This window comes from Eschrichtius robustus, chromosome 16 (genome assembly GCF_028021215.1).
Source record: "Eschrichtius robustus isolate mEscRob2 chromosome 16, mEscRob2.pri, whole genome shotgun sequence".
NCBI lineage: Eukaryota > Metazoa > Chordata > Mammalia > Artiodactyla > Eschrichtiidae > Eschrichtius > Eschrichtius robustus.
In genome coordinates, this window is record NC_090839.1 from 84,724,623 (window position 1) to 84,864,186 (window position 139,564).

General features: G+C 51.2%; 6 protein-coding genes and 1 pseudogene across 8 annotated transcripts; 4 read left to right on the plus strand and 3 right to left on the minus strand.

Moving 5' to 3' along the window:
* The first annotated feature begins 14,789 nt into the window (after nt 1–14,789).
* RASA4B (RAS p21 protein activator 4B) lies at nt 14,790–37,603 on the plus strand. Of its 2 annotated transcripts, none has more exons than XM_068524083.1 (21): nt 14,790–14,958; nt 19,769–19,825; nt 21,220–21,360; nt 21,860–21,921; nt 23,071–23,200; nt 25,108–25,189; nt 25,766–25,897; nt 26,120–26,211; nt 27,515–27,632; nt 27,884–28,034; nt 28,351–28,415; nt 28,733–28,845; nt 29,094–29,286; nt 29,516–29,653; nt 30,245–30,389; nt 30,595–30,764; nt 32,424–32,561; nt 33,733–33,868; nt 35,723–35,843; nt 37,191–37,255; nt 37,380–37,603. In XM_068524083.1, exons 1-21 carry the CDS (start codon nt 14,894–14,896, stop codon nt 37,499–37,501), a joined length of 2,436 nt encoding a protein of 811 aa, XP_068380184.1. In that variant the 5' UTR covers nt 14,790–14,893; the 3' UTR covers nt 37,502–37,603. The 2 variants fall into 2 exon arrangements, with proteins under 2 accessions (XP_068380184.1, XP_068380185.1); XM_068524084.1 differs by having other exon boundaries at nt 21,247–21,360.
* A 7,783-nt stretch (nt 37,604–45,386) lies between these two features.
* POLR2J (RNA polymerase II subunit J) lies at nt 45,387–49,412 on the plus strand. The gene is made up of 4 exons (XM_068524892.1): nt 45,387–45,517; nt 46,734–46,823; nt 48,262–48,436; nt 49,220–49,412. The coding sequence occupies exons 1-4, from the start codon at nt 45,465–45,467 to the stop codon at nt 49,253–49,255; spliced, it is 354 nt and encodes a 117-aa protein (XP_068380993.1). The 5' UTR covers nt 45,387–45,464; the 3' UTR covers nt 49,256–49,412.
* A 319-nt stretch (nt 49,413–49,731) lies between these two features.
* On the minus strand, nt 49,732–56,330 carry LRWD1 (leucine rich repeats and WD repeat domain containing 1). Its single transcript, XM_068524888.1, has 15 exons — nt 56,148–56,330; nt 55,403–55,637; nt 55,189–55,305; nt 54,576–54,716; nt 54,226–54,330; nt 53,837–53,959; nt 53,644–53,758; nt 53,316–53,425; nt 52,902–53,109; nt 52,333–52,405; nt 52,100–52,240; nt 50,596–50,687; nt 50,259–50,414; nt 50,065–50,177; nt 49,732–49,970 (listed from the first exon to the last, which is right to left on the minus strand). Exons 1-15 carry the CDS (start codon nt 56,225–56,227, stop codon nt 49,824–49,826), a joined length of 1,956 nt encoding a protein of 651 aa, XP_068380989.1. The 5' UTR covers nt 56,228–56,330; the 3' UTR covers nt 49,732–49,823.
* A 77-nt stretch (nt 56,331–56,407) lies between these two features.
* ALKBH4 (alkB homolog 4, lysine demethylase) lies at nt 56,408–63,702 on the plus strand. Its single transcript, XM_068524889.1, has 3 exons — nt 56,408–56,567; nt 59,215–59,412; nt 62,766–63,702. Exons 1-3 carry the CDS (start codon nt 56,445–56,447, stop codon nt 63,351–63,353), a joined length of 909 nt encoding a protein of 302 aa, XP_068380990.1. The 5' UTR covers nt 56,408–56,444; the 3' UTR covers nt 63,354–63,702.
* A 399-nt stretch (nt 63,703–64,101) lies between these two features.
* Nucleotides 64,102–74,920, minus strand: ORAI2 (ORAI calcium release-activated calcium modulator 2). 2 transcript variants are annotated; one of them, XM_068524891.1, is made up of 3 exons: nt 74,802–74,920; nt 71,285–71,522; nt 64,102–67,487 (listed from the first exon to the last, which is right to left on the minus strand). In XM_068524891.1, exons 2-3 carry the CDS (start codon nt 71,507–71,509, stop codon nt 66,948–66,950), a joined length of 765 nt encoding a protein of 254 aa, XP_068380992.1. In that variant the 5' UTR covers nt 71,510–71,522; nt 74,802–74,920; the 3' UTR covers nt 64,102–66,947. The 2 variants fall into 2 exon arrangements, with proteins under 2 accessions (XP_068380992.1, XP_068380991.1); XM_068524890.1 differs by having other exon boundaries at nt 71,285–71,570.
* A 33,787-nt stretch (nt 74,921–108,707) lies between these two features.
* PRKRIP1 (PRKR interacting protein 1) lies at nt 108,708–138,367 on the minus strand. The gene is made up of 6 exons (XM_068524808.1): nt 138,215–138,367; nt 137,509–137,587; nt 136,585–136,685; nt 133,040–133,125; nt 132,099–132,166; nt 108,708–109,187 (listed from the first exon to the last, which is right to left on the minus strand). Exons 1-6 carry the CDS (start codon nt 138,338–138,340, stop codon nt 109,093–109,095), a joined length of 555 nt encoding a protein of 184 aa, XP_068380909.1. The 5' UTR covers nt 138,341–138,367; the 3' UTR covers nt 108,708–109,092.
* LOC137750472 (small nuclear ribonucleoprotein G pseudogene) lies at nt 111,934–112,164 on the plus strand (annotated as a pseudogene).
* Nucleotides 138,368–139,564: the final 1,197 nt, after the last annotated feature.

The window sequence follows — 139,564 nt, forward strand, 5'->3', positions numbered from 1 at the left end:
GCTACCTAGGGGGAATTCCCTGGTGGTCCAGTGGTTAGGACGCCACGCTTTCACTGCCAAGGGCTCGGGTTCGATCCCTAGTCAGGGAACTAAGATCCTGCAAGCTGCGTGGTGCAGCCAAAAAAATTAAAAAAAAAAAAAAGCTATCTAGGGGCCCACCCAGAGTCACCTTATGAGCATAAACTCAGGCATGGTTGAAAGGGGCTCCTTATGGATAACAAAAGATGCTCCTCTCACACCAGCACTCAGAAAATTCCAAGGGTTTTAAGAGCTCTGTGCCAGAAGCCGGGACAAAGACCAAATATGTATTACTTATTATATCACAACATCGCAGAGGGGGCACAGGCCGCCTTTGTGCTGCTCCTGTGGAATCAGATCTTTCCCCACCTCTGTGGGCTCCAGACTGGAGAAAGGGGCCACAGAGTCCCGTCCCAGACGGAGGGCTGCCTGAGGCCAGGGTTGGGCGTGCAGAGGGGCCTCTGCAGGAGCTGACCCTGAGTCGTGGAGGACAGCAATCCTGGCTGCTTCTGACCGGATATCCCCGAGGGCCTTCAGGCCACCACGTTACCCCACAGCCAAACCTAGAGCTGCCCCCAGCCCCAAACCCCCTCCTGGTTCCCTGGTCCTCCAGCCCCCGAGTTGAGTTCTGGAGAAGACCCCAATCAACCTCTGTCCTGGACCACAGGCCCCCACAGGGGACGTGCTCCACTTTCTGTGACAGGCACACCCTGGCCACAAAGTTTAAGCCAGCTCCCTGGGACATGCCCAGTGCTGAGCTCAGAGCCCAGCCCGGGGCTGGTGGGGTGCCACACGCCCAACCAACCCAGGCTCCCCGTGGAACCTCAGCTGTGCCTGGGCTTGCTTCCCTGGGCTCTTCTGGGGCCTGGGAGTCCAGGACTGGCTGGAAGGGAAGGCCCGAGCCAGGGTGGCTGGCCCCATAGAGCTGCTGATGGTGATCCCTATGGGGCAGAGAGGGAGCCTCGGCTCCGGAGCCGTGTCGTGGGAGCTGCTCTCAGGGAGAGCTGTGCGGGGCAGCGCCACGGAGCTGCCAGGGCCCTAGGAGGGTCCGTATCCGGGCCCCAGCCCTGACATCCTGTCTGACCCTCCTCAATTTTCTCATCCATGAAAAGGATGGAAGAGATGAGCGGTAGGGACCTCAGGTCACTCAGTCCCTCCGTGTTCATTCATTCACTCATTCATTCATTCATTCCCACACTCAGGGGACAGCCACTGACATCAGTGTTGGCCCTCAAGGACTGCATCAGTGAGAGGCAGACTTGCACAGAGATAACAAGGGGGCCATCGTGGGACGGAGAGCGCTGACACTGCTGCCGGGAGCAGGGGCTGGTGGGGTGACACTGACCACGGGGTGCGGCACATCAACCCACTCAGCCCTCCAGCTCTCAGGCGCACAAACCTGAGGACAACAGACTCAGGGACAATGGCCTTGAGCCATGAAGTGGCACCACATGTCACCTGCTGTCAACCTGATAACTGGACAAACAGATGGGGGCAGAGGGCCTGCTGTATCCCGCTGCCTTTCTGCCTGTTTTTCTGGCGCGCTCTCTCTCTCTCTCTCTCTCTCTGTATCCTCCCCTCTTAGGTTTCTCTGCCTCTGACTACTTCTTTTGTCTCTATTTTTAACTCTGACAAGCCATGGGAACTCTCTCACTCCCTGGGGGAAAACCGTCTGAGCTGGCCCAGAGATGGACACAACCGTTTCCCAATAAACATAAATAAATAAAGATAAAATCAGAAAACTGGCTCCTGTTCCAGGTTTGGGCTCAGTAAGGGAAAAGGGCAAAAGTGAAGCAGAAAGATGAGGGAGGAAGACTATGTGTGTCAGGGATGGGGACGGTTCACAACCCATCACCCCAACCGGCAGGTACAGAGGGGTCACCCCGGGCCCCTCCCCCAATGCCCTTTGCAGCCTCCAGGCTCCCCATCTCCGTGCCCTGGCTCCTCTCCAGACACCCGGTTGTCCCCTGCGCAGGAGCCCAGGTGGCCCCGGTGGACTGTTCTGCCCTCTCTTCCCCACAAGTGTGTGTTTGCACCCCCTCTTTGGCATGGATCTGGAGCTCTCCTGGGAATGCTGGCTCACACAGAAGAGTCTGAAGACCTAGGCGGTGCTGGAAGCCAGGCAGGCAGGAGAGGCTATGAGGCCCGGGAGAGGAAGGAATCAGCTCATCTGGAGTCTGGGGGGTGGGCTGCTTCTGGGTCCGACCCCATCAGCCTAAGCTCCCTGGGGGACACAAGGTTTTTTTCCCCTCTGAATCTCAAGGACTCCAAGAATATCTCCTGGCTGCCCACGAGGCTGCCTCTCCATCCATCCCTCGTGGGATGAAGGGACTGAGAGAGACAGATGGGGAATGGCGGGAACAGAGACCGGGGTACTCAGACCCCCCCTTCCTCAATCCCTGCACCCCACCCAGTCACTCCAGCCCAAGAGAGCGAAGGCCACGCGCAGAGGGCACAGGGACTCAGGAGGGGTGATCCTTGTCCAGCACCTACTGGGCGCCAGGAACTGGCCTGAACAATTCACGTGCGTGAACCCCCAAATCCTTGGGGCAATCCCATGGTTAGCCTCACTTTACAGATGAAGAAATGGGGGTTGTGGTAGGTGCCACCAGGGTAGAAAACACAGGATGGGAATCCAGCTGGGGTGGACACGGAGAGGTCTCAGAACTCCGCTGGAGGGGAGGAGAGGGGGCTGCAGGGCCCCTGGTGGGGAAGGCAGGGGTGGCCAGCTCCCCAACCCTGCCTCTGATCTAGGCAGCAGCCAGGGTGGTCCCCCGTCCTTCCCCCCCCCACCCCCAGGCTTCCTCAGTGGGAGGATGAGGCCGGGCATTTCCACTTCTTTCTGGAAGTTTCCGGAGGTTAATGAGGGCGAAGCACGTAACACCACTCGGGGGATGAAGTTCTGGGAAGAGAGGAACCTGGATCTGGGCTGAGGGCCAAGGGCAGGGCGGGCGGCAGCACCTCTGCTCACGGAGCCTGACCGCCCGCTGTCCCAGGGCCACAGCTTGGCCCTTCTGCCCGGCCACCAGGCCCCTGAGGACTCTGAGGACTTCAGAGACATTGACCGGAGGCCTTCTCTGCCTCGACAGGGCAGGAGACCCCTTCTCTTCCCACCGTGGACCTGCTCCAGCCTGGGCTGTTTGGGAGGTGGACTCCTGGGGCCTGGGGAGCGCGGCCAATATGGCTGTGGTTGTCCCCAGCTGGGCTGCTTGAAGTCTAAGGCGCAGCTGGCGGGGTGAAGGGAAGGGAAGGGGTGAAGGTTCTCAATGCCACCTGGACCCCGGAGGGACGCCAAGCCCACAGCAAAGTCCCAGCGAGTTACAAGCTGCAGGCGGACTGGACCTCGAGCCTATACCTCCAGGCTCAGTCCCCAAGGTGGAGACATTTATCTCAGGCTGTTCTCTCCCATCCCACCTTTCTGTGCATCCCCGGCTGCCTGTCGTCCTGCCCGGGCTGCGTGCTGGGCACCAGGGACAGGAACAGCTTGACCACAGCCCCCTGTCCTATGGGAACAAGGTGGCCAAGACAGAGGGACAGACCCCAAGTAGGCAGTCCCGAAGTGCCATGGGAAGCATTCCCAGCCTGCAGGAAGAAAGTTCTGTGCCCTTTTAGGGGAGAGGGCTCTCTCCTTGCTGACCAACCCAGTGGGCCCTTCCGCTGTGAAAGGGACCCCTGGGCCCACAGGGATGGCAGGAGTGAGGTCAGGACAGCTGTCCAGCTCTCCCAAATAAGACCAAAGGATCTAGAGTTTCTGCTATTGGGCGGTGCAACACGGTGGGTCCACTGCGGAGAGGGTGGGGACAGGTGTGACATGCCCACAGAGGGACAGCAGGAACTTACCTGCTTAGGACTCAGTGTTCTCATGTCCCCCTAGGACCCAGCAGTTCTGCTCATGGTATTTCCTCCATAGAGAGAAACTTGCGCTCTTGTCCAGAAGTCATATCTAAGAATGCTCATGGCAGCCTTATTCATAACAGGCCCAAACTGGACACAGTACAGAGGTCCGTCCATGGGCAAAGGGCATTGTGGGAGCTCCATCCGCACTGTGGAATACTATTCAGCAATGATGAAGTGTGGAGAGTTGACCCAGGCAACCACGTGGATGACTGTCCTGGACTTTATTACACTGAGAGAAGCCTGACGCGGAGGAATCTGCACTGTGTGATCCCATCCATAGGGAGATCAGAACCAGGCAAGACTAACCAGGGGTGATCAAGCTGGGGTAGAGGTTGTCCCTGGACTGGGGCACGAGAAAGTCTGCTGGAGGCTGCAAATGTTCTAGATCTTGGGCTTCCCTGGTGGCGCAGTGGTTGAGAATCTGCCTGCTAATGCAGGGGACACGGGTTCGAGCCCTGGTCTGGGAAGATCCCACATGCTGCGGAGCGACTAGGCCCGTGAGCCACAATTACTGAGCCTGCGCGTCTGGGGCCTGTGCTCCGCAACAAGAGAGGCTGCGATAGTGAGAGGCCTGTGCACCGTGATGAAGAGTGGCCCCCGCTTGCCGCAACTGGAGAAAGCCCACGCACAGAAACGAAGACCCAACACAGCCATAAATAAATTAATTAATAAATTAATTTTAAAAAAATGTTCTAGATCTCCATCTGGGTGACGGTTACCCAGGTGTATACCTGTGTAAAAATCCATCAAGCTGTTCACTTAAGATGTGTGCGTTTGGGCTTCCCTGGTGGCACAGTGGTTAAGAATCCGCTTGCCAACGCAGGGGACACGGGTTTGAGCCCTGGTCCAGGAAGATCCCACATGCCGCGGAGCAACTAAGCCTGTGCACCACAACTACTGAGGCTGCGCTCTAGAGCCTGTGCGCCACAACTACTGAAGCCCGTGCGCCTAGAGCCCGTGCTCCGCAACAAGAGAAGCCGCTGCAATGAGAAGCCCGCGCACCGCAACAAAGAGTAGCCCCCGCTTGCCACAACTGGAGAAAGACCTCGGGCGCAGCAACGAAGACCCTACGCAGCCAAAAATAAATTAAAAAAAAAAAAATGTACGTTTTACTGTAAGAAAAGGAGTCCATGTTTATTCAGCAAGTATCTGTCACTGTGTGCCACCGTGGCCACAGCAGGGAACAGACAGAGGCCTCTGCCCCTGGGGAGCTTGGGGGGTGGGGAGCTGTCTGCTGCCCTGGGAGGCTGGTCCTTCTGCACGGAGCACACCGTCAGCCTGGCCGCCCCCCACTCAGGCACAGGCCAGAGAGACATGGGTGGAGACCAGCAGGGGAGGGAGGGGACAGTCACACAGAAGGTCCCAGGGATGCCAGGAGGGACAGTGGAGGTCCTGCTGAGGGCGGGTAGGGCAGGGGGACCCCGGTGAGCTGAGGGCTGAAGGGCGCCCAGAGGCCAGGGTCCCAAGTGCCCAGGTAATAGGAAAGGACCTTTGTATTCTATTACAAGTTAATCACTAAAGAGATATTGCCTTTACGCTTATATTATACATAATGGCCCATCTCTGGGAACCCTGCCTCCCAGGTAATGAGCGTTAAGCTAAAATACCTTTGATTAGCTCACGGGGAACATCCTGACCAGGCCCACCTGTGGATGACTGTAGGAAGGAAAAAATTAACACATCCCCTCCAGAGTCTGGCGGGAACCAGGACTTCACCTCCTTCCCTTTTAGTGTAAAAGAAGCCTGATTTCTAACTTGGGGAAGATGGTTCTTTGGGACACGAGTCTACCATCTTCTCAGTCTGCTGGCTTTTAGAATAAAGTTGCTATTCCTTGCCCCAGCAACTCATCTCTTGATTTATTGGCCTGCCCTGCAGTGAGCAGTATGAACTCGGACTCGGTAACACCCGCAGAGCACCGGAAGCTGTGAAAGTGGAGAAGCTGACGTGGTGGCAGTGGAGAGCCCTTTGAGCAGGGGTGAAGGGTGTGCTGCAGCCCTCCAGGAGCCGCCTCCCCATCCTGTCCCACCCCCCTCCGCCAGCCGCCCACTCCCCCACCTCACCGTGGCTCCAGGGCTCCTGGTGTCTGTCAGCCCAGCCAGGGCCTGTCCAGAGCTGGAGCAGGGAGGCGGTGGCGCCAGAAGCCACGACAAGTTTATGTTCTGGCTCCTGCTCTGCTGGCCCCATGCCGAGTCCCCTGTCCTGCCCATAGTCATGCTTCTCCCCTGGGAGCTGGCAGAGGCTCAGCCAGGATTCTGGAGTTCAGGGTCTCCTCAGAATCACGCCATGCCCCCCAGCCCTGGGCCATCTCTGCTCAGGGGGTGCCCTGAGAGCTGTGCCTGGCCCCTGTGCCCCCACCTCCCAGCCCCAGCCCTGCTCCTTCAAGTCCAGCCTGGTGCCACCTCTTCCAGGAAGTCCACTCGGAACATGTCTACCCTCCATGGAAAGGAGGTGCCCTTGGTTGCTCCGAGAGGCTAGGGCAGAGGTCTGGCCCAAAGACTCTGGATTCCCAACCTTCATCTTTCAAAACCCAAGACTCTTGGTTTTCCACTTGCCTTGGCTCATTTTTCCGCTTTGGGAAGGGGCAGTTTTCACCCACAGGGGCTGGGGCTGAGGGGCTTAAGTGACTGCAGGTCTGGGGAGGCCTCAGAGAAAGGGGACCTCTGAGCTCCTCCTAGCAGCCCTGCTCGGCCACTGTTGGGACCCCCATGCCCACAGGGCACCTCAGGGACACCAGTCAGCAGCTCTGTGTGCCTGCCCTGCCCACCTAGGCTTCGGCCCAAGACCACTCTCGGCCACCTTGGGACCTGCAGCCTCTCCACGCCCCTGCACAAGGGGTCCCTGGGGAGAACTGGCAGGGAGCAACATTCCACTTCGCTCTGCCCCCAGCTCAGTCAGGGTCTAGAACGTTCCCTGTGTCTCTGTATTTTCTCTTTCTGACTTCCTGTCTGTCTGTCTCTCTGCTTCTGTTTTTCTCCACTTGTTTCTCTGTCTTTTTCTCTGTCCTCCCAGGGAGATTGGGGGCCATGCTAGGAGTGGGTGACTTTGTCAAAATGCCTTTGCAGCAACTTGTCTACAAAGCAGACATAACACCAGCCCTTTGTCCCAGAGTTGCGGTGAGGATCAAGGACAATGAGGCACGGCCTGCACACAGTAGGCGCTCGGTCTGTGGCTTCCTCGTCCGTAAAAGGAGGATGATGGGAACAGCCCCTGGCTCCTGCTAGGACTAGTGAGAGGATGTTCCCGAAGTTCTCAGCACAGAAAAGTGCCTCCTGAGCTCTGCTGACATCAGCGAGCTCTACTCATAGCCATGCTACGAGGTGCCCCGCTACCATTGCCCCACTTTACAGATTAGGCAGATGAGTCTCAGAAAGGCTGAGTTACTTGCCCACAGTCACACAGCAGGTCTTATTATAGTAGTGGAGCTACGATTTGAACTCTGTGGTCTGGCTCCAGGGCCCACGTGCTTTACTGTGGGCCTCAGTTTTAAACTTGTATTTAATGCTCTCTGACTAAATGGGGCAGGCGGGGGTGTCGAGATTGGCCTGGCAGGGGGAAGCTGGGAACAGAACCTGACCGGCCTGTGAATGACTCTCAGCCAGCCCCCTCCAGGCATCTCACAACTGGCCGGTCCAGACCTCTTGGCACACCGCTGTCACTCGGCCTGGAGCCTGCCAGGGCTCCCCCCGTGGCCCCGGGCTCGGTCTAGAGCTCTGCACTCAGCCTCTGTGGGTCCATATCTGGGCCCCTCTGACCCCTGTGTGGGGGGGTGCCCTTGCCCCCCTCAGCACCTGCACCCAGCTCCCTCCCCCCGCCCTGCTCCTCCCTATGATCCACTGTCTATGGCTTTCTCTCTAACTTACAGCAATGCCTGCGCTGCCCTATTCTCCTGGGTCCTGTCTCCTCCCAGAAGTCCTCTCTTGGGTCCCGGCAGAGACTTGGCATTGGGGGGGGGGGCAGGACAGAAGGGTGGCATGAGAAGGCCTTTCCTCTGGGCAGGGACAGCTTCCCCGGGAAACCCTGTGGGCAACGGGCCTCCAGCTCATTACAATCCTTGAAGTCTGGGGAAGGGGAAGGGCACTGGCTCCAAAATACAAAAAAAAAACCCAAATTTTAAAATAGTAAATGTTTACTTAAATTTCTTCTAAATGTCAGTTTCATCCATTGTTAAATTTAGCATTTTAAGACATGTCACTGTGCTTGAAAACAATTTGTAGGTCACATTACATTCTCTCACTTTGGAAGAATCCCCAAGATTCCTAAGAACGCACGATGTTTGTGGAGAAATCAAGGCCAGCAGCAAATCAAATGAGTTCCTGGAATCCAAAGAGTTTCCAAAGCTAAACTATAAAATTATTTTCAAATATTTTTACAGCCACAGAAATGCATATAAAGTTGGGACATATTTGCATTTTTTTGATTGTGGTGAAAAAGAAAACAAAAAACATGTAACATAAAATGTATCACCTTAACCATTTCGAGGGGCACAGCTCAGTACTGCTAAGTACATTCAGATTGTTGTGCAACCAGTCTTCCGAAGTTTATCATCTTGCAAAACAGAAACTCTATACCCATTAAGCGACAACCCCCCATTCTCCCTCCCTGAGGCTCGAACCCTGGCAACCACCGTTCTACTTTCTATTTCTGAGTCTGACTGCACTAGACATCGCATATCAGTAAAATTGTATAGCATTTGTCTTTTGTGACTGGTTTATTTCACTTAGCATAATGTCCCCAAGGTTCATCCCTGTTGTAGCAGGTGTCCGGATTTCTTCCTTTTTAAAGGCTGAATTATATTCCACTGTATGTGTATAGACCACATTATCTTTATCCATTTATCCATCAGTGGACACTTAGATGGCTTCTAGCTCTCTTTTTTTTTTTAATTTATTTATATTATTTATTTATTTTTGGCTGCGTTGGGTCTTTGTTGTTGCGCACGGGCTTTCTCTAGTTGTGGTGAGCGGGGTCTACTCTTCCTTGCGGTGCATGGGCTTCTCACTGCAGTGGCTTCTCTTGTTGCGGAGCACGGGCTCTAGGCACGTGGGCTTCAGTAGTTGTGGCTTGCGGGCTCTAGAGCGCAGACTCAGTAGTTGTGGCGCACGGGCTTAGTTGCTCTGCAGCATGTGGGATCTTCCTGGACCAGGGCTCGAACCCGTGTTCCCTGCATTGGCAGGAGGTTTCTTAACCACTGTGCCACCAGGGAAGCCCCGCTTCTATCTCTTGACTACTGTGAAAAAAAGCTGCAATGAACAAGGGTGTGAAAACCCCTGTTTTCACTTCTTTTGGAAATATATCCAGAAGTAGGATTGCTGGATTATATGATAATCCTATTTTTAATCTTTTGAGAAACATGGTATGGGTGCCTTTTTTAAAATTTATTTTCCAGTTTTACTGAGATATCATTGACACTCAACATTTGTTGTAGGTTAATGATTTGATATAGGTATGGACTGGGAAATGATCACCACAATAGTTTACATCCGTCACCACATATAGTTGCAAGTTTTTTCTTGTGAGGAGAACTTTTAAGATCTACTCTCTTCGCCACTTTCAAACATACAATACAGTGTAGTCACTATACATGACCTCCCCAGGACTTATTTATCTTATAACTGGAAGTTTGTACCTTTGGACCACCCCTCATTTCCCCACACACACACACCCCACTGGGTGCATTTTAAAATGTTTATTGGGGTGTAGAGTGGAGCCCTGGCTGATGCAGCTCCAAAAATAGTCCTGTGTGATGGGCAAGGCAGGCAGGAGATCCAGAAATAAAATTTTAATTTCCTATCTCTCAATGTAATCTTGATCAGACCCTCACTTCTCATCTCAGCCAATTCGGATCCGACCCCCTCCCTGGGGTAGCACCCAGGGGGCTCACCTTTGTCTAAGCCTCTTTCCCCATCCCTGGCAGAGGCTGGAGGGGCAGCTGGTCCTCCTGGCCCTTCCAAGTCTCCTCTGATGCTCAAAAACCCAGACGCTGCAATTCAAACACTTTTTTCTTTCTATGCTACTGATTTGCCGTGAATTTCATAGACATGCTTCGAAACTCAAGAGCTGCCTCCTGTCCTGTGCCAGGAGCACTAAGACTTTCACGAGGCTTAGGCACTTTTGCTAGTGTGGGTCAAGGTCTTAAAACTTATATTTTACGACCACTTTGGTATAGAGATGGATGCAATCCAGGCTGGATTCATTGTTACATATTCATTCCTATTCATTCTTCCTTCTAATTCTAAAAGAAATTGAAACATTTTGTAGGTCCCTAACAATATGTGGGCAGGGATACTCGATTCAAATGACGTGGGTTAGGGGCACAGGAAGTTCAGGGTGGGAAGGAGACCCACATGCTAACATTTCAAAATGTCAACCCACTGAATTTCCAGCACCCAAGTCCATCCACGTCACTTTTCTGCTCCAAACCCTGCCCAGGAGAACATCCGAGCTCCCTCCCAGCAGTCAAGACCCTTCGTTGGCTGGTTCTCATCTGCCCTTGCAGGCTCAGGTACCATAGGCCTCTGACACCTCCCTCTTGGACGTTTCCAGAACACCCCAGCCTTCATCACTCCCGCACACCTTTGCTCAGGCTGCCCCCTCCACTGGGAGCATCCCCTTCCCACCTGGACCACATCATGCACACCTGTGCATCCTTTGAAAGCCAGCTCAGATGTCACTTCCTCTTTGAAGATCCTGCGCCCCCTCCCTCCTCCGTATTCCTCATTCATTTCTCTGCTGTAGCACTTACCTGCCCTTTGATGTCCATCTCTTCCCTTTGACTGTGAACCCCTTGAGGGCAGTTGGTTTTCCCATGGATCCCCAGCACCCAGCACCAGTCCTTGAATGCTGACTACATAAGCAGATGAATGAATGAATGAATGAATGAGGGAAATAGGAAATGAGAGCAGTGGTCCGCTTAGGAAAGGGATCCCCTCTGTAGCCCCCCCACAGATGGAGGGTCTGGACTGATGGTGGAGCCAGGCTGAGCTCCCCTCCCTGTCCCACCCTCTGACTCACCCCCTCCCCAGAGACTGGTTTCTGGGAAAGTGCTGGAAGCTCGGCTTGCCTCCCTGGCTGAATCCTCTGTGTAGACCCCATTCTGCCCCAGGAGTCCCCGTGCTCAGAGGCTGTGCTCTGAGGACACTGGGCCAGGGACCAGGCAGTGCAGAGGAGAGGGCCTCGCGTGTCAGTGGGGATGGGGTCGGGGTGGACAGCAGCCTGAGGCCCTCCCGGCAGCCCCCACGGAGCCTCCTCCCTTTCTTCTGAAGTGGAGTGATGCAGGACGCCGGGCACCACGGGAACCACCGGGAAAAAAAGGGATCACAGCACCTACTCACAGGTTGTCATGAGAACCAAATGAGAAAACCATGGGTGCCCAGAGTCCAGGTGGCATCTAGTGGGTGCTAAAGGGATGTCATCTGGGGTGCAGCATGGAGAAGTTCAAGACCCTGCAGGGACTACTGTCACCCTTGGGGATGCCCAGCACCTGAGCCCCCTTCCTCTGTCCAGGGCCTTCCTCCCTCCCCCCACCCCATCTTCGGAGGCAGGCCCCTCCCGGCACAGATGTTGACAATGCTGTCCCAGCCTTCCCAGCTTCGTGGGGACGCAGGGGGTGCGGCTGGGTAACAGCTGTGGTGGCAGCACCTGGCGTCCAGAGTCGGCATGAGATGAGGGGTCTGGCCAGGGCGTCAGTGGGGGTGTCCGCACCAAGCCGCTTCGGGCATGTGATTTGGGGCGTTGTCCCTCGCTGGGTGTGGCCTTTGGGCCTGGTTCTCTGGCTTTCCCGGAGAATCCATGACACACTCAATAGCCTCTAATGAACCCCTTTCTATTTAAATTAGTCCGAACTGGTTTCTGTTGTTTCGAACCAGAAATCTGGGAAGTGCGGCCCCCAAAAGCTAAGGGGATTGTGGGTAGCATCATTAAAGATCTAGTGCCCAGAAGAAGGGAGGGTTTGATCTGTTCATGTCTGCTCTGTGGAGCACAAAGCACAGAAGGGAGGCCCAGCTCCACTCTGGAAGCTATACTCCAGAAAGGCTCGTGACAAAGTGGAGGTTTCTGGGGGACAATGACCAGGTCAGCGTGGGTCTAGAATTCACAGGGGGGAGGGGAGCCTGGCTTGGAGCTGAGTAGGCTGGAGGCTCTGGGGAGAACAGCCATGGTTTAGGCCCCAAGGACCGCTCTGGCAGCTCAGGGGGTGTGGGTCCAGGCCTTGCTCACAGTTGGACTAGTTTGACAATGGACAGAGCTGCCTTTAGAGGGGGTAAGCTCCCCAGCATTGGAGGTAAGCAAGGACTGGGTCCTGAAGCAGACAAAAGAAGCCTAGCCTGGGCTTCCCTGGCTTGGCTTTGGGGTGTGTCTCCCAGCTCAGTGAAGAGAATATCTTTTTTTTTTTTTTTAATTAACTTATTTTATTTATTTATTTTTGGCTGTGTTGGGTCTTTGTTGCTGTGTGCGGGCTTTCTCTAGTTGCAGCGAGCAGGGGCTACTCTTGTTGCGGCGCGTGGGGCTTCTCATTGCAGTGGCTTCTCTTGTTGCGGTGCGTGGGGCTTCTCATTGCAGTGGCTTCTCTTGTTGCGGAGCACGGGCTCTAGGCACGCGGGCTCAGTAGTTGTGGCACGCGGGCTCAGTAGTTGTGGCATGCAGGCTTAGTTGCTCTGCGGCATGTGGGATCTTCCCGGATCAGGGATGGAACCCGTGTCCCCTGCACTGGCAGGTGTGTTCTTAACCACTGCATCACCAGGGAAGCCCCGAAGAGAATACCTTGCAGCAACACCCAAACACTAGATTTGGCAGAGGCCCTCCCTGCCCACCACCCACCAACCAGGCCTCAGTACAGCCCACGGTGGTGGGGAGTGAGCCCCCAATTTACCAAGAAGCCAACAAACTTCTTCTCACTCCCCAGGGGGCCTCGCCCAAACCCAGGGATGGGGGCACATGCCTGAAGGATGAACAGGCAGAGGGGGCAAATCTCAGTAACTGAGGATGACTGATAAGGGCCTTGATAAACCACCTGAAAAAATAGCCCTAAGTACACTGAGAAACCATTATTTTCCTACTGATCACTTAGCCAAAGATCACAGATTGATAATTAGCGTGCTAGCGAGGACACAGGGGAGCTGGCACTCTCCTGTATGTTGATGGCTGTGTACACTGAAACCACCACTGCAGCAGGAAATTTGGCAAATCCTACGGAAGTCCCGCCCACACATGTCTTCTGACCTAGGGATTCCATTTCTAGGAATTTATCCTTGGTTACATTTGCTCACGTGCAAAATGACGTGTGAGCCATGCTATTGTTCGGTGAAAGCAAATGATGGCGGCAACCTGCTCATCCACGAACAGGGGACATCAAAGAGATGATGGATGGTACCTCCACACAACAGAAAACTGGGCAAGTGGCAAAGAGACCAAGGGTGTTTTTTGTGTACAGATATGCACGGCTCTCCAAGATAAAATAAGTGAAACTCTCAGTGTAACCACTAAGCTACTATTTGTGTATGAAAGAAAAAGACACAAACCACATGTCTGCTGATGCGCTGTAGGCAGAGACTGTGTCCAGAAGGATGCACAAGGGATCAGGAATAGTGGCTGCCGCAGGGGAGGCAAGCGGCTGGGAGAGAAGAGAGACTGACTTGTCACTGAAGGCATTGTAAACCTTCAATACCTTCTGAATTTGGAAAAGCATGCATGTAGTGTATAAATAACAAAATAGGAAAAGAAAACAAAATGTGACAGGAAATAGAACCTGCTAGGCACTCTGACACGAAGTGTGTCCTGGGTGTTTTGGGCAGGTGTCACTGCTCCCTCTTTGCAGGTGATGAAATGGAACCAGCTCGGAGAGGTTCAGGGAGCCACCCAGCGTCACCCAGCAAGGGAGTAGTGGGGCTGGGGCTAGGACCCAAGTCTGCAGTCATGCTTGGGGCACTACCTTCACCGGGAGCCAGCTGCCCAGGGCCAGTCGTTGCTGTGCCAGCCCCGGACTGTGACCTCTAGATCTGGGAAGGGGGACAATTCTAGAAACTCAGCTCTAGACACCGAGTCTGGGAGAAAGATCGTGCCCCCTGTGGAAAGGCCCTCAGTCACGGAGTTCTGGGGAAGCCAGGCCTAGCCCTGCCAGGGGAGAGCTGTGTGACCTCCAGCAAGTAATTTCCCCTCTGTGAACCTGAGCGCCTCATCCAGGTTCCCACTGAGGGGATGTAAAAGCCGTAAATGAGGTGACGACTGAGAAAGCTCCCTCCTCGCAAGCAGGTTCACCCAAATAATCCAGGTCTTTCAGACTGGCCCCCGCACCTCTGGATCCCCCAAATCTCTGAGCTGTCCTGCTTCACCTCCTTCTGGGTCCACGCAACTCTAACACAAACACTCCTATTTAAGTTCATCCGATTATTCATCCATTCAATTTACACCTTTGCAGGGCCTCCAAGCGTCAGCCTCAGGTGGCCAGGGCTATCCTCCTCTCACGACCCCACCCGCGCATCCCCGCACTTGCTCACGCCTCCCAGAGCACACTCGGGCTCACAGCCCTTGAGCGCCTGGGTACAGGCACTCGGACCACGCCCTCCGCCCACAAGGACCCGTGGCGCAAGTCACCGGGGGCCCTACAGCTCCACTAGTCTAGAGGGGCGCCCATCGCCCCTCAGCTCCAGCCTGCGCTCCCCAACCCCTCAGCGCAGACCCCTCCCCTAAACCGCCCCAGGTGCCCAATGAGCGCCGCGGCTCGGGCCTGCCCCGCCCACCCCCGGGGAGCCCCGGCTTCCGATTGGTCCGCCCGGGCGCTGTGTTCCCCCCCCCCCTCCTCACATGGGGCGGGGGCGGGGTGAATGAAGTGGGAGCGATTCCTCCGCCCCCGCGCTTACCTACCAGGCCCAGCGGGGCCCGCCCCCCCTGCGCCCAGTCCAGCGCCCGCCCGACCGCCGGCCGCTGCCCTGGACCCTGGCGTCCGGCTCCCCCCGGGCCAGGACCCCGCGTCGCGGACCCACGATGGCCAAGCGCAGCTCGCTGTTCATCCGCATCGTGGAGGGGAAGAACCTGCCCGCCAAGGATATGTGAGCACGGCCGGAGGAGGGAACCCCAACTTTCCGGGGAGGGGCGCTGCCCCTTATGCCTGCCTGACCTTTCTGGGGTCCACACGGCCCGCCCACAAATAGAGCAGTGGTGAGGGTGTGCCGAGTGTGGCTGCAGTAGGAGACTGGCAGGGAAATGGGGACAGTGAGATTTGCTGCGAGCACCGGACAGGGGGTGACAGGGAAGGGCCGGGGTCTGGGGAGGGGGCGGGGATCTGTAAGGGGCCTTAGTGAATAGGGAGGGAGAGAACGGCGGCTCAAGAGGGGAAGGGACTTTGATAGGACAGGAGCTGGGCGTGGGGGAGACATCGAAAAGGAGTTGTCTCCATGCACTGCCGGCGGGGGGGGGGCGGGGTGTGGCTGGAGGGTGTGGGGTGCCCCCCCTAGAAACGAGGGGTCTTCCTCAGTAGTTCTGGAACCCTTAGCACCTGGGAGTGTGCACGGGCTGTCCTGGGGCTTCCTGCTGTGCATTTGGGAAGGGAGGGGCTGGCCTGAAGAGTGGACCTTAGGTCAGGAGGCTGGGACCGGTGCAGGATGGGGGGCTGGGTAGTAGCTGCTCTTGTACCCTCGGCTTTACCTGAGCCGTTGCCTTTAATCCTCACAACCACCCAGCAAGGTCGTTCTCACCATTCCATTTTACAGACGTGGAAACCGAGGCTCAGAGATGTGAAATGCTGGCTCCAAGTGGCGGAGCAAGGTCTTGAGTCTAGGGCTCCTAACAAGCACTGACACCTAGGACCTTCCCTGGGCCCTGGCCAGATCTGAGGAGGTTTCCGAAGCCCCGGTCCCACCCTCCTCAATAGGTGCCAGAGCTGAGCAGTCCGGTCCCATCACTGGCTCCCTTGTATGAGCCTTAGGCAGCTCACTGTCCCCAAAGCCTCAGTTTCCCTGCTGTAAACTGGAGGTGGGAATCCCTCTCAGATAAGAGCGGTGCGAAGTACGAAGCTTGAGGGGCCTGGCTGCCTAGAGGAGGGGGCGGGGGCGGGGGAGCCCGGAGGCAGCATACGGTCCAAAGTCTGGCAGCCTCCCCACCCCCGGGCTCCTCAGGGCGCTCCCGGATGCAGAGAGGTGGTGAACTGGGGAGTGGGGTGCAGGAGGACGGGGCAAGGGCATCTCCCTCGCGCGCACAGTGGCCCCTGTGAGTCTCCCAGCACCCTCAGCGCCATGAGCAGTTCCAGTTCAAGGCCCCCTGGGCCTGACGAGGCCAGGTTCAGCCGTTGCCATGGCAATGGGTGAGGGAGGGTGCTGGGCGGGCTGTCTCAAGGTGGGTTTTGCTGCGTGCGGGGGAGTTGGGGCGGGAGCTGGGAATGTGGTCTCTGAGGTGGGAAGGCAGATGAGCTCTGAGAAGGGTCTCAGCCTCCAGGCCCAGCCTCTAAGCATCCCCCACGCGGGCACTGGTATCTAGGTCAGCTTGGCCTCCTGTGGCTGGTGGCGGCTGGGAGGAGCAGCCCCTCCATCTGTTGCCTCCCTCCGCATCCCTGCAGCTCTGGCCCTAGTGCCTGACTCTAGGCTTTCACCAGCATAGGGCGGTGAAACTGTGGACTCTGCCTACCTGGGAGCCATGGTGCCCGGTTCCCTGCCCAGCCCTGCCTCTGCACAGCTGAGGGACTCCACCAAGTGCCTCCATCCCCAGGGGAGCGGCCACCAAGTTCTGAGGGTTCTGCCTCCAGAATCTCTTTCCTTGCCCTGCCCTCCTGCCTCCTCACCTCCCCCTACCTCCTTTCCTCTGCCTTCCGCATAGAGGCTGGTGTGAGCAGCTCTGACCCGTCAACCATCTCTTAAATCCAGCTGTGAAACTCCGCCACCTCAGCCCCTCACATTTGGGCTACTGGCCTTCACAGCCCTGCTTTTGCCCATGTGTGAGTCTTCTGCCTTCAAGGACTCCCCTTCAGGGTTCACCGGAAAACTCCTATTCACCCTTTAGGACCTCTTCCAAACTTCTACTCCTCTTCAGGACTTTCCCTGGTGCCCTTGGGCAGGGTTCCTTGCCCCTGTTCCATGTCTTCCAGCACTTTGGGTCAGCTGGAGTTAGGACGAAGCCCTTGGTAGCAACTGCTCCTTCGTGGGCTGCCTGCACCACGTGACTCTGAGGTCAGGAACCATGACTCATTTGTCTTGGCATGCCAGGTCCCTTAAGGGACGCCTGGTCCACAGTAGGGGAGATTCAGATGTGTCCAGGACCTTCCCATTTAATCCTCTTATTAACCCTATAAGGTAGATATGCTCCATTTGTAGATGGGGAAACCGAGGCTCAGGATGGGGAAGTCCTTTGCCAAGGCCACACAGCCAGTAGGGGGAGAAGTCAGGATTCAAACCCACTCTGCTGCTGACAGGGCAACCTAGCTGGACCCAGGTTGCAAGCTTGCCAGGGGGGCTCAGTGGGGACCGAGCCTCGCAAATGCCACGCAGAGCGTTTGGCTTAGGCATGGCGGGGGTTTGGAGGTCACAGGAGGCCCTCCCCAAGTGCTGGAGGCACGGGGGGCAGTGAGCCTGCCCCACTGGGCCTCATCAGCCCCAGCTTGTCTCCCGAGCAGCATCCCTTCCAGCTGGGACTTGCATGCTTCTGAGGACGGGGAGTTCACTTTCATCCATGGTGACCCATCTTGACTGAGACAGTTCTGAGGAAGGGCGTCATCACACAGTGACCACCGGCCTCCCGGCCACTTCCACTCATGGGTTTTGAGTCCCCTTAAGGGCACAGAGCACAGCTGTGTACCCCATCACCAACAGCTTCCAGAGCCCATCTGCTTCTGTCATGCTTCCTCCCATCCTTGGGGGCCTGGGTCAGCCATACAGGAGCTGAGTCTCATGGTGACCAGTGGCCAACTGGCTCCCACGCCCAGTGGCCCTGGGGACGGGCCCGGGACTATTTCGGGGTTTACCCTGATTCTCCCCGTTCCACAGCCTGGAAACTGCCAAGGCCCTAAATATAGAGGCCCCACAAGGAGCCAGGCTGGGCCAGCAGCAGCTGTGAGTGGCTTGGAGAAGGAGAAGTGGGAGAGGGGCCCAGCCCAAGGGCCTCATCAGGGCAGAAGGCCCAAGTCCCAACAACTGGCCAGGGGCCACAGTTGGGCTCAGGTCCTTAAATCTGGCCTCAGCCCACTCTTGACCCTGCCCCCTTCCGCCCCTCTGATCCAGCCACCCAGCTCACGGCTGCCCTGCACGCTAGGTCTGCTCCTGCCCGCAGGCCTCTGCCCACCCCAGTGACCCCGCCTGCAACAGGAGCCCCAAACCCCACTGTTCAGTAGGGATTCATTCGTTGAGCTGAGCAGTGGGCAGTGCTGGGCTTACAGGGAAAAGCAAGAGATTCCTCGCCCCTGGGGCTGCCAGGAGGTCCCAGCCCTGGAGGCAGAGGAGGCCTTGTGGTGGGGGGAAGCCATTGAGGTCTCAGCCCACCCTGACCTCTCCCTCCTTGCTCCAAGTTACACATGCAGCTCCTGGGCCCGGCCACCCAGCCCAGCTCCCGCGGTGCACGGGGCCCTGATTGCTTGAGGCCCGGAGTCCCCTGGCTTTGAGGCAGTGGGAAGCAAGCTGGGATGTTCCCAAGGGGCTCTCTGGAGGAAAGGGCTCTTGAATGATGGGGGAGAGGGTTACAGACGGAAGAAGGAGGAGTCCAGGGCAGTGCTAACATTTACTAAACACCTCCCACGGGCCGGGCCTCACATCATGCCAGGGACCCAGGGAACCTACCCTGTGAGCTGGCATTACAGGTCCCACTCTACGGGGAGGGGGGGACCAAGTCTTAGGAGACATTTCGCATCAGTGTCAGGAGAGCCTTTGGAGATGTTTGTCTCTAGTAGCTTCCTCTGCCGGAAGATCCCCTTTTGAGAAGGGAAGCTGGGCTTGGAATTCCCCAACCTCCAACATGCAAAAACACTTCCTTTTTATGGACGCCAGGCCTGAAGGGCACTTCTGAAGACAGGCCGCCCCCACTTCTTGCCCAGTAGTGGCCCTGGGCCTGGCCAGGGCTGCCCTCAACCCCAGGAATCAATTCCCCACCAACAGAGACAAGGGGAACCAAGCGGTCCTGGGTTGCCTGGCCCATTCGTTCTTTTCCAGATGGCTGGGAGCTTGAGGCCGAGGGTTTTATTCGTTCGTTCATTCATTCATTCATTCACTCATCCAATAAACACTCACGGGACCCCATCTTGTGCCAAGCCCTGTCAACACAGAAGTGGTCCCCACTCTCAGGTAGCTCATAGACAGGTAGGGGAGGCAGCTGGTGACAGCACATCACTAGCAGTGCTGGGATGGAGGGAGACATGCCAGGGAGGGGGCTGGCGGTGGGATGGCAGGGGAGACCTTACTCTGGGCCTCTGGGACAGGAGAGGGCTCTTAGTGAAGGGGACTGAGGAGGGGTCTTGGGAGGAGTGGGAAGGCAGTCCAGGCGGGAGGAACGGGAGGAACCAAGTCTGAGAGGAGAGAGTGAGGGGCTGACTTGGTTGAGGGTGGGCTTTTGTGACTGCTGTTTCTGTCTTCCCTGGTTGAGGCGGGGCAGGGGGGTGGGCTGTGGGAGGCGGCAGGAAGGAGAAGCACCCTTTCCCGAGCTGGAGAAGCAGCGGGCAGGGGAGCCTTGGTGCACGATTCTGCCTCTGCCTCACCAGCCCCCTCCCAGACCGAGGCTGGAGGTACACTTTCCTGCCTGAGGATTCTTTGGGTCCCAGCCCAGGACCTGGTGCCTCAGCCTTGACTGTCTTTTTCCTGGGGTCACTGGGAGCCCCTGGAGGAGGAAGGAGGGGTGCCTACGGCCGGCCGCCCCATCAGTCAGCCCCTCCCCGCCCCTCTCTTGCAGCACGGGCAGCAGCGACCCCTACTGCATCGTGAAGGTGGACAACGAGCCCATCATAAGGTACCGCCCTCGCCCCGCCCCCACCTGAGGGTGAGTGAGATGGGCTGCTCGCCATTCCCCCAGCCCGTCCCAGCTCACACATCTGGCGGGGTGTGTGTGTGTGTGTGTGTGTATGTGTGTGTGTGTGTGTGTGTGTGTGTGTGAAATTTGCGTGGAGATTTGCGTGGCCAGGGCTTGGAGCATCTGATTCCCTGGAGCCCATCGGGCCCTAACAGCCTGCTAGGAGGTAAGAAAGACCCACGAGTCTTGCTAATTACTGACCTAAACGCCCATGGAGGGATTCTGTACCATGGGCTGGGTGCTCAGCCAAGGGACTCTCACCGGCTCTGTTGCTCTTTACAACCTTTACAACGCGCAGGAGGGACAGATGATGACTAGTAACAACCGCTGTCACTTAGGGGATGTGGTCTCCGCCAGGCCCTGTGAGGAACCTTTTCCAGCCCGTTTAATACTTCCAGTGAGCTCCGTACAACAGCGTCACATCCCGTTTACAGAAGAACTAACTTGCCCAGAAGGGCCACTTCCCCTGGGCATCCCTTTCTCCATGGGCTCCATGATTCTGGGCAGGGTCTTTGCTGTTTGGTCCCCTCCCTCACCCAGGCCTTTGCCTCCAAGTTCATGGCCAAAGCCGCTCAGCTCTTCTGCCCATCTGGGTGTCCACTGCTGATGGATAGCCAAGGCTGCCAGACTCACAGTTCTTCTCACTGCAAACGCCTCTTTCCAGATTCTCTCCTGAGCATGGACACCATGAGAGGGGAGAGATGCCTGCTCTGGTTGTCTCAATGACAGACAGGGAAACCAAGGCCCCAGAGTTCAAGTGACCTGTCCAAGAACTGGTTGGGGTGAAGGAGATCCCCGGAGCCTTCATCTGGGTCCTTGGGGAGTTTCAGCTTCCCCACACCCACATACCCTGCTGAGCCCTATGTGTTGAAGGTTCTGTCCTGGGGGGGTTCGGCCAGAACTGGGTGAGGCTTTGCCCATACAGGACCTCTGTGGGTCAGGACCCAGACTTGGCTCTCAGGGCCCCCAGGAGGACTCTCTGTCTCCAGAGTCAACTTGGCCATCCCCCTGCCTCTACCCTCAGTGAGTCTGTTCAGCATCAGGAGCCAGGGGGAGGCTTTGGTCCTGGCTCTGCCACTGTCCTGCTGTGTGACCTGAGGCCAGCTACTGCCAACTCTGGTCTCAATTTCCCCAAATGGAAAATGGCCTGATAGACGCAGCCTGTGCCCCACCCAGGGCAGAGAGGAAGGTCAGGAGGGAATGATTGGTGATGGACGGTGGGTCCGGGACCTAGCAGAGCAGTTTTTCCCGGGAATGGAGGCAGATGTGGGGAAAGGTGGGCTCAAGCCACACAGCCCCGCCTTGTCCCAGCCCGGGGCCTGCGGGCGGCCCAGGCAAGTGCCGAGGGTCCTCTCTTGCAGGACAGCTACTGTGTGGAAGACCCTGTGCCCCTTCTGGGGCGAGGAGTATCAGGTGCACCTGCCGCCCACCTTCCACTCGGTGGCCTTCTACGTCATGGACGAGGATGCCCTCAGGTGGGTGGAACCCCAGTCCTCAGCTGGGGCCCAGACCCCGCCACCTGTCCCTCTCTGGCCCATTTCACTGCTGGGACTGCTGGTCACGGCATCCTCTTTCCAGCCTGGAGGGAGGGGGAGCCCGGGGGATCCGGAAGGTGCAGGGTTTGGATGTGCGGTGTCTGTGTATGTGTGTGTGGATTCATCGTGCTCCCACCACATCACGCGTGTGCACATGCACTGGGCGTGTGCACATGCACAGGGATGCAAGCTAGGAAACAGGCCCCCGGAGGGAAGAGCTTGGCATGTTTGTGGGCATGCGTGTCAGTCCACGTGCGGAAACATATCCCACGCCCATGAGAGGGCCTCCAGAAGGGTCATGGGTCCGGCTCCGTGGGCTCCTGTAAGTGACTGGAGTGTTAGTCTCCCTGCTCCCGCCAGGGGCCCTGAACTGCGCGGGAGGGGGTCCTGGGCTCCGCACCGAGCCCCGCGCAGCTCTGGCTCCCTCTCCACCCTCCAGCCGGGACGACGTCATCGGGAAGGTCTGCCTTACCAGGGACACCCTGGCTACTCACCCTAAGGGTAAGATCCCGGGAGGGAGCCCACTCCTGCTTCTCCTCCCCTGGCCTCCCTCCCCTGTCCCCCCACTGGTCTGCCCAGTCCCCTGCCCATCCTCCACTCTGAGACCCTTCTTCCGGGCTCCTTCAGGCCCCCATGCTCAGGAAAAGCCATTTCTACCCTCCCCAGAAGGGCCTGTGGCCCTCTCTTAACTCCTGCACCCCGGCCTCTGTGCCCCATTCTGTCCCCGCCCTCAGTTGGGACCACATCCCCCCAGGGCAAAGAGGGGCTGCTAGTGGTGGGATCTGAGGCCTCTGGAGGCAGAGGAAGGGGCCTCTTCATGCTGCATGGCCAAGGTGTGGGAACCCCTCCTCCCAATCTGGCTGGCTCTGTACGCCACGGGGTCCCCTCAGCCTGGGTCCTAGTGTCCTAAGCCTGAGGGGTCGGCCTGGAGCAGGGCTAGGCTGGAGAGCGCCTTGGAGGATTCTGGGGATGCGGACATTGTTTGGAGGGGTCAGCCCTGCCCCAGCCTCACCGTGTGACCTGGTGCTGCCTCCCCTGGACTGAGTCCCCATCTGCCAATGCAGGTTCAGACCAGGAGCTCTGAGATGCTTCCGGCTCTGCTGGCCGGAGCCCCTGTGACTCTCAAGGGGCCTCCCCAGCACACACCTGCTCCCGTCTGTGAGGCTGGGGCTGGCCTGGGGGCGGGGGCGTCTGCTGACTCACGGAGCCTCTTGGCCCCTGCCAGGCCTGAGGCCTGTCCTGCCTGTGGCCCCAGCCAGCCCCTTGGGGGCCAGTGGCCCTAATGATGCCATTCCCTCGTCGCACCCCCATCTGGGCTTAGGCCCTCCTCCCAGCACCCCTGGGTGACAGCCACTCTCCCCCTGTTTTAAGATGAGGAAACTGAGGCAGAGAGGCCGGTCCCAGGATGGGTCAGGGTCAGGGCCACCAAATGCAGCGTGGCAGAATAGTGAGGACTTGGACTTTGACCCAGGCTCTTTTAACCACTGTTGTTCAGCTTCTGAACCTCAGTTTCCCCACCTGTCACTGGGGACAGCAGCCCCTGCCTCACGGGAGCTTGAGAGGCTTCCGAGGGGACTGTGTAGGGGCCCGTGGTGCCTGGCGGGGCTGAGAGAGAAGGGCCAGGGCCCTGGCTGAGCCGCGGCCCCTCAGGTTTCAGTGGATGGGCCCATCTGACGGAGGTCGACCCTGATGAGGAGGTGCAGGGCGAGATCCACCTGCGGCTGGAAGTGGTGCCAGGGACCCGGGCCTGCCGGCTGCGCTGCTCTGTGCTGGAGGCCAGGTGAGCCCTGGGAGACTGGGCAGTGGGCCCCACGAAACTAGAGAAACCCACTGTGGATGCTGGGCCTCCTCTCCCCCGACTCCACCTCCTGACCCCATGCCTCCTCCCTGGAACGCGGGCTCTTGGGCACACGGGGGCGGCTTCTCTGACCTGAAGACGTTTCCCAGATGACCCCGCTCAGGAGTCTGTGTCTCTTAGGGGAAGGCATGATGTTCTAATGCTGGAAATTCAGGCATCCTAGAGAAGTGGGGGTGATGGGCGACAGGGGACCCTGAACCCTGATCATACCGCCCCAGTGCCAAGACTGGGCTTCCGCTGGCTTTAACTTCAGTATGAACTTGGCCCGACTTGTGAGGTGGGCGGGAGTCCTCGGTGGGGTGGGGGGGGTGGAAGGAGTGGCTGAAAACCTCCAGATGGGAGGGGCGGGGTTCTCTCCAGGAGCGACAGTGACTTGGGTGGGAAGATGGGCCTGTCACCTGTGACAGGGAACCCCCCACCCCTACCAGGGTATTTTTAGCTGCAGGCTCCACTCCCATCTGGGTCCGAGTGTGAGTCACACACAGTCCATGAGAAGCACCTTCCTGTCTGGCTCCAACCCCCCTCCTCCGGCTCCTTGCCTGGCTCTGGGGTGGGAGCAGGCGGGGGCCCCCAGCCTCCCCCTGCCGTCCCTTGGAGGAACACACCAGCGGGCCGGCACCTGTGGAGGAGCCGCGGGGTAGCTGGCCACTCTGGGAGGAAGACCTCCCTCCTGAACATGAGGCCTATGGCTCCCCCGGCTTTATTGTCTGTCCTGGGGCCGGGATGTGGAAGAGGCACGGCCAGCTGGAAAAGGGCTGGCCTTGGGCAGAATCACAGTCACGTCCCTCACGCTCTGTCATCCTCGCGGGCCATCCACGCCTCTGCTCACCCACTTCCTCCTTCCTCAGCCTCGCCCGGGCCGGGCTCTCTGTAACCCGCATGCTCACACGCTCACGCACACTCGCACACACGCACACACGTGCACACACGCTGCCCAGACTGTCGGGGACACGACGGCTGGGCCAGCCTGGCCTCCTCTTAGCAAGTGCCTGGGTGGGAGTGGGGGGCAGTGGTCGGTCAGCCCTCTGTCTGGCGTGTGAGGGGACTCATTCCCCCAGGCTCCTTGGCTCCAACCCCTGTAAGGAGCTGCCTTTGTGGCAGAAACAGACAGGACATTTCCTCCTCGTCTTTCTGGGCAGATTCTCAAGGCCAAACTCTGGAATTTTATTAGACAGTTCTGAGGAGGAAAGAAAAGCAGTCACGAGAGGCATAAAATGGAAAAGACGGAAAGGAGCAGAAAATAATATTTCCAGGGAAGGGAACGGGGCTGGGCTTTGTGGTTCTTCCAGAGGGTTCTAAGCTGGGGGCACCGCGGCCAGCCTTGGGCTTCATAAAGGACCGTCTGTGGAGAGAGGGCAGGATGGTGGTCAGGGCCGCTCACCAAGGCCTCCCTCAAGTAGGGGGGATATTGTGGGGACAGGCCTTCTAGAAGCCCATCATCTCAATTCAAGGGATTATCTTCTCCATTTTACTGATGCGGAAACCGAGGCTCAGGAAGGTGGCCGTTGCCCTGGAAACTGGGAGGGGGAGGGGGGCGCCCCTGGCCCGGGCTGTCCCACGGCTGAGCTTGCCTTGCCTGCCCCGCCCACCAGAGGAGGTGCAGCGGCCGACCTGCAGCGGCCGAGTCAGAAGGAGCCTTGGAGGATGCCCCCGCCCCAGGGGTCCATGGCGTGACCACGGTGGGAATGGCTGGAAAGCTGACAGCCACCCAGCTTGCCAGGCCCAGGATGAGCCCGGGCCTTTCCAGCCCGGCGTGGGGTTACCCCACAGTGGTGGGGTGTTAGCCCAGGGGACGCTTGGTGACAAGTGGATGCTCTCCTCCCTCGCAGGGACCTAGCCCCCAAGGACCGGAATGGTGCATCTGACCCCTTTGTCCGAGTGCGCTACAACGGCCGGACGCAGGAGACCTCGGTGAGGAGGCTGGGGGACCGGGAGGGGGCAGGGGGGTCACCTGGGAGGTCAGGTTGGGCCTGCAATCTTACAGAGGAGGCTCAGAAAAGTGGGGCCACCTCTCCGAGAGTGCACAGTGGGTCCAAGCCCTTCTGGTGCCAGCTCCTGTGGCCTCAGCTGCCTTTCACTTCTGGCCCAGATGGGCCGAGACAGCCCACCTGGGGTTAATCTGCAAAGTCCAACAGCTGCCCACGCGACTTTTCTCACCTCTGGGGAACAGCCAGGGTGGTGAGCTCAGTCCCGGCGGGGAGGGCGTCGAGACCTGGGTTCTCAGTGCAACCTGCTACCACTTTGCTGTGTGGCCTTGGACAAGTGCGTTACCCACTCTGGGCCTCAATTTCCCCACTTGAGAACCAAGTAGGGGTTTGGACAGGAAGTTTTTACCTCTGCTATTTCGGGGCCTCTGCCTGGACCGAGGAGAGGAAGCTGCATCAGGGCCCCTGCGGGGAAGGTGCAGTGTGGGGGGTGTCTGTCCTTGGCTGGGCCTGGGGAGCCTCATGGCATCAGCCCCGCCCCCGCTCACCCTTTCCTGGGCAGATCGTGAAGAAGTCACGCTACCCACGCTGGAACGAGACGTTTGAATTCGAGCTGGAGGAGGGGGCGGCAGAGGCGCTGTGCGTGGAGGCCTGGGACTGGGACCTTGTCAGCCGCAATGACTTCCTGGGCAAGGTGAGCACCCTGCCCCTTCAGGCCACACCCGCCCGGCCTCCATCCCGGCCATCCCGTCCGGCCATCCCCAGGAGGCCCGGGACTACCCAGAGCCAGCCACTGGTGCTCAGGGACCCTCGGAAGGTACCCCCTCTTAAAAGAACAGTAGCTGGCAAGGAAGAGACCTGAGGATCCCAGCCCCAGGATGCCCCCCGACCCATAATGCCTCTGCCCCACCCCCAGGTGGTGTTCAATGTCCAGAGACTCCGGGCGGCCCAGCAGGAGGAGGGCTGGTTCCAGCTGCAGCCCGACCAGTCCAAGAGTCAGCGGGAAGAGTGAGCGCCTGTGGCTCGGTGGCAGGGTTGGCAGGGCTGGCTCTGGGCCCCGGGAGGCAGAGCGTTGGCGCCAGCAGGGAGACAGGTGTGCTGGTCAGGGGTGGGTGACGCTGTCCCAGGTTTCTTGTGGTCCCCGCCCGCCAGGCCAGCATCCTTCTCCGTCTGGCCAGATCCCGCCTCGTCCCCCTTCGCACAGTCCTGGACTCAGCCCTGTCCTCAGAGCTCCAAGGCAATACACGTCTCCTGCGTTCTGTCTTCTGGCAGATTCTAGAACAAGCCTTCAGATACTTTCCCTTTAAGGGTTTCTCTGCAGACCTCAGACCGGTGTTCAAGTCCCCAGAGCTCTGAGTCAGTTTCCCTGAGCCAGAGCTCCTCCCAATTTTCCAGGAATAGGATTGCCAGATAAAATACAGGATATTCGGTAAAACTGAATTTCACATAAACCTTGAATAATTTTTTAGTGTATGTCCATCCAATATCTGAGACAAACTTACATTAAACATACTCAATTTATCTGAGTGTCTTGTATTTTTATTTTGGTAAATCTGGCAGCCCTATCCCTTGATAGGGATCCACTACTTAGCCCGGAAGTGGAGGACCAGCAGTGTCCCCCACCTCGGATGCTTCAGCTCTGTCTCTCCACAGGAGGCCCCAGACGCCCCCCCCCCATCCCCACCCTCAACAGGGCAGAGGCTGGGCGCACGCCTGTGTCCAGCTCCAAGGCATTTCCACAGAACCAGCCACGGCGGACTTGATGGCTTCTAGAAGCCATGTGTCACTTAGCCGTGCTGTGCTGCGGGCAGCGGGGGGCTGTAGAGACTGTCAAGTCTCGGTCATCGGCCTCCCCTAGAAGGGTCAGAGCAAGGGAGCTTGGAAGTTAGGTCTAATGGGGCAAGGTGCTTACCCTGTTTGAGCCTCAGTTTCCCCTGGCAGGTTGTTTTGAAGCTTGGGGATTTGATTGGCTTCCAGTGTAAAATATATATATGCGGGAGCTATTCTCTGGGAGTTGACAGGCTCAAGGCTGGGGAATCCACATGGGTGAAGCCTGGAGTCCACAGGAGTGTAGAGGTGGCGGGGAGCCAGGCCTTGAAGACGGATGGAGTTCCCCTGAGGACGGAGGCAGGAAAAGCTTTCCAAACAGAGAGAACAACCCAGGCAAAAAATGGGAGGAGAGGCAGTGCAGGGAACCAAGGTGGAGGGCACGTGCGGAGAGACTGCAGGGAAAACGGAGGCAGTGGGGAAGGGGGCACGGCCCCGGGCAGCCTGGGTCCCTGGTGGAGAGGTCACAGGCTGCCCGTTCCAGGGGCAACCTGGGCTCCTTGCAGCTGGAGGTGCGGCTGCGGGACGAGATGGTGCTGCCCTCCGGCTGCTACCAGCCCCTGGTGCAGCTGCTCTGCCGTGAGGTGAAGCTGGGCACCCAGGTGAGGGGGCCCCTGGGGGAAGGTGGGAGGGTCCAGGGACAGTCGGTGTGTCCTCCCTGTCCTTCTAAACCCACTCTGAAGGGCAGAGATCTGAGTTGTCAGGATGGTAAAGAACCAGCCAGCGCCCAGGGCCCCTCCGTCCCTTGGGAAAGTGCCCCCCCTTCCCCATGGTCCTCTGCGGTCCTCAGAGTGAAGGGTTTGGCTTCCCCTGTGCGTCCTGCAGCCCCACCTCTCCTTGCTGCCTCCCGCAGAGCCCAGGGCAGCTGATCCTACTCATCGAGGAGACGACAAGCACGGAATGCCGCCAGGACGTGGCCACCACCCTGCTCAAGCTCTTCCTTGGGCAGGGACTGGCCAAAGACTTCCTGGACCTGCTCTTTCAGCTGGAGCTGGGTCGCACCAGTGAGGCCTGGGAGGGAATGGCCCGTCTGAGGGCATGGTGGGGGACAAGAGCCCAGGACTCCAGGGATGCTGGGAGGAGAGAAATCTCAAAGTCCTCCTGTAGGAGGCTGATGGGTCCGATTAAGGAGGGAGAAGGGTCAGATTAGGAGGCAAAGGAAAGAGCAAAAGGCAGAGGTGGGGTGGTGGGTTGGGAGGTGGCCAGGAGGCTCTTTACTGAGCATCCAGCACAGAGCCCCCAGCCCCAAGGTCCTCCATCCTCCTCCCCAAAGCCTTGTCCCTCTGCCAACCCCCTACCCATGGGAACCTCTGCTTGTAGGTGAGGCCAACACCCTGTTTCGGAGCAATTCTCTGGCCTCCAAGTCCATGGAGTCTTTTCTGAAGGTGAGTTTGCATAGTATATTGTCTTTGTTTTATAGATGAGGAGACAGGTTCAGAGAGGCTAAGAGACAGAGTTGAAACTTAAACTTGACTCTTCTGTCTCCCGTCCAGGGCTCTTTAAGGATAAGACTTTCATTCACTCATTCATTCATTCATTCATTCATTCATGTAGCTGCAGTTTGTTGAGCCGCCTTCCCCTGTGTGCCTGGCTCTATCCTGGGTGGATAGATGCCCGAGGTGGCTGGGAGGCCAGCTGCGAGGAAGATGGCGGGCAGCTGGAGGTGGGAGTCGGGACCAATGCGGCTCGCGGTGGCCCCCAGGTGGCTGGAATGCGGTATCTGCACGGCGTCCTGGGCCCCATCATTGACAGGGTGTTTGAGGAGAAGAAGTACGTGGAGCTGGACCCCAGCAAGGTGGAGGTCAAGGATGTAGGGTGAGGCCAGGGGTGATCCCTGAAGGCGTGGTGGGGGGCGGGGGGGGTCAGGCCCTTTCTTCAAGTGTGTGTTTAGAGCTCTTTCTGCCTGGTCTACCTTTCGTCTGCACTGCCTACCTGGGCGTGGTCTCTGTGTCCGTGTCTTGGCTGATGTCTTTCTACGCCTGTGTCTCCGGGTGCCCCTGTCCGAGTCATGAGTGCAAGCGCTGACCTCGACCTTTCTGCGGGTCTGCCCCGGGCTCACTCAGGTGCTCCGGGCTGCACCGCCCGCAGACCGAAGCTGAGGTGCTGGAGCAGAGCGCGCAGACGCTGCGCGCCCACTTGGGGGCGCTGTTGAGCTCGCTCAGTCGCTCGGTTCGCGCATGCCCCGCCGTGGTCCGCGCCACCTTCCGCCAGCTCTTCCGGCGCGTGCGCGAGCGCTTCCCCAGCGCCCAGGACGAGGTTCGCCCTGTGCCGGTGGGGCTGGGCGGAGGGGAGAAAGTGGGGGGGAAAAGAAGTGGTGGAGCCCCAAGATGTGGTAGGAAGGGCCTGATGGTTAGAAGCCGAGGGCGGGGCCGGGGCCGGGAGTGGGAAGGTGATGCGGAGAGGTGGGGACAGCGCCAAAGGGAAAGGGGCTGTCAGAGCCCAGGCCTAGGGGAGTCCAGCCCCCAACTCTCGCGCACCCCTCCAGAACGTGCCCTTCATCGCCGTCACCAGCTTCCTGTGCCTGCGCTTCATCTCTCCTGCCATCATGGCGCCCAAGCTCTTCCACCTGCGGGAGCGGCACGCAGACGCCCGCACCAGCCGTACCCTGCTCCTGCTGGCCAAGGTCCGGGACTTTGGACACTGGCGGGAGGTGCCCAGCTGGCTGCTGGACAGGGGTCCTTGCCTGGACTGCCGTGTGTTCCCCACTGGCTCCAGGAAAGCCTTGTGGCAGGCCAGCGGTACCCTCATGTGGCGCTGCACTTCACAGTTTACAGAGCTTTCTCATGGTCACCCAGTCTCATGGATAAGGGAACAGGTCCACAGCAGGAGGTCGCCCAAGGCCTCGCAGCCTGTCAGGGGTGAATTGGAGTCTTCTAACCCCCAGATCTACTCACTCCCAGGCTGCACTTATCTGTTTGGCACCAGGTTGGGGCCAGGGTACCCCGTGGAGCGGAATCTGTTGTTAAATCTGCAGAGGAAGGTCACTAGGTTGGGCCCAAGTAGTCTCAACTGTAAGTCCCCGAAAGGTCTCAAGCTGTGATCCATTCACCCCTGACCCCCGGTGGGGATAGAGTAGGCCCGTGAGCAGAGCCTGTGCCATCTCAACCTCCATTTCTACAGTGGGAGTAGTACAGACTGGGTGGGGGTGGGGGGAGCGGCAGTGGCCCGGCCTCTGACCCAGCAGAGCCTGGCCTTTCTTGCTGTCATCCCCCAGGCGGTCCAGAACGTGGGCAACATGGACACACCAGCTTCCAGGGCTAAGGAGGCTTGGATGGAACCGCTGCAGCCCACGGTGCGCCAGGGCGTGGCCCAGCTGAAGGACTTCATCACCAAATTGGTAGACATCCAGGAGAAAGAGGGTGAGCGCTTCCCGGTGCGGCCCCGCCCTCACCCGCCGATCACGTTTGCCCCGCCCCCGTCCCATGGCCTCGCAGCCTTCAGTGCCTCTCGCAGCTCCACCCACAGCCTGCTGTTGAAGTTTGCTCCGCCCCCGGCCCCGCCCTCGGTCTGCCCCTCCTTCCCCTCCAGGGGGCACACTTGTCGCCTTCCCTCCCTGGCCTACAGAGCTGGACCTGCAGCGGGCCCTGAGCTTGCAGGCGCCGCCAGTGAAGGAGGGGCCACTCTTCATACACAGGACCAAGGGCAAGGGCCCCCTCATGTCCTCCTCCTTTAAGAAGCTCCACTTCTCCCTCACCACGGAGGCCCTCAGCTTTGCCAAGACACCCAGCTCCAAGGTGGGTAAGGAAGGATGAGGGCAAGTAGGTCTCTGAGGGGTTATAACATCCTGCAGGCACCTATCGCTTCCTCGGAGCCCATCCCAGGGTCCACCGGGGTCAGAGAAGAAAGCCAGGCAGATGCAGGCTCCTGGTGTCAGCCACAGGTCACTTAAGACCCATGAGAAAGAAGGTCCTCTGTTCAGGGGGTCCTGGTGTGGGCAGCGGCTGCAGTGTCTAGCCCTGGCTTCTAGGTCAGGTGCATGAGAAAGGTGGGGCACTGGGAGCTCAGGGAAGCAGAGAGGGGCTGAGAGGCGTCCTGGGTTCCTGCCCTGTGCACCTAGGGGAAGTGTGTCAACCTCTCTGAGCCTTGGTGTCTTGGCCTGTAAATTGGAGATAATGGTCCTTACTTACCAGGTTGTTGAGAATTAGATGAGATGAGCTCCCAAAGGGTCCAGAGCCTGGCACAGAGCAGGATCTAGACCAATGGTATTACTGAAGACACTATGTCCCCTGGGCTGGCCTCTCCTGAGCACTTTTCTCCCAAAAAGCGCTGAGCACATACCTCCTGGATGGACCTGTTGACCCCCTAGCAGGGCCAACCTAACCCCCAGTCAGCCAGGATCTGGGGGATGGTCTCCAGGAATGCCCAACCAGCCCTGTGCAGTTTGGGGTGGGAGCAGAGGGAGTGAAGGAGCTCAGGTGACCCCTCAGCCCAGGCCTCCCACTTTCCAGCTTCTTTCGCTCTGGGCAGCTGCCTGGCCCTCGGGTTCCCTGGGCAAAGCCTGCCTACACACCCTCCTCTGGGCCCCTTTCCGCTCCTTGGCACGGAGCTGTGCCATCCTCTGGGCACCCCCGTGTATCCCCCTGTGCAGCACCGCCCGCACCACTGCCTCCTTTCTGCCTCTTCTCCAGCGGACACCCCAGTGCACGCAGCACATCCTCCTCTGGGCTGTCCCTTCTGTTCTTTGGGAAGCCCCACCCAGAGACGGCTCAGACACGGGTCCTCAGGGCTCCCCTCCAGGTTTCCCCACTCCTCCCAAGAGTTGGCACTGCCCCTCTCTGCTTGTCCCTGAGGCCAGCAGGGGTGGTGAGCTTGGATGCCTGAGGGCCGTGGGGACTGGTCATTCGGATGATGAAGGGCCCTGGTGAGTTCCAGAAGCAAGGAGAACAGCGTCTGGGCGCTGGCAGCGTAGATTCAGCTTTAGCAGGTTGGGGGTCCCTCAGGGTCATAGATGTTTTAGGTCCAGAGCTTCTGCCTGTCCCATTTGTATCTCATCAAATTCGATGATGGCAGGAGTGGGGCAGGGTCCGGGAGGTGGGATGTGACTTTTAGGGCCTGGGAGAACAAAGGTGAGTTGGGAAAATAACTGCAAAGGCACAGGGCCTGGTCCACAGCAGGCAGTGCTTTCCAGCCCCAGAAAGCTGGGTTTCCTGGCACTTTGCTAAAGCTGAGACCTCCCAGGACTGCTGGGAGCCCACAGAGGCCAGGCACATCTGTCTGCGCTCTGTCCCGGCTGAGGGCACTCTCAGAGTAGGCTTCTGGGAGGGTAGGCACTCTGGATCCCCAACACCAACCCCTGATGCTGCAGAAGGGGAGACTGAGGCCCAGAGATGGGAAGTGGAGTGACCCTGGCTAGGACCCTGAGCCTTCTTTCCCCTGTTCCCCCTCTCCCCCAGAAAAGCACCCTCATCAAGCTTGCCCACATCCGGGCAGCAGAGAAGGTGGAGGAGAAGAGCTTCGGCAGCTCCCATGTCATGCAGGTCATCTACACGGACGACGCGGGCAGGTCCCAGACCGCCTACCTGCAGTGCAAGGTGTGGGCCGTGCCGAGGGGCCACCTGCAAATCGGGGTACTGTGGGAGAATGCCTGGGTGGGCTGGAATGAGGATCGAGTGAGCCTCCCACCCCCTTGTCGGCTGCATCAGGCATAGCAGGGGTGTGAAATCTGATGTGAGTGCGGCGTGTGTGTCTCCTGGGGTCTGGGTGCCTGGGAGGCCATGCCCATGTCTCTGCGTGGCCCTGCCTCGGCACCCACACGTAGGTCTGGGTGTGGTCCGGTGCGTGGACTGGTGTGTCCCCATGTCTTGAAGCTTCACATTGTGCATGTTTTTGGAAAGTGTATTTCCAAGTATCTGAGTTGCTGCTTGTGTGTTTGTGTGTGTGTGTATCCACACATAACAATCACACACTTACGCGAGTGTGTGGCTCTGGGTGCACACTCTCAAGTTCCTTTCTCCTCTGTTCATGTATTAATCCATTCATTCACTCATTCATTCATTCATTCATTCATTTAAAAAATATTTATTGAGCACCTTCTGGGTTCCAGGCACTGTTCTAAGTGGTGGGGTTACAGCGGCAGACAAAACAGCGTCCTTGCCCTCGTGGAGCTTCCATCCCAGGGGAGAAGATGGACCCATAAATAAATATTTAAAATGTCAAATGGGAACCAGTGGAGACTGAGACAGGGAGGGGACAAAGTGAGGGTGCAGCAGGAGCGGTGCTCAGGGAGGGCCTCTGATAGGCAGCATTTGAGCAGGGACATTGAGCAAGGAGGAAGGTGAAGTGGGAGGGGGCGTGCTTTGTTCCCCGCAGTGACTGTCCTGGGCGCAGGGGTGGGAGGTCACAGACCCCCATCCCACGGGCCCCACCTCTAAGGACTCCTTGTTGGGTCAGAGTCTAGAGCCACAGGGAAAAAGTGGTGACAGCAGAGCCACCACATATAGTTGGCAGGTTGTGGACTGCCCAAGGGCACGGCCGAGGGGGCCAGTGGTGGCTGAAATCCAGCCCACGCTCTGCTCACCAAGCCATGTGCCGGGTGCGGGCTGCATCCGTCTGGAGAAAGGGCAGCCTTTCCTAATTCACCCAAAGCTGCCGAGCGGGCTAGCAGGGACTGTGTAGTTCTGAGAGATAGGGCAGCTTCAAGGATGGAGAGCTTCCCGGAGGAGGTGACCTCTCATCAGTGCCCGCCCCCCGTGCCCCCTGTAGTGTGTGAACGAGCTGAACCAGTGGCTGTCTGCACTGCGGAAGGTCAGCATCAACAACACCGGCCTGCTAGGCTCCTACCACCCTGGAGTCTTCCGTGGGGACAAGTGGAGCTGCTGCCACCAGAGGGACAAGACAGGTGGGATGGAGACCAGGGCCTCATGGCACTGCATCTGTCCCCGACAGGTCCCTGGAGCCCCTCCTCGCTGGCCTGGCGGGGAGCCACCTGGGCACCTGTGGGCACTCACCTGAGGCCAACCAGGCCCCGCAGTTGCTCTGGACAGAAAGGGTCCCGTGACCAGGTGGTTTGGGAAATGCCACTTGATGTATGTGATGCATGTGGGTACCTCAGAGGCCCTGGAGGAGGCCTGAAAATGAGTTAGAATCCCATATCTGACACCATTTAGCCAGCCCAGCACTTCCCAAATTCCTTTGCCAGGGAACACTTTTCTGGCCCAGTGAATGAGCTTCTTGCAGAACCAGGGTTCGAAGGAGCACACTTTAGGAATTCCTTGCTAATGAGGGCTGAAGACAGCCCCCTAATTTGCATATTTCCACACTGGCAGCCTGATACTGGAGCTGTGAGTTGGGGGCACCCTGGGCCTTGGGCACTGGAGGGATGACAGAGAGAAGCTTCTCCTAGAACTTTCAGTGATGATGGAAATGGTGTGTATCTGTACAGTCCAATACTGTGCATGTGCCAGCCCTGAACATGTGGTTATTGAGCACTTGTGATGTAGCTAGTGCAGCCGAGGAACTGAGTTTTGAATTTATTTTAATTTCAATTAATTTTAATATGAATGGTCTCAAGTGGCTAGTGGCTACCCTCTTGGACAGTAAAGTTCTAGAATGCTCAAGATCTTCCTTCCTTATCCCTACCTGCTTTAGAAAAAAAATTTTTTTTTTAAATAAATTTATTTATTTTTGGCTGCGTCGGGTGTTCGTTGCTACACGCAGGCGTTTTCTAGTTGCGGCGAGCTCTTCGTTGCGTTGCTCGGGCTTCTCACCGCGGTGGCTTCTCTTGTTGTGGAGCACGGGCTCTAGGTGCACGGGCTTCAGTAGTTGTGGCACACAAGCTCAGTAGTTGTGGCTCACAGGCTCCAGAGCGCAGGCTCAGTAGTTGTGGCACACAGGCTTAGTTGCACCGCGGCGTGTGGGATCTTCCCGGACCAGGGCTCGAACCCGTGTCCCCTGCATTGGCAGGCGGATTCTTAACCACTGCGCCACCAGGGAAGTCCCCTTTGCTTTACAAAATTCTTGCTCCCCAGTCACAGAGGAGACTCAGCACTTGGAGCCCCTGGCCTGCAGGCCAGGCCGACCCTCGAGCCCGGTGGGGTCCAGGCCCTTGGAAGCTGGCCCACCTGCTGTAGCCCAGCCCTGGCTCTGAGGTTGAGCAGTGGCAGCTTGTTACGAGGGCGACCCTGGCTGGTTGGCCTGACCTGCAGCCTCTGGCCGTAATCTTGTGACAGTAACCCTTGTCATTGGTACAGTGGGGCTCCCCAGGGCGCTACGAGGCAGGGCTGGGCAGCCGTATTTTGTGGAGCAGGAAACCGAGACTTAGCAAATGCAGGTGTCTCTGCCAAGGTTGTAAAGCAGCACGTGGCAGGGCCGGCTTATTCCAAGGCACAAAACCCCGGCTCCCCTCACCATGATCTTACAGTTCCAGGCTGCTCCCTGCTTCCTTCCAGGCAGGAATCTTCCAGAAAGTGGTCCAGCTCCCTAAGTTGTATCCTGCACAACTCCCACGTCCTGCAGTCATGGCTCAGGAGCTGAACCCGAGAGAGATGAGAGGCTGCCCCCTAGAAGTGTGGGGAGCCACAGGCAGGCCCTGGGCCAGACTTCCCGGCTGTGCCCCCAGCCCAGCTCCGCCCTGGGGGCCCCTGAGTGCATCCCTTGCCCTCTCTAGGCCTCGGTTTCCCCATCTGCCTTCCAGGAAGTTGGACATAAGCGCTCACAGTGCCTGCCTGTAACTCTGTCCTCTCTCTGCCCCCAGATCTGGGTTGCGACAAGACGCGGTCCCGGGTGACCCTGCAGGAGTGGAATGACCCTCTCGACCATGACCTGGAGGCTCAGCTCATCTACCGGCACCTGCTGGGTGTGGAGGCCACGCTGCGGTGAGGAGGCCTGTGCAGGGGCAGCGAGTCCCACGCAGCAGGGCCTGGGCAGCACCAGGGGATATGCCAGGCCGGGGCTGGAGCCGGGATTCGGGCTCAGGGCCCCTCCGCAGTGGCTGGTCTCTTCCCTCGTAATCAGGCTCTGCACCTTCGTGCCTATGGCAGCCACACCTGGGAGGGCACCTGGATCTCTGCAGCATGAGGCTGGCTCATCTTAGGATGAAGGTCCCAAGGGCTGTGGAAGCCCAGGGTCAGGCTGTAGCTGCTCCGTGCCCCCTGGCTGACCCGGCCCCCTCATCTGCCCAGCCCTCCCTTGGTGCCCTCAGAGCACCAGGATTGCCCTCAGCCAACCCGCTTAATTCAGTGGTTCTCAGCCCTGGCTCCAGCTTAGAAAACACAGAACGCTTTTTAAAAACAGGATGCCTGGGCCCTACCCCACTGACTCAGAACCTCTGGTGGGGGCGGTTCAGCATGGGGATATGTTAAAGCAATCCATCGCTCCCTAAGAGCACTGCTTCCCTGAGTCTGTTCGCATGGGGGCAGCTTTCTCTCCCACACCCCTGCCCCCGGGGCCTGGAGGGGTGCCGGGCAACCTCCTCGCTGCCTCACCAGCTCTTCTAGGGTTCATCTCCTGTGGCTAGTGTAGCACATTACCATACGCTTGGTGGCTTAAACGACACAGGTTTATCCTCCTACAGTAAAAGTGGAATAAGCACATGAGCAGAGGGGTAAGGGATCAGAGCGACCCGCTATGGCCTAGAAGGCAACTGAGGAGGAGCAGTTTGATCTATTTTATCCAAAATAGATCAGGGAGATGGTCAAAGGGCTGAGCCAGTAGAATTCCTAAATAAGGAGCTTCAAGCACAGGGTCCGCAAGGCTGCTCACCGCCCCTCCATGTAAGCGCGCAGAGGATTGTATCTGAGCGACCCGGGGACCTTTGGTGAACCCTGGGTAGGAGCCGTGGTTAAAATGTCCCTGTCTCCTGTTCCCATAAGAATGAAACTCACTCCATGGCCAGGTAACACTAGGGGATTTTGAGGCCCCGCTTGAATCTCTCCCCAAGGGCCCTCTGAAACAGAAGTGACACGGTTCACACTTGGTTTCCAAAGTGCCTTCCGTTGATCCACCTTTGCCAAGCTGGAGGATGAGGGGGGACCAGAGGAGGAGGCTGGACGGGGGGAAGCGGGAGGTGACCAGGGGCCGAGACCTGGGTCCACATTTCTTCCTGTACATTGAAACAGCCCCCTGCCCGCAGGCGCCCGCTCCAGCTCAGGAGGCCCACCCTGGGTCACCCAGCCTTCTGGGCGAGTGCACCAGGAGCCCTCACATCCTGTCCTCCCCCACAGGGAGAAGCACCGACAGCTGAGTGCGGACCCAGAGGCAGGCCCTGTGCTCCCGGGCCCCGGAGGAGGTAGGTGCTTCCCACCTGACCCCCCTTTCAGGGATGGTGGTTGGGGTCTCCCTCCCAGGGGCCTCCGGCCTTCCAGACAGGCATGACCCTGCCTGCTCTGCCCTCGTCCCGCATCTGCCTCCAGCCCCCGAGGACCCACTGGCCCAGCTGCTCCAGGTACTGCAGGACCTCCGAGAGGCCCATAGGTCCAGCCCAGCTGGCTCCCCACCCTTGGAGCCCAGCCGCGTCCTGGAGCTGCAGACGTGAGGCCGCCCCACACTCCGCGCTGAGCCCCGCCAGGTGCTGGGAGACCCCCGTGCACTCTCAGCTGTTCACCTCGGTCCCTCTCGTTGGGGTGCAGGGCCTGGGTCTCTCCTGGGCTGAGTGAGCTGGGGGAGCCAGGGGGTCCGGAAATCCAGCGCTGATACTGCTTTGGCCTGTCGTCACCCACCTGACATCTCCAGGGGACTTCGGGGGCTCCTGCTCCTCTGTGAGGCCTGGCTGCTCCCCGCCAGCCCCACAGCCATCGCTGCCACTATCCCAGACTCCCCAGGGTCCCTCCTCTCCTGCCCAGGGCAGACCCAGCCAGAAACCACCCCTAGGGTGGTCCACACCCAGATGGACTGATGCTTCTTGGACCCAGAGAGGCAGGAGGGAACACGGGGCCCAGGAGACCAGGCCTGGACCTCAGCACCCCCTTTGCTCCCGACCACCACCCCACCTGCTCCCCTCGTGGCCACAGCTGTGCTCCCCGGGAGAGCATCACGGTGCTCTGTTGCCGACAATAAACCTGCTGTGACTGTGGAGGCTCTGGGATCTCGTGATGGGGGTCAGCTGCTGGTGGGGGTGGCCAAGCACCGGGCCGCCAGCACAGTCTCTCTGCATCCCCACTGCCCCTTCTCTGTTTCCCCCCGTCCTGGGGACTTCCTTTCTCCTCCCACCTGCTGTCCCTGCCACACCCCTGGGTCCCACTCATCCATCTCCCACAGGCTACAGAGCCTGATGTGTCTCACCAGCTGGCCCCTCCTGGCAGCCCCCAAAGAGGCCCTTCCTCCAAGTGTCCTGAAGACTGCAAGTGGGGGCAGGTTCAGAACCTCAAACCACATGGCCTGGCCCTGGCAGTGGCCCTTATGCCAACCCCCTCGTCCCAAGCAAGGCTTCCTCCGGTCATCACCTCCCTGCTCTCTTCCCAATCCATCCCTAGCTATACAGTAACTTTCAACATAATTAACAAAACAGGGAAGGGACAGGGTCTTCCAGCACATTCTTAAAACTCTCATTCAACCAAGCTCAGAGCCTCACCTGTGAATCCCAGACCTGGGACAGTCCCCAAGGGCCCGGGTCACAGGCAGGACCCTTGACCCAGCTGACTAGCCAGAGTCTGGGGCAGGACCATCTGGGCAGGCTGCATGCTGGATTCTTTGAGGGATAGCATAGAAAAGCAAAGGGGGCTGCAGATGCAAGGGGCTGCCCCGCTCCCCTATACCCCGTGGCTTTGGGGGCCATATCGACCTTTCCTCTTGGTCACAGCCTTGACAGCCCACCAACCCAATCCCTTGGATGTTCATCACTTCTTGGTCATGATGCTACCATCCTATGGGCCTCATGAGCCTCTTCACAGGGCTAGGCATCCCCTCACCCTTCCTGGCCCAGGGCTCAGGTCCAGGGTGACTGAGCCTGCTCTCCCCTGCCCCCGTCACCAACCCCTGCTTCTCTGGCTACTTCCTTAGGGCCTCACACCAGTCCTCCTGCCTGTTGGATCTTCTTGGGTTTCAAGGACCTCATGGTCAGGAAGTATGGACCCTGGGTCTCCTGACCCCCAAGGCAGGGAGGGAAGGGGAAAAAGGTGTACACTTGGGTGTGCACTTACAGGGGCTGCAGCAATTAGAACTGTGGATTTTAACGGCACACATGCAGCCGCCCACTGGCAGCACTCACCACCCTTTCCTCCAGTGGACCTCGATGTGGGCACGGCCAGTGCAGCCAGAGGGGCGTTCAAATGAGTAAGTGCCTGGCTCCGCCCCCCACCTCTCCCGTGGGTACCAACACCCCTAGGTTCTCCTCGCAGGTTCCGGGCAGAGCTACCTACAACCCAGGATGCCACATTCTTTTTGGAAGCTACCTGGAAAAAGGAGAGGGACAGAAGAGACTCCTGCCTGCCCTCAGTACAGGCAGGTACTGGAGGTCACCCCCTCCACCTGCCCGGGGATTCCACACCACCACTCCCCCAGGATCACCAGGCATGTTATTCATCCGGGGCTGGGGCAGATGCCCCAGATGTCTTGAGGGTCTGATTGGGCCCTCAGAGGCCTACAGCCCAGGGGGCTGGCATTCAGTACAGGGCAGGCACCCCAGGAAGCCCTGAGCGGGCCCAGCTCACATAGTATGTGCCTTTTTCACCCTTTGGGCCCATCGCATAGGAAATCTGGGCAAGTTCCCGCCAACCTTCTCTTGGGAAATTCTTGTCAAAGTAGAATTTTCAAATATGTTTTAAAAAATGACTCATAAAAATGAAACTGTGCACCTCAGATTGGGACTTGAAACCACATGTCGGGACTTGAACCTGGCCAAAACCCAGATTGGCCAAAACCCAGATTGGACTTGAACCCACACAGCTGGGACTTGGACCCTGCCAAGACCCACAGTCTTCCAACTGAGATCACACACCTGGTTTCAGGACTTAATGACGCTCAGGTTCTTGATGTCTCATCGCAGAAAGAATTCAGTAAGAGACAAAGTGATAGGTAAGAAGTGGATTTATTTAGAGAGAAACACACTCCAGAGACAGAGTGTGGGCCATCTCAGAAGGTGAGAAAGGCACCAGGGTATGAGGTGGTCAGTTTTTATAGGGGTGGGTAATTTCATAGGCTAGTAAGTGAGAGGAGTATTCCAGCTATTTTAGGAAGGGGTAGGGATTTCCAGGAGTTGGACCACTGCCCACTTCTTGATCTTTATGGTTGGTCTTGGAACTGTCATGGCACCTGTGGGTGTGTCATTTAGCTTGCTGATGTGAGTGTATACTGAGGTTCAAGGTCTAGTGGAAAAAGTCGACTTGTCCGCCATCTTGGACCCATTGGGTTCTAATCAGTTTATATCATGTCCTTGGGCTATGTCATTCTTTCAAAGGTTGTGCCCTGCCTCCTTCCCTCCTGTTTCAAAAATATAGAATGGGGCTTCCCTGGTGGCACAGTGGTTAAGAATCCGCCTGCCAATGCAGGGGACACAGGTTTGAGCCCTGGTCTGGGAAGATTCCACATGCCGCGGAGCAACTAAGCCCACGCACCACAACTACTCAGCCTGCGCTCTGGAGCCCATGTTCCACAACAAAGAAGCCACCGCACCGCAATGAGGAGCAGCCCCCGCTAGCCGCAACTAAAGAAAACCCGTGTGCAGCAACGAAGACCCAACGCAGCCAAAAGTAATAAATAAATAATAAATTTATTTTTAAAAATGTATAGAATTAACATGTATCAGAGATTTATTACACTCCAAGGAGGAAACAAATGTTTGGCAAACCTGGTTCATAGACTATTTTGAGAGTCTGGGTAATGTTGGAATAAGATTGTGATATTAGATACAAAACTGGTTGATGGAAACCTACAAGTTAATAAGTAACTTCAATGTCTGGGCTCTAATTGAATAATAAATACCAAAGTCAAACACGGGGGCTTCCCTGGTGGCACAGTGGTTAAGAATCCGCCTGCCAATGCAGGGGACACGGGTTCAATCCCTGGTCCGGGAAGATCCCACATGCTGCGGAGCAACTAAGCCCGTGTGCCACAACTACTGAGCCTGTGCTCTAGAGCCCATGAGCCACAACTACTGAAGCCCACGCGCCTAGAGCCCGTACTGCACAACAAGAGAGGCCACTGCAGTGAGAGGCCCACGCATCGCAATGAAGAGTAGCCCCCACTCGCCACAACTAGAGAAAGCCCGCGCAGCAACGAAGACCCAACGCAGCCAAAAATAAATAAATAATTTTTAAAAATAAATTATTAAAAAAAAAAAAGAAGTCAAACACAGGTCCATTCCCCAAGATTAGGGATTGGCAAACTTTTTTGGCAAAGGCCCAGGCATGCAGGTTTTGGTCACCATTATTCTTGTAGCACAAAAGCAGCCACAGGCAATGAGGAAACCAATGGGCATGGCATATTCCAATTTAACCTTAAATACAAAAACAGGTGGCAGGCTTGATTTGGTCCCGGAGCCCTCACATTTTGACGATCTCTGCCCTAGATATTTATTTATTTATTTCTAAAACCCCTGCTTTTTTTAATGTATGCTTTTTTAAAAATTATTTATTTATTTATTTTTGGCTGCGTTGGGTCTTCGTTGCTGTGTGCGGACTTTTCTCTAGTTGCCGTGAGCCTGTGGGGGGGGCGCTACTCTTCGTTGTGGTGCGCTGGCTTCTCTTGTTGTGGAGCATGGGCTCTAGGCACATGGGTTTCAGTAGTTGCAGCACGCGGGCTTAGTTGCCCCACGGCATGTGGGATCTTCCCGGACCAGGGCTCAAACCCACGTCCCCTGCATTGGCAGGCGGATTCTTAACCACTGCACCACCAGGGAAGCCCTGCCCTAGATATTTAAATAGCCCCTGGTCAGGCCTGTTCAGCAGTGCTCCAGTATGGCATTGTTGGGATATGCCACACACTCCCCCTTCCCCTTATTTCCAAGGTTGGAAATTGTTTCTTAGCACCCTATGTTCTAGCCGCCCCTTCCACGGTGGTGCCAGGCAGGCCTGTCTCCCTTAGACTAAGGAGAAGATGGGAATGGTCATTTGGACTCCTATCGGGGCACACCAAAACTGAGCTGCTGAAAACTCTTTGGGGGGCTGACAACTTCTGGAGCTCAGGATCTCACGTTGGTCAGAGAATCAAAGGGCAAGTGTGACCAGAACTCCCTAGAGAGGACAGACTTCCACAGTGGCAGGGAGGGAAGCCCCTTCTGAGTTAAAATCCTCTCCCCATCCTGTCCCGCAGCCCAGTTAAGGCCAGGCCAGCCTCATCACCGCCAGGTCCCTGCAATCCTGGCAATGGTAGTGTTGCAAGAAAAAGTGGGGCACAAGAGGACTGTCAGGCCCCAGGTCTCAGGTGAGTCCCTGGGACGGGTCGCCAAGTATGGGTTCTTGGCTTCTTGCAGGAAAGAATTCAAGAGCGAGCCAAGGGAAAGCAGGTTTATTCAGGGAGATACACATTCCACAGACTGAGTGTGGGCCAACTCAGAAGGCAAGAGGCCCCAGGGTATGGGGTTGTTAGTTTTTAGGGGGAGGGGAATTTCATAGGCTAATGAGTGGGAGGATTATTCCAACTATTTTGGGGAAGGGGCAGAGATTTCCAGGAGTTGTGACCCACTTTTTGGCCTTGTATGATCAGCCTTAGAGCTGTCACGGTGCCTGTGGGTGTGTCATTTAGCATATGCTGATGTATTGCAATGAGCATATAATGAGGCTCAAGTTCTACTGGAAGTAGATTCTTCGCCATCTTGGGCCTAATCAGTTCTAACCACTTTATGTCCTCAGAGGCTATGTCATTCTTTTAAAGTTTGTGCCCTGCCCCCTTCCTTTCTCAGTCGTGTCAACTGAAAAAAGAAATGCACAACCTAAAGGTTGAGAGTTACGTTTTATTCGGTGGACATACTGAGGACTTCAAGCCGGGGAGGCAGCATCTTAAGTAACCCCGAGAAAACTGCTCTGAGGAGGTGAGGGGGAGCCAGGATATATAGGAGTTTTGCAACAAAGGTCAGGTAGTCTGAACATCAAGAGATTACTGTTAAAGAAAACCAGATATCTCAAGTTAAGGAATTTAGCGCTTTTCTTTGTATGGGAAGATGTAAGAGTCTGGGCTCACAGAAATCATTCCTTTGATATGTACCTCAGCTATCTGGGGCCAGTATCCCGTGTTTTCACATCCTGAGTTTCATCAAGCTGCACCCTTGGGGGTGGCTGCAGTCTGATGATGGCTAGCTGGCAGGTATTCTTTGTTTCCTTCCTGAGTTCCCTCAGGGCTCACCGTTGGGGGCAGGGCTGCAGTCGCTGACGGCTGCGACATCTTTTGTTTACTGACATGGCAGGCAATATTTTCTCAGTAGCATCCTTGGCCCAAACTTTCCCAGGATGACTCAGATGGGTGAAGGGGCATCATTACTGTCATTGCCTTCTATTCCTCCGCAGTTAAAGAGGCCCCCACCCACTTGGCCTGGAGAGTCAAGGTTGGTGTGGGCCTCCAGCAAATGACATTTTCTCACCCCAGGTCTCAAAGCTTAAGTAGGAAAGAGTCCTTCCCGGGAAGTGATGGGGGAAGCTCCAGATTTCCTTGGGGGCTCCTCAGCTGTTCCCCAGCCTTGAAGAAACAGCTGGAAAGCTGTTAGGGCTTCAGTAGCTAATCTGAGACCCCAGCCCCTGTTGCTTCAAACCGCTCAGGTGGGACTTTTATGCTAAGCTGTAGTCTGCAACATATCAACCAACCAAAACCCACTCATACACTTAATCCCTTCAAGTTCCTCTCATACCTGTGTTGACTGAAAACAAAACAAAAACAAAAATGCACAACCTAAAAGTTGCGAGTTGTGGGGGATTTTTTAAAAGTATTTTTAAATTTTTATTTATTCATATTTTTGGCTGTGTTGGGTCTTCGTTGCTGCGCGCGGGCTTTCTCCAGTTGCCGCGAGCGGGGGCTCCTCTTTGCTGCGCTGCGCGGGCTTCTCATTGCGGTGGCTTCTTGTGTAGCGGAGCGCGGGCTCTAGGCATGTGGGCTCAGTAGTTGTGCCTCGCGGGCTCTAGAGCGCAGGCTCAGCAGTTGTGGCGCACGGGCTTAGTTGCTGCGCGGCATGTGGGATCTTCCCGGACCAGGGCTTGAACCCGTGTCCCCTGCACTGGCAGGCGGATTCTTATTCACTGCGCCACCAGGGAAGCGCCTTATGCATGATTTTTTGGGTTTCTGGCCGTGCCACGTGGCTTGTGGGATTCTAGTTCCCCGACCAGGGATCGAACCTGGGCCCCGGCAATGAAAGCGCCGAGTCCTAACCACTGGACCGCCAGGGAATTCCTGAGAGTCGTGGGGGTGGTTTTTTGTTTGTTTTCTGGGGGTTTTTGGCCGCACTGAGCGGCATGCAGAACTTCCCCGACCAGGGATCAAACCTGTGCCCCCTGTGGAAGCTCAGAGTCTTAACCACTGGACCACCAGGGAAGTTCCTGCATGGGGGACCTTACTGAGGACAATAGCCTGGGAGACAGCCTCTCAGATTGCTCTGAGGAACTGTTCCAAAGCGGTAAGGGAGGAGCCAGGATACACAGGAGATTTTTGTTGAAAAACAAACAAAACACATGTAGTCAAGCATCAAAAGATTACCGCTAATCACAAAAGACAGCCATCTCAAGTTAATGATTTCAGCAGTTTTCTTCGGGAAGATGAAAGAATCTGGGCATTGAAATGATTCCTAGATATGCATCTTAACTATCTAGGGCCAGTATCCTGTTTTTCTCCATCGTGAATTCCCCTCAGGGCACACCGTCAGGGGCTGATGGCTTGATGGCGGCAATTCTTTGTTTACTGAAATGGCAGGCAACATTTTTTTGTCCCCACCAGCATACACTTGCCGCCTCCCGGCCCTCACCCAACTGCTCCCCTAACAAGAACCTCACTAGGCTACAAGCCCACCTGGTAAACCAGTAACAACCCAGCCAGGAGTCATGTAGCAGCTTGCCTTGGCAGGTGGATTATCCATACACAACAGTCTAGCCCAGGGGAGGCTTCTTCCGCCCCGGCTGGCCACACCTGCCCACTAACCCAAGGCTCCATTCTCCATTCAGGAGCCTCTTGCCATGTATTCCAAGGGCACATTTCCAAAGAGGGATCAAGGGGCAAAGGGAGCAGAGAAAAGAGCTCAGGGTTCGGGCTTAGCCTAGACAAATTATGTCTCAGAACCAAAAGAGCTGCCCCCAGCGTTAGGAGCATGCGTCAAAACATGCCCGCAGGTGAGCCCAAGAGAGGACCTTCCCGACTCACGCATGCGCAGAGCCACCAGCCTCCCTCTCCCTCCGGCAGGCTTTTCTCGCGCCTGCGCAAGATCCTCCAGACCGATAGAGGGCAACGAGCCGATCCTCACATGGGTTTGGCACTGCCGGCATAATCCGGAAGCAGCCTCTAACCCGGAAGTGGTCGAGCTATATAGGTCGAGTTCTGGAGGTGGTGGCGGCTGCAACTGAGGCTTGGGAGGCTGCTGCGACGCTAGGATGAACGCGCCTCCCGCCTTCGAGTCGTTCTTGCTCTTCGAGGGCGAGAAGAAGTAAGTGGAACCGGCCTGGGTGGGAGAGGGTCGCGGACCCTCGACCGTCAGCGCCCGCAGATTCTGGGGCTTCTCTGCCCGTCCTCTGCCGGGGGGACAGAAGCAGGTTTTGCTCGAGCTCCGCAGAGCGCTTCACACTTGAGTCTGCCAAACTTAAGACAGTCCTAGGTGTTGGTGAGTCTCCCCATTTTGCAGATGAGGAAACCGAGCTTCAGAGAGGTTAAGTAACTTTCCCAGGCGCACAGAAAGTGGCCGGTCTGTATTCGAACCCTGTGTGTCTGGCTCCAAAGTCCTTTTCCTCTGGGATCTGGTAGCCCCCCTCACTCGTCTTCCCGCCCGCCACCTTTATCCTCCTTGCTGCAGCCAGAATGATGGCTCTGAGACTCACACCGGATCTTCATTCGCCGGTGTAAAACCTCCAGTGACTCCTCATTGCCTGCAGGTGAAGGGAAATGTAATCCAGTGCTCAGATAGACTGGGCTTGGCTCCTGGATCCCCCACTTAAGAACTCTGTGCCTTTGGGCAAGTGACAATCTGCCTGAGGCCCACTCTCCTCGTCTTATTAATAAGGAAAATGGGCTTATTAGTGTAGTAAATTATAGAATTTTCTCTAAGGGGAGATTAAATTAGGTAATTTATGTAAAGCGCTTAGTCCAGGGCTCAGCACAAAGAAGACCATCTTAAACGCTGGCTTTTCCTTCTCTTAACTGCCTGGTATCCAGGGCTCTGCTCTGCGGTCTAGCCCCTACCAGCCACTTCAGTCACCCTTGAGAGCGGTGGTTCTCAACCGGGGGCCATTTTGCCTCCCAGAGGACTTTGGCAATGTCTGCAAACATTTTTGGTTGTCATAAAGGGAATGCTCCTGGCATCTAGTGGTAGAGGTACTGCTAATACCCCACAGTGTACCAGACAGCCCCCCTACAGAAAAGAATTTTCTGGCCTGAGATGTCAGTGGTGCCAAGGTTGAGAAGCTCTGCTTTAGGAAGGAGTAATCCAGAGGTGAGATGAGGGTCCCACAGAACCAGGCGTGGCTGGGTTTGGGGTATAGCCACAGTGCTACTCTTGAGTCACAGAGGACTTTATGGGATGAAGAGATGGGAAAGTCTTCCAGGAGGAGGTGGGGCCTGAGCCTGCCTTGAAGGGCAGGGTTTAGACTCTGGGGAGGAGGGAAGCCCCGGCCCTCCCCACCAACCTGTTGCCTCTGCCTCTCCCTTAGGATCACCATTAACAAGGACACTAAGGTACCCAATGCCTGTTTGTTCACCATCAACAAGGAAGACCATACGCTAGGAAACATCATTAAATCGTAAGTTCCAAGTCAAAGCCTTTTGGGGGTTATGTTTAAGGGGGCTCTTTGAGAGGCCAAGCTCAAGTTCCAGGAGATGTTCTCAAGTCTCTCTGAGCTCCAGGAAGTCCTTCTTGGTGCTGGCTGTAGGAATTCACACATCCCAGTACCTTTTCTTCAAAATTACAGTGACCAGTATCTGTTCACGTAGCCACTTTTCTGTGTTGGCTCAGTTACCTGACTGAAGGAAGTGAATGTGCAGCGAGCCGCCGGAAAGAAGGCCCGCTTGGGGCTCTGTGCTCACAAGCGTGGAGACGCATTCAGCTTTGGCCACCCACCCCGTCCCCATTTGTGACAGTGACCTCAGTGACACCTGGCATTCTAAAATGTATGTGCCAGAGATTGTAACTTAGTAGGATAAGGGAAGGAGGTGGGAGAGGGCCTCTGTGGTCATCCGGTGCCCTGGTGCGTTCCTGATATTGGATGGTGGGCGCTTGCACCAGTGAAGTCCTGGCCTGGTAGGTGGCCAGCAATAGGATTGGCCAGAGACTTGTCATTTCGCTGCTGAAAAGTGCCATCAGTGAAGCCATGCCTTTCCTAGGTTTGCATGTTTGAGACCGTGGCCAGGAGCCTGTCTGGTCTTCTGGTGTAAGTAGGGGGCGGAGTTGCCCATCTTCTGTGCGGTTGCCTCCTGCCCGGCGCCAAGCCAGTGGTGCACCCAGGCTCTCCTGGGGCCCTGCTGCCCCCCACCCTCCCCCACTGTGTAAGCCCAGTGTTCCCACCTGTGCCAGGCCCCACACCACCCCCCCCAGCGCTCACACTTCAGGGAGCTGATCTGGAGAAAACCCCCAGGCGCTCAGGGCACAGCTCACGATTCAGGCTTCACTTCCCCATAGCCTCGCGGACCAGGACCCCATGTGTGTGGACGGCAGCTGCCAGCCCACATTGCCCAGAGGATTCCCGTTTTCACTTCATTAAGTCCTCAGAGCCTGGGGCCTTCTCCCCCTGCTGCCTTTATTTGCTTTGCCAGATGCTCTTTTGGGGCTGGGAATGGGGCTTTTTTTTCCTGAACACTAGCTGGATTTTTACTGCCTAGGGAGGTTTCTTTGGGGCCGTTGAGGGTCCCTGACGTCTCCTGAGAGAAGAGGTTGCTGGAACCCGTGTTTACTAGGTAGGGTCGTTGATCCTCATGGATGAAGGTGTGTGTATGGGAGGAGTCCCCACATGCTGTATCTTCTTCACAAGTCTATTTTACTTGGACATTTTTGCAGGGGTTGGGAGGTGGTGACAACGACATCACACAACACAAACTAAAGATCGAGAGCAGCTGCATTTGCTTACAGGCCCCAACCCAACGGGAAGACCCTTGGTTAGAAGGCCTGGAAGGCCACAAGGGGCCAGAGCCCCAAGGGCCCTAGGCTCGCCTCCCACCCCCACCCCGCCCATCCCTGTGTCTCAGGCAGCTGCTGAAGGACCCACAGGTGCTGTTTGCTGGCTACAAAGTCCCCCACCCCTTGGAACACAAGATCATCATCCGCGTGCAGACCACACCGGACTACAGCCCCCAGGAGGCCTTCACCAATGCCATCACAGACCTCATCAGCGAGCTCTCCCTGCTGGAAGAGCGATTCCGGGTGAGCTGGATGTGCCGGAGGGGCTGGGGTCTGTCTGGATGCCAGCCTGTGTGGCCACAGCTGCAGCGTGCTCATGCCCACACCTAGGACGATCCCTGGGTTGTTTCCTCTGATTGATTCGGTGGGGGAACTGGGGGCTGGGCGGAGGTGATGACAGAACAGGAGTGTACACCACAGTGTCTGGGAAGTGTGGACTGAGGGGTCATGGAGGTGAGGCCTGGGGCCTGCTGTCTGCACCCAGGGGTGGGACCTCACCCAGTGCCCAGGGTTGCCCTTTGTGCTCTCGTGGTCCCTGTGGAAGCGAGGGGCCTGCTGCCTGGGGCGGTCCCTCCAAGCCTCTTCCCTGTGCTGCCGGCTGCCCTGTGGTTTGTCTGTCTAGGGGGCAGCTCATCTTATCGTGGGGTACCACCATCAAGAAGGCCAGATGGGTGTGGTCACGTCTGCTCACGCAGGGGGCTTCAAAGTCTAGACACAATTTAGAGTGGGAAAGATCCACGGCTTGTCAGATTTTCAATCTGTCAGTCATAGGCTCGCCAGCAAGCACCTCTGCTCCCCCAACTCCCTCCCACCCCAGGCAGCAGGACCTGTGCTGCAGAGAAGTCATGGTGGGGTGGGTAGGGCTGGCTAGAGGGTCCCTGGGGTGCTGGCTACCCAGTGCCCGGAACCGTTTGGGGCCCCTGGCCAAGGTCCTGGCAGCCCTTGGTCAGGGAGGCTGCGGCTGCGTTTCCAACATCCTCACCCAGCCAATCCAGCTCAGGGCGCCGCCTCCTTCCTGTCCCTCAGGTGGCCATCAAAGACAAGCAAGAAGGAATCGAGTAGTGGGCTGCACCCGGCCCTTCTCCAGGCACCAGGTGGACAAAAGCACTTCCTCCAGCCGTGGGCCTCCTTGTAGAAAGTCCCTCACCCCTGACACCGATGTGCCCTGTACATAGAGTCTGTTTTACCTTCCTAATAAAGTGTGGCAGGAAAAGACCCAGCTGCGGGCTGAAGCAGAGGTGATTTCACAGCCTTGGGTCAGTCCAGTGGAGGTGGAGGACCTGTTCCGGAGCCATTCGGGGGCCTCATTTCAGGACTGGCCCAGAGAGCCACATAGAACTGTCTGAGAGGGTGGCAGGAACAAACTCATTCTGGACAAAACCCGGGAACCTGGGGCTGCCCGGCGGCGTCTCAAGCAGGAGGCACTGAAAGCTCACGTGCTTCCAGGCGTCCCTGCCCTAGCAGCCCCAGCTGCCGGGCCTGCCTGCCTCACTCAGAAGGGGACACCTGGTGGGGCCCCCAAACAGCTCCCCCCAGGCTTCTCTTATATAGTTGACTTTAATAAAAAATAGTCACCGATAAGAAGATCCCCCCCCCTCACGACCCCAAAAGCTGAAGTTGCGTCGCACAGTCAAGGCCGGTTTCTCCTCCAGATGGCGACGATGTTGGAGTCCGTCAGTGCCGTGAGGTAGGTAAAGGTGGGGTCGGCCACGACCATGTTCACCATGGTCCTGCTCACTGTCTGGCCCAGGGCCCGGGGCTGGGGCCACTTAAGTATCTGGAGGGGAGAGAGTGGACGCTGGGCTCCTGCTTCCTGACGCGGGCCCCCGGGCAGCCCCAGCCCCGGCGGGGACAGCAGAGCGCGTGCCTACCTGCGTGGGGGCCTGCGGGGCGGCCGGCGGCGGGGGCCGCTGCGCCACCAGGGGCCTGACGTCGTAGATCCACACGTTGCCCTCCTCGTCCCCGCAGAGCACCATCCCCTCATCTGCCAGCACAGAGATGGGAATCTGAGGTGGGGCGGAGCTCCCAGAGGTGCAGGGTTGGGGGCGGCCGGCAGGTGACTCACCAGGACAGGTGCTGAGTGAGAAGTAGGCGAGTTCGGTGGGCGACCACTGCAGCCGGGCCAGGACCACGACGGCCACTGTGGACCGGCTGCCCCGGCCCTGCCACGTCTGGCTCCAGCTCCACAGGCAGATGGTGCCCAGGCTGCTCCCCTTGGAGGCTGTCGGGGAGAATGAACTGTGCCCGGGGGCCCCTCTCCGGACAACTCGTGTCCCACAGTGGGGACCCCTCCGAAGCCCTCGGACCTAAACCCCAGCCCAGGGAGAAGTGACCCCAGAAGGCCTGACCAGGGCCCATCTGGGTCCCAGGAAGCCAGACTGTCCCGAGCTAAGCTCGCTCACCCACGACGTCCTCATTCACGAACGCCAGCCCGTCCACTCTCCGCCCAGTTGCCTCAGAGCCCTCGGGGAAGACGAACTCCACTTCACACACCCTGTGGGGCAGCGGAAGTGCTGGTCAGCCAGGAAGGCTGCAGGAAGAGCTGCACACACACGGCTGCTCGCTCATTCAGACACCTGCTGGGCACTTACTCTGGGCCCTCCCTGGGTTCCAGGCCCTGGAAGGGGGAGCCAGCACCTGAGTGTGCCGAGTCACAGGCGGTGGCAATTTAGGGGGCGCGGGGACGTGGGCAGGAAGGGCTCCGGAGTGAGGCAGCGCCTCTGAGGCCGAGTGAGGTGAGCAGTTCACTGGCCGAGTGGGCGCTTCTAGGCCCAGAGACTGGGGAGGGGTTTGCTCTGACCCTGAGGACAGTGGGGAGTGGCTGCTGAATGTTTCCAAGCTGAGAGAGGGTGTGGTCACACTGGAGAGGCCACCCAGCAGCTGCCCGGAGTCCTGGAGCCAGAAAGGCAGCCGAGTACCAACCACGAGCAGCAGACACATCTGAGACGTGGGGGAGATGCCACAGGACTTGGGGACCAGGCAGGGAGGGAGGAGGCAGGCCCAGGGCTTGACTCCCAGGTGTGGCAGGGAGACACCACCAACACCTGGCTGGACAACCGCCACGGTCTGTGCTGAGGGGTCACTACAGTTCCCTCCTGCCACCTGCCCTAAAATTCTTCCCACGCTATTCCCCGCGCTCAGGATAAAATTCAAGATCTCACCAGGGCCCACAGGGCCAGTATCCCCTGGCCCAGGCAACCTTGCCACCTCACCTTGTGCCACTCCCTCCAGGTCTCCAAGCTGTGGCCAGCTCTCCCTGGTCAGCCAGCTGTCCCTGCCACGGGCCCTTTGCACTTCCCCGTGTGAGCACCCTTCCTGCCTCTGCCCACCTGACTCCCTTGGGACTCATGGAAAGCATGAGCCTGAGGACCTGTCCATCCGCCACTGGTCACCTCAGAGTCCCCTCGGCCTCCCTGCTCCTCTCGGAGCACCTTATTGTCCTTCCTTTGTAGCTGACGTCAATCACACTTTGTGGGGTTTTAATGCCCATCTCCCCCACCAGGCTCTGAGGTCCCCACAAGGCCAGGGGGCCCCTGCCGAGCACTGTCTCAGGCCTTCCAGGTGATAACAGAGGAGCCACAAGCCTCCACCTGGCCCTTCTGGACCCTCTCCTGGCACAGACACCATCCCATTGTCCTCCACTAGCCCTGGGATGTGACTTACTGTCCCCACTTTGTGGGTGACAAAATCATGTTGGACAGAGGAAGGTCACGCTGCTGGTGAGTGGCAGGACCTGGGCAGTGATGAGGTGATCAAGCCCAGAGAGGGAATGGACCTTTCCTCAAGAGATGGGCAGGAGGTGGGGTGCGGCCATCACTGCAGCAGGTGTGCCTGGGGTCAGACACCTGGACTGGGGGCTGCCCGGCTCCGAGGACTGGCTTCCAGGGCATCCCTGCCCGTTCTCACCTCCTCTTCTGAGGCTGGTCCAGCCGCACGTCCCAGCAGCAGCAGCCGCCCTCGCAGCCGGCCAGCAAGTAGGCATCCGGGCAGGAGGCGACGGGGCAGAGGCGCAGGGCGATGGAGGCGGTGTCGAGTGTGAGCAGCTGGCTGCGGCAGGTGAGGGGAGGGCGTGAGGCCACAGACTCAGGTGTGTGCCCACCCCCACGCCCACCCCCCAAAGCCCTGCCTCAAAGCATCACCTGGCCTGGAACTCGTAATCGTGGTTGGGCACCCCGATGTCCCAGAGGATAATCCGCTTGTCATAGGAGGCCGCTGAGGAGGGGATGGGAAGGAGAGAGGTGGCCCTGAGGAAGCCCTGCTCCCTCCTGCAGGCTGCATCCCAGGCTGAGACTGCGGTCCCAAGGCAGGGAGGGAGGGCCACGGCTGGGAGAAAGACTCCAGGGCCTACCATCCTTATCTTGCTCTAACCTACGTGCCCCATGCCAGGCAGCCACATCCCGCAGGTCTCTGCTGAGATAACACCCTCATCACACCCAGAGGGCCAGGGGATCCACCCAGGTCACAGACGTGGCCCAGGTTGTCAGAAACCTCCAAAGCCACAGAGCAGGTTGGGGGAAGAGACAGAATCTGAAGCCTGGTCAGTTGTCCACGAAGCCTCGATGTTCCTACCGGTCTGCGCTGACTTCGGCAGCCAGCATGAGGCCCGCCAGCCACAGGAGCTCCCTGCCATCCCAGGAAGGAGTCCTGAGGCGTCAGGCTGCAGGACGGGTGCTAAGGGAGCCCCAGAGGTTCGGGGCGAGGGTCTTACTGAAGAGGTGGGTCTCATGCGTGGGGCTGAAGCAGAGAGTGGCAATGGCCTTCTTGTGGGCTCGGATGAGCCCGCAGCAGAAGCCGGCCCGCACGTGCAGCAGCCGGACCAGGCCCCGCAGGCCTGCAGCTGCCAGCACGCTCCAGCGCTTCTTGTGGCCTGCCTGTGTGACCACTGTCAGGGCTGTCCAGGCCACCGAGAAGAACTCCTGGGGAGGGAAGGGGAGGGGTCACCGAGGGGCAGAACTACACATGTGCACACGCGTGCAGGATCCGGCCCGGGAACAGGAGCCCAGCATCAAAGAGGTCAACTGGTGAGTAGGTGGCCGAGTCCAGCCCCCCGACCCCAGCGCTCCTACCCCCAGGAGCCAAGGCTCTGCCTGCCACCCTGCAGGAGCGGGGCCCCAACACTCACCTCACTAGGCGCCTTGTACTTGTGCAGTACGATGCCCGTCTGGCAGTCGATCACACACACGGCCTCCCCGCCACACGTGGCCACGGTCTGGGACGTGGCCCCTGCCTGCCCTGTTTGAGAGGTCAGCCTGGTGAAAACGTTCTCTGTAAAGTCCCCCACTGCAGCCCCTCCTCCTGACCCTGAGGACGCTTTAAGCTCTCTGTCCCTCCCGATTCCCCCGTCCACCCAGGCAGCCCCCTGCAAGTGGTATTCCCAGGCCCCATGCCCAGAAAGCTTGCTCTGCTTGTTCCCTGTGGCCCTCGCCCTGCCTGCCCCCCCAAGGATGTACCCTCGTCCCAAGCTGGCTCGAAGGCGCAGGCCCAGAGCTGGGTCTCTAGGTCACGAGGGCTGTTGTTTTTGCTGTGGCACTGCAGGAAGTGCAGGGGCTCCAGCTGCAGGGCGGTCTGTGGGAGCAGAGGGGGGTCATGGCTGCCCCCAGGCCTTGCTCCCATCACACGCCCCCCGCCACCTTGCTAGCTCACCTGGCTGTCAGCAGAGCCCACGGGGCTGCCCTCCACCTGGGCCAATGGGGAGGTGCACACCCGCTTGTTGGGAGAGAGGTTGACTGGGACATCACCTGGCCGCTTCGAGGCCACTGGCTTGGCCTGTGGAGGAGGGGGCGGGGGCAACCAGAGGGCCTGGTGACCATGCGCCCATCTGCCCAGGGCTTCCTTCCTCCCCATCAGAGGCTGGACTGCACCCTCCCATGGGTACGGGAGGCCAGGGGTACCAGGGTCAGAGGGAACCAGCTCGAGCATAGGAGGCCATCTCCTGGGCACACTGCCAGGACGCCCCGCTTCCCTAATGCCTCCCTAGGCAGGAAGGGCCAAGGCAGGCCCTGGGAGCCCGGGGACCCCATGGAACCACTCACCCTAGGCTCCTGGGTAGCGGTGGCTTTTGGGGGCCTCTCTGAGATGTTTGCCTCATGCACCTGAGTCCCACCAGAGGCCACCAGCTCCTCAGAGATCATCTGCACCTGGGTGGGGCCAGGCCATCAGGAAGCTGAGCACATCCTGGGGGCCTCCAGCCCCTCCCCAGACGCCCAGTCAGAGGGCGCTTCCCGAGCTGGGGAAGAGTTCTTCCAGCCCATAGGGCTTCCTTCCCTGACCTGCCCACTCCCCACATCCCCTCATGGCCAGAGACCTCCAGGGCGGCTCAGGCTCTGGCAGCCAGGGAGGAGCTGGGAGAAACGACTCCCAGCACAGTGGGGTGAGGACATACCCGCCACTGGGTGAAGTCGCTGAGGGACTCAGGCCCATAGCGGACATCTCTGACAGCAGACCTCACAAAGTCTGCCTGGGCCTTCTCAGCCTCCTCCTCTGGGCTCAGTGTGGCCACGAACTTCTCCCAGTGAGCTGTGACCTGACACAAGAGGGACCAGATTCAGGCTCAGCCCACCCCAGCTCTCCTGGACCTTCTGTGGCACCTCTGCCTCTAATCTCAGGGCCAGAGCTGTCTCAACCTCACCGCCTCTGGGACGCCTCCCCGAATCACAGCTTTCTCAGCTGCAGGTTGCACAAACCCAAGCAACACAGAGGGAGAAACAGCCCCTGAAGGGAGGAGCTGGCCCAGGGTAAAGTCACCGTGAAAGTGTCCCAGCCTCCCCTGCCAGGCCCTGCCTGCAAGGCGGAGGGCAGGACCTCCAAGGACAAGAGGCCAAGCGCCACAGCCAAGCTCAAAGCAACAGGTCAGGCTAGGGGCTCAGGGCCACTTGGGGTTGGGACAGAGAGCCCCTGTAACCCCCCTTGGTGTCCTCCAAATGTCCAGTTCTGTCACTCACTCCTCAAGGCCTCCGACTGCTCCCAAGCACCAAAGACACCGCCCCGCCCCTTACCCTGCTGGTCAGCTCCCGGTTCAGGTTCTCCACCTGAGTGCAAGTGGAGGAAGCGTCCTTGCCGTTGACCTTACGGAGCTTGGGCAGGAGGAAGGAAACTTTCAGGTTGTCACTGACCTGGGGGATGAGGGGAGAGTGACTCGGGGTCACCCCAGCCTGTGGCTGAGCCCGAGCCCCCAGGGTGCTGGCCCGGGATGCGGGGCCGCCCACTTACTGTCAGAAAGGGGTTGCCCTCCAGGCTGAGCTCCTCGAGCTGTGGGAACTGGCACAGGACAGTGACATCGCCCAACTGGTTGTTGGCGCAGCGGAGGATGCGCAGGTGGGACAGGCCCAGGTTGGCGGGCAGCGTCTCCAGTTGGTTGTTGGAGAGGTCCAGCTCTTGCAGCTGCTTCAGGCGGCTCAGGAGCTTGGGGTCCAAGTGCTCTGAGAGCAGATCCAGCCCTGACAGGCTGGGGAGAGGGGCAGACAGGGCGGGCTCAGGGGGCAGGCAGGTCTCCCACCCCATACCCATGGCAGCCCAGGTTGCCTCCGACGGCTTTTGCACCTGACATTTCTCCTGCGTGCATAGCCGATCTGCAACATTCCCCCACTTACTTTAATCTTGTCCCTACTTTATAACTTGGGGCAGCTGGCCCCCTCCAGGATGCTTTTCCTGATCCTCTAGGGGGGCTTTCTGTGCTCCCCAGTCCTCTGTAATTCTCTCAACAGGTTGCTCCATATTCTTTTCGCAAGACTGTCTCCCTAGCAGCCCGGACCCTCTTCTGAGGTAATGCCGCTCCGGGCCTACCCGACCCATCTCATAACGAGAGAACGGCGTTTGTCCCGAATGATTAAAGACTCTGTCGAACCGACAGGGTGATAACGGGGCCGGGCAGGGAGAGAGGAAGGGTCCCAGGCTTTCTTCCCGACCGTCCGCCGACCCAGGCCCTGGTGGAGGGCGGTGTGGCCCCGGCCCTTACTCCAGGCTCCGGATCTTCCCCAGCCGGTCAGTCTTGGGTCGCCCCCGCTGGATCAGCAGCCGCGCCGAGAGGGGGCCCATGGCGAGGAGGCGCGGCCCGCGGGGACCTGATCGGCGGCACGGGAATCCGGTGCTGGCGCCAGCTGTTGTCCGATTCCAGGAGGTGGCGCCGCGCGAATCCGTCGGCGGCGACGACCGGAAGGAAGCGGCCGCGCGGACCTCGTGCCCTGCGCGCGCACTACAACTCCCAGCGGCGCCCGCGGCCCCGCGCCTGCGCCCTGGCTGCCAGGACGCGGCGATGGCGGCTGCGGCGGTGGCGGCCCCCGAGGTCCTTCGGGAATGCGGCTGCAAGGGTATCCGGACCTGTTTGATCTGCGAGCGGCAGCGCGGAGGTGACCCGCCCTGGCAGCACCCCCTGCAGGTGAGGGCTGGGAGAGGGGCCGCGCCCACAATTCCATTCTTCATCTGGGGAAACTGAGGCCCGGGTTGACCGTGAAGACGGGCTCCGGATCAAACCGTGTCAGCGGCCCTGGCGATGGGGGCGTTGCGGGGTGAGGAGATGAGGGCTTTGAGCAGTGGGCCTGGAGTGGGAAAGGGGCTGAGACGTGGGTGCAGTCCGACCACAGCTCACCTCTGGAACCTGAGGGGAGTCTGACAGCAAACGTAGCCCCCCGCCCCCGTGTCTGGGGCTGGGAGCTTCACGGGCCCGTGGTTAGACGACACGGAGAGAGTAGGGGGTGCTGAAAACCAGGGCAGAGGGCCCCAGAAGGCCTTGGACGGAAACGGGCAAGGAGGAAACTCATTCCAACGAATTAACAAAAAAGGACTCAGAGCCTTCGAGCGGATCGGCAGCCGCGCCGAGAGGGGGCCCATGGCGAGGAGGCGGGACTTGTTCTGAGGGCCATTGCGAGCTCTTGAGGGTTTTAAAGGAAGTTACCTGTGAATTTTAGAAAGATCCTGGGAAGGGGAGGAGTGGATAGGAAGGAAAGGAGGCTGGGAAGCCAGTGAAGAAACTGTCACAGTGTCCGTGATAAAAGCTCAGAAGGTCCTGTGAAAAACAGTGGCGGTTCCTCAGAAAATTAAATGTAGAGCTACCATATGACCCAGCAATCCCACTTCTGGATATGGACCCAAAAGAATTGAAAGCAGGGTCATGAAGAGATATCTGTACACCCATGTTCATAGCAGAGTTACTCACAATAGCTAAAAAGTGGAAGCAACCCAAGTGTCCACGGACAGATGAAAGGAAGAACAAAATGTGGTCCATCCGTACAGTGGAATATTATTCAGTCCTAAAAAAAGGAAGAAAGGAAAGTCTGGCATGTGCTACCACACAGCTGAACCCTGAGGACGTTATGCTGAGTGAAATAAGCCAGTCAGAAGACATACTGTATGATTCCACTTATGTAAAGCATCCAAAGTAGTCAAATTCACGGGGACAGAAGAGAAGGGTGGGTGCCAGCGGTTGGTGGGAAGGGAGGGGGAGAGGTGTTAATGGGTAGATTTAGTTTTGCAAGGTGAGAAAGTTCTGGAGATTGGTTGTACAACAATGTGATATACTTAACACACTGAGATGTGCACTTAAAACGTGGCTGAGGATCAATTTCATGTATAGCGTATATGTGGTTGTATATATTTGACCACGGTTAAAAGCTTTCTTAAAAAAGAGTTTTTCGGATCTTGCCAAAGGTCTGAACTGTGCCCACGGCCGTGGGCGTGGAGGCTCAGGGCACCGCGGGGCTAGCATCTTCCCAACCTGATGGCTGAGGGACGAGTGAAATGTACGGGATGACTCCTTAACTTTCCGTGTGTCCCATGTGGGGTGCCAGGAGACAGAGACATGGTGGTTCAGGGTTGGGGTGTGGGTGCTGGCGCTGCCTGTAGGACATAAAGCGGGAGGACGCAGAATTCACTGGGCAGGGAGCACCTCAGACTGCCCTGTAGATCTGACAAAGTCCTGGCCAACCCAACCGGAAGCTCCGGCGCAAAGACGGCCTGGTAGGCAGTCCCACGTTGGGCAGAAATGGCCAGGCCTGTGCTGGGTCACTGGCTGTAGGCCCAGGAGAAGGGTGGCCTCTGCTCAGAACCAGAGGCAGATCCTGAAGGCCCTGCCACAGGAGGTTGTCAGCCTGGCACTCCTCTGGGTGACGGGCAAGTTCTGCTCTGTTTTTTGTGGGTTTTTTTCCCCCAAATTTTATGTACGTATGTATGTATGGGGCCGTGCCACTCAGCTTGCGGGATCTCAGTTCCCCGACTAGGGATTGAACCGAGGCCATGATGGTGAAAGCACCTAATCCTAACCACTAGACCACCAGGGAACTCCCAGTTTTGCTCTTTTTTGATGGGAAATTCAGGCAGCGCCAGTGGCTGCCACAGAGTAGGGCAGGCCCCAGAGACACCCACACCGTGGCCGGAAAGGGCTTCTCCCTCTGGCCTCCCAGCATGTGCTGCTCACCTCCTGGGCAGGCCCGTGGCCTCAGCTTTAGGGGAGCAGGTTTCTCCAGCTCCTGGTCAGGGCTGGCTGCCTTCACACAGTCCTCCCCTTTAACCCTCACCAACCTGGGGAGGGCAGACAGTGCCCCACAGCGACGCAGGAACAGTGTGGCCTCGGAGGCTGCACCCCAGCTGTGCAGCCTCGGGCTAGTTCCTTAACTTTGCTGAGCCTCAGTCACCTCATCTGTAAAATGGAGGACGAAAGAATGGTTCTGCGTACTCTCTTCCCTTTTACAGACGGGAAAGTGAGAAAGGCAGGGGCTGAGGGCCTTTCCCAGGAGGCGGCCCTGGGCAGGGGTCCCGCCTCCCTCTAGACTCCAGCTACCTCCCAAAGTGCTGCAGGGGAGGGTGCACTGCTGGGTGGGGCTGCTTCTCGGGGTGTGTGTGCGGCGTGCGGAAGGGCTCCAGTGGCTCCAGGACCCCTGTCCCGTCTTTTTTTTTTTTTTGCCGCACCAAGTGGCATGCGGGATATTAGTTCCCTGACCAGGGATCGAACCTGGGTCCTTCGCAGTGAAAGTGCCGAATCCTAACCGCTGGACCGCCAGGGAATTCCCACCCCTGTCTTTCTTTTGCAGAAAACACACCGGTTCATTTACTACGCCGACACCGGCTGGGCTGTGGGGGCCGAGGAGTCTGACTTTGAAGGCTGGGCCTTCCCCTTCCCAGGCGTGACGCTGATCGAGGACTTTGTGACCCCGGCGGAAGAAGCTGAGATGGTACGGCTGATGGACCGCGACCCCTGGAAGCTCTCACAGTCCGGGCGGAGGAAGCAGGTGAGCTGGGCCAGAGAGGGCAGTCACGCCACGGGGCCCTGCCGGCCTCCTGACCCCAGAGGCCCTTTGCTCACCTCCCTCTCAGGGCCTTCCTTTGCAGCCACCTCCCACCACTCCACAGAGCCATTAGGCGACAAGCTCCCCGACCGGGGCGGGGTTTGGGGGGGCGGGCAGGGCTGCTGAATGGGGTGCGTTGGGAAGGGGCAGGGCCAGGGCCTGGGCGTGGCCTGCTCACCTTCCCATGAGACGGGGCTCAAAGGCAGACGGCCACTCAGCTCTCTCTGCCCTCTCCCCAGCCGGCCTAGTGCTGGTGACCCTCACAGAGGGTTTCTCGAAGGCTGCCAGTTGCCCCCCATCCCCCTACCCCCCTGTCCAAAGTTCTCCCCGTCAGTTTCTAATCTCCCCGCCCCTCTTCCACTGATACTTGGGCCTCCAGATCCTGAACCTTCCCGTTGCCGGGGTTCACAGTCCCTTCCTCCCCTTTTCTGTTCCTCATCCCCAGCGATCCTCGCCCCCTCCAGGACCTGCGAACCAGCCATCGGCCACCTTTCCACATTCCCTCCCGCTCCTGTCATGTGTCCCCACCCATGTGCAGTCCTGTGACCAGTTAGTACAGGCACTTGCTCAGGTGCCCCTCGCCCTTTCTCCTCTCACTTGGGCAGGCTCTTTCCGCTCACCCACAGCCCTGGTCGGGTCCAGCACCCGCCCCCTCCTGCTGGCGGCCACCCTGGCTCTGGCTCTCCGTCCCGAGCCGGGCCCTTCCCGCTCGGCAGGTCGTTTGCTTTGCTGCCCTCCTTCCAAACCTCTCCTTCCCCTCCTCACTCCCTACTGGTGACCGGGCCTCTCTGAGGGAACAGGTGCATCTACAGACGTTCCCTTCTCGCCTGTGCCCGGCTTCTTCCCGAGCCCACTCCAGCTGCGCGCTGGCTGCTGCCCCTCTCCTCAGAACTCCTTGTCCCGCATCGCCCCCTTCTCTCCTCAAGGCTGGCTCTTTCCCACCGGCCTCCCAGTAAGCTCTGTCTCTCTCGTCTCTGCAGCAGAACTTCTCAGAAGAGTTCTCCATTCTCTTCAGGTCCTCTATTCTTGCTCCTGCTTAACCCACTCAAAAACTGCCTCCATCGCCCGCCTCCTGCCTAAAGCCAGCGGCTGGTTCTCGGGCTCAGTCCTCAGGCCTCTTCTTTTCCTTCTCCAGACACTCCTTACTGATCTCAGCGAGGCCCGGCCCCGCACATCGGTGAGTTTGGGGCTCCCGCGCTCATATCTCCAGCCCCGGCATCCCTAAGCTGAGCCGTGGCTCCATCTCGGCAAATTCCATCTTTTACCTGCTCAGGCCAGAAACCCTGGATCTTTCCACGTTCCTCTCTTTCATTGGTAATTCCTGTCAGCTCTGTATTCCTTCAAAACATATCCTGAATCTGAGAACACACACCCCCTGCCGCTGCCACCACCTGCCTCTAGCACTTCCTGGGCAGCCCTCGGCCCTCCTCAGTTGGTTTCAGTAGGGAGGAAGTGATCCCACTGACATCTGGTCGGATCGAGTCACTGCTCTGTTACAGGCCCTCCAGGCCTCCCATCTCAACGTAAACGCAGAGGCCTCACCATGCCCCAGAAGGCCCTGCACTGGCCGCCAGCCCGACCTTTGTCTCCACTGCTGCTGTCTGCTGTCCCCACGGCAGTCACCCCCGCCTCCTGGGTGTTCCTCGGAGTCTCCTGGCCGCGGCCCGCCTGTCCCAGCCTTTCTGCCTGCTGCTGCCGAGGGGTTGGGGTGGCCCACAGGAGCCGGCTGGCCCGGGCACTGAGCCATGGGGAACAGGGAAGGAGAAAGACTCTACCAGCAGATGGAGCCGCCCTCCACTAGACGGGGACCCGAGGGAGCAGGAGTGCGGTAGATGCTCCCCTCTCATCCCTCAGGCCACAGATCTGAGGTCTATTCTACAAGGCTCCTCCCTAGGGTTTTTTTGTTTCGTTTTGTTTTTTAAAGATTTATTTATTGATTGATTGATTGCTATGTTGGGTCTTCGTTTCTGTGCTAGGGCATTCTGTGGTTGCGGCAAGCGGGGGCCACTCTTCATCGCGGTGCGCGGGCCTCTCACTATCGTGGCCTCTCTTGTTGCGGAGCACAGGCTCCAGACGCGCAGGCTCAGTAGTTGTGGCTCACTGGCCTAGTTGCTCCACGGCATGTGGGATCTTCCCAGACCAGGGCGCAAACCCGTGTCCCCTGCATTAGCAGGCAGATTCTCAACCACTGCGCCACCAGGGAAGCCCCCTCCCTAGGGTTTTTTTGTTTTGTTTTTTAAATAGAAGCCACCTACCATAAAATCCACCCATTACAAGTGTATAATTCACTGGTTTGGTTTTCAGTGTATCCACAGTGTTGTGCAACCATCGCCACTGTCTAGTTCTGGAACATTCTCATCACCCCAGAGGAGATGCGTGCCCATTACCAGTCACTCTGCATTCCCTCATTCCCCGTCACTCTGCATTCCCTCATTCCCCGTCACTCTGCATTCCCTCATTCCCCGTCACTCTGCATTCCCTCATTCCCCAGCAGGCACTAATCTACTTTCTGTCTCTGTGGATTTTCCTCTTCTGGACGTTCATATAACTAGGATTATGTAATATATGAGCCTTTGTATCGGGCATCTTTCACTGAGCATGATGTTCTCAGGGTCCATCACTTCGCAGCCTGTATCAGTGCTGCATTGCTTTTCGTGGCTGAATATTATTCCACTGCATGGATGGACCACTCTTTGTTCATCATTCATCCGTTGGTGGACACTTGGGTTGTTTTCTACTTTCTGGCTGTCATGAATAGTGCTGCTGTGACTATTCTAGTACAGACTTCTGCGTGGATGTGTTTTCAGTTCTCTTGGGTGTAAGGCTGGGAGTGGAACAGCTGCTGGGCCCTGTGGACACTCTTCTCCCTTGTGGTCCTGAAGCCCAGTTGTACCCAGTGTTGACCAGATGGGTAACGCTGCCCTGGGCTGGCCTGCCCTGCCTCGCTCGGCTCCTCCTTCCCGACTCCACAGCACCACGTCCTGGGGACACCACCCGTGCATGGGCCTCTTGTCTCTAGCTCTGCTTCCTGGGGTACCTGGGCTGAGACATCCCCCCGATGCTTCACATCCCCCTCCCCTGCTTTGTTTTTCTCCTCAGCATTTACCGCCATCTGATGTTTGCTGTTTATATTTATCTCCTTGGTGTCGGCCTCCTCCTGCCAGAATGTCAGCTCCGTGAAGTCCGAAATCTTTGCTGGTCTTGGTCACTGTGATTGGATTCTTCAGCCCTGGCGTGTGATGCCGTTTCTGTAAACTCAGACAATTTCCCACTTGCTTTTTGTCCTCATCCTTCAGGACTACGGCCCCAAAGTCAACTTTCGGAAACGGAAGCTGAAGACCGCCGGCTTCCGGGGCCTCCCCAGCTTCAGCCGGGAGGTGGTGCGGAGAATGGGCCTCTACCCCGTCCTGGAGGACTTCCGGCCCGTGGAGCAGTGTAACCTGGACTACTGCCCGGAGCGGGGCTCGGCCATTGACCCGCACCTGGACGACAGCTGGCTGTGGGGGGAGCGGCTGGTGAGCCTCAACCTGCTGGCCCCCACCGTGCTGTCCATGTCCCGGGAGGCGCCCGGCAGCCTGCTGCTGTGCCTGGCCCCGTCCGGCCCCCCGCAGGCCCCGGCGGAAGGCGCGCCGGCCCCCGGCAGGTCTGTCCCGTGCCGGGAGGTGGAGGTGGCGGTGCCCTTGCCCCGGCGCGCTCTGCTGGTGCTCACGCGAGCCGCGCGGCACCAGTGGAAGCACGCCATCCACCGCAGGCACATCGGGGCCCGCCGCGTGAGCGCCACCTTCAGGGAGCTGTCTGCCGAGTTTGGCCCCGGCGGGAGGCAGCGGGAACTGGGGCAGGAGCTCCTGCAAACCTCGCTCTCCTTTCAGGGGAGACCCACGTGAGCCGCCTGCCCGGGGACGGGAGCTGGCGCTGGGCCTGGCCGGGGGTGCTGGCTCCACAGTGGACCATTAGCCAGCATTGAAGGGGGCGCCCAGCCCGAGGGTCTTTCTCAGGTCTTAAGAGGAGACCTCTTGACACCCTGGTGCCCGGCAGCACGAGCCCTGTCCGTGAGCTGGCTCGATGGGAAGGGGCCTCAAGTCGGTCCCCTTTGACCTGCGCCGTGGCCACTTGCCTGGGTTGTTTAATTTGTCACAGCTTGAGGGCAGTGGCATACTTTGAGCTTAAAAATCGTTGGTACCACTTCAGGTCATTTTCTCCTTTATCTGTCTCTCTTAACAAGGTTGCCCGATGTCCCAGCCTGCAGGCCCTTCATTTATTTATTTATTATTTTATTTATTTACTTTTGGCCGTGCCACGCAGCTTGCAGGATCTTAGTTCCCTGACTAAGGGATTGAACCCAGGCCCACGGCAGTGAAAGCGCCGAGTCCTAACCACTGGACCGCCAGGGAACTCCCGGGCCCTTCATTTAGGGAGCGTGTTGGATTGGAGAACAGGATGGGTGGAAGATGTGAGGTTATTACTGTTTCAGACTTCAGAGCTGCTGACAGCTTCTGATTTTCACTCTGCCCGGGTCATGCTTGACCCCATGGGGTGTGGGATACAGAACACTGGTGACCAGCGGTTGGCAGGGAGGGGCTTCCAAGCATCACCTCTCTCCACGGCGTTCCACCAAGAGCACAGAGAAATTCATAACTTAAGTACTTATTTATTCAGTTCAGTCCAGGACAACTGTTTTAAAAATCCATACACAGGACAGGGCGTGTGCACACCGCATGTGGTCTCCACAGCGTCATGCATAATGAATTAATCGGCACAAGACAGGTGAGGAGTGCAGATGAGCCTCGATCCGTTCAGGCTTAGGCAATTTTATCCTCAACAGACCTTCCTAGAAGACACTGAAATACATTCTGCCCTGGCAGTTTGTCTAAAATAGAAACGCTTGAGTTTTGAAACTTCTGGTCAGGTACTAAACGGAGACCGTGTTCCACTTTGGAAAGGGCCTCAGCGTATCTGCGGGCACTTGTTTTTATGAGCACCAGGAAGGCTCTGCTCAGAGGAAAACAGGGCAAGCCCACGCTGGCTCCGGGGCGGCCTGTGGTGCCTCTCACTAACCACAGAAAGGTCACTGCACTTGGAACCCCCTTCACAGTCAGGTTAAGCCTCCAGAAACCAAATTTCTAGCCTGCAGTTTGCTTCCCTCCCCTCCCCAGACTGCCCTGCTGCAGCTCCAAATGGCAGCTTATTCTCCAGTCCTGAGGGGGCCCCCCCTGATCATCAGTCCCCAGGCCCACAGTCATCTCTGTTCTCACAGAAATTCAGTTTGCCCCATGCCTCTGGGAACTAGAAAGGCTGGAGCTGGGAGAGCTTGCTGGAAGAAAGAACAAGGAATTACAAGAACATTATTCTCCTAATCCGTGTTGAAAACGGGATTATGTGGCATCTTTCCTACCCATGTGGCACTGTCACTGGGCACCTAGTGTCTGATCCTGATGTGGCCAGGCTAGAAAAACTCTGCCCATGGGCCAGGTGTAACAGCTGGCCCCTGGCTGACACCCAGAGTGTGCTCGCCACAGTCTGGGGAGCTCGGCACTCCGTGGGCCTGGCACACGGGGCAGGGGCACCAGACAGCCCAGGAAGGTGGCCGAAGTGAGCCCAACAAGGCCCCTCTCAAAAGGCTGAGGCCAGAGGAAGGGGCTGCCGCCCCCTCCCAGCAGTGGGGAGGAGCCAGCCTGTCTAGTCCCTGCCAGGACACAAAGTGGCCGTCTTGCAGTGACGCTGACATTCTTTTGCAAAGCAAACACATTACACCAGACGAGCCTTTTCAGCAAGGCTCTGGGAGAGGAGACATGCGCTAGGGAGCAAGCAAGTCACGACAGATGTCTGCAGAGGATGCGAGGGACACGCCCTTTGGAAGGCGCTAGGGCTCTCCGGCCCAGCAAGACACGATGTCCAGGCTCCCTGTAAATGCCATGACTTGCACTGGTGATTCTCAGCATTCAGAGTTACGTGTTAAGGTTTAGGTTCTCAACAGGATGTCACAGCCCCAGAAACCTCAGCCAGGCCTGCCCGCACTTCTTGGTACAGGCAACCCAGACCCCACAGATATATCAGGCTGTGGACAGAAATGCCGTCAGAGCGTGAAGTCCAGTGACTGTGAAACCAAAGAAAAGGCACCACTCTCTGGTGGCTGCTGGCCAGCGTGGTAAATGTGGTTCTTAAAAGCGGCCCAGGGCGCAGCAGGCTCACACGTAAGCTGAGCTGTAGCATGTACGTGTTCGGTCCAAGAACATGGGCTCAGGTCTACCAGATGCCCTTCTCAAAAACACCAGAACCTGTGCTGCGCACGGCTGCATAGAAGTGTGAGCTGGGCCTGTGCTTGCAGCCAAGAGGCCCAGGAGAGCAGCACTACACAGGGTATCGCCTTCCCTGCCGTCATTATAAGCAGGACCCACGTTTGGCCAGGGCTGGCCCCTGATGCTACCGCCCACAGACCAGGCCCGGCCACGGCCTTGTCTAGACAGGAAGTCCCCCGGCTGCCCCCTCCCACTGCCGGGGACCACAGGCAGCAGGGAGGTGGGCGGGCTCAGATGCCTGGGCAAGAGTGCCCCTGCCTTCTGCAGCCACAGCCCGGAAGGTCAGCTGGCGGCTCGGGACAGTCTGTGGCCGAGAGATGGAGGCCTCTGGACTTTGGGCCCTTTCCCCAGCCTGGTGGCCTCGCTGGGTCAGTGTGGCCAGGGATCCAGCTGGCAGGGAAGAGGGAATCTGAGCCCAGTGTGCCTCAGAGCACCCCTCAGTTAACAGCCACCTCCAGTGGGTGCCCACAGACTGGCCTCCGCCCTTGGACGGCTCCCCCAGGGCCTGACAAGTCTGACGCCTGCTGAGCGCCCACCACACCTGCTGGACCATGTGCCCTGGGCTCCTGCCTGCCTTCCCCACCCCCACGAGCCAGGCCAGGCCGCCCAGCTCCCTCCAGGGCAGGGAGGGAAGCACCAGGCCAAGCTGTAAGCCTGTGCCCCGTCTAATCGTAGCAGGGTGGTACCATCAGTCGTGCCACCCGGCTGCCACCAGCCCAGCTCAGGCGTCACGGGGCAATCCCTTCCCTGAACTCGTGGTGCTGCCCTGACTCTCCAGGCCACTGCCAGGCTCCCGGCCCCCACTGGCGGCTCGTTCCAGGTCTCCGAGGTGACCCGTGACCACCCGGTGCTACTCAGAGCCCGGCCTCCAGCCTCAGGAAGTGCCCAGGGCCAAGGACTCGTCCTTTCTTTGCCCTGAGCTCTTAGCATAAGTCTCCCGTTTAACTGAGGATTTCCATCTTCTGAAGGAAAACGATCCAGGTCTTACAGCATGAAGACAGGAGTATAACTTTGGTCTTGAACGGCCTGGCGGTGTCTCGGCAGCCTCGTTGGCAATTTGCATTTCTGAAATTCCCCATACCGCAAGCGAGTTCTGTTCCCTCCCGACGCGAGGCGTGGACGCTGAGCTGACGCGGATGCGGCCGCGGACACGGCATCGGCCCCGCCCAGGAGCGCGCGCGCTCACACCACCTGCAGGCTGCGCTCGTGCCCATCCAGCTGCACTTTGAGCTTGTGCAGCTCCTCGATCTCGCGATTGTGCCGCTCGGTTTTGTGGCGCACCAGCGAGCGGTAGAAGTGGATGGTGAAGACCACGAAGATGAGGCCCACGGGCACCATGATGATGGTGGACACCAGGGCGGCCTGCCAGCCCGTGTGGCCCCCGGGGCCAGGTGGGGGGCCGGGCTGGTGGCGCGCGTCCACGGGCAGGAACTTGATCCAGCAGAGCAGTACCACCTCGGCCAGGAAGAGCAGGATGCCCAGCACGGTGGAGAAGCCCCAGGCCAGCTCGATGTAGGGGTGCATGCGCTCGTGCGGAGACTCGCTGATGGAGTTGAGGTTGTGGATGTTGCTCACGGCCTCCACGTTGGGCAGGATGCACGTGCTGATGAGCAGCGCGAACAGGTGCACGGCCACCAGCACCGTGGTGCACGCGCTGAAGGCGATGAGCAGCGGCCGCGGGTACTGGTACTGAGTCTCCAGCTGCACCTCCACCATGGCCACCTGCAAGGCAGAGGGCGCGCTGGGTCGGGGCGCCCACAGAGCAGAGGGCACCCTCCTCGCTGATCAAATATTTTGAACTTTACTCTTTTTTTTTTTTCTGATTAGCTAAAGAAGATCTCACTAAGGGAAAATCTAAAAAGTACAGAAGAGGCCAGAGAAGCACTGGGCGGGGCGGTGATCGCACCCTGGATGCCAAGAACGTAGGTATATTGGGGTGCCGGGCTCCGGCCCAGGGCAGAGGCCACACTTCCCTGGGAACATGCGACTTTGCTGTTGATATCAGAGCCAGGCGGCAGTGGAGCTTAGCTGCAAAAACAATTGATGTTTTTCAAAAAAACAAACCTGACCTTTCAAGAGGTAAAAAGAAATAATGATGGAGGCTCCTGATGGTCCCTAGAGTCAGAGCTGTACACTGGACGGCCTCACACAAGCCACAGGGCGCCTCTCTCAGCTGAGACCAAAAGCGGGAGGGAGCAGACACCTCTCCGAAGGCCGGGAATGGTCATATACGTGAAAACAACGGTGAGGAGGGGAAGCTGGGAAGGGGGCGGGGCTGGGAAAACAGCTGAATCAGCAGCAGCAGTCAACAGGAGCAGGAGGCCAACAGGTAATATCTAAAAAGGGTAAGTCAAGAAGCAGCAATTCCCAAATGTCATTAGAAACGTGGAGGCGGAGGGGCTGCAGGAGGCTGCCTCCAGGGGTGGGAATGCGGGGCTGCTGGGGTTTGTTACAAGCCGTTTGCAGTACTTAATTTTAAACTGCACATGTGCTAACTTTGAAAAAATAAAAACGACTTTTAAATGAAAGGGAATAAAAGGCTCACAGAAGGACCAGAAGCCCCCGCTTATCTCTGTAGCAGTGAGTGTCTATTTAGGCTGGGACCTGCTCACCACAAGCCCTAAGGGGCTTTCAAAGTCCAGACTGGGCGCCAGGCTCCTGCCACGCTTCCCCAGGTCACACCCAGTCCACTCCCCTGCAGCCCACATCCCACCCCAGCTCTGTGGGCCAACCCCAGTGGAGGGTTTAGTCCAGGCTCACCAAGGGCCTTCTCCCAGGCACCCAAAGGTAAGAAACCACACCCATCAAGGAAGGGGGAGCAGGGAGGCAGAGAGAAGCCAGAAGGCTTTTCCACTCACGCTGTTTGTCTCCTAGAGCTGAGCCATCCCTTTTTTGTTGTTGGTGGTGGTTTGTTTTGTTTTGGGCCGTGCTGCATGGCTTGCGGGATCTTAGTTCCCCGACCAGGGATTGAACCCCGGGGCCACAGCAGCGAAAGCGCCAAGTCCCAACCACTGACCACTGGACCGCCAGGGAACTCCCAGAGCCATCCCTGTTTTAAAAAATTTACAAGAAAGATTTCATAACTTCTAGCAACTACTGCCTCTTAGTGAGAACCTCATCCTCTCACTCCATCTTCAGTGAAGATGGAACATTTGGTAGGTAAAAAGAAGATATGCCAGTCCTAGTGGACCACAGCTGAACAGAAACTCAGCAGTGATTATTGCTCCAAAGAGACAGTAGCCACACTACTGAGAGGAGGGGTGGTCCTTTCTCAGTGCCCTTTTAGCCTGGGTAGGCTCTTGTGACCACAAAGGATATGGCCCAACCAAAAAGGATGTCGTAAACTTCAGAGGGTGCAGAGATGAGAAACAAAGATGATTCGAAGGCCTATGAGGAAAGCAGTTTTGTTCCACCTCAAGAGGAGAAAAGGCCAAAGGCCATTTTTCAGTGTATTTATGCAAAGATTTTTATGAAGCGGTCCTGGATCACTGGTTCTCTGTGTTAGGGGCAGGATAAGCACGAAGAAATAAGCTTAAGGTCAGGCATAAGCACTTGCTGGAAAAAGGAACAGCTTTGCAATTCTAATTAGGGAATACATAATATGGAGAGGAAACTCTACCTACAGAACGGCCTGTTCATTTTTCCATGTCCCTGCCCTTATTCAGCTATGGTTTCCACAGTGGAAATGTTGATACTAGCTGACGATCTGTATTCATCACTTCTTTCTCCTGGGCTGCTCTGCAGTCTGAATAATTATCTGATTTACTGGGGTCTGTGTGGCTTCTGAAATGTATCCCCAGCGGCTTAAGGAAGCACTTGCTACAGAGGAGATACTCCATAAATGCTGAAGAAATGAATTATTATAATAATTCATTATTATTGAATGAATAATAATGAATTATTATTATTATTCAACGGTCACTGTCCTCATTCTAAGGCCACTTCACGCCCCTGAAGGCTGCCATTAAGTCTCAAACTACTCCTCCAGAATTCACTCTTTGCTTTACAGCTTTATTCACAGGGCTTGTTTTCAAATTTTAATGAGGGGTTTTGTAGCCTTCAAACTTGGGTGAGCATTTTGTTGGAAAAACAGCGACTCTTCCCTAATTTTGGAAGTCCAAGTGTTTGGAAGACCGGGGTCTCAAGGGACAGCTGCAGACGGGAAGTGATTTCCGAGACCCAGGCCCCGCACAGAAAGGAAACCGTCCTACTTCATTACATCATGCAGTACTTCTTAGTTAGTTTTCCAAAGTTAAAAAATATATAATAATAAATACAGGCCAGAAAAATTTAATGCAGTACATGCATAGTGTTACTATGCATTATACCCTACTGTGAGGGTAGAAAACAAGATCTAATTTTAATAGTGACGTCTAAACTTCTCTTGCTATTTCTTAAAGTTAAGCTTGAGAAAATATTCCTCTTTTAATGTGATGGAAGAAAATCATTTTGAGCCAAAGTTATGTCCCATATGATTGTACACTTTTGTAATTATGTTTTAAACAATAAAATGCAAGACCTAAATAAGCCTTTGCTTTGAACTACAGACCTAAACCCAAACTGACTGCCCTCTAAATTTGGTGACCTCTGCCCTGCCCTGCATGAAGTCACACCCCGACTACATGAAGTCTCATTTTTCCACGGGTGACCAGTGCCGATGACGGGCAGGCCCTTGTCATGGGAGTGGCCGCACTGCCTCGCTCGGACAGCTTTTTATTTTCTGCGTATCCATTTGACAGCTGAGGCTCTGGGATATGCAAAAACAATTGTTTTTACATTAAAAAAAAAATGGCTTCCAGCCCAATAGGACCTCTGAGCAGACAACAGGGAAAGAAAAGGAGGGGCGGCCGCAGTTCTCGCTGGGAATCCGGAATCCTGACATCCCCACTCTCTGGGACAATCCCCTGAAGGGATGAAGGTCTGCAGGCTTTGAAGTCAACAGGGGATGTGGCCCTTTTTCAGGGCCCGCGGTTTTTCCCCAGATAGACTCTTGTCCTGGGGGATGACTCAGAAGGAAAGCACAGCCGGGCAGCCTGGTGTCAGGCCAGAGGCTCTGCTTCGTCACCCCAGAGACCACATTCAGGGAGCATCCGCGTCCCCAGCTGGGCTAAATTGAGCAAACGCAACCCATGCCACAGTTTCTGCTCAAATTCCCAAACTCTGGGTGGTGCCTGAGATGTGCAGATGTGGGGACTTTTCCCCAGGAAACCTTGTACCCTGAAGCTATTTTAATTACCCCACTAACTTCCTTGCCAAGGAAATACTGTATGTGAACGTTCAGAGTGGGCTTTCTGAGGGCTCTGGGGCTTGGGGACTCCCCTGGATGCCCCAGGCCACCCCTCCAGTTGCCAGAGCAGTCCCCTTGGAGGAGGTGAGACCTGGGCAGAGACTTACTAATGGTCCATCCTGGCTGTCAGCAGGACCCGGAGGGAGTGCTTTGCTCCCTGAAGCATCGCAGGATTTCAATTAGCAAAAGCTCACTTCACAGGCTGTGTTTCTCACCATGTGTTTCCACTCACCATGGCAAAGCCCGAGAGGAGGGCGGACGTCCGGCTGGAGGCCTTCAGCTTGGCCCTGCTCAGGTAGAGCTTCCTCCAGGAGAGGGCCTGCACAGAGTGGTGGTTGGAGGTGACCAGTTCCAGGTAGCTGCGGCGGACCCAGTCCCGGTAATCCATGCCCTTGTGGCCGGGCTCCGAGCAGGCGGGAGTAGAGGGGTCCACAGGTACGTTGAGCTCGGCGCTCATGGTGGGAGCCAGGCTGCGGGCGGCAGAGACACACTCAGGCATCCCAGAGGGTTCCCGGGGCCTGGAAAAGCCAGAATCCAAGTCCCTTTAACCTTCCCTGGGGGCCCACTGTATACACCCTGTGCCAGGGCCATGGGATCCAGGGGTGCACGAGTATGGGGCCCTGGCCTCTGAGGCAGTCCTCACACGGAAATGTGGGGACCACCTGCAGGAAAGGAGGGGCAGGGGTGCATCTCCAGGAACCATCGCAGCATCCAGTGTTCCTCCACAAAGCAGGAATCTGGCCTCCCATCCCGAGCTCAGAAAGGCTCCAGCTGAGTGTGGCTCTTGGGTGAATGGAATTCCAAGGTTGGCCAAAAGCACCTAAGGACTCCGCTGAGGTGCACCTATCTTCAGGGAGTAGGGAGCTGTAGCATTTTGGAAGCTTTTAGGACCTAAGCTTCTGGATTTGACCCTGCCATGTGAGCGTGACACCTGACCTTTCCAACCTGCTCATCTTCACCTAGGGACATCCCCACCCTGCCGGGCTCTTAGACAAGAGAGTGGAACCAAAACTGCTTTCCAACGGCCAGGTGCCAACCATGAAATCAACATTTCCAAGCAGCCGCTAATTTCTCAAATCCAACTTAGATTTTAATCAGCATGGTTCGCACTGAAAATACCTGGTTTGTATAACTAAGGCCACATCCAGGCTGCAATGGAAACCTTTAGCAAAATGAAAAACTGAACTGGCCAATTGACGTGAGCATGGTTTTTTGTGGGGGTTTTCTGTTTTTGTTCCGAGAAATGGAGGCTGGAGACCCCTCGAGTATCCCAGTAGACATCTGGTTTGACAATAACACACGATGAAGATCAGAAGGGCTGATCTGTCGAGATTTGTGAATTTAAACCCAAATCTCCACTAATCCAAATAGGGGATTGGCGGTCTTGCGTGGCCCAAGGGGCCGGCCCATGCAGCAGCCCGCGGGATCAGCTCGAATTAATCTGCAGGGCAGGCTTCAAGGGCACAGGCACCTCACAGCTCACTTGGCATCAGATATTAACTTGTACCTTCAGGCCCGCATAGGGCCCATGAAAAGCCTTCTTAAGGCTACTACAAAACAGATCAGTGTTCCCAGGTTCCAGGGAGCCTGGCTGGGGGGTGGGTGGGCGGAGTAGGGGGTGTTCACCAGGGTCAGCGGCTGAGGAAATGCCCCACACTTGATCTGTCCATGCCAATACCTAAAAGGATTCTCTGGGAAGGTCCTAGAGGCGGGGAAGGCCTCTCTCTTTTGGGGTGCCTTCCTCTTTGTCTTCCGCCAGTCTGTGGAGGCTCGGTTTTTACCGGCCAATAGGGCCCCGGGAAACAGTTCTGTGCTCTTCTATTTCTGCCTGCGATGCCAATTACTAGGTCATTTACAGGAGGGCCGACTTGGGAACCTTGGTCACCCCCACCCCCCCACCCCGTCCACATCTGCAGCCAGCAGCACTGCTTGCAAGCACTTCAGTCACAGGAATGTCCCTTCCCTTGGGGAGGATTCAGAGAAATGTTGTTCACTAACCAATCCATTGGCTGGCTCCAAATAATTTAGAATGGCATCATTTGGAAATACATTTTTTTCTCTTTTTCTCCCCCTACGTATCAGAAGTGAGCCCACAGGTATGCTGAAGACACTGTCCAGTGTGTGGTGGGGTGAAAGGCACAAGCTTTGCCCCCTCAGAGGATCCATCTCTCCATCCTGCATCCAATAAATGCTTCCTGAGGCCGAAGGTAAGACTGCATTTGGTACTTAAGGATCAAAGATGAAAGGTGAGGATGTCCAGTGGGGGAGTGAGATAAGGGCGGGGGGATTCTCATCCAGTGAGTTAAATGCTGCTTTAGTGGAGGGGGTGTGAGGGCTGAGGGAGTGCAGGAGGGGCTGGCTGCCTCGACTCTTGACCCGGGAGAGGGGCCCTGCTAGGGAGCCAGGAGAGGGACAAGGACATGGGTAGTGAAGGTAGCATTGGCGAAGAGGGACCCTCCCTCAAAGACAAGATGCTGCCCACGTGGGAGCTTCTGAGAGGCAGGGTAGGAAAGCCAGCTGCAGAGGGGGTCAGGGAAACGGGGGTGGAAGGCAGGATGCAGGGAGTACATGGAGCCTGGAAAGCATGCTCTGGAGGTGCCCGGATGCAGGGGCTTGGAAGGAGCTGCTGAGGGAACAGTTCAGGCTCAGTCTGGTCTATGTGCTCAAACGCTTGGCCGACTGGGAGGGGCAGGAGGGCCTGGTGGCCTCCAAAGGGATGTATGGGGTGAAGAAGAGGGAAGCACAGGGACCATCAATGAACGAGAGGTGAGCTCAAATTGGAAAGTGGAGAGCTTCATGGGCAGTGAGGTCTGACGGTGGTCTCTGGGCCATGGTGGCCTCTGGGCAATAGCCAGGCCAGCCTCAGCCCTGCAGCTATCCTTCGAGTGGCAGGGTTTGGGAAGGAAGGGCTGTCTGTCTGCTTGGAGCCTGGGTCTTGAGGCAGGCCTGTGGGTCCTGAAGACAGAGAAGCCACTTCCTGCAGAGGGAGCAGCCCAGACTGGATTCAGATCCATCCTCACCCTTCCAGCCCCAGCGTCCTACCCTGGGCCAGGCCTCCTCCCCCTGCCTTCCCCACTCCAGGGGCAGAGCATGGGCCTCACACTCCAGGGCTGGGCTCAGGCAGTGGGTGGGGTGGGTCAAGATGGAGCCCTGCGTTTCTGTCAGGTGGCAGAGGCTCCAAAGGATGCTCTCCTGGCTGAACCTTGTGTGTTTCTTGGTTCTGTTTTCATGTAAGGCGCAGTCAGAGAAAAGAGGTCTTGCAGCATAACAGTGATGTTCTCTCTAAAGATTAGCTATTCTCCTTGGCGGGGCTGCTGGAAACATTTCCGGGCGGTCGGTTTTGGGGTTTGCCTGCCTTAACTTCCTTCAAACATCTGGGGCACGAGCAATGGCGAGTGCCACGCAGAAACGCCTGTTTCTGACTCTCTTTTTGTCACACCCGTGCAGGGCGGGGGCCCAGCCCCTCCTGCTCCCCTGGGTCTGCTAGAGGAGTCCACCTGCATCCCTGTCCCTTCCCCTCAGGAAGCCCCAGCAGCCGCAGGACCCGCATTCGGCCCGCACCCGCGACCTGAGTCCTCTCGGCGCCGCGCCCTGCCCGGGGAGCCCGCGGGGTTGGGGTCACCTGGCCGCCTCCCAACCCCGCAGACGTCGCGTCCCAGGCCTGCCCAGGAGGAAGCCGGTCCCCTCCCCCGTCGAGTCTCCTGGTGCAATGCCAGTCCCCCGCCAGACCCCCCGCGGCGAGCACTCACCGAGCTGCTCTGCCCGCCCGGCCCGGCTCCGGCTCGGGCTCGCGGCAGGCGGCGCTGGCGTGGCCGTGTGGCCCTGTGGCCCAGTGGCCCTGTGGCCCGGCCGGGGCGCAGAGCGCGGCCCCCACCCTCCTTCCGCCCGTCCCTCGGGGTCCCCCGGCCCCGCCCCCGCCAGCTGCCCCGCCCCCGCCGGCCCGCCGCAGCCGCTGCCCGGGCAACGGTGCGCCGCCGTCACGTGACCGGCCCGCGGGGGCGCTGTGGGCCACGTGACACTGTGGGCCGGCAGGGGCGGGGCTCGAGGCCCCTCCCGGGGGTCCCGGGGGTCCCGGGGGCTCCCGCCAGGGCGCCAAAAACCCGCGAAAGGTTGCTCATGTCTCCTACTCCCTGGGCGCGCCGCGGGTAGCAGTGAGCAGGGATCCGCGCCGCGGCGGTGAGCAGAGCCGGAAGCCTGGGCGTCCCTCGCTCTCCCGCCCCGCCGGCCGCACGAGCGCCCTGGGCCCTGGCGACAGAACGGGGAGGCTGCGCTTTCTCTGCCCCCTGGGTCTGGCCAGCAAGTCCAGGTCAGGGTGAGCCCTGCTTGGCCCGAGGTGTGGGGGTCTGAGCGCCGAGTGGGAGCACGGGGTTCCAGGGTGAGCCCCGGAGAACGCCCGGGACCGGTCACTGGCCCTGTGGTGGGGTGGGATCCCGTTATCAGACTGCAGGGTGTGTGTGGGGGCGGTGGGGGGCGTGGGGAGAAATGGTGTAAGGGAGGCTCTGTTCGGGGAGATGTGGGCGGCCACGCCCGAGTTTGCCTGGCGGACGGTGGCACCAGGCAGAGCGCGCCCCGGAGCTGGTCGCCCAGACTGCACCCTCACCCAAAGGCCCAGCGAGACCTGCCGGGTCCTAACCCGGGTGCAGCATGCTTGGCGCGCCGAGAGCTGTTCTCAGTGGGCAGAGCGCTGGGGGAGAAAGTGTTTCTGCGGTGCCTCGGGCTCCTTCCGTCCGACACCCCGGGAATGGTGAACTCTCCGGTTTTACAACCGGGACCTTCAAACAGGAAGGGTCTTTTCGGGAAGTACACGTGAATAATTCACTAAGAGGAGAGATGGGTTCCTATCAACCCACCGTGCCACACGGGCCCTCAGAGTACTTCCTGCGTGCCCTACATAGGATTTTTCCATCTGTCACAACATTGGACCGTGACACATTTATCCAAACGAAAGAAAAAAGAGAGAAAAATTCCACTCGTGGCAACCAGTCCAAGTTTTCTGACAATTGGAAGAGTAAACGTTAGCAGATGCCAGGCCAAATCCATTTATACTGCAAGACGCATTTTAGGGGCCATTGCTGAGAGCCAGGATGATACCTTTTAATCCAGGAGGACACTTAAAGAGCAGACTAAGCCAGTTTCCCCCTGGTTACTGCCCTAACAAAGGGCGGAGGAAAATCCCAGGGTCTGATTACCGCCCCGCTCACATGGCTACAGGAAAGAGATCACTGGATTTCAGGGAGCAAAGTCCTCAGAAAGCATAGTGTGGCTTCCACACCTCAAGCAGCTGGAAAAGTGGACTGGAAAACAGGAAGAAAACACTTTGAACACTTTGTAAACGGCAGTAGTTGCCTCATAGATGAACATTCTTTCAGCAGAGTCATTCGCTTGCGCTCTCACCCTTGAACCCTGACTGCACATCCTTTAGAAAGCTTCCTGGGCCAGTTTAACCATGCCCCCACCCCCGAGCACATTTATCCAGCATGTCTGGGCAGAAGCAGAAGGTAAGTCAGTTACCAGGGCTGTTCAGAGCTCGTTTCCTAACCAAACCCAGAAAATGGCTTTCCCCACCCTGGAAGATTAAGGGTGGTGACTGTGTTGAAAGGAGAGAGATTTAATGATCACAATACGAGTAGTTGCAGGCCCCCCTCAGGCGCCCAGGTAGTTGAGTAGGGGCTACACAGAGGGCGAGAAGGTTCAGGTACAGGTCCACGGTACCAGCCACTCAGCCGGGATGTCTGGGCTCCAGTTGGTGCTGTCATTCTCGGCAAGTCGCTTCCTCTCCCGAGGCCTCGGCTGCCCCACATTTGAAAAAGACCAACTCTGGGAGGCATATCCCAGGGGTCAGCCACTTTCTAGTTGCCTCATCCACGCATGCCCCCTCATTCAGTGAATGCTGTGGTCCTTGCTGTTTTCCTCTCTCCCCCAGGATGGCCTCACACCTGGTATGGACAGTGTATCCAGTCCCCTGACACGGCAGTTCTGTCCCCTTGGCCATTCGCTCCTATGGCCTAGCCCTTATTATCGTCACCTTCTGTGAACTCCCCCGACCGGGGATTGAACCCAGGCCCCGGCAGTGAAAACTCTGAGTCCTAATCACTGGACCGCCGGGGAATTCCCAGTGTGAACGCTTAACTTCAAATATCCCACTTTCGGACGCTTCTTCCTCACTCAGTCCCCCATCTCTTCCCTGACTCTGACACCTATTTTTCTCCCTCTCAGCCTCCTTTCGGCTTCTTCTACTGACACCTCTCCCCACTTCTCAGAGAGCTGTCATCACTTCCTTTGTTTCCTCCTCAGCCATCTGCAGTCTGCTGCCCTTTGTGCTGCTAGGTCCAGATGTCTCGGCCACTGCCCTGTCACCGGGTCCCCCTCCTTCCATCTGGAAACACTCCTTCCTTCTCCGGTGAGGCCACCGGACATTCCCCGGTGCAGGCTTCTCCTCTGCCATCTGTCCACTAGATACGGCTGTTTCTCAGGGTCCTGTCTGGGTCCCTCTCTCCACATTTCTATCTGAGTGGTCTCACCCACCCCCGTTTTGCCTGAGAGCTCCCAGATCATCACCTACAACCCCGGTCTCCTCCCAGCCTGGCAGGGCTTGTCCCAAGGCCCGCCAGCTTCACCACGCCCTCAGCTGAATTCCTCCTCTTTCCCTCACATACCTGCTCCACCTCCTGGTCACCTGTCCCAGGGAGAGTTCCACCACCCGCCCAACTGGTGACTCTGTAGATCTGATGTCATTCCTGACTCCCCTCCTCCCCATCAAGTCCTGTGAATTCTCCCACCTACATGTCTCTGAAATACCCCCTCCCACCCCTGCGTCCCCCTCCTGCCCCTGCATCCCCCTCCTCCACACACTTCCCCCTCCCCTCCCCCTCCCCTCCCCCGCCCCCTCCCCTCCCCTCCCTTCCCCTCCCCTCCCCTCCCTTCCCCCTTCCCTCCCCCCCTCCCCTCCCCCCCTCCCCCCGTCTCTATTCTTTTTTTTAAAAATAAATTTATTTATTTATTTTTGGCTGTGTTGGGTCTTCGTTGCTGAGTACGGGCTTTCTCTAGTTGTAGAGAGCGGGGGCTATTCTTCGTTGTGGTGCGCGGGCTTCTCATTGTGGTGCCTTCTCTTGTTGCGGAGCACGTGCTCCAGACACGCAGGCTTCAGTAGTTGTGGCGCATGGGCTCAGTAGTTGTGGCTCACGGGCTCTAGAGCGCAGGCTCAGTAGTTGTGGCGCATGGGCTTAGTTGCTCCGCGGCATGTGGGATCTTCCCGGACCAGGGCTCGAACCCGTGTCCCCTGCATTGGCAGGCGGATTCTTAACCACTGCGCCACCTGGTCTCTATTCTAACTCAGGCTGTCCTCATCCCTGGTCTGCGTCACTGAGCTACCCTCCCCTCGTCCCGAAGTCCTGGGTCCCATGCCCACGCAGCACCCTGTGCAACGCGGCACTGACCTTCCTCTCGTCTGTGTCCCTGACCAGATCTGGAGCTCCTTGAAGGTGAGGGCTGTGTTACCTAGCAAAGTGCACTGAGGAACCCTTGGATTTAGCCCTGAGTTCTGCTCAGTAAACGTTTGCTACATTCTAGGGAGTAAGAATACCGCCTGAGGACTTGCCCCAGGTTAATTTCTAAGAGTATTCTCCTTCCTGAACTAGGTTAATATATAGTTATTGTAGCTCACTTTAGTCAAGTATGCCAAACAGTAAACAAACTTCCAAAAGAGGAGGAGAAGAAAACATGCCTGTTTCCAGTGATGATGGCAAAAGAAATGGTTCCCACACAGCTCTGCTTCCACGCAGCCTGGAAACCAGGTTTAGTTACATTCCTATTTCCAAAAGTCAATAGAACATCACTCCTCTAACACAACTTATTTTTTTCCCCAAAAGATAAATGTTGAAAGCAGAAATTTCAAAATAGTGATGGTACTTTGTATGCTCCAAACCAGTGTTGCTCAAGATATGGAGGGGGAGGGGATTCATAGTGGAATCCCCTGAGGTACCTGCTTAAAATGCCTAATTAGGGCCTGAACTGTAATGAATCAGTCTCGGGGGCGTGTCTGAGGTCTAGATTTTTAAAAAATATTTATTTATTTATTTATTTGGCTGCCCCGGGTCTTGAGTTGCACCATACAGGATCTTCGTTGCAGCACGTGGGATCTTTAGTTGTGGCATGTGGGATCTAGTTCTCCCCCATCCAGGGACCGAACCCCGGCCCCCTGCATTGGGAGCGCGGAGTCTTACCCACTGGACCACCAGGGAAGTCCCCGGGGTCTGGATTTTTTAGGCAGGCTCCTCTGCTGCTGCTGCACTGCGGGCATCAAGGCAGCGAAGGTGACTAACTGTGTCTACTCGTAGGTCCTTCCTGCCGTAGGAGCAGTTTTTCAGGTGTGAACGACTTACCGGCTTGCTCTCAGTCACTGAGATTTGCTCAGTGACATTTATTGAGCACCTATTACGTCCCAAGCACTGTGCTGGCGCTAGGGGTCAGCAAGGAACGGGACTAACAAGTCCTCTCTGTCACGAGCGCAGCTGAGTCTGGGGGCCTGCGGGCTGCTAGTATGGCGGGGCCCAGGCGGGGGAACGAGTGATGGGGCCGTGGAAGAAATGAAATGGGGTGGGTGGGTGGAAAGCTGAGCCCCACGGGGGAGGAAGAGGCAGAGCCAGTGTTCCTGAGGCAGGAACTGCTTCCCGGGGTGGGGCCATCGGGAGCAAGAGGGAGGGAGGGGACCCAGCACGAGAGAGAAGCAGGCAGGGGCTGGATTGAAGGCCTTCAGCTCCTATTGTGTTAGGGAAGCCCTTGGGGACTTAACCCAGAGGGATGGCAAGATCTGGTTTGCTTTTCTTTTTTTCTTTTTTGGCCACGCCACAAGGCATGTGGGATCTTAGTTCCCCGACCAGGGATCGAACCCGTGCCCCCTGCATTGGAAGTCTTAACCACTAGACTGCCAGGGAAGTTCCTGGTTTCTGCTTTTAAAAAATCACCCTGGCTGCTTTGTGGAGAACAAAGCTGGGGAGTGGGGTGTTGTCAAATTCAAGTTGTTGTGCCTGACACGCAGTGAGGCCCAAACAAACCGAAACGTCAGAGTTTGGAGCAGAGAAAGGTTAATTAGTCCAGGAGGTGCCAACCTGGCAGATGAGAGACCTAGGCTTGTCTCAGATCCATCTTGCTGGCTGGCTGGGGCGCAAGGTTTTTAAAGGCGAAAAAAAAAAAAACAAAGGTAAAGAGGGTCTTTGTGATTTCAGCTTCCTGATAAGACCTTAGTTGCAACCTCCTGGCACTCATCTGTCTTGTGACCCCATGTGTCACTGGTGATCAACCTGTGTGTTCCTGCAAAGCAAACTAATAAGTCATGGTCTTGTGATCCCTTAATTTCTCTCTCAGAGAGAGCAAAAGTAATGGTTGAGGTGTTTTATTATTTACTTAGAGCCTATGTGACTGGTTAAGACTTTCAATTCCCTCTCAGACCCTGCTGTTTTCTTTAAGACCTTTTGGGTCTGCTCTTTCCTTTGTCTCTGTGTTCCCTCACTTCCCTAATTAGTAACTGCTTGAATCTGCTCTTTGGAACTCAGGGAAAGTCTAGGAGACTAAAGCCTTTTTCTACAAACAAGAAACAGGAGACATGGAAAGGTTTTTGTATCCAGGAGGGCCCTGTAGGGTCCTGATTGACTTCAATCCCCCCTTGTCTTTGATTCTCCTCAATCTTGAGAGGAACAGGAGCAGGACAGAAAGGGTTTAAAGTTTTGGGTAGAGAGGTTAATCATAAACTCGGCGGAAGCACTTGGTTTTTGGGGGAGTTGGTTTCAGCGGGGCATGAGTAGAAAGAGGCTATAGCATCCATCCAAGCTAGAGATGCTGGTGGTGTGGACTAGGGTGAACGAGGCAGAGACCATGAGAGTGAGCAGGTCCAGTGAGATGGATGGACGTGGGGAAGGGGTGAGCAAAACAGGAACCAGCGGTGACCCTGACTCCTAGGTTAGGGGCTCAAGCAACTGGGTGGAAAGTGGTGCAATTCACCAAGGTGGGAAGATAGAGGAGGCACGTGCTTAGGGGGTGAAATCAAGGTTTTCTTATGCTGAGCTCACGGTGCTCATTAGATATCCAAGGGGAGACATCGGGTGGGTGGGTGGACACGAGTCTGGGCTCCAAAAGGAAGCTGAAGCCACAAACTCAGAAGACATCAGTGAAGCTAGTATTTAAAGTCACCTATTAGAAATGATCTCCTGGGGCCTGCGTATTGACAATAGAAGACTGTGCTCTGGGTCACCCCAATATTCAGAGTTTGAGCGGCAGGGAAGCAAGCAAGGGAAAGGCAGAAAGCAAGCCAGGAGGCAGTGCTGTTAGGAATGCTAACAGAAGAGTGGGAAACTGAATAGAATGCCCCCGAGGGGCTGGATTGGGTAAGACTAGAAAGATTTCAGTGGGGTGACGGGGAGGAAAGCTCGCAGAAGGATGAGAGCGAAGAGGTGGAAGCAAACGCAGAGAACCCTGGGGGAGTTTAGCCAAGAAGGGGAGGAGGTGAGCGGGGTGGCAGTGGCAGGAGAGCATGGGGACAAGGGCTTCTCTTCTGTTGCTTCACAGTGGGAGGCACCGGGCTGCTTGCTGCCGAATGGGAAGGGGCCAGGAGACCCAGGTTGAAGTGCTTCTGTGAAACAGTTACCGCAGGGGGCAGGGAAAGGGAGAGGCCTGGGGAGGGAGGATACGAAAAAATGCCTTTTAGAAAGTGGGAGAGCGACTTGACGAGGGTAGTATAAGATCTCAGCAGAGGAGGGGAGTGCTGGGTTCCTGTGCGACCCCCCGTGATCCCACATTCACCTGGGACTGTTGCCTGTTTCTCCGGGTGAGAGAAAGGATTGATAGCCCCAGACACTGTGCTCTAAAGTACCATTCCTCGCCTTAGGGAACATCTGTCCCTGTCACTGCAAGGCTGCACACCCGCGTCCACTCATTCTCCGAACACACACACGGTTAACTCTCGTTCATGGTAGTGAGGTTCCATAAAGCGGCCGCAGACACTGGATTAGCAGACACGGAACCATTCCTGCCCGGGGAAACACAGGGCGAGGTTTCCGTGAGCCTCGGGCCACGTCAACCAATCAACATACAGCCTTGTTTTATGTGTGTTTTTTGTTTCAAGACACTTTCATTAGTATACATGACTGATTCACTAGTGTTGAACTCACAGCATCATGACTCAGGCCTGAGCGAAGCTGCTCTAAGACACACCCCACCCTCCTTGTGCTGAGAAACACTAGCTGGAGCTTTCGGCACGATGCCTGGGGGCCATTTTGTTTAAATGGCAAAATCATCAAGAAAAAGCTCAAAAATGCAAAAAAGGCCTGCGATTAAGTAGGTTTGAGCTAAAACAAGAAGGCCGAGTGTTGCCTCTTTTGGCCTCAGCCAGGAACACGTGCATCGGGCAACTCAAAATTTTGCTACTTTGCGCATGCAAACGGCAGCAAAAGCACCAGGAGTATTGATTTTGGGGTTACGAATAAAATTGAGTGAATAGGCCAATTCACAAAAATAGAACCGGTACCATGAGGAGCGACTGTATTTAAAACTATTAGATATTATGACACACTATTATATTATTATGTGAACACATGCACACAACACACAGGGGGCTCATTAAAGGAACGGCCTTCTGTCTGGCACCCTCCCTGCCAGGTTTCGGCTCCGCATGCCTCTCCCTGAAGCGGCACAGCCCTGTGGGGCTGGGACCGGGAGGATGGACTCTGCAGTCATACTGCCTGGGTTCATGTGGCAGCTCTAACACTTCCTTGCTGGGTGATTATTGGTCAAACCCATTTCACCTGCCTTCACTAATCAAGGTCATTTAAGACTTGCGGTCCTCCAAGCAGCACAGAGCCTACACAATAAAGACGTTTCCCGGAGTCGTCTTCCAGGAGCTTGGAGTCAGCTGTGTCTAGTTTGAGCTGAGCTGGTTAAGACTGGATAGGACCACTGACCCTCCACATGGGTGACCTTTTGACGTCAGAGAGCCACCCTCAGATCGTGCTAAGCGCCTCTTTTTTTGCGGGGGGGCCATGCCACGCGGCTTGCAGGATCTTAGTTCTCCGACCAGGGATGGGACCCGTGCCCCCTGCAGTGGAAGCGCGGAGTCCTAACCGCTGGACCGCCAGGGAATTCCCACGCCTCCAGTTTTGAAGGTGCAGAGGCCTGTAGCTGAGCCACACCTGCTCAGGATGACGATGACCACGCCTTTTCCCAATCACCTATCCCCACTCTCCCCACCCCTCGGACCACCCTGCTGCTTTATTGGTCATCCCATAATATACCCCGAGCATCTTGCCTTTGGGGAGGTAGGTCTGAGCCTTGCTCTTCTGTCTCCCCGCGTGGCTGCCTTGTGAACTAAACCCTCTCTGCTGCAAACCTCGGCGTCTCAGCGATTTGGCCTGCTGCACGTCAGGCAAAAGGTTCGGTGACAAATATGGTGAGCCGGCCAGGGGTGAGTCCGGACGGACCTTTTGCCCATGCCTGGTCGGCCCCTTGCTGGTATTTTGAGTCCAAGCAGCTGCCTCGTCCTTTTGTTCCGGGGACTGTGCCCCGGATTTCCTCAGTGAGACGCTGTGGGCCTTCGGCGCCTAGTTTTGTTTTGCAGCAAAGAAACGGTTTTGGGTTTGGAAGACGTCTTTTGGGTGAGTAACACACCTGTGCCCAGGTTGTTTGGCGTTCCCGTCCAGATTGGGGGGTGGGGAGGGAGGGCATGGAGGGTGGAGGCCCACCTGGCAGGATTTTGGTAGAAAATATAAAAGGTTCCAGCTGCTCAGGTGCTCTATACCTGGGTTGGAGGCCCAGGGTGCTGGGTTCGGTCTTGTTTTTGGTCTGGTTTGTTTGTGCCACGATATCCTTTAGACTCTGGAGCATAATGGCCTAAAAATGGATCCTTAGGTTACAATACAATTTTGCAACTAGATTTATTTTGTAAATGGGAAGAAAAATGGGATGAAATACCTTATGTACAGTCTTTTATGTTATTGTATCAGAATAAACCATGTGCAGAGAAGATGATGGCCCAACAGGAAGGGAAGGCAAAGAAACCTGTTTTGCTTGATTCAGGAGGAGGGGGACTTGCTGTGGGTTCAGTTGGACACTCCGACTGCTCCTCCCCCGCCCCCATATGATGGCGCCACTGCTCCTTCGTTGCTGGTGCCTGAGCCACAGCCTCCGGCTTGGGGTGGGGGGCGCCCTCCCAGTCTCTGAGAATGGAGAAATAGGCATGGTCTCCCTGCTCATACCCTCCAGGGCACTGGATTTGGCCAGGGAGCTACCCATACTCAGGCAGGGCAATATTCATTCAGGTAAGTCCCCGATGGGGTGTGGACACCGAGACTGGGCAGCTGATGGGGTGGATCTGGGTCCATCCCCCCTTTGCAACTTCGGATTTATTTCCTTGGAAGAACAGTATGCCACCTTCCAGAGATGACCCAAAGAGAATGGAAAATCTTTTTTCATCGGTATTTGCAACCCACAGCCCAACTTGGGCAGATGTTCAACATTGAATAAATACCCTCCTCACTTCAGAAGAATGTTGAGTGGTGCTGAGGAGGCAGATCGGCTTCACACAGAGACCCCTGGCAACCCCCTATGGGCTGCTGCAAGCGTAGCTGTACCAACAGTGGATCCTAATTGGACTGTGAATGCTGGAGATGGGCTAAAACTTAAGCATCATGGAGACTGCGTTCCTGCAGGCTTACGAAGAGGGGCGCCAAGACAGCGAAGCCTCAGTAAAGTACAGGAGGTAAGACAGAAACTGAATGAGGATCCTTCAGAATTTCTAGAAAGGGTCTTTAAAGCTTATTGGCAATATACAGATAGAGACCCTGAGGTGCCAAAGAATTTAAGGATGGTTAATATGACTTCTTGATCAGAGTGCTCCCAGCATACAGAAGAAACTGCAAAGGTGGGAGGGACTTAAGGGATGTCTTTGTCTCAACTTGTTGAAATTGCCTTTAAAGTTTCTAATGGCAGGGAGCAGGTTCAGGAGAAAAGGGAACACTGGAGAATGAAACAGCTGACCGCTCTGCTGGTGGCTGCCTTAGCAGAGGGAAGAGCTGGACCAAATGGAGGACCCCCACGAGGGACTCGGCCAAAGGTAACAGGGCATCTGATAGTGGGATCCCGCCAATGTGCATATTGCAAACAGGAGGGACATCCTAAGTAAGACTCTTGAAGAAGGTAAACAGGTGGCACATCAGATGCCAGAGTTAACTGAGAAAGACAGTGACCAAGAAAGACAGGGCCCAGAGGCTCCTTTAAATCCCGAGTGTCTCCATATCTCCCATATGGAGCCCTGGGTGATTATGGCAGGGGGCCACTTACTCGGTTTAAACTACAAGACTTACTAAATTTTCTTCTGAGTCTTATGTTAGCAACTGGGGTGTCCGGAGAAACCTTGAAAAAGCCTTTTCTCCAGCTGCTAGACTCTCAGATAGAGGAGGACCCATCTGAAGCATAGCTTTCTGTACAAGCCTGAATGCCCCAGTCCCCTTCCGGGATGAGATTTACTAACTAAAGTAAATGCCAAGGTTACCTTTGCACCTGGAGGAGTGGACACCCAAAGTTCCGCCAGAGCAGGCTTGTACATCGCAGGGTCTACTGCTCCGACCTCAAAGAGAACAGCTGGCAGCCATTCTGGAAGAGGTACTACAGAAGGTGAGTCCAGAGGTATGGGCAGATGGGAGGCCGGGAAAAGCAAAGACAGCTACACCTGTACAGGTGAGGCTCTGCCCTGGGGCAAAAACTCCAAACTTAATGCAATACCCAGTAAAGGAGCAGGCAAAGCATGGAATTCATCCCCTGCTAACAGCCTTCCTCGAATATGATGTAATGCGTCCCTGCGAGTCACCTTATACTCCAGTTTTACCGGTCTAGAACCAGGTAGAGAGGAATATTGGTTTGTGCATTACTTAAAAGCAATTAATCGAATTGTGGAAGATACTCATCCAGGAGTCTCTAATCCATACACTCTCCTCACTACTGCTCACCAGAGATTTTTGTTGGTTTACTGTACTGGATCTGAAGGATGTTTGGGGGTTTGTTTGTTTGTTTGTTTTGCATACCCTTGAGATTTGAATCCCAAGAATTGTTTGCTTTTAATGGGAAGCTCTAGATACAAGAGTTAAACAACAGTATTGCTGGACAGTAAGTCCTCAGGGACTTAAAAATTCCCCCATGATGTTTGTAGAAATCCTGGCAAAATATTTGAAGGCCCTTCAACTAAACAAGGGAGCCCTGTTCCAGCATGTGGATGGTATCATTCTGATTGCCAGTAAAGCAAAGGACACCTGAGACCAGAATACAGTTTTTTTTGTTGTTTTTTTTTTAAAGGAATTCTTTTATTTTTAAAAAATTTTATTTATTATTTATTTTTGGCTCTGTTGGGTCTTCATTTCTGTGCAAGGGCTTTCTCTAGTTGTGGCAAGCGGGGCCCACTCTTCATTGCGGTGCGCGGGCCTCTCACTATCGCGGCCTCTCTTGTTGCGGAGCACAGGCTCCAGACACGCAGGCTCAGTAGTTGTGGCTCACGGGCCTAGTTGCTCCGCGGCATGTGGGATCTTCCCAGACCGGGGCACGAACTTGTGTCCCCTGCATTGGCAGGTGGATTCTTAACCACTGCGCCACCAGGGAAGCCCTGTCATTAATTTTTTGACTGTCCCTAACTTCACTGTAACATATCAGATTAGGCTAATAAACAGAATTTCCTGTCCTGTTTTTCCTTGTCTAAGATGAAATTTGGTCCTTGTGACCTCAGATTTAAAAAAAAAAAAAAAGACTGCAGTCTACCCTTGTCAAGGTTATATTAGGTGAGGATAGAAAACATACTTATTTTTCCCCAGCCTGTGTTCCTTCCATATTTAAGTGTTTCAGCCAAACTGATAATGATTGGGACTCTCCAACATGTAAAAAGGTAAGACACTGATCCCTGGCTTGACCGTGTCCTAGATAAAATCCCTAAAAAAAAAAAAAGCCTAAATTTTAACAATGTGTGCCCCCTCAGGGTACATCTTTGTCTGCCGTTTCAATTATCAATCTTGGGCCTATGACAGCTGGCACATAGGTGGTATCTGTTTATTGGGATCAAAGTGCTAACTTGAAACTGGGAACAACAGAATGTTTTCAAGTGAGCACTAAACAGTTGCATTCCTGAAGCTTTTGTTAGCCCTATGCTTTTTTTTTTTTTTTAATTGGAGTACAGTTGATTCATTGAATACAGTGCTGTTAGCCCTATGCCTCTTATCGGCAGGAAATAGCCACATCAGTCATCGCCCCCTCTTCCCTCGAGACTGAGGAATAATCAAAAGATGGGGGGATGGTGGTAAAACTGGGTAATTATCAGTCAAATCCATTTCATCTGCCTTCACTAATCAAGGTCATTCATTTTGAGAGTTGCATGTCCTCCAAGCAGCATGTAGCCTAAACAATGTTTGTCCCAGTTGTTTTCTAGGAGCTTGGAGTCAGCTGTGTCTAGTTTGAGCTGATCTGGTTAAGACTGGATAGAACCACTGACCCTCCAACTGGGCCTGCCCACGTGTCCACTTGGTGACCTTTTGACATCAAAGGGTAACCCTCAGATCATGCTAAGCACCTCCATTTTTGCATGTGCAGAGGCCTGTAGCTTAGTTACACCTGTGCAGAATGACAGTCACCACAGCTTTTTCCAATTACCCATCCTCACTGCCCCCACGCCTCAGACTGCCTTGCTTCTTTATTCCATAAACACCTGGAGTCCCTTGCCTTCCAGGAGGTGAATCTGAGGCTTGTGTCTCCTTGCTTGGCTGCCTTGTGAATAAACCCTCTTTTTGCTGCAAACCCTGGCATCTCAGCGTTTTGGCTTGCTGCATGTTGGGCAAAATGATCCTGGTTTGGTAACAGTCACAAGGGCATTACTTAGATTCTCCCCCAATCTTTTATTTTATTTTATTTTTTTTTAAGCCGGTGAGTGTCTCTCCCTTCTCACTGACATTTAATTGTTCCCTTTTCCTAAACAAACAATATCCTGAAGAAATGAAATTGAGCAGGACCCTGGGGGGGGGGTCTTCCTGGGGACAGACACACCTCCGTCTCCCACCTCTTGTGTGTAGAAAAGCTTTAGTCTCCTAGGCCTTCCCTGAGTTCCAAAGAGCAAGTATTTTTTTTGTCTCCAAAATAGTATTTTTTAATTTTTAAAATTATTTTTCAAATTTTATTGAAGTATAGTTGATTTACAATGTTGTGTTAATTACTGCTGTACAGCAAAGTGATTCACTTATGTATATACATTCTTTTTTTTTTTTTTTTAATTATTTTTATGGTTGTGTTGGGTCTTCGTTTCTGTGCAAGGGCTTTCTCTAGTTGCGGTGAGCGGGGGCCACTCTTCATCGCGGTGCGCGGGCCTCTCACTATCGCGGCCTCTCTTGTTGCGGAGCACAGGCTCCAGGCGCACAGGCTCAGTAATTGTGGCTCACGGGCCCAGCTGCTCCGCGGCATGTGGGATCTTCCCAGACCAGGGCTCGAACCCGTGTCCCCTGCATTGGCAGGCAGATTCTCAACCACTGCGCCACCAGGGAAGCCCTATACATTCTTCTTTAATATTCTCTTCCATTATGGTTTATCATAGGATATTGAATATAGTTCCCTGTGCTATACAGTAGGACCTTGGTGTTTATCCATCCTGTATATAATACATCTGCTAACCCCAACCTCCCACTCCATCCCTCCCCCAACCCCCCACCTAGCCCAACCACCAGTCTGTTCTCTATGTCCGTGATTCTGTTTCATAGATAGGTTCCTTTGTGTCATATTTTAGATTCCAGATATAAGTGGTATCATATGGTATTTGGCTTTCTGACTTATTTCACTTAGTATGATAATCTCTAGGTCCATCCATGTTGCTGCAAATGGCATTATTTCATTCTTTTTTATGGGTGAGTAGTATTCCATTGTATGTATGTATGTGTATACACATACATACCTACAATGTATATATACTGCCTCTCTTGTTGGGAGCATGGGCTCTAGGTGCGTGGGCTCAGTAGCTGTGGCACACGGGCTCAGTAGCTGTGGCTCGCGGGCTCCAGAACACAGGCTCAGTAGTTGTGGCGCACAGGCTTAGTTGTTCTGTGGCATGTGGGATCTTCCCGGACCAGGGCTCGAACCCGTGTCTCCTTCGTCAGCAGGCGGATTCTTAATCACTGCGCCACCAGGGAAGCCCCAAAACTTTTTTTTTTTTTTGCATATGCAGTTAGAGAAGTCTGGCTTGATTTAAAAAAAAAAAAATTCTTTTTTTTGAGGGGGATGGTGGTGGGATGAATTGGGAGATTGGGATGATTGACATATATACACTAATATGTATACAATAGATAACTAATAACCTGCTGTATAAAAAAAATAAAATTAAAAAAAAAATTGTTTTCAAAATTCTGGCCCTGAGAGAGCAAAAGTACTCCTAGGTAAAAGGTTAAGTTATAACTCTTATTTCCTTGAAATGCAAACACAGCTCACATTGTCTGAGACTATGGTCTTAGCTTACTTGGTAGAACCTAAAACTGAGAGGAAATGGGAAAAGAAGCGTTTTAAAACTCCAGTAAACTTATTCCAACTGTTATAAATTAATGTGTTTTAGACGTCTAATTCATGACTGTTTTAAAGTGAAACTATGAGATCTTTAGTTCTGTCTTTAAAAATTAATTTGTAAATGAGCTCTAATTGATTGGCTCAAAGGAAATTAGGTGCTTATATAAATTCTCAGGAATACAACAGAAATTAACCCAAATGAACTTCAAGTTCATGTGATCTGGGGGAATATTCAGTATTAAACTAACTTTAATACCAGATATTAAGTTTGGTTTAATACAGACCTGTCTTTAGAGTCATCAGTATTAAGTATAATACTTTTATTGTACTTAGGTTTGCTGAAAATCAATAAATTCTCATTATCCCTGTTACAAAATTTGTCAGCAAGAAAAGATTAACTTGGTATGATATTGTCATAAGTAATAGAGATAAATGGGATAAAAGCTTTTAGGTGAACTCTTTAGGAATAATTGTTTGTTTTTCCAGATTTTTGGTAACTTGAGTTTTCCTAAATGAAGGTAAAATGATGACAATTAATTGAATGTCTAAATCATTTTTAAATAAGATGAAATACTGGAACACTTGCTAAACAAGTCTGTTTACCTAATTTAGTTTTTCTCTAACAAGAGGACAAGAGATATGTCTAATAAACCCAAGCATGTCTTGTACCACATTGAAGAAATTATGCTATGAGAAAGTGTTTTTATGTTATAGAAGATGTTCCTAAGTTTGCTAATCAGAAAATGCTGGTATGATAAACATTTCACAGTTGCTTGCCTCTTGGTTTTTGCTAGAGATTAAAGTTTTTAAGGGTTAAAAATTGTGATAGGTAATTAAAAACTACTAGAAATAAGGGAAACATTTCAGTATGTAAAGAAAGTAGGATATATGTTGTTGGCAAGAAGGTATGAAAAATGGAGATATTTTTGTTCAAGAGTAGATTTGTCCTAGAGCTGGTTGTTTCTGGATGGGGAAAGAATAAGGGACAAACTCATATGGATATAGGAAGTTGTGGAAGAGGAACCTTGAGAAAAGAGTTTTGTTCATGGTCAGAACTGGATAAAATTAGATTGAATTCAATCTAAGTAAATTAATTTTGTTATTAAAAGTAAGCTGATAGGACTTCCCTGGTGGCGTGGTGGTTAAGAATCCGCCTGCCCATGCAGGGGACACGGGTTCGAGCCCTGGTCCAGGAAAATCCCACATGCTGTGGAGCAACTAAGCCTGTGTGCCACAACTACTGAGCCTGTGCTCTAGAGCCTGTGAGCCACAACTACTGAGCTCATGAGCCACAACTACTGAAGCCCATGTGCCTAGAGCCTGTGCTCTGCAACAAGAAGCCACTGCAATGAGAAGCCCATGCACCGCAAAGAAGAGTAGCCCCCCATCGCCGCAACTAGAGAAAGCCTGCACGCAGCAACGAAGACCCAATGCAGCCAAAAATAAATTTATTTTAAAAAGTATTTTATTTATTTAAGCTGATACAAGACTGGAGTTTGGTTTTTTGTTATGAGAAAGTTTTCTTGGAATATTGAGCTGCTTTAAGTAAGACTTTCTTTTATTATTTTTTAATACTTTGTCCGCACCGTGCGGCCTATGGGATCTCAGTTCCCTGACCAGGGATCAAGCCCGGGCCACAGCAGTGACAGTGCTGAATCCTAACCACTAGGCCACCAGGGGACTCCCAAGAAGACTGTTTAAGTGATCTGTTGTAACCTTCTGTGTTTGCCTTTGAAATCTTCACTGTCACTTTAGTTAAGTGAATACTTTCACAATACTTACGATTCTACTTGACCAAGTATTTTAAAACTTTATTTTAAAAAAACTTTATTGAAGTATAGTTGATTTACAATGCTGTGTTAATTACTGCTGTACAGCAAAGTGATTCACTTATTTATATGTACATTCTTTTTTAATATTCTCTTCCATTTTGGTTTTTTTCTTTTAATTATTTCTGAGATATACATTTTAAAGTAATAACTAGAATTATGACTTATAACATTATACCAGAATATATAAGATTTTTAGAAATTTCATGTAATGTCTGAAACATTTAACATATTTCCATACAAATAACCCAAAGAAAGTTTAGTATTAGTTGTTTTTTCTTCGTTTGTTTGTTTTATACTGCAGATTATTATTAGTCATCAGTTTTATACACATCAGTGTATACATGTCAATCCCAATCGCCCAATTCAGCACACCACCACCCCACCCCACCGCGGTGTTCCCCCTTGGTGTCCATACGTTTGTTCTCTACATCTGTGTCTCAACTTCTGCCCTGCAAACCAGTTCATCTGTACCATTTTTCTAGGTTCCACGTGCATGCGTTAATATACGATATTTGTTTTTCTCTTTCTGACTTACTTCACTCTGTATGACAGTCTCTAGATCCATCCACATCTCAACAAATGTCTCAATTTCGTTCCTTTTTATGGCTGAGTAATATTCCATTGTATATATGTACCACACCTTCTTTATCCATTCATCTGTCGATGGGCATTTAGGTTGCTTCCATGACCTGGCTATTGTAAATAGTGCTGCAGTGAACTTTGGGGTGCATGTGTCTTTTTGAATTATGGTTTTCTCTGGGTATATGCCCAGTAGTGGGATTGTTGGGTCATATGGTAATTCTATTTTTAGTTTTTTAAGGAACCTCCATATGGTTCTCCATAGTGGCTGTATCAATTTACATTCCCACCAACAGTGCAAGAGGGTTCCCTTTTCTCCACACCCTCTCCAGCATTTGTTGTTTGTAGATTTTCTGATGATGCCCATTCTAACTGGTGTGAGGTAATACCTCATTGTAGTTTTGATTTGCATTTCTCTAATAATTAGTGATGCTGAGCAGCTTTTCATGTGCTTCTTGGCCATCTGTATGTCTTCTTTGGAGAAATGTCTATTTAGGTCTTCTGCCCAATTTTGGATTGGGTTGTTTGTTTCTTTAATATTGAGCTGCATGAGCTGTTTATATATTTTGGAGATTAATCCTTTGTCCGTTGATTCATTTGCAAATATTTTCTCCCATTCTGAGGGTTGTCTTTTCGTTTTGTTTATTGTTTCCTTTGCTGTGCAAAAGCTTTAAAGTTTCATTAGGTCCCATTTGTTTATTTTTGTTTTTATTTCCATTACTCTAGGAGGTGGATCAAAAAAGATCTTGCTGTGATTTATGTCAAAGAGTGTTCTTCCTATGTTTTCCTCTAAGAGTTGTAAAGTGTCCAGTCTTACGTTTAGGTCTCTAATCCATTTTGAGTTTATTTTTGTGTATGGTGTTAGGGAGTGTTCTAATTTCATTCTTTTACATGTAGCTGTCCAGTTTTCCCAGCACCACTTATTGAAGAGACTGTCTTTTCTCCATTGTATATCTTTGCCTCCTTTGTCATAGATTAGTTGACCATAGGTGCATGGGTTTATCTTCTGGGCTTTCTATCTTGTTCCATTGATCTATGTTTCTGTTTTTGTGCCAGTACCATATTGTCTTGATTACTGTAGCTTTGTAGTATAGTCTGAAGTCAGGGAGTCTGATTCCTCCAGCTCCGTTTTTTCCCCTCATGACTGCTTTGGCTATTCGGGGTCTTTTGTGTCTCCATACAAATTTTGAGATGATTTGTTCTAGTTCCATAAAAAATGCCATTGGTGATTTGATAGGGGTTGCATTGAATCTGTAGATTGCTTTGGGTAGTATAGTCATTTTCACAATATTCTTCCAATCCAAGAACATGGTATATCTCTCCATCTGCTGGTATCATCTTTAATTTCTTTCATCAGTGTCTTATAGTTTTCTGCATACAGGTCTTTTGTTTCCCTAGGTAGGTTTATTCCTAGGTATTTTATTCTTTTCGTTGCAATGGTAAATGGGAGTGTTTCCTGAATTTCTCTTTCAGATTTTTCATCATTAGTATATAGGAATGCAAGAGATTTCTATGCATTAATTTTGTATCCTGCAACTTTACCAAATTCATTGATTAGCTGTAGTAGTTTTCTGGTGGCATTTTTAGGATTCTCTATGTATAGTATCATGTCATCTGCAAACAGTGACAGTTTTACTTCTTCTTTTCCAATTTGTATTCCTTTTATTTCTTTTTCTTCTCTGATTGCCGTGGCTGGGACTTCCAAAACTATGTTGAATAATAGTGGTGAAAGTGGACATCCTTGTCTCGTTCCTGATCTTAGAGGAAATGGTTTCAGTTTTTCACCATTGAGAATGATGTATGCTGTGGGTTTGTCCTATATGGCCTTTATTATGTTGAGGGTATGTTCCCTCTCTGCCCACTTTCTGGAGAGTTTTTATCATAAATGGGTGTTGAATTTTGTCAAAAGCTTTTTCTGCATGTATTGAGATGATCATATGGTTTTTATTCTTCCATTTGTTAATATGGTGTATCACATTGATCGATTTGCGTATATTGAAGAATCCTTGCATCCCTGGGATAAATCCCACTTGATCATGGTGTATGATCCTTTTACTCTGTTGTTGGATTCTTTTTGCTAGTACTTTGTTGAGGATTTTTGCATCTACATTCATCAGTGATATTGGTCTGTAATTTTCTTTTTTTGTAGTGTCTTTGTCTGGTTTTGGTATCAGGGTGATGGTGGCCTCATAGAGTGAGTTTGGGAGTGTTCCTTCCTCTGCAATTTTTTGGAAGAGTTTGAGAAGGATGGATGTTAGTTCTTCCCTAAATGTTTGATAGAATTCACCTGTGATGACATCTGGCCCTGGACTTTTGTTTGTTAGAAGATTTTTAATCACAGTTTGAATTTCATTACTTGTGATTGGTCTGTTCATATTTTCTGTTTCTTCCTGGTTCAGTCTTGGAAGGTTATACCTTTCTAAGAATTTGTCAATTTCTTCCAGGTTGTCCATTTTATTGGCATAGAGTTGCTTGTACTAGTCTCTTAGGATGCTTTGTATTTCTGCGGCATCTGTTGTAACTTCTCCTTTTTCATTTCTAATTTTATTGATTTGAGTCCTCTCCCTCTTTTTCTTGATGAGTCTGGCTAATGGCTTATCGATTTTGTTTATCTTCTCAAAGAACCAGCTTTTAGTTTTATTGATCTTTGCTATTGTTTTCTTTGTTTCTATTTTATTTATTTCTGCGCTGACCTTTATGATTTCTTTTCTTCTGCTAACTTTGGGTTGTGTTTGTTCTTCTTTCTCTAGTTTCTTTAGGTGTAAGGTTAGATTGTTTACTTGAGATTTTTCTTGTTTCTTGAGGTAGGCTTGTATAGCTATAAACTTCCCTCTTAGAACTGCTTTTGCTGCATCCCATAGGTTTTGGATCGTCGTGTTTTCATTGTCATTTGTCTCTAGGTACTTTTTGATTTCCTCTTTGATTTCTTCAGTGATCTCTTGGTTATTTAGTAGCGTATTGTTTAGCCTCCATGTGCTTGTGTTTTTTACGTTTTTTCCCCTGTAATTCATTTCTAATCTCATAGCATTGTGGTCAGAAAAGATGCTTGATATGATTTCAATTTTCTTAAATTTACTGAGGCTTGATTTGTGACCCAAGATGTGATCTATCCTGGAGAATGTTCCGTGCTCACTTGAGAAGAAAGTGTAACCTGCTGTTTCTGGATGGAATGTCCTATAAATATCAATTATATCTATCTGGTCTATTGTGTCATTTAAAGCTTCTGTTTCCTTATTTATTTTCATTTTGGATGATCTGTCCATTGGTGTAAGTGAGGTGTTAAAGTCCCCCACTATTATTGTGTTGCTGTCGATTTCCTTTTATAGCTGTTAGCAGTTGACTTATGTATTGAGGTGCTCCTATGTTGGGTGCATATATATTTATAATTGTTATATCTTCTTCTTGGATTGATACCTTGATTATTATGTAGTGTCCTTCCTTGTCTCTTGTAACATTCTTTATTTTAAAGTCGATTTTATCTGATATGAGTATAGCTACTCCAGCTTTCTTTTGATTTCCGTTTGCATGGAATATCTTTTTCCATCCCCTCACTTTCAGTCTGTATGTGTCCCTAGGTCTGAAGTGGGTCTCTTGTAGACAGCATATATATGGATCTTGTTTTTGTATCCATTCATCAAGCCTGTGTCTTTTGGTTGGAGCATTTAATCCATTCACGTTTAAGGTAATTATCGATATGTATGTTCCTATGACCATTTTCTTAACTGTTTTGGGTTTGTTTCTGTAGGTCCTTTTCTTCTCTTGTGTTTCCCACTTAGAGAAGTTCCTTTAGCATTTGTTGTAGAGCTGGTTTGGTGGTGCTGAATTCTCTTAGCCTTTGCTTGTCTGTTTTGATTTCTCCATGGAATCTGAATGAGATCCTTGCTGGGTAGAGTAATCTTGGTTGTACGTTCTTCCCTTTCATCACTTTACGTATATCATGCCACTCCCTTCTGGCTTGTAGAGTTTCTGCTGAGAAATCAGCTGTTAACCTTATGGGAGTTCCCTTGTATGTTATTTGTCGTTTTTCCCTTGCTGCTTTCACTAATTTTTCTTTGTCTTTAATGTTTGCCAATTTGATTACTATGTGTCTCGGTGTGTTTCTCTTTGGGCTTATCCTGTATGGGACTTGCTGCACTTCCTGGACTTGGGTGGTTATTTCCTTTCCCATGTTAGGGAAGTTTTCGACTATAATCTCTTCAAATATTTTCTCTGGACCCTTCTCTCTCTCTTCTCCTTCTGGGACGCCTATAATGCGAATGTTGTTGCGTTTAATGTTGTCCCAGAGGTCTCTTAGGCTGTCTTCATTTCTTTTCATTCTTTTTTCTTTATTCTGTTCTGCAGCAGTGAATTCCACCATTCTGTCTTCCAGGTCACTTATCCGTTCTTCTGCCTCCGTTATTCTGCTATTGATTACTTCTAGTGTAGTTTTCATTTCGGTTATTGTATTGTTCATCTCTGTTTGTTTGTTCTTTAATTCTTCTAGGTCTTTGTTAAACATTTCTTGCATCTTCTCGATCTTTGCCTCCATTGTTTTTCCGAGGTCCTGGATCATCTTCACTATCATTATTCTGAATTCTTTTTCTGGAAGGTTGTCTATCCGCACTTCATTTAGTTGTTTATCTGGGCTTTTATCTTGTTCCTTCATCTGGTACATAGCCCTGTGCCTTTTCTTCTTGTCTATCTTTCTGTGAATGTGGTTTTTGTTCCACAGGCTGCAGGATTGTAGTTCTTCTTGCTTCTGCTGTCTGCCCTCTGGTGGATGAGGCTATCTAAGAGGCTTGTGCAAGTTTCCTGATGGGAGGGACTGGTGGTGGGTAGAGCTGACTGTTGCTCTGGTGGGCAGAGCTCAATAAAACTTTAATCCACTTGACTGTTGATGGGTGGGGCTGGGTTCCCTCCCTGTTGGTTTTTTGGCCTGAGGTAACCCAACACTGGAGCCTACCTGGGCTCTTTGTTGGGGCTAATGACAGACTCTGGGAGGGCTCATGCCAAGGATTACTTCCCAAAACATCTGCTGCCAGTGTCCTTATCCCCAGGGTGAGCCACAGCCACCTGCCCCCCGCCCCGGCCCTCTGCAGGAGACCCTCCAACACTAGCAGGTAGGTCTGGTTCAGTCTCCCCTGGAGTCACTCCTCCTTCCCCTGGGTCCCGATGCACACACTACTTTGTGTGTGCCCTCCAAGAATGGAGCCTCTGTTTCCCCCAGTCCTGTCGAAGTCCTGCAGTCAATTCCCACTAGGCTTCAAAGTCTGATTCTCTAGGAATTCCTCCTCCCGTTGCCGGACCCCCAGGTTGGGAAGCCTGACGTGGGGCTCAGAACCTTCAGTCCAGTGGGTGGACTTCTGTGGTATAAGTGTTCTCCAGTCTGTGAGTCACCCACCCAGCCGTTATGGGATTTGATTTTACCGTGATTGCGCCCCTCCTAACATCTCATTGTGGCTTCTCCTTTGTCTTTGGATGTGGGGTATCTTTTCTGGTGAGTTCCAGTGTCTTCCTGTCCATGATTGTCCAGCAGCTAGTTGTGATCTGGTCTTCTCGCAAGAGGGAGTGAGAGCACGTCCTTCTACTCCTCCATCTTGGCTCCTCCTCTCCATTATGGTTTATCATAGGATATTGAATATAATTCCCTGTGTTATACAGTAGGACCTTGGTGTTTATCCATCCTGTATATAATACATCCGCTAACCCCAACCTCCCACTCCATCCCTCCCCCAACCCCCCACCTAGCCCAACCACCAGTCTGTTCTCTGTGTCCGTGATTCTGTTTCATAGATAGGTTCCTTTGTGTCATATTTTAGATTCCAGATATAAGTGGTATCATATGGTATTTGGCTTTCTGAATTACTTCACTTAGTATAATAATCTCTAGGTCCATCCATGTTGCTGCAAATGGCATTATTTCATTCTTTTTTATGGCTGAATAGTATTCCATTGTATGTATGTGTGTGTATGTATATATATGTATATGTACACCACATCTTCTTTATCCGTTCATCTGTTGATGGACATTTAGGTTGTTTCATTGTCTTGGCTATTGTGAATAGTGCTGCTATAAACATAGGGGTGCATGTATCTTTTAAAATTATAGTTTTGTCTGGATATATTCCCAGGAGTAGGATTGCTGGATCTTATGGTAATTCTTTTTTTTTTTTTTTTTTTTGGCTGCACCACATGGCATTTGGGATCTTAGTTCCATGACCAGGGATTGAACCTGTGCCCCCTGCAGTGGAAGTGCAGAGTCTTAACCACTGGACTGCCAGGGAAGTCCCTCACATATATGGTAATTCTATTTTTAGTTTTCTGAGGAACCTCCATACTGTTTTCCGCAGTGGCTGCATCAACTTACATTCCCACCAACAGTGTAGGAGCGTTCACTTTTCCAAAGAGCAAATTTAATCAGATTGAGAAAATGCAGAAACAAAGGAAACCAGTCAAGCAAGACAAAATAACAGTTTAGCCATAAAACAAAGTCGAGAACCTTTAGTTCCTCCTCCAAGGATACAGATAATATCCTGAGCCATACCCTTGAGCTGTTCTGCAGAAACTAAACCCCCACCAGGTGGAGGAAGTTAACTGCATGCTGACCAACTCAGATTCTCAAAACATCATCCTGTTATCTCATCATCATCCAGAGAAATGTACAGGAGCTGATTACCCACCTGTGACCCTTTCCCTCACACTGTTTTTAAAAACCCTTCTCTGAAAGCCATCAGGGAGTTTGGGTCTTTTGGGCACGAGCTGCCCTTTCTCCTTGCTTGGTGCCCTTCAATAAACACTGTACTTTCCTTCACCACAACTAGGTATCAGTAGATTGGCTTAGTTCAGTAACAATTTTGGTGACCCAGATGGAATTCCCATCCGGAGTGGGTGTGTTTTGCCTGTGGCACATAGGCCCCTGGCTGGTTGTAGCTCTCAGATCCTGTCCAGCAGCTGTCTGAGCACCTTTGTCTCAGGGACAGTGCTGAGTGCTTACTGCTGACTTGGTGTCACTGGCCCATGGCACTTTCAATTCCATGGTGAAGGAAACAAGGCTCTAGTTCTGGTCTGTGAGATGTCTGGTAAGTAGTGAAACCTTGCATGTGACCACACCAGGACATTCTTCCCTACTGGGTTGCCTTGAATGGAATTTTTCCTTTGCGGGGTGGGGTGGGAGAAAGCATAGGACTTGGTGGTCTGGTTTTGAGCAAAATGCTTTTTTGAAAAAAATATTTATTTTGGCTGCGCCAGGTCTTTGTTGTGGCATGCGGGACCTTTAGTTGTGGCACACAGACTCTTAGTTGCAGCATGCATGTGGGATCTAGTTCCCCAACCAGGGATCGAACCCAGGGCCCCAGCACTGGGAGCACGGAGTCTTACCCACTGGACCACCAGGGAAGTCCCCAAAATACTGCTTTAATTGGAGTCTTGTCTTCTGGGTTGAGGAATCCTTCAGCCATCCCACACTGCCCTTGAGGTGATTGGGAAACTCCCCATTCATCCAAAGCTCGTTGGTACCCCTATCTGGAACAACAGGTAGGAAATCTTCCATTCTTGTGCTAGGGAACTGTGATCCTGAGAGGCCTCTGAGCACTGGGTTGCCTGGCTCTGATCTGTTTCTGGTAATACCAGCTGTATGAAAAAATGGGAAATCAGAGCTCTATTGCATCTTCTAGTCCCCTGGGGTGTATTTTACAAAACTGGGAAATCTTCAGCTATGTTTCTATGAAAAGAAAGATGACTTTGTTATAATACCACATGGCCAGAATGTTTAGACTGGAGAAAAATGGCCAAGATAAAACTCTTGACATTTCAAACTTTTTTAAAAATAAATTTATTTATTTTAGTTTATTTTATTTTTGGCTGCATTGGGTCTTTGTTGCTGCACGTGGGCTTTTCTCTGGTTGTGGTGAGCAGGGTTTACTCTTCATTGTGGCGTGCAGGCTTCGCGTTGTGTTGGCCGCTCTTGTTGGGAGCATGGGCTCTAGGCGCGTGGGCTTCAGTAGCTGTGGCACACGGGCTCAGTAGCTGTGGCTCGCGGGCTCCAGAACGCAGGCTCAGTAGTTGTGGCGCCCGGGCTTAGTTGTTCTGCGGCATGTGGCATCTTCCCGGACCAGGGCTCGAACCCGTGTCTCCTGCGTCGGCAGGCGGATTCTTAATCACTGCGCCACCAGGGAAGCCCCAAAACTTTTTTTTTTTTTTTTTTTTGCGTATGTAGTTAGAGAAGTCTGGCTTGATTTAAAAAAAAAAATTCTTTTTTTTTTTGAGGGGGATGGTGGTGGGATGAATTGGGAGATTGGGATGATTGACATATATACACTAATATGTATGCAATAGATAACTAATAACCTGCTGTATAAAAAAATAAAATTCAAAAAAAAATTCTTTTCAAACTTCTGGCCCTGAGAGAGCAAAAGTACTCCTAGGTAAAAGGTTAAGTTATAACTCTTATTTCCTTGAAATGCAAACACAGCTCACATTGTCTGAGACTATGGTCTTAGCTTACTTGGCAGAACCTAAAACTGAGAGGAAATGGGAAAAGAAGCGTTTTAAAACTCAAGTAAACTTATTCCAACTGTTATAAATTAATGTGTTTTAGACGTCTAATTCATGACTGTTTTAAAATGAAACTATGAGATCTCTAGTTCTCTCTTCAAAAATTAATTTGTAAATGAGCTCTAATTGATTGGCTCAAAGGAAATTAGGTGCTTATATAAATTCTCAGGAATACAACAGAAATTAACCCAAATGAACTTCAAGTTCATGTGATCTGGGGGAATATTCAGTATTAAACTAACTTTAATGCCAGATATTAAGTTTGGTTTAATACAGACCTGTCTTTAGAGTCATCAGTATTAAGTATAATACTTTTATTGTACTTAGGTTTACTGAAAATGAATAGATTCTCATTATCCCTGTTGCAAAATTTGTCAGCAAGAAAAGATTAACTTGGTATGATATTGTCATAAGTAATAGAGATAAATGGGATAAAAGCTTTTAGGTGAACTCTTTAGGAATAATTGTTTGTTTTTCCAGATTTTTGGTAACTTGAGTTTTCCTAAATGAAGGTAAAATGATGACAATTAATTGAATGTCTAAATCATTTTTAAATAAGATGAAATACTGGAACACTTGCTAAACAAGTCTGTTTACCTAATTTAGTTTTTCTCTAACAAGAGGACAAGAGATATGTCTAATAAACCAACATGTCTTGTACCACATTGAAGAAATTATGCTATGAGAAAGTGTTTTTATGTTATAGAAGATGTTCCTAAGTTTGCTAATCAGAAAATGCTGGTATGATAAACATTTCACAGTTGCTTGCCTCTTGGTTTTTGCTAGAGATTAAAGTTTTTAAGGGTTAAAAATTGTGATAGGTAATTAAAAACTACTAGAAATAAGGGAAACATTTCAGTATGTAAAGAAAGTAGGATATATGTTGTTGGCAAGAAGGTATGAAAAATGGAGATATTTTTGTTCAAGAGTAGATTTGTCCTAGAGCTGGTTGTTTCTGGATGGGGAAAGAATAAGGGACAAACTCATATGGATATAGGAAGTTGTGGAAGAGGAACCTTGAGAAAAGAGTTTTGTTCATGGTCAGAACTGGATAAGATTAGATTGAATTCAATCTAAGTAAATTAATTTTGTTATTAAAAGTAAGCTGATAGGGCTTCCCTGGTGGCGTGGTGGTTAAGAATCCGCCTGCCCATGCAGGGGACGTGGGGTTGAGCCCTGGTCCAGGAAGATCCCACATGCCATGGAGCAACTAAGCCTGTGTGCCACAACTACTGAGCCTGTGCTCTAGAGCCCGTGAGCCACAACTACTGAAGCCCATGTGCCTAGAGCCTGTGCTCTGCAAAGAGAAGTAACTGCAATGAGAAGCCCATGCACTGCAAAGAAGAGTAGCCCCCATCACTGCAACTAGAGAAAGCCTGCACGCAGCAACGAAGACCCAATGCAGCCAAAAATAAATTTATTTTAAAAAGTATTTTATTTATTTAAGCTGATACAAGACTGGAGTTTGGTTTTTTGTTATGAGAAAGTTTTCTTGGAATATTGAGCTGCTTTAAGTAAGACTTTCTTTTATTAATATTTTGTCCGCACCGTGCAGCCTATGGGATCTCAGTTCCCTGACCAGGGATCAAGCCCGGGCCACAGCAGTGACAGTGCTGAATCCTAACCACTAGGCCACCAGGGAACTCCCAGTAAGACTGTTTAAGTGATCTGTTGTAACCTTCTGTGTTTGCCTTTGAAATCTTCACTGTCACTTAAGTGAATACTTTCACCAATACTTACGATTCTACTTGACCAAGTGTTTTAAAACTTTATTTAAAAAAAGCTCTATTGAAATATAGTTGATTTACAATGCTGTGTTAGTTTCAGGTGTACAGCAAAGTGATTCAGTTATACATGTGTGTGTATACATACAAATATATGTATGAATATGTATTCTTTTTTAGATTCTTTTCCATTATAGTTATTACAAGGTATTTTAATTAATTTTTATTTATTCTTGGCTGCGTTGGGTCTTCGTTGTGGAGAGCGGGGGCTACTCTTCATTGCGGTGTGCAGGCTTCTCATTGTGGTGGCTTCTCTTGTTGCGGAGCATGGGCTCTAGGTGCACAGACTTCAGTAGTTGTGGCTCGTGGGCTCTAGAGCGCAGGCTCAGTAGTTATGCACGGGCTTAGTTGCTCTGCGGCATGTGGGATCTTCCCGGACCAGGGCTTGAACCTGTGTCCCCTGCACTGGCAGGCGGATTCTTAACCACTGCACCACCAGGGAGGCCCTATTACAAGATATTGAGTATAGTTTCCTGTACTATACAGTAGGTCCTTGTTGGTTATCTATTTTATATTGTAGATGGTAGTGTATATATATTTTATATACTATATATAGTAGTGTATATATATTTTAATCCCAAACTCCTAATGTATCCCCCCACTCCATTTCCCCTTTGGTAACCATAAGTTTGTGTTCTCTGTTTGTGAGTCTGTTTGTAAAATAAGTTCATTTGTGGGATCTTCTTAGATTCCACATATAAGCAATATATTTGTCTTTCTCTGACTTCATTTAGTATAATAATCTCTAGGTCCATCCATGTTGCTGCAAATGGCATTGTCTTTCTTTTTTATGGCTAATATTCCATTGTGTATATATATGTACCACATCATCTTTATCCATTCATCTGTCCATGGACACTTAGGTTATTTCCATGTCTTGGCTATTGTGAATAGTGCTGCTATGAACATTAGAGTGTGTGTATCTTTTTGAATTACTTTCTCCAGATCACCGGATGATATGCTCTCTTATTAAGTCTCTTTGAAGGAACTCCACACTGTTCTCCATAGTGGCTGCACCAATTTACATTCCTACCAACAGTGTACGGGGGTTCCTTTTCCTCCACACCCTCTCCAGCATTTATTATTTGTAGACTTTAAAAAATTAAATTATGGCTCTACGAGCTCTTCATTGTGGCACACTGGCTTCTCTAGTTGTGGCATGCGGGCTTTAGAGTGCATGGGCTCTAGAGCGCGTGGGCTCAGTAGTTGCGGCACATGGGCTCAGTTGTGGTATGTGGGATCTTAGTTCCCTGACCAGGATGGAATCTGGGTCCCCTGCATTGGGCACATGGAGTCTTAACCCTGGACCATCAGGGACGTCCCTGTAGACGTCTTGATGATAGCCAATTTGACTGGCGTGAGGTGACACCTCATTATAGTTTTGATTTGCATTTCTCTAATAATTAGTGATACTGAACATCTTTTCATGTAGCTGTCGGCCATCTGTATGTCTTCTTTCGAGAAATGTCTATTTAAATCTTCTGCCCGTTTTTTGATTGGGTTGTTTTTTTGGATATTGAGCTGTATGCCCTTGCCAGTCTCATCATTTGCAAATATTTTTTCCCATTCTGTAAGTTGTCTTTTCGTAAAACTTTAGTTTTTAAATATTATTTATATTTTCCTTATTTTTTTGGCTGCACTGGGTCTTAGTTGCGGCATCTTTGTTGAGGAATATGGGATCTTTTTCGTTATGGCGCGTGGTCTGCTCGGGTTTCTCTCTAGTTGTGGCATGCGGGCTCCAGAGTGCATGGGCTCTGTAGTATGTGGCATGCGGGCTCTCTCGTTGAGGCATGTGAGCTCAATAGTTGCAGCACGCGGGATCTTAGTTCCCTAACCAGGGATCGAACCCGTGTCCCCTGCATTGGAAGGCAGATTCTTTACCACTGGACCACCAGGGGAGTCCCAGTAAAACTTTATTTTTGACAAACTTCCTCTAATCAAATTCTAAATTGAAGTTCTTTTGACCTCTAATTTGGGACCTTTCAAAGGCCCCTGAGGCATCTGAGAGAGACTAATATTAAACTAATTCAGATTATTTGGTATGTTAAATTACATGAGAAGCATTATCAAGTGAGTGGTGATAAAACCTTCTTAGGTAATACTGTTAAGGGTAAACATCATTCAGTGTTCTAAAAATTATATGAAGTTCCTAAAATTTGGATATGTCTTGGATTGTTATCAGTCTTAATTCTAGTTATCTTAAAATATTGTATGTCACAGCAACTTGGTGAAGCTTCTTTGTCAATTGCATTGTAAGAAGATCCTTAACTGTGCCTTTTCAAGTCTTTTGTCATTCACAGACATTTCACTCATGCTTTTGCAAAATCTTAAGATTCATAGAAAGGAATTTTTGGCAAGTAGAAGATTCTGATAACTTCCAGATCATACTGCTGAACTAGTTAAGAAATTCTAATGGAAACCCTGATTGTTTCATAAAACTGTTAACAAGATTAAGTATTAGTTACAGAGTACTGAGTGAACTAATGAATATGGTTATGTTTTATGGTTTTTGTCTGAAACATTGCTGGCTTTTAGTCTGTTTTCTAGACATAAGGAAACCTTTCCCTTTATAACAACTTGGTAAGTTTTACCTTTGTAAGTGGAATTGAAACATTTATCTTTTCTCTTGACCTGATCCCTCCAGGAGTTGGAAACTCAGAGTCCCAACAGCTTTATCAGCTGAATAAGGAAGGTCGCCTCCTGACAGGAGCAGGAATACTGAGATATTTTAGGAACCTTGAGAAGGGAGGAATTCTCTCAAATCTACAGATACTGCAGGCAAAATCTGATGGCAAGTCATTGATATGATTTTCCTGGCCTCAAGAGGTTTTTAAAAAGTTCAATTGATACTCCTTATGAAAAGTTCTAGCACAGCCAATTGAAAAGAGCCTATACGACCAGTTACACGTAGGTAAATCAGGCTGTTTACTGAAACTAGACTTAATTTGGCCCAATTTCGTAGAAATAAGGATAAATTAGGGAGAGATTGTTTTGATAATGTACCTTTGTGGATACTGAGGTTTTGTATACACTGAGGTTTTTGTATTATCTACATCCAAGATGACCTTGTTGCTATATTATAAAGTATTTTAATTAAGTTATTAAAGGAATATTCTAAGCTTGTTTCTGAAACTGATCACAGTAATCAGTAATCTATCTTTGGATGAAGATCAGATGCCCCCTGATCCACAACCAGGAGATTATACATACTGGAAAGGACATTGCTTATAAGACTCTCTCCAACCTAAATGAAAGAGCCCTTATCAGGTATTAAATAGTTTCTTTCAGTTTCACTGTGCGTGAGCTGACTCTTGAATTAATATTTCATTTCCCACTCGAGGGCTTCTGTACTGGACTGGTCGATAGAAAGGACTGCTGACCTCAAACAAACAACACCCACATGAGAAAAAGACAACAGCAGTGGCAGACAGCTGACCCAAGAATCTGGACCAGGTCTGTTAAGATCCATCCTAATTCAATGGAACTGTTTACCAAATGTGTCTCCCTATCAAAATGGAAAGTTTTTGTTTTATTTCTAATATACTTCTGACTCCAATGTTCAGGATAGAAAGGAAATTCTCCAGTGAAGCTGAATAACTACTCACGATGTGTATCACTGCTTGCTACTGAAAGATCTGCAAACAAAAAAGGGAAAATGATGGAGGAAACTTTCACATATTGAGGTATGGAGAAGTCATTCTGGCTTATAAGGTAAGGCCGTTCTAGTTTATCATCAAACATACATTGTACATCTGCTTTAACCATTAAAGAATGCATTTAAAAAATCAAAATGAAGTAACTGTGGTTCAGGCATCCAAAATGGATCTGGGTGCCTATTATGGACATGGTTTCAGACACATTCCTGTATTACTGAGAACTTGAACTTTCTGAACTGTATCAGACTCAAGGACACTATCAGCTGCTATGAAACCTTTCTCTTTAGGAATGGTAACAAGTGAGACAGCTCAAGCTGTAGCCTCCCAGCAGAAGGCACTGGATTCTTTAGGCAGAATAGTACTAGATACTAAAATTGCTTTACATTGTATTTTGACAACAAAAAAGAGGTGTAGTGGCCAATAACTCCTGCTATGTATATGTTCATACCCCTGGAGAAGCTGAAACACAAATAAATAGAGTTAATTCAAAATCCTACTTACAGAATTTACATAAAAAAGGACCCGCTCTGAAGCTTATTTTCCTGGCTGCCATCTGTAACAGGAAGACTTCTGGGGTTTACTACAGGGGTGCATTTTGATCATTATCCTCATTGCAATATGTCTACTAATTTTCAAATGTGTGTCCAGGTGCTGTGACAAAGCAGAGAGAGGTAATGTTTTCATAATACAAAATATTGATGCTAAGCAACTTGAGAATACTTTAAAAATGAAAAGTCAGGGACTCGGGACTTCCCTGGTGGTCCAGTGGCTAAGACTCCGTGCTCCCAATGCAGGGAACTAGATCACACATGCTGCAACTAAGACCCAGTGCAGATAAATAAATAAAAAATAAATAAACATATATTAAAAAAGTCAGTGACTCTCTCCTGAAAAAGGTTGCTGCCTCTCTTCCCCTCAGGCTTGAGGTATATCAAAGAAAAAGGCTGACTAAAACCAAGCAGGACCCTGTGGGCCTTCCTAGAGAAAGAAAGACCCCCCCCCCCCCCCCCCCCCGCCCAATGTCCCCTGTTTTAGCCTCCTAGGCCTTCCCTGAGTTCCAAAGAGCAAATTTAATTAGAAGTAAGAAAATGCAGAAACAAAGGAAAGCAGTCAACTAAGGCAAAATAATAATTTAGCCATAAAACAAAGTCAAGGACCTCTAGTGCCTCAAGGGCTATAAATAGTATCCTGAGCCATTCCCTTGAGTTGTTTTGCAGATATCAAGACCCCCACCAGGTGAAAGAAGTTAACTGCATGCTGACTACCAGCACATAGACCCCAGACTGGTTGGAACCAAAAGGCTGAGATTCCCTAAACATCACCCAATTATTCACCATTAACCAATCAGAATTGTATGAGCTGATGGCCCATCCTGTGACCTCTCCCTCAGTCATCAAAAGCCCTTCTCTGAAAGCCGTTGGGGAGTTTGGGTCTTTTGAGCACAAGCTGCCCGTTCTCCTTGCTTGGCATCCTGCAATAAACTGGGTTGTGATAATAGAAAGTACATCGTTAGTTGCTGAGTGTCGGGTGACCTGATCCAAGTTTCTGGTTGGTAACAGAAATGCTAAGAGTCATTCAACCTAAGGTACTGATAACCCCCTAAATATCATCAGAAACTGTTGGAGGACATTTTCTTCCTGAACATCATCTCCTGACATCTAGTAAAGGTAAAAACAACTATCCAGTCTGGCACCCTCCCATTTGTCTAGTCATTTGCCCACCTGTCCAGCACATATGTGCTCTGGTATCTCACTGAGCTCTTGGCCAGGGGCACTGGGCAGAGGCAGGGAGTGCCTCCAGTGTGAGAGACTCACTAAAGTGTGTGTCATAACTCTTAACTTTGACTCTGGGGAGAGATAAAGAAACCAACAGTTCAAAGATAGGAGGACACAAAACTAACCAGCCAGTCCCCGATGAAAGAGAAACACGGCTTTCAAGATGTACAGTCAGGGTGTGTGCTAATTTATTATGGCTGACTTGCCATTTCAGCTTCCTGGGAAAGAAAAATTCCTGTGACTTGAACTGCGGAAAGACAGAAGTTATCACAGATGTCACATGGCTCAGGGTGGAGCCAGGGAAATCAAGAAAAGTAAGATGTTTCTTAGTTTCCCTTCACTCAAAACCACTACTTCCCTAATTCTATCAAACTCCATAAAAGGCACAAAACAGAGCTAGAAACTTGGAAATATCCAAAAAGTGAGCAAAGGCTCTAATTAGAAACCATCCGAGTTCCTCCTGTTGGCCTGAAAAGGCACCCTCAGTCACTTCCCATTTTCTGTTTAGATCCCCTCTGAACTCCGGATGAAAATGCAGCTTTTGGCCAATGTATCTGCTTCCCCTGCAGTGCAGCTAGGATCCCCCAGGCCATCTCCTCTGGTCCAGCCCAGGCTGGATTCTCTACCTGCTTACTTTCTACTCACTGGTTGTTTTTCCAAAGCTCCTCTCACATGTTAAGGTCCTCTCTTCTGGCTCAGCCCCAGTTTAGTCCCACATCTCCCTCTGCACATGTGTGCTGGGAGGGAGCACGTGTTCTGGGGTGCAGTCCGCACTCTCCGTTGAAGGAAATGGAGGTCACGTGCCCTGCAGTGAGAATTAGCTCCACAGCCAAGGCCATTTCCTTCAACGAGTCTGGGAACAGGCCCCATCCCTCTCATGTCATTTCACAGCCTTCTCTACAGTTTCTGTAATTAACATTCACAGGTCCGAACAAAACCTAAAGTTTTTCTGTTCTTTACTAAATAAACATTTGCTTCACAGAAACCAGTCCCAAACACATCAGTGTCCAATTACGTGAGAACAGGCAGCAGGGGGACCAGGTCATACATCTTCCCCCTTACAGCGAGAACGTTAGTGAACCCTGCCTGGCAGTGCCCTCGAGCGTCCAGGAGACGGTCCTCTCTCCCACAGGCCCAGTCCTGCCAACAGGGGGGCTGTGAGCCCTTAGGGTGGACTCCTACTTGCTTCTATCCAGTGAGGCTGTGGGAGGGAAAATGAGCTGAAACAGAGGTTGCTCCCTTCCCCTTGAGGCCTGTGGAGGCTTTTCTGAGGTCCCGGTCACAGAGCAGGCCAGGCTCCAGACAGCTGCCGTGGCCAACATCGTCATCGCCCCATGATGAAACTGGCCTCGTCCTCCTCCTCTGTTCCAGATGCTGCCTCAGAGCCACTGGATGGCTGCTCCTGGGACTGACTGGATCCTGTAATCACACGACATTTGGATTAGAGAGATACAAATCTTAGAGTATCCCCTGATTAGCGAATCAAGGGGTACTCCAAGAAAGGACTGCTCAGGAAAAGCCAGGAACCAGCTGTTCTTGGACTGTACAGGGAGGAGCCCGAGAGGCCCTCATGTCCACCAGTCCCCACTGCCCCTCCCGGGTATAGAGGGCCAGTCACAGAACTGACCTTACCACTGCTGGAGGGCAGGCCTCATCCTCATGAAAAGGTCCAGCACACATGAGATCCTGACGCCCCATAAATCAGGCCTCACTGCTTTTTTTATATGATCCCCCCCTAAAGTCTGTCACCTTGGCAGGGCGACGTCCACAGCAGCCCTTTAACATTTAGCGCTAGGCTGACAACACTCCTGCTGACGTCTCCAGCTCTCACCCCAGTCTGCAAAAGGAGTCTCAAAAACCTTGTAGCAGAGGGCTCTGCCTACAAGTATGTCGGCTTCCCGGCTCTTCCCACAGACGCAGAAAGCCTCTTGACACTCCACGTGCAGCTCTGAATCCCAGTGTCTACCCTGGCGGTCTGCCAGTACCCTCAGTGCAGCTGAGCTGGCTGAGAGCAGAGCACAAAGACAGCTTGTTCCCAACTCCTCCCCTCTTCTTGGGAGCAGGGCGGCAGGCGAGAGCTGGGATGAGGCAGAGCCCACACCAGTCCTCCAGCTCCCCGTCCACGCCAGGAGGCCACTTGCAGGCACCGTGGGCCTCCTCCTGCAGACATGCAGAAACTCACTCCAGCATCCCAGGGCCCACAGGCACCAGAGCTTTGCTACTGCTGTTGTCACAGGGCCGAAGAGCTTCAAGGCCTGGGGGTGCCCAGGGCACAGCACAGTCACCTGCATACCCTAGGACGGGACACTGGAGAGCACTCATGGCAAGGGGTTGACATCATCTCTATGATTTAATTATTTAGGGTTTTCCTCCATCTTAACCTCATGCCAAAAAGAACAAGAAATTCTGAAAGAACAAATGATGAGCACGCTTTAGTAGCTAAGATTTGCTGAACACCTATTATGTGCCAGGCACTGTGCTTACTGTCTTTGCATATACGTACCGTCTTAACTCTAAACAGCAGTCTATGAGATAAGTAACACTCCTCTATATCCATCTTACAGATGAGGAATAAAGCTCAGAGAGGTTAATAAGTAATCTGTTAACCAAGGTCTCATAATCAATAAAACCAGGACCTAGGATTCAAGCCTGGACTATCTGACTTTCAAGCCTCTGGTACCTTGCCTGCAGAAATGCATAAGGAAACAGAGGCAAAAGAAAAATGACATGACAGCCATAAAAAAGAATGAGATAATGCCATCTACAGCAACATGGATGGACCTAGAGATTATCATACTAAGTGAAGTAAGTCAGACAGAGAAAGACAAATACTATATGATATCACTTATACGTGGAATCTAAAAAAAAAATGATACAAATGAACTTATTTACAAAACAGAAACAGACTTCGAAAACAAACTTATGGTTACCAAAAGGGAAGGGGGGAGGGATAAATTAGGAGGTTGGGATTAACATATACACACTACTATATATAAAATAGATAACCAACAAGGACCTACTATATAGCACAGGGAACTCTACTCAATACTCTGTAATAACCTATACGGGAAAAGAATCTGAAAAAGAATAGATATATGTATAACTGAATCACTTTGCTGTACACCTGAAACAAACTCAACATTATAAATCAACTATACTCCAATATAAAATAAAAAAGAAAAATGAGGTGAAAACAGGAATGAGGTGAGCATACTGAATGGATAAAGAAAATGTGGTCTATTCATACAGTGCAATGATTCAGCCTTAAAAAGGAAAAAAATTCTGACACAGGCTGCAACATGGATGAACCCTGAGAACATTATGCTGAGTGAAACAGGCCAGTCACAGAATGACAAATACTGTATGATCGCTCTTATAGGAGGTACTAAGAGTAGCCAAATTCAGAGACAAAGTAGAAGGGGTGGTTGCCAGTGCTGGGAGGAGCAGGAAATGGGGAATTGTTGTTTAAAAGATATAGTTTGTGTTTTACAAGATGAAAAGAGTTATGGGAATAGATGATGATGATGATAATGGTTGCACAATTTGAATGTATTTAGTGCCACTGAACTGTACACTTAAAAATGGTTAAGATGGTGAATTCTGTGTTATGTGTATTTTACCAAAATTAAAAAAAAAGGAGGGGAAGAAAGAAAAAAGAAAAAAGGAAGAGAGAGAGGGAAGGGAGGGAGGGAGGGAGGGAGGGAGGAAATGCTATGCAGAGACTGAGTGAAAAACTATAGATGGATCAAAAACATAGCTCTGAGCTCCCTGAACTCCTAGGGCAGAACTCCCTAAGCGCTCTCATGTCATGGCACTCATGGAAAAGGACAGTATTTCTATGGCATGTGGGGCAACTGGTCCAAGGCCATGGGCACTCAGTCTGCACCCTGAAGGCAAGGGGATCAGGGTCTCTGCCATGTGTAGTCCATTCCCCATATACCAGCGGGGGAGCTCTGCTCTAGAACCTGGGCTCCAAGGCCGAAACTGCTGATTACCTGTTTTGTTCCATAACTTAGTCATACTTGGTCAGCCTCAAGCCTCTCTAAGAACCACCAACCATATCCATAGAGATCTGAACACAGCAGGACAAGAGCATAGGCTTTGATCTTTCATTCTGATCTTAAAGAGACAGTAAAACAGGAGGCATCTTTGAGCTCACCAAGTAGACATCATGAGCAAGGCTCACCCTCCTGAGTGGAAGAAATTTATGGAGAAGTTATCACTAAAATTAAATGGTGGCAGACATGTCCAAGGAATATTGTGGGGCTTTGATCCCTTTATGAATCTTGTGATAGATGAATGTGTGGAGATGGCAACTAGTGGGCAACAGAACAATACTGGAGTGGTGGTAATACGAGGAAACAGTACCATGTTAGAAGCCCTGGAACCAGTATGAACAATGGCTGTGTTCACCAGAGAAATCAACTGCTCCCACATGTCCCCTCCACATTTTACTATGATAAAAACTGGCTCGTGTACATTTTATTACTGAACATTTTTATTAAATAAACTTTTGTAATAGTGAAAAAAAAAAACCCCCAGTGAAATACTCATTAACCTGGATGTTTGTGGAATGGGGTGTCCGGATGCCTGAAGTGCTGACTGACAGAGGAGACTCAGAGCACTCCTTGTGACTGAAAAGCTCCTGAAAATGTAGTACCTCAATTAATAGTAAACAATTGTTTCCTGTGTGTCGGAGACAGGTTGTTGGTGCCTGGAAGTATCTCTCTAAAAAAGGAGAAACCTAGGAATCTGCTGCACATTCAAGCCATTTGGTAATTCAACAAAATCATTTCATTCTCCAATAAAAAGAAACAGGACTCAGAGAAATAGCTGATTCTAGGTTACGGACAGGAAATACACAAGACAAGTCTGGACTATCTTGTAGTACCAGGAACTAAGGAAGTGCTGTTAAAAACAAAACAAAACCCCTCAAAACTCCACCAATAATGGAAGTATGTAAAAGGGACACAGGGGCCATCTGAAAGAGCTCCCAATGGCTAAAGCTGGAAGAGTTTGGGCAAGAAAATAAAGTAGTACTGGATTAAACCTAAAGTATAAAATAAATATCCCAGAGTCCATATTGATATAAAGAAATGAGGGAGAAGACAAATCCATGCAGAACAATTTCAAATAGCTTATGTAGCTACTCCGCCCTCATGGAGGGGCTGTATAACCCGCCACTCCTTAAGCATGGGCTGCGCATAGTGATTTCTTTCCAAAGAGCACAGTGTGGGAAGGGGAAGAAAAGAGTCACTTTACACAGAGAACCCTGAAGAGCACTGCCTGAGCAGGTGATCAAGGGCAACATCAACTGTGACAAGCCATCTTGACAAGCACCCAGCCCTGACCTAAGAATGGTACTTTATCTCTGTGGTCTTCCTCCCAAAAATAAATAACTCATGAGAAAAACGTCAGACAAATCCCAACTGAGGGACATTCTACAGAACATCTGACCCTCAAAACTCTCAAGGTCATCAAAACAAAGTCTGAGAAACTGTCAGAGCTAACAAGAGCCTAAGGCTACATGATGACTAAATGTAATGTGATATCCTACATGGGATTCTGGAACAAGAAAAAGGCATTAGTTAAAAATTAAGGAAATATAAAGTATGGACTTCAGCTACTACATGTATCAACAGTGGTTCATTACTTGTGACAAATGAACCACATTAACTTAAAATGTTAACAGAGGAAACTGGGTATATGGGAATTCTTTGTACTATACTATCTTCATAATATTTCTGTAAATCTAAAATCATTCTAAAACAAAGTTTATTTAAAAAAAAAAAGACACTGTCTACCCTCATGGAACTGAGATTGCAACTGAATAGATAAGCACGTATGTGATTCAGCAGATTCTGTAACCAAGTATGTGCAAAACCCTGTGGAGCAAGGTGGAGGCTGGGTGGGGAGGGAGGTTAGGAAAGGCTTTACAAAGAGAGGAAGGTGCAAGATGAGAAGTTTTCCAAGCAGATGGGGAGTCGGGTAGCATGAAAACGAAAAAGAGCTCAGAGGCCTGAGCACGAGCAGAGGTGGGAGAATAGAGATGTTAAGCTTGGCGAGGGTAGAGGACACGTGGAAGGGAGTGGCCAGAACAAAATGGTGGAGAGACCAGAAAGGGCAGGAATGCAGGAGCTACTGACTAGGTTTCAAGCAGGATCACCCCGCAGGTAAGCACAAGGCCAGTGGAGACCCATTATCTGGGATCAAATCCCAGCCTGTCACTCACTCCCGCTAGCTCTACGGGTGCCATTACCACTTGGTCCCTAAGGTCAACTGTAAAATGGGGATAACATCACTGCCTATCTCACAGGGCCGCTGTGAGGATTATGTTAGTTAATACCTGCAAAGCACCTTAGAACTGGGGCTACACAATAAATGTTCAATAAATGCTAAGTATTGTTATTATACAAGCAGAAGAATGAATGACAATCCAACCTCTGTCTTAAAAAGAGCTTTGGAGGCTGTTCAAGGTGGGCGGCGTCGGGGGTGGGATGGGAAGAGAGTGGAGGCTGCTACCATCGTCCTGCCACATCTGCAGATATAGATAGATATTGACTGATTGACTGTGCTGGGTCTTAGTTGCAGCACGCGGGCTCTTCGTTGCAGCATGCGGACGTCTTAGCTGCGGCATGCGTGTGGGATCTAGTTCCCCGACCAGGGATCGAACCTGGGCCCCCTGCATTGGGAGCATGGAGTCTTACCCACTGGACCACCAGGGAAGTCCCCTGGATCTATATTTTTGTAAGGTTTTTTACTAAATCCTCAATGAGACCTTGACTTCCTCAGAAATCACATTCTTATCCATGTGGAGGAATATGGCAAGGATATAGTAAAAGTGTACACCATTGCACACTGTTGATGGCAGTAAAAACTGGTATTACTCCTTTGGAAAGAAACTGGCAATACATTTCAAGAGCCAAGAACTCTTTTTACACTCTGTGATCTAATAATTCCCACTGCTGGAAATTTATCTCAAGGAAATGACCCAGAAAGAGGGAAGGGAGACAGGTGCATAAATTCAGTAAAATATCTTCTAAAGAGAAAAACTGGAATCAATCTAATGTCTAACAAAAGGGAAAGTGTTAGGTGTATCATGGCATGTCAATTGCTGGATATTATCAGTCACTGAAAAAATTATGAAGGACCAGAAATGCTTATAATGTTAAATAAAAACAAGCAAAGTGGAAACTGCTCATACACTACAATTATCATTACATACAAATGACGTACATATGGAGAGATTAAAAGAAAATGGGGAAGAGATATGGGAACATATTGTATGTGTATAACTGATTCACTTTGTTATAAAGCAGAAGCTAACACACCATTGTAAGGCAATTATACTTCAATAAAGATGTTTAAAAAAAAAAAAAAAAGGCAAAAAAAAAAAAAAAAGAAAATGGACAGAAAGAAAGTTGATCTATGAGGATGATAATATTTGAGCTTTTTCCATTACTCTTATGCTACTGTTTACATAAAATTTTAAAATCTAAGAATCTGAGATTTTATTTAGACTATAGGAATACTAGGTAAAATGCCACTGAGTGTAACTGAAACTGATGTTAACTTTTTTAAAAAAACCAGATGAGGGGGATTAACCAAGATGGTGGAGTAGAAGGACTTGCTCTAACTCCCTCTTGTGAGAGCACCAGAATCACAACTGTCTGCTGGACAATCATTGACAGGAAGACCCTGGACTTCACCAAGGAGGATACCCCACGTCCAAGGACAGAGGAGAAGCCACAGTGAGACGGTAGGAGGGGCGCAATCAGAGTAAAATCTAATCCCATAACTGCTGGCTGGGTGACTCACAGACTGGCGAACACTTATACCACAGAAGTCCACCCACTGGAGTGAAGGTTCTGAGCCCCACGTCAGGCTTCCCAACCTGGGGGTCCGGCAACGGGAGGAGGAATTCCTAGAGATTCAGACTTTGAAGGCTAGTGGGAATTGATTGCAGGACTTCAACAGGACTGGGGGAAACAGAGACCCCACTCTTGGAGGGCACACACAAAGTAGTGTGCGCGTCGGGACCCAGGGGAAGGAGCAGTGACCCTGGGGGAGACTGAACCAGACCTACGTGCTGGTGTTGGGGGGTCTCCTGCAGAGGCGGGGGGTGGCTCTGTTTCACTGTGGGGACAAGGACTCTGGCAGCGGAGGTTCTGGGAAGTGCTCCTTGGCGTGAGCCCTCCCAGAGTCTGCCATTAACCCCACCAAAGAGCCCAGGTAGGCTCCAGTGTTGGGTTGCCTCAGGCCAAACAACCAACAGGGAGGGAACCCAGCCCCACCCATCAACAGTCAAGTGGATTAAAGTTTTACTGAGCTCTGACCGCCACAGCAACAGTCAGCTCTACCCACCACCAGAGCCTCCCATCAAGCCTCTTAGATAGCCTCAACCACCAGAGGGCAGACAGCAGAAGCAAGAAAAACTACAATCCTGCAGCCTGTGGACCAAAAACCACAGTTACAGAAAGATAGACAAGATGAAAAGGCAGAGGGCTATGTACCAGATGAAGGAACAAGAAAAAACCCCAGAAAAACAACTAAACGAAGTGGAGATAGGCAACCTTCCAGAAAAAGAATTCAGAATAATGATAGTGAAGATGATCCAGGACCTCGGAAAAAGAATGGAGGCAAAGATTGAGAAGATGCAAGAAATGATTAACAAAGACCTAGAAGAATTAAAGAACAAACAAACAGAGATGACCAATACAATAACTGAAATGAAAACTACACTAGAAGGACTCAATAGCAGAGTAACTGAGTCAGAAGAACGGATAAGTGACCTGGAAGACAGAATGGTGGAATTCACTGCTGCGGAACAGACTAAAGAAAAAAGAATGAAAAGAAATGAAGACAGCCTAAGAGACCTCTGGGACAACATTAAACGCAACAACATTCGCATTATAGGCGTCCCAGAAGGAGAAGAGAGAGAGAAAGGACCAGAGAAAATATTTGAAGAGATTATCGTCGAAAACTTCCCTAACATGGGAAAGGAAATAGCCACCCAAGTCCAGGAAGCGCAGAGAGTCCCATACAGGATAAACCCAAGGAGAAACACGCCGAGACACATAGTAATCAAAGTGGCAAAAATTAAAGACAAAGAAAAATTATGGAAAGCAGCAAGGGAAAAACGACAAATAACATACAAGGGAACTCCCATAAGGTTAACAGCTGATTTCTCAGCAGAAACTCTACAAGCCAGAAGGGAGTGGCATGATATACGTAAAGTGATGAAAGGGAAGAACGTACAACCAAGATTATTCTACCCAGCAAGGATCTCATTCAGATTCCATGGAGAAATCAAAACAGACAAGCAAAGGCTAAGAGAATTCAACACCACCAAACCAGCTCTACAACAAATGCTAAAGGAACTTCTCTAAGTGGGAAACACAAGAGAAGAAAAGGACCTACAGAAACAAACCCAAAACAATTAAGAAAATGGTCATAGGAACATACATATCGATAATTACCTTAAACGTGAATGGATTAAATGCTCCAACCAAAAGACACAGGCTTGATGAATGGATACAAAAACAAGATCCATATATATGCTGTCTACAAGAGACCCACTTCAGACCTAGGGACATATACAGACTGAAAGTGAGGGGATGGAAAAAGATATTCCATGCAAACGGAAATCAAAAGAAAGCTGGAGTAGCTATACTCATATCAGATAAAATCGACTTTAAAATAAAGAATGTTACAAGAGACAAGGAAGGACACTACATAATAATCAAGGTATCAATCCAAGAAGAAGATATAACAATTATAAATATATATGCACCCAACATAGGAGCACCTCAATACATAAGTCAACTGCTAACAGCTATAAAAGGAAATCGACAGCAACACAATAATAGTGGGGGACTTTAACACCTCACTTACACCAATGGACAGATCATCCAAAATGAAAATAAATAAGGAAACAGAAGCTTTAAATGACACAATAGACCAGATAGATTTAATTGATATTTATAGGACACTCCATCCAGAAACAGCAGATTACACTTTCTTCTCAAGTGAGCACGGAACATTCTCCAGGATAGATCACATCTTGGGTCACAAATCACGCCTCAGTAAACTTAAGAAAACTGAAATCATATCAAGCATCTTTTCCCACCACAACGCTATGAGATTAGAAATGAATTACAGGGGAAAAAACGTAAAAAACACAAACACATGGAGGCTAAACAATACATTACTAAATAACCAAGAGTTCACTGAAGAAATCAAAGAGGAAATCAAAAAGTACCTAGAGACAAATGACAATGAAAACACGACGATCCAAAACCTATGGGATGCAGCAAAAGCAGTTCTAAGAGGGAAGTTTATAGCTATACAAGCCAATCTCAAGTAAACAATCTAACCTTACACCTAAAGGAACTAGAGAAAGAAGAACAAACACAACCCAAAGTTAGCAGAAGGAAAGAAATCATAAAGATCAGAGCAGAAATAAATGAAATAGAAACAAAGAAAACAATAGCAAAGATCAATAAAACTAAAAGTTGGTTCTTTGAGAAGATAAACAAAATTGATAAGCCATTAGCCAGACTCATCAAGAAAAAGAGGGAGAGGACTCAAATCAATAAAATCAGAAATGAAAAAGGAGAAGTTACAACAGACACTGCAGAAATACAAAGCATCCTAAGAGACTACTACAAGCAACTTTATGCCAATAAAATGGACAACCTGGAAGAAATGGACAAATTCTTAGAAAGGTATAACCTTCCAAGACTGAACCAGGAAGAAGCAGAAAATATGAACAGACCAATCACAAGTAATGAAATTGAAACTGTGATTAAAAATCTTCCAACAAACAAAAGTCCAGGACCAGATGGCTTCACAGGTGAATTCTATCAAACATTTAGAGAAGAGCTAACACCCATCCTTCTCAAACTCTTCCAAAAAATTGCAGAGGAAGGAACACTCCCAAACTCATTCTATGAGGCCACCATCACCCTTATACCAAAACCAGACAAAGACACTACAAAAAAAGAAAATTACAGACCAATATCACTGATGAATATAGATGCAAAAATCCTCAACAAAATACTAGCAAACAGAATCCAACAACACATTAAAAGGATCATACACCACGATCAAGTGGGATTTATCCCAGGGATGCAAGGATTCTTCAATATACGCAAATCAATCAATGTGATACACCATATTAACAAATTGAAGAATAAAAACCATATGATCATCTCAATAGATGCAGAAAAAGCTTTTGACAAAATTCAACACCCATTTATGATAAAAACTCTCCAGAAAGTGGGCATAGAGGGAACCTACCTCAACATAATAAAGGCCATATATGACAAACCCACAGCAAACATCATTCTCAATGGTGAAAAACTGAAAGCATTTCCTCTAAGATCAGGAACGAGACAAGGATGTCCACTCTCACCACTATTATTCAACATAGTTCTGGAAGTCCTAGCCACGGCAATCAGAGAAGAAAAAGAAATAAAAGGAATACAAATTGGAAAAGAAGAGGTAAAACTGTCACTGTTTGCAGATGACATGATACTATACATAGAGAATCCTAAAACTGCCACCAGAAAACTGCTAGAGCTAATTAATGAATATGGTAAAGTTGCAGGATACAAAATTAATGCACAGAAATCTCTTGCATTCCTATACACTAATGATGAAAAATCTGAAAGAGAAATTATGGAAACACTCCCATTTACCATTGCAACAAAAAGAATAAAATACCTAGGAATAAACCTACCTAGGGAGACAAAAGACCTGTATGCAGAAAACTATAAGACACTGATGAAAGAAATTAAAGATGATACCAACAGATGGAGAGATATACCATGTTCTTGGATTGGAAGAATCAACATTGTGAAAACGAGTATACTACCCAAAGCAATCTACAGATTCAATGCAATCCCTATCAAATTACCAATGGCATTTTTTACGGAGCTAGAACAAATCATCTTAAAATTTGTATGGAGACACAAAAGACCCCGAATAGCCAAAGCAGTCTTGAGGGAAAAAAATGGAGCTGGAGGAATCAGACTCCCTGACTTCAGACTCTACTACAAAGCTACAGTAATCAAGACAATATGGTACTGGCACAAAAACAGAAACATAGATCAATGGAACAAGATAGAAAGCCCAGAGATTAACCCACGCACCTATGGTCAACTAATCTATGACAAAGGAGGCAAAGATATACAATGGAGAAAAGACAGTCTCTTCAATAAGTGGTGCTGGGAAAACTGGATAGCTACATGTAAAAGAATGAAATTAGAATACTCCCTAACACCATACACAAAAATAAACTCAAAATGGATTAGAGACCTAAATATGAGACTGGACACTATAAAACTCTTAGAGGAAAACATAGGAAGAACACTCTTTGACATAAATCACAGCAAGATCTTTTTTGATCCACCTCCTAGAGTAATGGAAATAAAAACAAAAATAAACAAATGGGACCTAATGAAACTTCAAAGCTTTTGCACAGCAAAGGAAACCATAAACAAGACGAAAAGACAACCCTCAGAATGGGAGAAAATATTTGCAAATGAATCAACGGACAAAGGATTAATCTCCAAAATATATAAACAGCTCATTCAGCTCAATATTAAAGAAACAAACACCCCAATCCAAAAATGGGCAGAAGACCTAAATAGACATTTCTCCAAAGAAGACATACAGACGGCCACGAAGCACATGAAAAGATGCTCAACATCACTATTAGAGAAATGCAAATCAAAACTACAATGAGGTATCACCTCACTCCTGTTAGAATGGGCATCATCAGAAAATCAACAAACAACAAATGCTGGAGAGGGTGTGGAGAAAAGGGAACCCTCTTGCACTGTTGGTGGGAATGTAAATTGATACAGCCACTATGGAGAACCATATGGAGGTTCCTTAAAAAACTAAAAATAGAATTACCATATGACCCAGCAATCCCACTACTGGGCATATACCCAGAGAAAACCGTAATTCAAAAAGACACATGCACCCGAATGTTCATTGCAGCACTATTTACAATAGCCAGGTCATGGAAGCAACCTAAATGCCCATCAACAGACGAATGGATAAAGAAGGTGTGGTACATATATACAATGGAATATTACTCAGCCATAAAAAGGAACGAAATTGAGTCATTTGTTGAGAAGTGGATGGGTCTAGAGACTGTCATACAGAGTGAAGTAAGTCAGAAAGAGAAAAACAAATATCGTATAGTAATGCATGTATGTGGAACCTAGAAAAATGGTACAGATGAGCCAGTTTGCAGGGCAGAAGTTGAGACACAGATGTAGAGAATGGACATATGGACACCAAGGGGGGAAAACTGCGGTGGGGTGGGGATGGTGGTGTGCTGAATTGGGCGATTGGGATTGACACGTATACACTGATGTGTATAAAACTGATGCCTAATAAGAACCTGCAGTATAAAACAACAAACAAACAAAACAACTAATACTAAACTTTCATTGGGTTATTTGTATGGAAATATGTTAATATAAATGTTTCAGACATTACATGAAATTTCTAAAAATCTTATATTTGTATTTGTATGGAAATATGTATGGAAATATGTTAATATAAATGTTTCACACATTACATGAAATTTCTAAAAATCTTATATGTTCTGGTATAATGTTATAAGTAATAATCCTAGTTATTACTTTAAAATGTATATCTCAGAAATAACTAATTTTCTTGTCAACTGCATTATTATGAACTTTCATCAAATCTTTAACAGTGGTCATTTTTAAGTCTTTTGTCATTTACAGACAGTTCTGGGTGTACTCTGATGCTTTTGCAAATATGTTCCTATAAAAGGCTTTCATCTTCAAGAAATTCATGGAAAAGACTCTGACAAGTACAGGTTTCTGGTAACTGACTGTACTGCTGAACTGAATGAATAAGCATTTTCAGAACTCTAATGAAAAACTGATGAACTCATAAAAGTGCTAACAAAAGATCAAGATGAAAAAAAAAATTAATTACATGGGACTGAGTGAACTGATGAGGATGAGTATAAGTTTTGTGACTTTCTGTCTGAATTAAAAAAAAAAAAAATCCCACAAGGACTCAGAGGCAAAGAATATACAAATCAATTTTCACTGCAAAGTAAAGGAGCTGTTACAGTGGAGGATTACTGGACTGAATGTCAATATTATGACATAGTATGAGTGTGTTTCATGTTTGGTAATTGCAATCATTGTTGCTTTTGTTGTGGTCATCCATGTACAATGCTTGGTGTCAGTCTACTTATCTCTTGTAAAAATAAAATACAGTGTGTGTGTGTGAAGAAAAAAATACGTAATGTACAGTACAGGGTATATAGTCAGTATATTGTAGCACCTTTTTTAGAGTCTAGTCTATAAAAATATCTAATCACTATGTTGTATACCTGAAACTAATATAATATTGTAAGTCAACTGTATGTCATTAAAAAAGCCAAAAAATTAAATTTATATACAAATTCAAAGGAACTAGAATATCAAAAAAAAAAAACAAAAAACCAGATGAATGGGGACTTCCCTGGTGGTCCAGTGGTAAAGAAGCTGGTCCAGTGGTAAAGAAGCCCTTCCAATGCAGGGGACGTGGGTTGGATCCCTGGTCGGGGAACTAGGTTCCTATATGCCGCGGGGCAGCTAAGCCCACATGCCGCAACTATTGAGCTCGCGTGCCTCAACTAGAGAGCCTGCGTGCCACGAACTACAAAGCCCATGTGCTCTGGTGCCCGCGCGCCACAACTATAGAGCCCATGCATCCTGGAGCCTGTGCGCTACAACTAGAGAAGAGAAAACCTACACGCCACAACTAGAGAAGCCTTCGCGCGCAATGAAGAGCCCACACCACAACGAAAGATCCTGCATGCCGCAAATGAGACTTAACTCAGACAAAAAAATAAAAAAACAAAGCAAAAACAAACAGATGAATGATTACGCTAGGGAAGAAAATCCTTTTGTACTATGGAATTGCAAGGACATGGGAAAATGTGATACAATGTTATATGAAAAAGTAGGACAACTGTAAATATGATAATTATAGATTTATATAATAAATATTAAAATTGAAAAAAAAAACGTGAAAATGTTAAAGTGATTATTTTTAGTAAGAATTATGGATAATTTTTATTTTTGACTTTATTTCCTGCATATTCTAAAAATTTCTAAAATGATCATATATTAATTAATTACCTTTATTCTCAAAAGACACAAAGGCTATGGATAGTTTTCCAACATAATATGTATAAGAGTTTTGGCACTGAAACAAATAGTTCAATCCAAAACATAAATTGAGGGGCTTCCCTGGTGGCACAGTGGTTAAGAATCCGCCTGCCAGTGCAGGGGACACGGGTTCGAGCCCTGGTCTGGGAAGATCCCACATGCCGCGGAGCAACGGAGCGCGGGCACAACTACTGAGCCTGTGCTAGAGCCTGCGAGCCACAAATACTGAGCCCGCGTGCCACAACTACTGAAGCCCGCGTGCCTAGAGCCCGTGCTCAACAAGAGAAGCCACCGCAACAAGAAGCCCGCACACCGCAACGAACAGTAGCCCCTGCTCGCCGCAACTAGAGAAATCCTGCGTGCAGCAACAAAGACCCAGCGCAGCCATAATTAATTAATTAATAAAAAAAAAAAACCCCACATAAGTTGAGTGCCTTCCAAACACCAGATACCAGCTGAGATATGAATATTATTAGCTGGGGACAATGTGGCCCCCCTCCCCCACGAGGGAACACTTGGCAATGTCTGGAGACATTTTTGATTGTCAATGACTGAGGGGAGGGTGGGTGCTGCTGGCATCCAGTGGGTAGAAGCCATGATGCCCTTCAACATCCTACAATGAACAGGATATACATAGTCCCTTACAACGAAGAATCATCTGGCCCAAAGTGTCAACAGTGCTGAGGCTGGGAAACTGCTTCCCCCCACCTCCAGTTCTGAAATGATTACAACAGGTTTAGTGGACATCCATCATCTCATACAGATACAGCATTAAAGAGACAGAAAAAAAATTCTTGCTTTTGATGAGAAATCTCTTAACAACTTTCATTCATGATGTACAGCAGTATTAGTTATCTTTATCATGTTGTACATTACATCTCCAGTACTTATCTTGGAACCAGAAGTTTGTACCTTTTGACTACCTTCATCTAATTCCCTTTCCTCCCATTCACCCACCTCTGTAACCACAAATCTGATCTCTTTTCCTATGAGTGTTTGTTTGCTTGTTTTTGAAGTATAATCGACCTACAACACTATATTAGTTCCTGGTACACAACACAGTGATTCAATATTTCTATACATTTCAAAATGATCACCACAATAAATCTAGCTGTCATCTGACACCATACAAAGATATCACACAGTTACTGACAATATTCCCCACACTTACACATTTCATAGCTGTGACTCATTTATTTTGTAACTGAAAGTTTGTACCTCAATCTCCCTCACCTATTTCTCTCCTCCCCGCCACCGTCAAGAAACTGCCCTTGACGTACTTAGTAACAAATCACCTTAAGGTCACCCTGGGTTTCTCTGGTAGGTGAGCCTGTGTCAGGATAAGTAACACTGGTATCAGAATACATCGTTTTGGGAGTTCAAGGCGTCACAATAATCCAAACTGGCTTAACACCATCCTGTGGTATCATTCAGACAAGTCCCACACTGCAGGGCGTCTTCACTGAACTGCTGGACCAGCACGGACAACAAGTGGGGATATTTCCTCTCCAACAACAGAACGGAACTCCTAGCCAGCTGCCCCTTACCACTTTATAGGAGAAGAGCCAAAAAGCTCGAGTAATTTATCTCCAAGTCCCTCAAGAACCCAGAAGCGCACAGAAGCCACCTTGTGGCACAACTGATTATCCCATTAAGTTTCTGTTCACTTCAACCATCTAGAAAACCTACTTTCCCTTCCACAAAATGAAAAATAAGGAAGGAAGCTGAGAGGGTGAGGTAAACGGCACACAAACCATCTTTAGGAAGTTATCCCTACAGCACTCTCCATCCAGCTCATTTGGTGCGAAGCATATACAACCATGTATTATTACTAATCATTTTTTTAATAGGTACAGGTGCTAACTTCACAAGTAGAAGAGCAGGGCTCATGTGTCATAACAATGATTTTCAAATCTGTTTGACTGCAGCCCACAGCCCACATAGAAAATGAAAGAAAATTTCACAAAACAGTTATTCGGGGTGTGATGCATTCTGATATTTTCTAGTCTACTTTATGCATGTTTGAAAAAACCATGAAAAAACCAACATCTGTAACCTCTAAGCTGATTTCATGACCCAGTGAGTAAAGGATCACATCCCTCAGTTTGAAAAAACACTGTGCTACTATGATGCAACATGGGCACAAACATCTATCTTTCTGATAGAACTGAAGCTCAGGATGGGGGAGACCCAGTGAGAGGGCACACCGTTTTAAACAGGTTAGAGGCTCTGGATGAAATCTACCATCTCATATACTCTTCATAGCCTTGGGCAAATTAAAGAAAAGTGACTGAAAACTGCACCATCACATGCACCTAATGTGTAAAAGGGGCCAGAAAAGGGGGATTTAAGAAACCTCAGCTCTGGGGACTTCCCTGGTGGTGCCGTGGTTAAGACTCTGTGCTCCCAGTTGCAGGGGGCCTGGGTTTGATCCCTGGTCAGGGAACTAGATCCCACATGCATGCCGCAACTAAGGAGCCTGCCTGCCACAACTAAAAGACCCAGCGCAACCAAATAAATAAATAAATATTAAAAGAAAAAAAAAGAAAGAAACCTCAGCTCTGGGATGTTGCCTCCTGTCTCCTTCAATTCTAGAGCTGATTACTAAAAAGTTATTAAGTGATTCCAAAGACCCACTACAGGTTCATTAAGTACAAACTCAGAGCAAACTAACCTGTTTCTTGTTCTGAAAGGTTCTTAGATTTACTGGTGGGGGAACCGCCCCTCCTGCTGCCCAAATATGCTATATCTTCATTACAGCAAGGCGTTTGGCAAAGTTATCAAGCTGTGGAATTTTAGATCTAAAAAGAGCTTATCATTTTACAGACTAAAATTTAAAAAAACCCTCTGCTCAAACAGGAGATGCTAAGGTCAGGGTGAGCCAGAGTGAGAGCTGAGCCTAGAATCTATGCCTACTGTACTTACTCCCTGACCTCAAATTATCTTAGTTTAGAATGACACCTCTGTGGGTAAGAAGAAAGAAGAGTGAGTCTAGCTGATTCTTAGCTGGAGAATAACTCCACCCAGAGTTTTGTGAACAGGTCCATGTTGGCCTAGATGGAGCTCGCTAGTGGATGCTGGAGGGCTCTGGCCCTGGCCCAGTCTGGCTCAGCATTTTTACCAATGACAAAAGGAGGTATGTTTATCAGTCCTGCCCCTGACATGGTAACATGCTTAATTCGAGAATCAGAATTCAAAAGGATTTTGGAAACCTGAATCAACGGAGCCAATAACACCAAGCTGAAATGCACAACAGCTAAATGTCAAGTCCTGTAATTGGATTCGAAAAACCAAATAAGAGGGTGGGTTCCAGGTAAGACAGAGCAAGCACATTTGACCCTGTTTCTCCACTGAACACACCTATAGAACCTGGACAGAATGCGTGGACTCTGAAAAGCACACAGACTGGGGAAAAAGACCAGAATACAAAGTACCACTGGAACAATATTGTGTTTCCTGTTTTTTTTCTTTCTTCCCTCCGGTATCCCCCAGCCTGGACTCAGGGCGATCCAATACGCAGAAGTGGAAACTGGGCACAGACACAGTTCCAAGAGAAAACTTCTACTTCTGATTCAAGGAGTAAGAAAGCGGACTCCTAATGCTCAGAGGAAGGGAAATTCTTGTGTTTCTTCTTTTCTCTCCATTCTCTCACACCCTAGCTCCCAGGCAATCCTGCCAGTGTCAGGATGGCCACAGCGACTGCGGTGCAATAGGGGCTTGCATGTGCAAAAACTTTGAAGGAGGGGAACCTTCCTCTCTGATCAGAGGAGCTGTGGTCCTAAGATGGCTGGGCAAACTCTGTTGCTTTTCTTCTCTGTCCTCCCACCACTCAGCCCTGGATGCAGGGGCAGCTGTACAAAGTATGTGGCAGAGTAGGTAACTAAAGCCCCAACTTTCTTTTCTTTTTAAAATATTTATTTATTTATTTGGCTGCGCCAGGTCTTAGTTGTGGCATGTGGGACCTTTAGTTGTGGCATGTGGGATCTAGTTTCCTGACCAGGGATCAAACCCGGGCCCCCTGCATTGGGAGCTTGGAGTCTTAGCCACTGGACCGCCAGGAAAGTCCCCATATGGGATCTTTTTTAGTTGCGGCATGTGGGATCCAGTTTCCTGACGAGGGATTGAACCCAGGCCCCCTGCATTGGGAGCTTGGAGTCTTAGCCACTGGACCACCAGGAAAGTCCCAAGCTCCAACTTTCTGGCTGGAGGTCTGAAAAGGGGAGCCCCAAGAAACCAGAAACTACAGGGGATATCATGGAGAGGGGATTAGAAGAGACATCATAAAGTTGTTTGTAAACTCCTGGGCCCGCCCTGACAGCACATGCATGGATCTGGCCCTAATCGTCATGCCAAACACTTTGAGAACCGAACTCAAAGAACTAAACCCTGACTGGCCACTGGGTGGCACACACAGGACACATCTGAGAGCACAGCAAAAGCTTTAAAAACCAAACTGACACTGGAACCCCAATCTACAGAAGGCTGGTCAGAACCTGTGTTCCAAACACAACCCGGTTGACTGTCTGCTAAAACAAATATCAGCAAGACCAGAGCCTCGTGATATAATATTCAAAATGTCCAGGATCCACAGAAAATTACTCGGCATGTGAAGAATCAGGGAAATCTCAACTTGCATGGAACAAATGCCAATGTCAAGATGACCCAGATTTGGAACTACCAAATACTTGAAAGTAGCTATTTAAATATTTTTCCAGGAAGTAAGAGTGAAGACTCTTGAAACAAATGGAAAGACAGAAGACTGCAGCAAAGAAATAGAAGGTATAAAGGAGAATCGAATGGAAATTGAAAAACTTTTCTGAAAAACATAATTCACTGGATAGAATCGATAAGCAGAATGGAGATGACACAGGGAAGAGACAGCTCGAAGTCAGATCAATAGGACTTATCCAATATGAACAACAGAGACAAAAAAAGATTGAAAAAAAAATCCCCAATTTGACAAAGATACATGCTTACAGATTCAACTAGCTCAGTGAACTCCAAACCCAACTCCAGGATAAACCCAAGGAAATCCATGTGCAGACACATCATAATCAAATTCCTGACATCTAAGGATCTTGAAAGCAGCCAGAGAAAAACAATGATAGGAGAACAATTTGAATAACTACATATTTTTTAAAAATCAGAAATCATGGAGGCCAGAGGAAATGGAACAGCATTTCAAAAGTGCTGAAATAAAAACTGCCAACCCAGAATTCTATATCTAGTGAGAATGTCCTATAGGAATGAAGGTGAAATAAAGATAGCCTCATATGAAGAAAAGCTAAGATAATTTATAGCCAGCAGAACTGTTCTAACTGAATGACTAAAGGAAGTTCTTCAGACATATAGGAAACAATACCAGATAGAAGTCTGGAACATCAGGAACAAAGAAAAAGCAACAGAAATGGTAACTATCTGGTCACTATTCAAGACTAGTCTCTTGAGATTTCTGAAATATATTTGATGACTGAAAACAAAAAGAGTAACATCATAAAAACAGAACTACCATATGATCCAGCAATTCCACTTCTGGGTATTTATCTGAAGAAAATGAAAACACTAATTCAAAAAGATATGTGCATCCCAGTGTTCACTGCAGCATTATTTACAATAGCCCAGATATGGAAGCAACCTAAGTGTTCACTGACAGGTGAATGGATAAAGAAGATGTACACACACACACGAATATTACTCAGCCATAAAAAAGAATGAAGTCTTGCCATTTGTGAGAACATGCATGAACCTAGAGGGTATTATGCTAAGTGAAATAAGTCAGACAGAGTAAGACAAATACTGCATGTTTTCACTTATATGTGGAATCTAAGAACAAACCAGAAACAGACTCCACTGACAGAGGACAAACTAGTGGTTGCCAGAGGGGAGGAGGATGGGGGAATGGGCAAAATAGGTGAAGGGGATTAAGAGGTACAAACTGCCAGTTATATAGTAAATAAGTCACAGGGATGTAATGTATTGGGTTGGCCAAAAAGTTCGTTCTTTTCCCCCCCGTAAGGTGTTATGGAAAACCCCGAACAAACTTTTTGGCCAACCCATACAGCATCAGGAATATAGCCAAAAATATTATAATAACTGTACAGTGCACAATCTATGAAAATATCAAGTCATTATGTTGTACACCTGAAACTGAAATAATATTGTAAGTCAACTATAGGTCAATTAAAAAAAAAAGTAACATTATCTGAAGGGGTTTTCAATGTATGGAGATGTAATACCTAAGACAACTATAACATACAGAGTAAAGAAATCTATGTGATGAAAAGTTCTACATTCTACTTAAAGTGGTGAAATGCTGACTCCAAGTAGACTGTGAAAGTAGTACAAATACAGTAATCTCTAGAGGAACAACTAAAAGACTATAAAAAAGGAAACAGTTAAAAACATGATAAATTAAAATAGAATAATAATAATGTTCAAATAAATCCAAAAGAAGACAGGAAAGGAGAAACAGAGAAACAAAAAACCAGAGAGAACAGGACTTCCCTGGTGGCGCAGTGGTTAAGAATCCACCTGCCAATGCAGGGGACATGGGTTCGAGCCCTGGTCCCGGAAGATCCCACATGCTGCAGAGCAACTAAGCCCGTGTGCCACAACTACTGAGCCTGTGCTCTAGAGCCCATGCTCTGCAACAAGAGAAGCCACCGCAATGAGAAGCCCGCACACTGCAAGGAAGAGTAGCTCCCGCTCGCCGCAACCAGAGAAAGCCCGCGCACAGCAACGAAGATCCAACGCAGCCAAAAATAAATAAATAAATTTGTTAAGAAAAAAAATTTGCCCTATTTCCTACTCCCTCTCCGCAGATCCAAGGTAGCCTCCCAAATCAACAGCCTCCTACTCACAGTAGCTGTGAAAACCAGCAGCCTAGCAGCCACTGGAGGAAGTAAACTGCCCTGGGAGTTCCTCAGAAGTCCCATACCCAGAGCACTGTCCCTATCTGACCTGTCTGGCAGCTCCCTGGAAACTTCCACTCGCAAGGCTTGTCTTGTCTTTATTCAACCTGACTCAGTGAGAACAGCCTTTTCCTCAAGGTATTTGTCAAAAACAATCAGTGGCAACTGTTTAACATCATAGCTGCCTGAGGCAGTGATAACAGTCGAAGCAAACAAGAAACTGACCAACAGTTTAAGAGGAAAAGCTGGTAATCTAGAAGGCCACACGCACGTGCAGAGCTGTGCTCATGTCTAAGACAGACAAGTGATGGCCCTAATCTCACCTCTGGCTAACCTTGAGGCTCTGTGCAAGGAGGAAGTGAAGGCTAAGGCAAAACTGTCAACTGCCTGCCAGAATGGTGAAGGCATGCTCCACCACACACAGAAAGCCCCTTGGCAAAGATCAGGAGACTTACTGGTTCAAAGCTTTTCAGGAAATCTCTAATCTTCAGCTGACCACTAAGCTAACCAAGCAAAGACTTCAGCTGCCACACACAACAAAGAATATAAGCTGTACAGAGTTAGTTCAGGAAAGTCACTAAACACATAAACAGCAACAAAGACAACAAGCAGCAAAAACAACAAACCCTGGGCAGGGAGGGTCAAATTACCAAGAGCCAAGGAGACCTTTCTATTTCCCAATATAATGGGGTCCAAGCCACAGTACCTCCTTCAACAGAACATGAGACTGGTGGGGTGCCCAATCCTCCTGCCCTTGGACCAAGTACTTCCACATTCCTCTGTGTGTGTGGGCTGGGGGAAGGGCAGGGAACGTGATGAGGTGGTTTATTTGAGGGATGATGTCCTAGCAATCACATTCTGGTACCGTAAAATAATTTCTTCCCGGAAATGGTAGGCAACAGGCTAAAACCATACCATATATAGTGTGTCACACAGTACGTTTACAACTCATAAGCAAACTGGTCCTGGAAGGGGCCAATCATATTTCCGTATGTCAGTGCAGGTCTGATTTTATCTTAAGACCAAAAATCACAATTAGGAACCATGTCTAGTCAATCAGGGAATAGCCACCAATTCAGAGATGTGGTGACCAGTTGTCATTGTTTCGTCTCTTAGCATCCTTGGTCCTTTCCACCTGGGACCTCTCTCTGGTTCGCAGCCCAGGGGTTCCCAAAGGAGTGGCTGGCACCACTGGCCTTGTGATGGGTTCGGACGTGGGCAGGACTGGCGGCACTGTGGGATGCTGACACACTACTCACCCACTATCCCTCCTTCTAACAAATCTCAATTCTGTCTAGCGTGACAATGTACCCAGCATCCAGTGATGGATAAAGACAGTCATGACAATTCTGTTTTCTTTTCATCTAGCCTGATGACAGCAAGGGATGGCAAAGTGACCTAGTACTGACCAATGAGATACAAGGTAATACGTGATGGGGGATCTTTTGCTCTTCAGTTTAAAAAAAAAAAAAAAAAAAACCACAACAGACAAGTACCACTTCTTTCCCCTCTTTTTCCTGCTTTAAACGTAAGTATGATGCCAGGAGCTGCAGCAGCCATCTCATGCCCACAGGATAAAGGCCAAAAGAACCACAGGGGTACCGGGCCTGACACTACTGAGCTACTCAACCACACTGTGCTGCCACCTACCACCAGGTTTCTTGTTATGTGAGAAAAAGAATTCCTCTTTGCTTAACTACTGCTAGTTGAGTTTTCTATTTCTTGTAGCCAAAAGCATTCTTAACTGATTTGCCAAGTGACTCAATAAGAGCCAAAGAGACACAAAAACTCTTTTGCTAGGGACACCCCCTGTCTTTCCTACTAGGCAAGAATGAGCCAGGGTGTGGCCCGGAGCAGCTACTGGTACCTCCCAACCACAAGGAGGAAGCGAGCCTCCCTGAGGACAGGGAGCCAGGGGACAGAAGGAGACAGTGAATGCCGACAACATCAGAGCTCCTTTACCAGCCATGCCCGAGAGGAGGTCTGTCCTGGACTAAACGGGAGGCAATATCTTTCTTTTGTGCTTAAACCAGTTTGGCTTCCTGACACTTGCAATTAAACGAGTCGAAACTAATAGAAACAAGCCTTCATTTCTTCAGAGGCCAGCCAACCTACTCCAAACTCTAAATCTCATTCTTGACAGGTCAACCACTGCGATCAGCACTAAGAAAGGTCACGAAAGAAAAGTGGGTACCACTCACCTTCTTTCTGTTTCTTCTGTTCAAGTTTCATCTTCTTTGCCAATAATTTCTTCTCTTTTAACTTCTGGCTGCAAATGCAAAATAATTAATTCCTTAACTATTTTATATTTTAGAAAATACACGTCTACTTACAGAACCTTTAGCAATTTAGTAATTACACAAATGCTACGATAAAATCAAAGAAATACTTCCTCACGACTCTGCTACTCCAACATCATCAACACTATCAACCTGTTTCCTTCATGAATCAGGATCAGATTCTTTGGAGTCCTGAGGTGATTAGCACAATCCAGAAATACTGGCGATACTTTCTCATTCAAAGATATTTAAGGACAATTTTTAGAATCCTCTTCAGCTCTCTAAAAGTTGAGGGAGCATTTATTAAAACAACACACGTGCGCGGGCGCAGTCTGTATACTCATGTAGTCACTTAGGGAGGTTACAGACCCTCCTTTAAGGGAGAAGCTAACCGGGAAGTTTGCTCATAGCAACTTATTAAACCTGATGTTAAAATACCGACATGAAGGAGACACAGAAATCCATGCGCTCACCACCGAAGTGCTGACCAGCAAGCTCTGGAGAATCTGTAGCAAGCTGGGGGCAGGGGGCAATAAGCGACTTGATCTCTCCCCAGGTACTGGAAGAAAAGCCATTCCTCTATGGGGGTGCTCCACTGTGGGTTTTTTTTTTTAGCTGCGCTGCACAGCACGTGGGATCTTAGCTCCCCGACCAGGGATCAAACCCACGCCCCCTGCATTGGAAGCGTGGAGTCTTAACCACTGGACCGCCAGGGAAGTCCCCACTGTGGATCTTTACACCCAAGACCTATACAGGCCATACAGGTAAACTTTTGACTACAAGAAGGACTCGTTCACCAACTATTTACTTCTACATTTCCCGCCCCAAGTCTCAGTAGTTAGGGGATGCCACAAAGCCCTCACCGCTTTTTCCGACGCTTTGCAGTCTGCTCCTCCGCAGCAATTTTATTCTTTTCCAGTCTTTTCTGAAACTCTGCATCCAATTTTTGCTGCAAAAAACCACATCAGTTAGACAAACTCTGGCCTGCCTGGGTATGAAAACTCTAGAAGTCACACCACTGGGGTTGCTACAGGTACATCCAGGTCTCCAGGGCCACTTTAAGAAGTTGCCTCACAGGTGAGGCAGGAAATCAATATATGGATCTCTGATGGTGAAATAACTCAGTTCATTAAGATACCGTTCGTGCACAAGTAAATGTAAGAGGGAAAGTAGGAGAGGGAGCACACTGAGTACTCCCTGAAGGCAGAGGCAGCACTACTGGCTCTGGTTCTCCAGGGCCTTGGAAAATGTGATATTGTGACATAACATATGTACATATTTGGTCTTCATCTACTGCTTTTGGCACATTAAAACTTACAAATTTCCTATGTAAGAGCCACAGGGGGATCTTTTATTATAATATTTAGTTTTGTTCCCAGTTCCTGAAATAACTCCAGAAATAAAGATGAAATGGGTATCTTCTGTTATTCATAACCAGTCCCTTTCAACCAAAGGAGTTTATGAGTGACTTTGGGAAAGCACCTAAGGAACGGGGCTGGTTGCCAAGGGAACTTTCTGCCCCACCTCCTCGACCTCCAGGGAGGGGAGAGGGGCTGAGGGTTGTTGAACTAGTCACCAACAGTCAGTGATTTAATCATGTCCACATAATGAAGCCTTCAAAAACCCCAAAAGGCAGGGTTTGGATAGTTCCTGGGTTGAACACTGGAGATGCTGGGAGAAGTAATGGAAGCTCTGCATCCCTTCTTCCACGCAGCTGTTCCTGAGTTATATCCTTTTACACTACACCGGAAAACTAGTAAGCTGTTTTCCTGAGTTCTGTGAGCCCCTCTAAGCAAATTACTTGAACCTGAGGAGGGGGCCATGGGAAACCTCTGATTTATAGCCAGTGGGTCAGAAGCACAGGTGAAAACAGGGACTTGTGGCTGGCCTCTGAAGTTGGGGGTGGGGCTCAGTCTTGCAGGATTGAGCCTTAACCTTCGAGATATGGCGCTATCTCCACGTAGACAGGGTCACAGTTGAGTTGAATTGTAGGATACTCACCTGGTGCCACAGAACTGCTTGGTGTGGGGAAAATCCCCACACATCGGTGCCCAGCAGTGTCAGAAATGCAGTAGAGTACTGACAGTAAGGAGACACACAGGAGTGTTGCTTCTTCAAAGACAGTGATGGGGGTTCACTGGATGGAGTGGCCAGAGGGCTGCGACCATGGAATTTTCAAGTCCTAACTCGCTACGGTTATCAAATGACCGATTCTAAGGCAGCATAACATGTATTGCCGTCACCTGCTACTAAACACACCTACAGGTGTACATATGTATATATGAGTACATACATACATACAAATAAATATATATCCATCCCTTGTATTATTTCTTCCTAGCAGCTCCCTGTTTCTAAGCCTCAGCTTCCTCATCTATAAAATGGGGGAAACAATAATTTCTCCTTCCCTGAGCCTTTAGGAAGATTAATGAACTGCAATAACCTACAGGAAAGCTCTTGTAAACTATAAAGACATCTACTGATAAAAAACAAGTGCCATCTCTATTTTTTCTAGTTACAGCCATAAAGGTCGATGGAGCAAAAAAGGAGCCAGCAGAGGAGGAAGAGGTGGCTTCAACACCTCTGCCAGGCTCTGTGGATCTGCTCAGACTAATGCAGAAACTGAGAGCAGAATTATGAATTAAAAAGAAGGGTCTCCTTCCAAGAAAGGAATCAGCTTTAATTAGAGTTCAGCTAGAAAGCAATGACTTCAAACTAAAAGCACCTGATCTGTTTAGAAGCTGAGCTGGAAATGTCTGAAGCGCAACCAAGACAGAGCCCCCCGCTGGCTGCTGACCCCGGCAAGGGCTCAAGCAGGAGTCAGATGTGCTCTGTCAGTGGTGACAATCTATCAGTCGCTGTGGAAGGTAAGGATTCTCTTGCATCTCTTTTTTTCTTCTAACCTCAGAGCCTCTCTTTCACCATGTGAAATAAAACCTTTGCATTTGTGTGGATTCAAGGTTTGTGAAACATTTTTCTGTATTTTCTCTGGGTCATTAATCAATACATAAAAGCTTCAGACTAACTGATGGCATTTGAGACAACCGTCTGCTCTATTTCCTCCCCTCTAAAGTAGTTTAAAAATAAAAAAGTGCTTCTGTTAGTTTCTACATACAGAGTTCTGTTTATTCCTAACAGCGCAAATCCTTCAGTGACCTGGTATAGCTGTGTGACAGGTCACCTGAAACTCCTCACTGGAATTGAGAAGTAGCTGGAGAAGAACCACTGACACCTGGAGGCCGAGTGAGGGCTGCAGGACAAGCAAATACCAGGTGAAAACCACCATGGCAATGATCCCAATCTGTTCAAAAATCATACAGGTATTTTTCAAACTCAATTTTGGCCATTCAAATAAATTTTTAAGGGACCACTCACCACCACTGCAATCAAAAAACTTAAAATATCTTTGAACAAACGTGGTGAGACATACGTAAAATCTCTATATATGATCACTGAGAGATACAAAAAGATTAGACAAATAAGACAAAGTTTTTAGAGGGGATGACTAAACACTATGACATCCACTCTCATTCAAGTTAAGCTACGGATCCAATTTAAATCTAGTAAAAAAATCAAACAAAACTTTTGGAGTGGATAAAATAACTCCAAAACTCAATTCCAGAAAGAAGACAAGTGAAATGTCCAAAAGAATATTTCTTAAGAGCAATAGGAGAGAGGTTTCGGGCCTTTCCCATCAAGCAATGGAGAGCTTAACAGTTCTTACAGTACAATTTCAAAAGCAATTCTCAATTCTTTAAAAAAAATTTTTTTTTTTAATTTTAATTTTTATCTTTATTTATTTTTGCCACACCGCATGGCTTGCAAGATCTCAGTTCCCTGACCAGGGACTGAACCCGGGCCATAGCAGTGAAAGCACTGAATCCTAACCACTAGACCACCAGGGAACTGCCACCAATTCTCCATTCTTAATCAATTATTATTTAACACCTGTCATGAAGAAATGCCAGTCTCAAAGCTAGAAAACTCAAAGAAGCAAAAACACTTGAAAGCACACCACTACTAGCACCAAACACACAGCTAACTGGAATTACAGGCATTCAGCCAAAAAGAGAGAAACTATAAAGAAATAATAACTCAAGTGGTGTGAGATCCTGCTTCTATTCCATGGCAAATGGCCTGGAGGGGAAAGGGGACTCTGCTGGGCTCTCCACCACCTGGAAGACCCCCTCCCCTCATTCATTTCCTAGTGTGAGCATCCTGCCGTGCTGGGTCTGACCTAAAAGTACCCTGGACTCTACCCGACATCTGTTTCTCGTGCTGACTTTACAAGGCAGCCCTCACGCAAGCCACAACCAGGTGCATCTACTCTTCTTCAAGTGCTTTCTTCTAAGGTTTAAGTGCACACTGCCTAAACCCAAGGGTTCAGCCAGCCTCCTGGCTCACTAACCTTCTCAGCCATGGCATCCATGTAGTCCTGTCGCTGGTACTCTCTCCGGCGCAGATGCCTGTACACATGGAACTCTCCGCTGCCGGCCCCAGCGCTTGAACCTAAAGCCAGGACAGTCCAGAGCTTTTGATGATATCCAGTTATCAACACAGGCTACTCCTAATCACAGGGGACCAAAGAAAGATACTAGAAGTGATGGAAGGGACCAAGCCTGCCCTATTCCCCATTGTACCCCAGAAGCTAGCACACTGGCTGGTATATTGTAGGTATCATTAAATATTTGTTGTGTGAATGTTGAATGTGAAGTCACCAAAAATTCCACTCTAGCGCAGTATTAAAGAGGACAAGCAGACTATCGTTTCAGAGACCAGAAACCTAAAAGAGAGCCTGTGACCTTTCCCTCCCCCACCAGATGATTTCACATTTGACATGCTAGGTTTCTACTTAGTTGAAAAGATGTCCATGATATATGAAACGAAAAAAAGTAGGTTATCAAATATCAAATAGTATGTGTGGAGCAACCATATTTTTGTAAACATGTTTTCTTAAGCATGAGTGGTTTTGACTATAAAGAGGTTTGGAGGACTGTATCAAAAAGTTACAAATAGAACGATAGATTACAGGTGGTTCTAATTTTTTTACACCTGTTATTTATTCTCTTTATAGTTATGTTAACTTACAACCCAACAAAATAAAAACTATTTCCATTTTGAAAAAGCAAGGTATTAAAAACAATGCAGAAGAAAGTTCTCTAATGCCAAACCACAAGCAACAATACCCCTTCATTCTAAGAGCAAAATACTGGATCAGTGAACTTTTTTTTCTTCCTATCAGGGATGTAATTAACAAATACTAACTGCAGAGTTTTTAATACCTACACTTTAAAAACTATTTAAACACACACCCACATCCAAAAGACATTACCCATTACATCTCGGACAAATTCTGGGGGAGGTCGAGGTGCCCATTCACTCATTTTTTCTGGAATTGGAACTGTTTTGTCCTGCAACATTTAAACACGAAAGCATTTGTATGTATAAACCGGCTGACAAAGTGACATCTTTTTCAACCAAAAAACTTTAACTTAAGTATTGAAGTAAGGCTGCTTTGCTTCTTGGACCCAAAGCTGAGTTTGTTTTCTTCCCTCTGCCTTTACTTCATCCTGTATATTCTGGGTCCTATCAGAGCCCACAGCCTTGCCAGGGCTACACTCAACTTTTGAGGGCAGAACTCAGAAACGCGACTCATCGTTTATGGCTGGAAACCTCCAGACCCAGGTGTCTCGGCCAATGCCTCTCTAACAATTAGTGCTGTTCAGAAGAAAACAAACCCTTGTGCTAACCCACGGATTGTATCTTTCCAGTCTAAGGCTTCTGTTCACAAAGTTAAAGGGGCTTAGAGCACGAGAAGCAGCTTCGCAGCGCCCTCATCCAGGCTTGGCTCTAACATAAGAGCAGAAAATAGCTCACTATCTCCGAGGCCGCCTACTCCTTCCTAAGGTCTGACCCTGGGGTTCGGGTACTGAGTTCCAGAGTTCGGAAGCGGGGAAAGAGGGCCCGCTAGCGCCCAGAGACGCCGGAAGGGAAGGGGGTGGGACTCGGAAGGGCCGTCAGCCCGCGCCTCGTCTCACCGGGTTCTTCATTAGCCGTTCCAGCTTGAGCTTCTGCTCCTCCGCCGCATTCTTGGGGATGACGAGCGCCTGCGGCTCTTTCTTGGGCCTCGGCGGTCGCACGGAGGAGGCGGCCGAGCCCGCCATCACAGCTCTGCGTCTTTTCTGGCGAGCGGCTGCGCACGCGTATGACGACAGAGCCGCGCGCCAGCGACGCAAGCGCAGTCTCCTAGCTGGGCGGGGCTGGAGTGGAGTTGCCAGCCGGAAGCAGGATGCTGAATATTCATGAGCTTGAAGCCCCGGTGCATTATTTTGATTAAAGCTGCTTGATTTCTTTTCATATTTCTGAGCAAATCAGCGCAGCGAATGACCACGTCCCTGGGGGAGACGTGGCCCTGCGTGCCCGAGGGTCCGGCCCCAGCCGACCTCTCCAGCTCCCGACCCCGACCTCTCAGCATCCCCCACCCCCGCCCCCGGGCCTCCGTCCTGGCGGTTCCTTGGATCTGGTCCACTCCCGTTGCCATTTCTAACAATGTGTTTAAGACGGCACAAACGTCACTGCGAGCTCCCTGAGGACTGGGGCTGTATCTCTTTTGTCCACCTCGAATTACTCTGCACCTGGCTCCCAGCAAATATACCTCGGTCGAGTGAATGGGCCTTTCTTATGAGAAAGAGAACAGTTGCCCCTCGCATCTGGGAACTAGCCTGGCACTCACAGCTAGGCCTTGGTATTCTCCTGTTGGACATAAACAATTTCCCAGAACACCACGGTAGTGCAAGGCCATTCTGAGACCATGATGGAGCAAGGCATAAACAAGACTGCTCCGTAATCATGTTTAAAGCCAGATAAAAACAAGAATATTGTTGGAACCAGAAAAAGACCAACCGTTTCCCCATTCTGACTAATATGAGCAACTGCTGCTTCTTTACAGCATTAGCCTTCCACTTTAAAGATTATTAAGACTTCCCGTCGTAGAATTGTCCCCGCTTCCTGACATCTATTCTAGAGTAAAAGCCCACTTACTTGAACCCTCCCCCAAATCACCTAACCCAGGTCCAAATGCTATAATAAGCCTTTTCTTTTCCCCCAAATTTATTTATTTATTTATTTATTTACTTATTTATTTTTGGCTGTGTTGGGTCTTCGTTGATGCACATGGGCTTTCTCTAGTTGTGGCGAGCAGGGACGACTCTTCGTTGCAGTGTGCAGGCTTCTCACTGCAGTGGCTTCTCTTGTTGCAGAGCACGGGCTCTAGGCACGTGGGCTTCAGTAGTTGTGGCATGCAGGCTCAGTAGTTGTGGCTCTCGGGCCCTAGAGCGTAGGCTCAGTAGTCGTGGCACACGGGCTTAGTTGCTCCGCGGCATGTGGGA

Coding starts and splice junctions, on each gene's coding strand:
- ORAI2 (XM_068524890.1), bottom strand. CDS start 71,551: ATGCCTGAGTGTGTCTCTGCCGCCCGCAGCCTGGCTCCCACCATGAGC. Junction 67,488..71,284: donor TCCTCTCGGGCTTTGCCATG/GTGAGTGGAAAC, acceptor TCTGCCTTGCAG/GTGGCCATGGTGGAGGTGCA.
- RASA4B (XM_068524083.1), top strand. CDS start 14,894: ATGGCCAAGCGCAGCTCGCTGTTCATCCGCATCGTGGAGGGGAAGAAC. Junction 21,922..23,070: donor CCTGGCTACTCACCCTAAGG/GTAAGATCCCGG, acceptor GCGGCCCCTCAG/GTTTCAGTGGATGGGCCCAT. Junction 33,869..35,722: donor CCACCAGAGGGACAAGACAG/GTGGGATGGAGA, acceptor CTCTGCCCCCAG/ATCTGGGTTGCGACAAGACG.
- LRWD1 (XM_068524888.1), bottom strand. CDS start 56,227: ATGGGCCCCCTCTCGGCGCGGCTGCTGATCCAGCGGGGGCGACCCAAG. Junction 54,717..55,188: donor ACCGGGAGCTGACCAGCAGG/GTAAGGGGCGGG, acceptor CTCTTGTGTCAG/GTCACAGCTCACTGGGAGAA. Junction 53,759..53,836: donor TGGGCTCTGCTGACAGCCAG/GTGAGCTAGCAA, acceptor CTGCTCCCACAG/ACCGCCCTGCAGCTGGAGCC.
- ALKBH4 (XM_068524889.1), top strand. CDS start 56,445: ATGGCGGCTGCGGCGGTGGCGGCCCCCGAGGTCCTTCGGGAATGCGGC. Junction 56,568..59,214: donor CCTGGCAGCACCCCCTGCAG/GTGAGGGCTGGG, acceptor TTTCTTTTGCAG/AAAACACACCGGTTCATTTA. Junction 59,413..62,765: donor AGTCCGGGCGGAGGAAGCAG/GTGAGCTGGGCC, acceptor CTCATCCTTCAG/GACTACGGCCCCAAAGTCAA.
- POLR2J (XM_068524892.1), top strand. CDS start 45,465: ATGAACGCGCCTCCCGCCTTCGAGTCGTTCTTGCTCTTCGAGGGCGAG. Junction 46,824..48,261: donor CTAGGAAACATCATTAAATC/GTAAGTTCCAAG, acceptor CCTGTGTCTCAG/GCAGCTGCTGAAGGACCCAC. Junction 48,437..49,219: donor TGCTGGAAGAGCGATTCCGG/GTGAGCTGGATG, acceptor CCTGTCCCTCAG/GTGGCCATCAAAGACAAGCA.
- PRKRIP1 (XM_068524808.1), bottom strand. CDS start 138,340: ATGGCGGGCTCGGCCGCCTCCTCCGTGCGACCGCCGAGGCCCAAGAAA. Junction 136,686..137,508: donor ATTTGTCCGAGATGTAATGG/GTAATGTCTTTT, acceptor TCCTGGCTTTAG/GTTCAAGCGCTGGGGCCGGC. Junction 109,188..132,098: donor ACAGAAGAAACAGAAAGAAG/GTGAGTGGTACC, acceptor GTGTGATTACAG/GATCCAGTCAGTCCCAGGAG.